The following is a 121896-nucleotide window of genomic DNA, read 5'->3' as shown; positions in this document are numbered from 1 at the left end:
AGCAGGAATAGCCTGCATTGGGAGGTGGGAGATCCCAAAGGATCACTTGGTGTTAGTACAGTGATTTCTAAACCTGGTTACATGTTAAGAATTTTGGGGGGGCAGGGAAGCCTCCCTGGTGGCGCAGGGGTTAATGACAGTGCTATCAAGCTTTTACGAGCCACTGCAGCACAAGTTCAATCCTCGGCTGGCCAGGAAGCAACCCACATGTCGCAGCAGACCTCTCCTGTCTCGCCTGCTGCTCCCCTCAGCAAGGTATTTCAGTAGATCTGCCTGTTCTCCTCCACTCTGTCTCTGGTGAATCCTCTCACCACCACCCCACCTCTGGCTTATACCCCAGTACTTGTTTGCATCAATAAATCTTTAAAAAAAAGAATTTGGGGAAAGAGGAGGAAGGACTTAAAACCAGATTATTAGCATTTTTTGTAGAATGAATGAGACTTCTGGAGCTGATAAGTCAGGATTTTTTTTAAGTGTCCCAGGAAATCCTGATGCAATCAGCCTAATACCATCACTCATTTACTTATTTATTTAGGAACTGTTTACTACATTCCAGCCTGCTGTATGAGTTGGTGAAGACAGAGCCAGGATCAAGATAGGCTTTGTTTCTGCTCTAATGACACTGAGAGTCCAGAAGGAGAAACAGGAAACAAGAAAGTGGACAAATAAATAAGTGAAGGTCACATAGAACATATGCTGCGATGAATATGCAACAGGGTGAAGTGATAGTTTAACTGCAGAATTTAGAAAAGGTGGTTGGGGAACTATATGGGACCGAGTTACAGTCAGTCGTGTGAAGATGTGAAGAGTGTTCAAAGGGGCAGAGTGCAAAGACTCTGTGGCAAAAATAAGCTTGCTTGATACCAGGTAGGGCAAGGCCGCTGTGGCCACGGGAGAGGATCTCTATTAATTGGATTTAATGGGCAGGCAGGGATCAGGTCTAAAAAGACTAACGATCAGGGTAGTGAGTTGAAATTCCTTGTAGAAGTAATGTTAAGTCCTACAATCTAGATACAATGTCAGAGGGATTAAAATATTCCATCTAGCAGAAGGACCTGCCGTTTGGTTGACTTGTTCCCATCCTCTGAATGGTATACATGTGTATGTCTTCTTTCCTCAGATATAAAACTCTTAAAATTTTATATCCCCAATAGCATCCAAGTACAGTAAGTGCTCAACAGTTGCGGAATAAAAGAAACTCAGCTATTCTGAAAAATTAGTAAATAAAAGTATCTTGTCCAAATCTCCATAGAATCTCTTTATAGATTTCTTGAATATCATTAGCAGGAATTCACTACTCTAGTAATTTGTGACTTGCAAGGGGAAATGCTAATTTGAAAGATAAAAGTTTGTCTTGCTATCCAAAAGTGGAGTGGTTTTTTTTTGTTTGTTTGTTTAAAGATTTATTTAGGGCCTCCCTGGTGGCCCAATGGGTTAAGCACCATACTATGAAACAATCCACAGCCTCTGCAGCACGAGTTCCATCCCTGGCCGGCCAGGGAGCCACCCACATGGCGCAGCAGACTTTTCCTGTCTGGCCTGCAGCTCCCCTCAGCAGTGTATTTCGGTCTGTCTGTTCTGTTCCCGACTCTGTCTCTGGTAAATCCTCTCAACCCACCCACCCCATCTCTGGCCTGTGCCCCAGCTCTTGTATGCATAAATTAATTGGAGCATAAGCCAGAGGTACAGGGGATGAGAGGATTCACCAGAGACAGAGTGGGGAGCAGAAGAGGCAGATCTACTGAAATACACTGCTGAGGGGAATAGCAGGAGAGACAGAAGAAGTCTGCTGTATCATATGGGTTAGCTCCCCAGCCTGCCGGCATTGCACTCATGCCACAGTGGCTGGTGATAGCTTGAGAGCAGTGTCTTTAACCCTTGCGCCATGAGGGAGGCCCCAAAAGTAGAGTGTTTCTATAAAAAACTTCATAAACTGAAATGATGTAAAGCAATGAAGCAATTACCATTAATTCATATGGAACATTTTGAGGGTTCCCAGATCCAAAAATAACCTACATATCACATCAAATAACATTAACATATAATAAAAACAGGAATGATGTAATACACACACCTATAAAGAGTCCTTCCATGGAAGAAGCTTGGTGGTACCATTCTCCACAGTCAGGGGTGAGTGCTGCCTTTATTACACCTGCTGTAAAACAAATGCTGAATGCTAGTTTTTTTACTTTTGTCATGAAAGTGAAAATCTCTTCTTTTCCAGATTTCCTTCTTTTAGGAAAAAGAGATACTAATGAAGATCTTTCATTTTATAAACTTAGTGGCTTAAGGTTTAAAAATGTTTTCAAATGTTAAAAAATCAGGGGATACTTGCATAGTTAATGTAAATATGTGCAAATAAGTATCGTCAATTCAATGAAATTAGATCAAATTAGTAAGTACAAAAAAGTTGCCTTGTAATTAAAAAAAATTGTGTAATATAATGAACTCCTACTTACATGTGATAATCTTATAAAAAATGAAAATGGGTGTTTAAAATACTAATTTCAAGGCATGCAGTTTTTTTGTTTGTTTGTTTCTTTTGTGGGATCCTCGCCGGTCAGCTGGGGATCGAACTGGCGCTGCAGAGGCTACAGGCAGCCTTGCAACCCAGCACTCAACCACTGTGCCACCAGGGGAAACCCCAGGCATGCAGTTTTTAAGGGCACCTAACCTATACAGTGTGTATAATAAACCATCTGTCTTTTAATAACATGGCCATCTGACACTTTCAAACGTAAGACTTATAACTAAGAGCTGAAAACCACTTAAACTAGCATCTATTGGACCAACTTTTGTTCAGAAAGCACACAGGAATTTGCCATCTTCTAAGATAAGTCCTAGATTGGTCACTATCTAGGTTGGCGACTCTGTACAAGCTTCCTCATCTCTCTGAGTCCTAGTTTCTTCATCTGTCAAAATAAGTGTTAGATTAGATCCTATGTAAGACTCCTTCTTAGTTATAAAAAGTCTATGCAATTTATTTCCTGAGCCAGAATGGAAAAAAGGCAAAAGTCCTTGAGAAAAGTATTGTTCTTCATTCATAATCATTGAAACACGTTTCACTTACAGTTATGAAGACTAAGGACAGCAGGCAGCTTAGAATGATTTACAAATGAAAAATTAACCCAAGTCAAGCTGCATCTGTAAGAGAACTGTGTTAAACAACAACAGCTGGGTACAAATGCTATTTGCATTTTTTGGGCAAGCATCCAATGTGGCTTTGGTGTGAGCAAGCCTCCTAAAACTGCAAAAATGGAAAGCTTTGATTATTCACTACATTCCTGATAACTGTGTTGAAATCTGGTTTCTGACAAAAATACTCCCAGAAAACAGAGTGCCTAAGAAAACATTGATTACCCACAAACCCAAGAAATGAATCTTATAGCAATCATTGATGAAGAAATATTTCTAGCTCACAAACACAATGACAAAACCAACAGCTATCCAATCTGCTCCCAGATTTTCTTATATTTGAGCACGACTGCTAATTCTGTATAAACATAAGCAGAAAAATAGCTTTTGAGACTCTTAAGACAAAGCCTATTTCTGCCACTATCCACCCACAACCATCTGCTAGACTATGGATTAAAGAAGATGATAGAAACCTCAAAAGGAAGTTTCACAAGGAAAACAAGTTTCCGAAGCTATCGGTCAACCATTTTCAGCATACATTATTTTAAGACTTCAAGTCCATTAGGATACTAGTACAAGAAAATGAAACAATGTTTAATGAACACCATGTTTTGGTTTAAAGCAATAAAATGGATAAAAAAAATCTCGACGCTGATCGCACTAATTGTTATTCATACACTTGTTTATTCCACAAATATTCCTAACAACTTCCCTGTACCAGGCTCTGTGCTAAGCACAGGATGGAGAATAAGTTCCTGCCATGGTGAGGCTCATGAGATACCTGAAAGAACTGGTAAAGAGACAAATATAAACTTATTTCCTTTGTAGCACTTAGAGATAAGGTACTGGCACAGAATCACAGAGGAGCATGGCCTGAGGGCACGTTTCTAAAGAGGGGACACACACAGTGTAAAAGACAGGGTATTAACAGGCAAATAAGGTATTCAAGGCACAAGGAACATCCATGTACAAAGGCACCAACGCAAGACATCATTTGTTAAAAGTCAGGCCCAGATGCACCAGCGGGTTACCAGTGAGGTGACTGAAAAAGTATTAAGGAATGAGTTTGAAGAGAGAGAGCAAGACATGAACTATTTTACAGTGATGGTAAGAATTTGGATTTTAAATGTAATGAGAAACAATGGGAGGGTTTTTAGAAGACAAGTGAAATAAACTGACTTTTAAAGGGTCATATTTGCTATCATGTGTATTGGAAGTGGGAGGTGTCATGAGGCTGCTGCAGTGTAAGAGATGGTAGTGGTCTGGATAAGGAGGAAAATAAATGAACTCTAAATATTTTGGAGCTCATGTCAGACTTGTTAATGCATTATCACAGGGGTGGTGAGGAAAGGGAGGAATCCAGATGAATCTCAGGCACACTGGGGGCCATATCGGAAATGGCAGATGGGTGAACTTTGGTAGGGTGGAGAGGTGGTGCGTGTAACAGGTTTGGGAGTATGCAGGCAAGAAACTGTACGTGGTAAGCTTGACTGTGAGACTTTCAAAAGAAAGCATAGGGTGTAGGAGAATGGAATTCACACCGAATTTTGGGCTAAAGAGAAAAGTGACCTAACACTCATCATAACAAAGACTGTATTCAAATCCATGGCAGGGCAGGGTACAGAGTCAGAGGTCCTAGGAAAAAAGAAGCAACCAACGTACTGTGCAAACGTTGGGCAAGCAAAATTCCCCTAAAAGTTTCTTAAGGATGGAAATTTTGTTCTTGTAGTCAAATGTCACAGTAGCTAATGTAGTCAGAAAGGGGTACTGACAGCCGTGGTCTAGAACTTAGAAGCCTCCAGCATTGGTAATGAACAGGCATTTTACAGTGGTAATTAGATGATTAGAAGGGGAGCAATTCTCTCTGAGCATGTCGATGTTCTGGGAGTGATTTGGGAACTGAGATTGCTTGAAATGGGAAGGTGTGAGTTATATTTAAAAATTACTGTAGAGAATTTAAGTAGCCACAGTTTTAATCTATAATGAACTACATACAAAATAGAATTACCTTTTTAAGCATACACTCTCAAAACCTTAAAGGAATAAGGAAAAGCTTTATAAGGAACTCTTCATAATAAGCACTATTTCTAGTGGCCAGGGAGCTTGCGTGGAGAGAAGCAAGCCTTAGCTAGGGAAATCATAGAGCCCTCCATCCAGGTGAAATAAATTCTGAGCTTTTTAGTATAGTTACTTGTCTACAATCACAATAAACAGAAAAATTAGCGTAGTCACTCCCCACTTCAACTGCAACCAACAAACACCATCCGGTGAGCTTACAAACAAAAGCCAATCAACCACATAAGTAAACAAAGACCTAAAAAAAAAAAAAAAATTGTGGTATCTTGACCCATTTCTGGAGATCCAGGATCCACCAGCTGAGATGAGACCCACACATCTGTATTTTTATAAGCTCTCCTAGGTGCTTCTGAATGACATATTGGATAGGACTTCAACTGAAGTGTTCTGACCATGTCCTTGCTATTCTACCTCCTCACTGTTAAACTCTCAGCACCACCACTTCCTTTAGCAAGCAAAACCACTCACCTCTACCCACTTGCACTCCACCTCTGCATAGTTCTTCTAAAGGAAATTAGAACTCCCTCCTCTCTGGATTGCAACTTCTGCCCTTCAGCTTTCCCCTGACCACATTGTCCACACTTCTTTCCAATGTAGTCTTTTTTTCTTTTTTAAGTTGATCTCAACACAAGGCCTGGCTTATTTCCAAGCCAGACCAGACCTCCAGCCCAATATCCAGGATTGTGAATTTATGATTTACAAAGTAACAAAATGTTTGCACTAGCAGGACCTTAAATTGTTTCTTTATAAAAATATGTAATTCTATTGAGGTTAATCCAAGACATCAAGATGGGGGAAGACTGGGGTGAGAGGTGGTGGGATGGAGTTAATCCAACATGGATGTGGCAGACATGCCCAGGTGACGAATTCTTGACTTCTAATACCTACGCCTTTGTGAGTGTGGGCAAGTTCTGTGACCTGCTTCAAACGACTAAAAATTGGCAAAAGTGAAAGAATTTTACAGATGTGATTAAGGTTCTTAATTAGGTGACTGACTTAATTGAAAGACTGCAGTGTAGACTCTTTTCCATTGCTCCCTTTGAAGAAACAAACTGGTATGCATTCTACATCCAAAAGAATTTTATCTACAATCAGAGGAAGCTTAAAAGTGGATACCAGAGACACACTAAGGGGTGGAGGGGGGGCAGGACGAAGGGATTAGGGCCAAAATAAGGGGGGTGGGTATTGTACGGGGAATATAACCAAAATGAAAATGCATACATTGTGCAAAAAAGAAAATGCTGTTAAGAATTATATAAAATATGGGGCCTCCCCGGTGGCGCAGCTGTTGAGCGCTGGGTTGCAAAGCTGCCCGCGGCCTCTGCGGTGCTGGTTCGATCCCCGGCTGCTCCCCGGCCACTGGAGGAGGGTCCCACATGGCCCGCAGACCTCCCCTGCCGCCCGCTGCTCCCCTCAGCAGTGTACTTCGGTCCTTCTGCCTGCTCTGCTCCCCGCTCTGGCTCTGGTGAATTCTCTCACCCTCCCGCGCTTCTGACTGTACCCAGTGCATGTATAAACAAACAAATAAATAAATAAATCATGCCTCTATTAAAAAAAAATATAAAAAAATTATATTAAATAATGTATATTAAAAAAGTGGATTAGAAGTGGACCCTTCCTAAAACCTCCAGGTAAGAACACAGAGCAGCTGCCTTGATTTCAGCCTTCTGTTAGATACCTAGCCCATAAAATGTTTTGTTTGTAATAGATTCTTAGTCAACTGTAGAAGATTAATATAGATGAGTGATGTTAAAAGCTGAAATTCTGCATCTTCACTATCCTTAATTTGAGTTCACCTGGTCATGGACTACAATTTACTTAAGGAAGTGAGAAGAGCATATGAGAGACAATAGACAGGAGTTTAGTGCCCATGACCCTTGTACCCTGAGAGAGAGCAGGTGGTCTGGAGAAGGTGGTGTTGGTCTGGCAAGGAGAACCAGTGTTCTTCTATGCACTACTGTTTAAAGATTTTTAACATTCGCAAATCAAACAAGTCATTGCTTTTATTACAATGTGCTGTTCTTCAAATCAATAGTTTGTATACTGAAGATGAAATAATTTTGAGTGTGAATGGGGTCTCTTGTAGCAATGAAAGATAACTGCAGAACCTTCGGCTGTTTTCTCTGAGGGAGCGTCAATATTCAGCGATATCATCTTCACCTGCAATTTTACTCTAATCAATGAACCAGTAAAGCAGGGGTTCTATTCAAATTTGCAGTGTATTCTAAGCAAGATTTCATAAAAACAAGATGTCTTTAAGTACACACAGGGCCCTCCCATTCTGAGATAGACCCAGCCTAAAATTCTGTACTAAGTAAATCACTGCTGGAGAAATGAGGCTATTTAATGCTACATCCTCCTCTCTGCATTAAGATGTCTAGCTTTGCAATAAGCCATAGTCAAAAAGTCCAAGTTTGAAAGAAAAAAGTAGTCCCTCCTCCAGACAACAGGAAAAGGCATTGACGGTAGATAGGCTCTGATTTGTTACCCATGCTTTTGAATGGAGCAGGTGTCAATGGACAACACAGCAGGGAAGGTTGTTTCTTCGGAAAGCAATGTAGTTAACCTGGGAGAGGTGAGAGGGGAACTTGATTTCTAGCGCATCAGATCAAGTAGAGCTATTAGGGGTTATCTAATTTCACCCATTTGTCCTGTGACAAATTCAGAGATATGAATATGATAAAAATCACTAGCAGGACCTCCCTGGTGGCCCAAAGGGTTAAGCACTGCACTATGAAGCAATCCGCAGCCTCTGCAGCACAAGTTCGATCCACGGCCGGCCAGGGAGCAACCCATGTGGCGAGGCAGACCTCTCCTGTCTGGCCCACTGCTCCCCTCAGCAGTGTATTTCAATCAGTCTGTTCTGTTCCCACTCTCTCTGGTGAATCCTCTCAACGCCCCCCTCCCCCCACCCCAACCTCTGGCCTGTACTCCAGCTCTTCTATGCATAAATAAAAATCTTTAAAAAAAAATCACTAAATATGGTAGACAGGACTAAAACTCAGCTCAACGAATTCTGATATTCTTCTGTACTTATTTCCCCCATTTTCACTGCCTCTGAAAAATATACGCTTCTTGTGTCCATTTGAGACTTATTGTCAATGAAGTCAGAATGACTAGTTTTGCATGAACTCAGCTGTGTTACATAATGTATCGCTATTCTCCTCAGTATTGATGACAATGACTTCATATTTTAAAAAATGAATAGCTCCAGACTAACTGCATGCTCAGTCTTAAACTTCCTTGGTGAGTCCCAATGACAAGCAGGCCATGTCTCCACCTCCTCCAACCTTCTCAGTGTGGCCTCCTTTATGGAGTTTCAAGAACTTGCTTCATGTGGAGAAGGGGAAACCAGGGTCCAGTAAGAACAAAGCTGAGGGCCTCCCTGGTGGCGCAGCGGTTGAGCGCTGGGTTGCGAAGCTGCCCGCAGCCTCTGCAGCGCCGGTTCGATCCCCGGCTGCTCCCCGGCCACTGGAGGAGGGTCCCACATGGTGCGCAGACCTCTCCTGCCACCCGCTGCTCCCCTCAGCAGTGTACTTCGGTCCTTCTGCCTACTCTGCTCCCCGCTCTGGCTCTGGTGAATTCTCTCACCCTCCCGCGCTTCTGACTGTACCCAGTGCTTGTATAAATAAATAAAAATAAATCTTAAAAAAAAAAAAAAGAACTAATCTGAGTTTTAGCCAGATTAAGTTCCACTGTCATGTGCTTTGGCACTTACTGGGCTAAGGCTGGAAAACAAACTCAGTGGTTTAGGCTTGCTTCCCAAATGGCTAAATTTGTTAGATCAAAAGCACTAAGCTTGGGAGGTGAAAGACAAACATTAACTGACTGATGGTCTAAGTGTGGGGAAGGACTGTTTTCTAAATGAAATTTAAAACTCTGCTACAGAAGTCACCCATGAGTGGACTGAGAAGTACAGTTAAGTACTTCTTTGAAGAGCACTTCATGTTAAAAATGGAAGATAGCAGTTAGAAGTGTGGTGACGACTTAATTTAATACCTGGCTTAGTAACTTACCATGTATGTGACACAGGACAATTATCTAGCTTCTCTAAATTCCATTTTCCTGTTCTGTAAAATGGGAAAAATAATAGTATTTTACACATATTATTTGGACTAAATGAAAAAGTCACTAAGAACTCTATGTGCTTCATGTTTGTTATCATTACGCTGTGGTTAATGATGAAAAATACCTTTTTTTTTACAAGATACAGTAATTAGTGATTACTCAAGATATGCCTTTAGAAATTTAGCAGTTTGCCAAATGAGTTAAGGGGGCAATACATTTCAGTGGAAGTGTACTTGTGATGATCCATAGATTTTTCTCAGAAGTATAGCATTTGTTCAAAAGTATACTCAAATACAACAAAACATACTCAGAAGTTTCTCTCTCCAAATATAACCTTGATAACAAACACTTAAGCGTAGTTGCAAATACTGTAGTCCGTATTTTTTAAAAAGACAGAATATATGTGTTGTATTTTTAAAAAGTGCTCTCCAAATATTTTTATTTTTCTCTTGGTCTTTTGCAAAAGAAAGACATGCAACACAACACAATCTCAAATATACTTAAGAACTATACCATCATAATTACTCATAATGATGATCTTGAATTATTGGGAAAGTATTACTCTCTTTAGGAAGGCATTAAAAATAGTTCATAAATATCTTAATCTATACTGAATTATAAGATATCCCAGCTCATGAGTTACCCTTTTGTTTAAAAAAACCAAGCAACCTATTATTCACACCCTCAAAGAATACACTTCTCCTAAGGGTTCTAGAATCTCAATGAGAACTACAAGTACCAACACTAGTTTTCTCAGAAAACCAGGAGATGGTGGTACTGCCCAGTAGAGGACCAGAAAAAAAAAGAAATGTTCTTTAATAAGGTGAAAACTACCCATCACTTAAGGCTTTGAAAAAGCACTGAAAACACATGTGTGAGAGTAAGTGAAATGCCATCATGAAAGAGTTAAAACCATCAAAATAAAGAAGGCTTATTTTTCTATTTTACTTTAAATGGAGCAAATAAATTGGTCATCAGTCTTTGATAAGTTCTGGATTTGTCACATTTCCAGAAACTTTACAAATGAATATTTCTTTTGTTTTACTTCAATCATTTATAACAAAAAAATCACATAAAGCAAATTCACTCATGCTTTACTTCAGTAAAATGGAAAAAAAAGCTTTCTCTAAAATTGGCACTGAAGTTGTTTTAAGTTCTTAACAGCATGGAGATACATCCAACTATAAGAATGAACAGTCATAATACATATCAAATCAAAATTATTTCCTTTATATCATCATCAATGAGTTAACTCCAGAGGTAGTATGGCAGAAATGAGCATGGATCCTAGTAGGTCACAACCAATGAAGAAACTAAATTTATTTTTTCTATGGTTTTGACCATAAATTGCTTTATACATTTATGACCTGAATAAAAACCACTCTCAGCAGAAATCTTGGCCCGTTATTTCAACTGACACATCAATTTACAACTTTCAAGAATGCAGATATAAAAAATGTAAAGTATAAAATTATGTAAGTTTGAAATGGTTTTAATCATATTCATTAAAAATATTTACATTTCCCAGTACTTACTTGACAAAACCCCCTTGCAATATAATTCTACTCTAAACTTTTATTTATAAAATGAGGCTCATTTATGAGATTTCAATGAATGTTATACTGCAAATCACTTACATTTCGTAAAATATTTTAAGAACTTTTCATATCAAAGGTAGTTTATATTGGATTATCTGAAATCCAATAATGCCCACAGATGAGCTTCTTATAATTCTTTTCATTAATGCTTGGAAAGCACTGTGAAAATGAAAAGTGCTGTTAAGTGCTATCGTCTCCCTTAAATTTTCACTTATACTGTGTGCACATTGTGAAATAAACACATATGCAGCATGTCCATGTTTTGATATGTATTTTTATTTCCCTGCAGTTTTCACTTATCAAGAACAAGTAACAGGGAAAGTTGTCTGAACTAGTGCATAAACAAACATTCTGAAACACCACTACACGTATCTAATTTACAAGAACCGTATAAAAAAAGTCACTAAAACACTACACTATGAAGGTGTCCAACGTTTACAGTCAGACTTTTTCCGACCCGTTACTTGCCTTGTAGCCACAGGAAAACTCTCCAAAATTGAAAAGACAATCTTGCCACAACCCTCCCCCCTCCCAACACCTGGGATGGCTCGATAGCTAGACTTCCAATAATTATTGCAATGATATAATGCAATACATACCTGGTAAAAGATCCTTTATGTGGTGTGTTACAGTTTTAAAGCCAGTTAAAATATGCAGTCTTCTGATAAAATGCAATCCTTGAAAAATTTCCTTATCTGCACAGTTTAAATGTGCTAGATGCATAATTTTTCCTAGTCCATTTTTTCTGTGTAATTATTTTTTATAAACTGGTATTATAAATAGAAATATACATTCAAAATATATGGAAAAGTGAGTTACTACATTAAATTTGCATGTATCGATCCATCCCTTTCCCCTGCACAGTAATAGAAAATACTATTTTGCCTTGAACTTCATATTTGACAGTGAAATGCCACTAAAGTATTTACCAAAAAGTCCATCTAGTCAAATTGTGAAACAAAATGAACCAAGTGAAAACTTTACAGTTCCTTTAGAAAAAAATTACAAGAATTTCATTTCCTAGCTATGAATCTTTAACTTTTTAGACACAAAGTTGGATTTATTTTTTACAAGATACAAAATGTAAACATGGCAAAATAAATAGTTAAAACAAGTGATGCAGGATCCCATTTCATGCTCATGATCCCATTAAAGAATTATTTTTTAAAATCCATTCAGTTGCAAATTCAAGTGCAAAAGCATGATGATGAATATCTACTATTCAAGTAACAGAAATAATATTGATGATACAAATAAACTATTTTACAAGGTAGTGATTTCCCAATTTTACAAAATATACATCATATATCGATTTAACATCTGATATACTGTAGTCCATTTAGGTCCATTGTTACGCTCTGTGATCCACCCACAGAGAGTCGCCTTTTGCATTCAGCTGGAATATGAATGACTGCACACCATCAGCACAGGTCAAAGCCACACGTTTTAGGTTATGTCACTTCCATAGCTACTGTTGTCTCTGCTATTCCATTTAAACCCAATCTTTCTGGTTCATGGTTCTCTCTATAATAAGGCAGAGTGAAATAAATATTAATACTCTCTGGAATATGTTATCATTTAGTATTTACAGATATTATTTTTTAGGTAGCTATAACTAAACATACACCTCACAAAAACATTTCCAGCTTTTATAATTTATATATAGGAATGAGGAAAGTTTTTTCTCATCTCAGAAATCCTACTGATTCCCACTTAATTATAACTAGTTATGTAAGAAAGATAGTAACTCAACATATTTAAGAATAAACCAATAATAAATTACTTATGAAATATATAAAATAATCCAAGTTATTTTACAACAGATGGAGCATATAATGCACCAGAAGAACAATCATAAGAAGTACAGTATTACTTAAATTACTTTCCACAATAGTTTAATTTTACAGGTTTATGGTGATAGTTATTAACCTATGAAAATCAATTTTTTTCCTGATTAATTGTTCTCCTATATTAGGGTCAAAGAAAGAAATATAAAAACACTCTGAAGTACATTATCATAGATTTAGTTAATTCCAGAATATTCTTAATCTTGATATGTACATAGAATCATTTACTTTCCATTTGTATATGATGCTGAAGAAAACACAAGTTTTGATAGTTGAAATCTGACACAGAATTTAAAAGTATTAACTCTAACCTTCCAGACTATATAAACTACAAAAAAGTATAAGAGTAAATGACATTTTAAAAATAGACTCTGCTGCATTAATTTTGGTTTGATGGCTCCCAATTTGCAGTTTCTTCTCCCCTTATTTTCTCAAAATTGATGGTTAGCGTTTAGCTATCTTACTAGTGACTTAAACAAATAATCTAGGTCATAGAACTTGAAGCAGATAATCAGTGTCTATGAAAAAGCAAGTCAATCAACAGACATCTATTGCTTGAGCAGCAAAAAAGTCTTTCTCTTCCAACAGAATACCCAGAAGAGACAGAATGATACTTAGAACACACACACACACACACACACCTTGCTATGCTGCTGATGGCACTGCTGGGAGTAACCTTTGGCACTCTGTCCATACTGGCAGCAACTGTGGCAAGTTTTAAGGCTGTTGGCGATGGTGCTGAAGTCCGTGTGTTGATATGCACATTGACTGGAGAAACAACACTGACATTATTGAGGTGCACTGCATTTGTCAGGCAGGAATTGTTCATGGGAAGTGTTTGAGGACTGCTTGTGCACAATGCTGGGATTAAGTGGTTTGTAGTAGTGTGGCCAACTGTCCTTACAAGCTGTACAGCTGAAATCCCTGGGCTGGATGATAAAGCCATATTGGTGGAGTATAATGTTTTAGAGGTTCCTGAAGGAGGGAAAAAAATCATTTAATTCATGTCATGAGATATTAAACTCTTAAAAATTAGGAGTTTAATAAACATAAATGTAAACATTTTAATTTTAATTAAATACCAGATTAGCTTTCACCATAACAGCCTCTCCAAAAAGAGCTTTGGAACATTAAGAACAACAGACTAACCTACTATAACTCCATAAACCCCTTTTTTCATTGTCCTACAAAAAGGTTTTTGCAAAATATCCTCCCCCCTCCATATTAGGAAATTGCATAATAGGAAAGAGATTCTTTGTGGACGTGTAGGGCAGATAGAAACAATAGTTGGACTTCCATTAGAATCTACAGCTGTAAGAACACAGCTCCAAGGAGGTGTCAAGGAGCAATAGTGTATGTAAAAGCAAGCAGAAAATTCCAGGATCTCAGTAGTAGTTGAAGAATGACATGAACAGCAAGTCTTCAAAGACTCAGTATAGTAAGAAGCTGAGAGAGTATTTCACAGCAATCTGTGTCTCAACAGGAGGAATCAGAGAAGTAAGCCTATGAGTACATAAGAGTGGGTAGATAAAGTGGATTTCAAACTTAATGACAGACCAGTCTGGATATTTTGCCTTTTGAGCAATGCATGAATAATTCAATGGTGATGGCTAGTGATCAGCTCAATGGGTTTCTTAAAATGTGAGCTAACTGACAGCATGTGGATGAAACTAGACATGGTGGAGTAAAGACAAAGGTGGGTAATTCAGTGACTATGGAAGAGGGAGAGCAGGCTGCGGGTGACTTCCAGAAAACATCCAGCTATTCTACCCCATCTATTCATAGAAATTCTGAAGAGTTCTGATCGACTTCTTGAACATTTTCCACCTGGATTTAAAATTCAAAACTGTGTATCAGTGAGCTACAACTTCGCACTACTAAGTATCACATGAAACCAAAGGTTACCTGAAGGCTGGACAACACCGTTTATGCTGTTGTGGCCAGTGTTCTGTTCCTTGGTTACTTCACTTCGACTTGGAACAGGAGCACTAACCACTGCAGATGCAGCAAAGTGGGCACTGGCTGAGTCAAGTGTTTTAGACATACAGTCAGAGGTGCTTGAGCCCTATAAAATAAAATTAAACTTAATTTTGTAGATGTGATTTTATAAACATTTTCAGGAATGGGCCAAACCCAAGAGATCGTTGTCTTTTTAATCTTTAACAGTTTTAAGTATTTAGATTAAGAACCCTTGCACTATTTTTGGAATATGAAGCAGGGACGTGATTAAAAACTGAGATGTGCTTATTTCTGAAATAGAACGAAGAGATTAAAAAACTCCAAACCCTTAGTATTCTATTAATTTTCCCAGTAAGTGTTAATGAATGTCTTTAAAAATACTTGATAATCTAGGGTCTCCCTGGTGGCACAAGGGGTTAAGCATAGCACTGTGAAGCTATCCGCAGCCTCTGCAGTATGAGTTCGATCCCCAACGGCCAAGTAGCTACCCACATGATGCAGCAGACCTCTCCTGTCTTGCCCGCTGTTCCCCTCAGCAGTGTATTTCAGTCAGTCTGCCTGTTCTGTTCCCTATTCTCTCTTTGGTGAATCCTCTCACCTCCTGTACCTCTGACCTGTACCCCAGTTCTTGTATGCATAAATAAATAAATCCTACAAAAACAAAAAGCACTTGATAATTTAGATTCCTATGGGCAAAATGAAATCACAGAGATTACCAACAGTTATTTACATAAAATATAAAAAAGCCTGTCCTAAACTTGTAGTAAGCCGAGTTCACAAAACTTGTAGTAAGCTGAGACTCATAAAAAGGAAACAAAATCAACATTAATGGCTGTCCTCTTGACTGTATATAACACTAGTAAGTTGTAACTAATGACCAATATTCCGAGGATGTGGGCCAGACCCAGACCCAGCTGGATGTTATAGGCATGTTGATGCATCCTAAGTCACCGTAATTTTCATGTTGCTGTATGAAGGATGTCCAAAGTCAGTGTTCGGACCCTCTGAAAATGTGCTAATTACTACGGGCAGATCATGTACTGAGAGCTATCACTGAGGTGGAGTTAACTCCATTATTACTTTAAGAATTAAGGAGGAACAAGACTCAAGACCTGTAACACAAGTTCATCTTTTTTCAAATGACTCAAACTTGAAATATACTTCTGAACCAGTATTTTGTTTTTAGTGCCTCAAAACAAGATTTTGCTCTTGTATCGTTCTGGAGACCAGAGGCTGAAATGAGTTTTACAGGGCTCTTACCAGGTCTCTGACAGGCTGGTTTCATCTGGCAATTACAGCTGTATGAGTTATTTTTATTCTTATCCCTAGTATTTTCAATTAACGGTGCCTATGGACAACTTCATCTAGGGGCAATTCTTTTTCTGAAGGGAAATCAGATTCAAAGAGGCAAGCAGTTATGGTGCTTTAGCTTTATTGGACAATTCAAGAGAATTATTTCTCGGCTCATGGAGTACATTCCCTTAAATACCATTTAAGTGGAATTCAGAAAGGTGCCCTTGGAAAAAAAATGGGGAGGGGGGGAGAAGAGGGGAGGATTTATGGTTATAATTACTTCTATTAGTTGTCAAGATTATTTAAAAAAAAGTAGCCACTTCTTTCTTAAATTATACATAACTGTATTTGACTCTAATGCTCTTCTCAGAAAATATAAACCAGTCCCTTTAAATTATGTAAATTAACTAAGCACACTTAGGTTTGAGACTCAAAATCAAGAGTAGCAATACCAAATTTATCTTTTGTGATGTGACTAAAATGGAATAAAATTACACAACTTTGAGAGAAAGGAAAGGACATAATGGATTAAAAGAAGCTTTACCTGTGCTTTTGGATGTGTCTGTTGTGAGGAATGCTGAGATTGCTGTTTCTGCTGTAGTTGAGCAAGTTGCTGCCTTTGCATTTGAACTAACTGCTGTTGATGTGTCTGAAATTGCTCTTCTGTGATACCCCCTGTTACTGGTAAAGGACATTAATTTCAAAAATAAGTATATTTAAAAGTATTTTTAATAATACAAGTAGAATACAACGTAAGATTATTCCACAATTAAGATGAAAACCAAATATAAATTATAATGTACACCCATTAGTAAAAATGACAAATTTCTGCAAAAATGACTTATAAAATGTCCATGACCTCATATCACAAAGTTTCTATATGTAGTTTTTTACTGTACAACATAAAGTAAATGTGAATATTCTAATGTGAGTATTCTACCATTTTTTCAGACTTAGTATCTTTGAGATCACTCATAATTCTCTACATCGCGGTGACTATACAATGAGGAAACACTGACTTATTAATATAAATAATAACTCAATGCAATGAAAAAGCAGGATCATTTCCAAGGCTGTAAATGACTCCTACTGTTGGTTTTCACCTATGACAGTGAAGTGAAAATACTTTTTTCTCTAATTATAAATCAGAGTAGAGGATATTCATCTAACAGAACCATAAACCACTGTTTAAGCTCAACAGAGCTGATACCTTAAATTTTACCTATAAAAATATGGGGTAGAATATAGAGTAGAAATTAGAAGTGTCCAGATGATATAATGTATCCAGTTATGCTGTGGCCAACTGTATTAGTAGATATCAAATAAAAACAAGACATCTAAAACATTTGCTTAAAAGATTAAGAAAAAACCACAATAGGCAACATTTTTCTCAAAGAAATATAAACAAACTTTCATTCACTGATATTTAAACAGTTAACTGACTTAGAAGATAGAAAGCTATTTTCATAGAAGCTAGTACTATTAATCCAGAAACAATAAAATCACATGACTATATGCACTATACTAGTGTAGTTTTGCTGCATTTTTCTTTACTGCTTTCTGTCTTCTATTTTACTTAATCAACAATTATTATTATTTTTTAAATTTTATATAATTCTTATATCATTTTTCACTTTTCCACAATGTATGCATTTTCATTTTGGTTGTATTCCCCATACAATTGCACCCCCCCCCTTATTTTGACCCTAGTCCTTACTGTATTCTGATGCAGAATGCTTCACTAAGAGTTAAGAGTGAATACAGAGAGAAAAATGTAAGAAGGTCTATGCTATAGAGTTCTGCAGGGTGGTTGGGAAGAAAAGATACACATAAATACCAACTAATATGAGTCAACCTTTACATGCAACTGAACAACCTAACCAATACAACCTACAGGAGCTCAGACTGGAGAATACACCCTTAGAATCTCTTCCCTGATTTTACTATTAGTTTAGAATCACTGATAAAAACTGTAATTTCAATGTTTTAAAAAATTGTATTTATTACTTACTCCTCCCAAAGTTTTCTACTTAGTAGGCTTGGAAATGAGAATGTTAAAAAAATTTTATTGTAAATTAGACACACAGCAAATTATGCATGGGTTAGTCTTTTCTGAAAAGAGGGATTTAGTCCACAGAGATTGGCAAAGTGTTAGAAATACCTTCATTTCTGTTCTGGAACATTATCATTAAACTTGTTTTGGACTATGACAGAAATTTTATTTTAAAAGATTAAAACACCTGGGGCTATGACAGTGCTCACTCTAAAATTTTATTATTACCTGTATTTTTGAAATGCACACTATTATCTTACAGAATTAACAAAATCAAATGCTTTGAACATGTTAAATTCATTGCAAGTGTTCTATTTTTATTTATTTATTTTAAAAGACTTATTTATTTATTTATTTATTTATTTATACAAGCACAGGGTACAGTCAGAAGCGCAGGAGGGTGAGAGAATTCACCAGAGCCAGAGCGGGGAGCAGAGCAAGCAGAAGGACTGAAGTACACTGCTGAGAGGAGCAGTGGGCGGCAGGAGAGGTCTGCGCGCCATGTGGGACCCTCCTCCTGTGGCCGGGGAGCAGCCGGGGATCGAACTGGCGCTGCAGAGGCTGCGGGCAGCTTCGGAACCCAGCGCTCAACCGCTGCGCCACCGGGGAGGCCCAAGTGTTCTGTTTTTAAATGAAAAAAATTTAATTCTAAATTTACTATCTTCAAAATCAAATGAAAATGTGAAGTATTCATGAATTTCCAGCTGTTTGAAAACCTTGGGAAAGAGATGAAAAATAACTTATTAGACACAAAGGCAGGGAGGAAAAAAACCTTTAAGTTAAACCCAAATAAGTCTGTTTAAGTCCTATGTGTACAATGAGTGTACCAATTCAAAAGAAATGGGACCTGGAATCTAGTGTTAGCATAGCCTTCTTTCTCAAATCCACTGTTACATTTTTTCAGACATAAAGTTTGTCTTGTGGTGAAAGGGTGAGAATCATAGTGGCTAAATTTGAGGAATAAACCAAATAAAGAGAACATACTTTCAGTGGTACTCAAAATTAAGAGAGAAATGAGAATAAGAATTTTTCCAAAATCTTTTATGCCACACAAGTCAACAAAACCTTACTAATTTATAAAATAAAATTTATTTATCTAAATCACAATTATAATTCTTTTCATTAAAAAATTACTTTTGGCTTGTAGTCTTTGGCTCACAAAGTTTTGCCAACTAGAGGTATTTTGGCAATAGAAATACTTGCTTTTATGAAGAGATCACTTATGTATGTATTAAAAATGGACACAGATAAAACTACATTTTTTTTTTAAAGATATGTCTATTTATTGCTTGGTCTCGTTGGGACCATTAACTGCTGAGGAACACTATCCTTTTACCCAAAAGGAAACCAAAATCCCAAGACTTAATCCAGATTATTCAAATTAATGATCAGTGTTATCTACTTTTCTAAAATTTAGGTTGACTTTGGGGGCTCCCTGATGACCTAGGGGTTAAGTCTCAGTGTTAACACCAGCTAAAGCCTGAGTTCGATCCAGGGCCAGGGAGCTAATGCACATGGTGCAGCAGACCTCTCCGGTCTTGCCCATTGGAGTTCTCCTCAGCAGTGTTTCAGTGGATCTGCCTGTTCTGCTCCCCACTATGTCTCTGGTGAATCCTCTCAGCTGCCCCCCACACCTCTGGCCTACACTCCAGTTCTTGCATGCATAAATCAATCTTTAAAAAACCCTGACTTTAACAATGTAACATAGTTGTTTTTAAAATTCATTTTTTTCCTCTTCCTCCTTATCACAAACTCAGTATATTTATACCCATTCTTGATATCTACCTCTTACTTTACTATGTTCTGTGCTTTGAAGTAAGCTGATGTTCTAGAGACACAATTTTATGGGGCATTATTTAGTAATTTTTCAGCACTTTGGCCAAAAAAAGTCATGAAATTTGTAAATACTGGCTTAGACCAAGTTTTCATAGTTTACTGAATAAACCCTAATGTGATAGTAAAGATCATCTAAAAATCAAAATGCATATATTATTTAGCATTTCTTTATTGAGAAGAGGCCTTTGGTATAAAAAATTTAGAGTAACAATGCTAATCACATGCAAATTTTTGTTTTGTTTTGACTGGAGGTGGGGAGATCCTATTTTAAGCCTTTGTGGTTATACTGAGGAGTCAGGTGTAAATCCACATAAACCACAAGAGTGATTCTGAGGACAAATCTTGCAAACCTTGAAAGCTGACACTTTCAGTCCATGTTTATACCCCTCATATAACGAAAAGCTCATGACAGCTGCTAAAGGCAGATTAACAAACACACTACAATACTGGGGCTAGGGAGAGTGGAAAGAAGGGGTGATGTGAGGAATGAGAGAGTGAGGGGGAGGGCCAAGAAGGAAAAAAAGAGATATGATAAAGAAAACAGACTAAAGATCCATTTGATGCCTGACACTCAAGCTAAGTAGTTAAAAATGAAATTTTACTGTTTCCCTTAGCAGTCAAACTAAAATCTTTCAATTCCTAAAGTCTGAATCCCATTCTCATCTTTGGAAGCAACCCAACACCTGCCCCACATGACACCCTCCCATACTTCTAAGTATTTTCCACTAGTTATTAAAATATAATTTTATCTATCCTAAAACATTTGTGCATGCAAACATTTTATGGCAGTTTAAGAAAGAATAAGCAGACAAGCTGGAAAAAATTTAAAGTCAGGCATTTTTCTTGGAAAACTGTCCAACATGCTGACATTGGTAAAGTTATTTGAAGCTGGTCAAAAAAGCTATTGGTATGTATCTTTTCAATATACTAAGACAAATAAGAAATGAAAAAAATGTTAATTTGCAACCATGTACTGGTCAAAACCAAAATTAAATGTAAATTCATCCTGTTCTTCAAATCTGAACAAGCAAAGCTACATTTAGATGTGAAATGTATTTTCTTGGGATCTGGATTTAAGAACATCATTTCAAAAGAAGTTAATGAAATACCGGACTTTCAAATTACTAAAAATGTTACAATAATTTATAAAAGTGTGCAGTATTTGTCATGTGCTGCAAACTCCTTGAAGGTAAGGATTATTGCCTTGTAAAACTTGCAACATTTAAACACTTAACACACTGCTTTGCATATAACTTCCTAAATAATTACTTACAAAATTATTTTTCTTGGTTATTCACTTGCCACATTCAACCCAATCTATCTTTTCTCTCTGATTCTATTGTAAAGAATTTCTCTGTTCCGAAAATATAGCTTGGGGGACCTCCCTGGTGGCGCTGGGGTTAAAGACACAGTGCTATCAACCTATCACCAGCCACTGAAACAAGTTTGATCCCCATCCAGGGAGCTACCCACATGGTGCAGCAGATTTCTCCTGTCGTGCCAGCTGCTCCCCTCAGTAGTGTATTTGAGTATATCTGCTTGTTCTGCTCCTCACTCTTTCTGGTGAATCCTCTCGTCCCTCACAGCTCTGGCCTACACCCCAGTTCTTGTATGCATAAATAAATAAATCTTTAAAAAAATATACATACACCTTTATTTTACTGAAGTGTTAAGTCACGTTGCTTTAAAATGAAATCTTTAGTTTTAGTTCTTCTAATACCTAGGTTAATTTCAATCTGCTTTCATTTAAGCATGATATTGAAAAGAGAAATTTGAATACATTTAGGACACAGGGTTATCACTTGAAAAACATTAACTGGGTTATTAACAACATAAAAGTAAGAAAATCTTTGCTTCTAGTTCTAGTTTTTAAGAACTACAGCAAGTCCTAGTTTTTAAGAACTAAGGAAACTGATACAAAAAGTATTACCGTCAAGTATAATAGGTTTCTATTTCAGATTAAATTTGCCTTTATATGCTGGGATTCCCAGATGTGAAACAGAAAATTCACTATTCATAGTTTTGATAGTTCAGTGATATTCTCGCCAGTTAAAATGTTACTATTAAAGACACACCTGCTGCTCCTATGACCAAGTCCACTAAGAATAAACAGAAGGCAAAGTGAGAAAGACACAAAAATTAAAAGAAACCAAACACATGATGATGGAATTCTTTTGTATATGTCCATCAAAATTTAAATACAATTTTGTAAAAACTCCTACATCCTTACATCCTTCAGGTACAGAAAGGGATTTCTATCAATATTAACTGAATTGTAATAGAATCCACTTAAAATTATCTAACCAGATCTGAGAAAATTATGTAATGAATATAACGAAATTGCCATGGCTTTTACAAAAATGCTGTTAAAAGATGTGTCTCATACATTTATATACTCATGCCTAATATTTTGAAGCAAAAGTTTGTTAAAAACAAACCTTATGCCTCACAGAGGTGAAATAAACTTCAATCAAAATTCTTTAGTAATAAATAAATAAATATGTATTTGACAGACTCAATTTAAAAACATGGATTCTAACGTAACTTAGTTTGTGCTTAAGCCTTGAAATTTTCAAGGGACAAAATGAATGGTACTATCCTGAGAGTACTAAAAAAACAGGAAAATGTCCACAAATCAACACAGTGTTCAAGTAGTAGGGGAAAAGCAAAAATTAAAAAATTGCATTGTCTATATTAATATCATACATTTGTAATTTAAGTTTCCTGAGAAAGGCACACATGCCCAAGACAATACCATAAATGCTTATTTTTATGCCAATGCATGGTAGTGTCATATAATTCTAGGGATGATTATTATGGTATTATTTAAGTCACACTAAGCTATATTATGGACCAACACATACAGAATATTGATGATACAATAACATATGCACCATATATTATATATTTTCTGGAAAGAGTCAAGTCATATAGATTTGGAATTTATTGGGAATGTGTAGTAGAAAGCTGCAAATATCTGGCCATATTTGAAAAGGAAAACAGTAAAATCATTTTTTTATATGGCAGAGAAGAAGCTCAATCTAAGGTCAATTGTAACTATAAATTATCTACATAGATTTTTTAAACTCTCTTTTGGCAAAAATTACCTTTATAATTTTTGGTTTCATAATTTGAGTTCACTTAAAATAATCTGAACAATATTTTGGAGTTGGTTGAAAGAAAGATATTGCAACAGGGTGGTCCCCAGGAAAGGGGGAGGTTCCCTGCCCCACCCAAGGGAGGGTGGAGCTGAGCAGGAAGAGAAGAAGCTGCAGAAGAGACTGAGGAAGGAAGCAGGATGGAGCCAGGAGACCTGGAGGAGGCGCATGGAGCCTAGAGACACGTAAAGAAACTGCGCTTGTCTTTTGGTCGTGGACTGGGTGACACAGATGTGGGTGAGACCTGTGGGGAGGTGACAATGGCAGCTTTTATCTTGATGTTGATTTTGCTCTTTTCCTTCCGGGCTTGTCTGGTTGTTTGTGACCCTTTTCTGTGGGTCCCCACTGGAAGATGCTTTAGACTTGTAGCAGGCTTTGGGGCCTTGTTCTGGGCCGATCCCATATGGATGGACTTTTACCCACGAGGGGACGGGTAATTTGGGTGCTTCATTTAGAAACTAGACTCTTTGCCTTACCTGTATTGTTTCCTAGTTGTATTAAAGTTCCTTCCCATTAAAGTCTCATATGTTTTGTGTTGATGCGGCGGATGGCAGAACCCATTTAGAATAGGCAGGTTTGCGGGGCTTGGGCTACCCCTCTCCCTGTCCTATAACAATTTGACCTAATATTCACCAACTTCCTACTATCTTTAGATTTCTAAGAATCCTACCAAATCATATTAGGTTTTTATTCCTTTCAGCTTCAAAAGCTCAGTAAACTTCACAGATTCATGAACTTTATATAACGGGATGCCATATTCCTTACCTAGGTTTGTCTAGGAGAAAATTAACCAACTAATTTGGAGAAATGATATGCCAACTTCCAATCATTCAAACCAATCCAATTTTCCATTACAACCTTTGAACAGATATGTCTAAGTCAAATGTGAAAATAAGCAGTTCAGTAACTTAAAAAGAGTGAACACTACTGAGTCCAAATTTCAAGCTAAAATGATTTTAAATCACTTAAAAAAGTTTAACATAATTTCACCAACAAATGCACCATCCAGGAAACAATTTAGAAATACACGTTTTACAGAAAGTAAAGATAGCAACAGTGTCAGTAAGTTAAGCCACACCTTGCTGTGTCTCTGGACACCATGCATTATTTGCAATGTGTACATTATAAAGATAGATTTATAAATTACACACACTTGTATACATGATAAAGAAAACTACTGAAAACAAATCAAATTGCATTTTAGATACTCTTGATATTATAAATTATTTACAATATACAGGTAATAAAAATACTGAATTGATCACAATGTCTCTTAATGAAAAAATTTTTTTCCAATCTCAATTATAGTATTATTACATAAAAATTACAACTATTGGGCCTCCCCGGTGGCGCAGCGGTTGAGCGCTGGGTTGCGAAGCTGCCCGCGGCCTCTGTGGCGCCGGTTCGATCCCCGGCTGCTCCCCGGCCACCGGAGGAGGATCCCACATGGTGCGCAGACCTCTCCTGCCACCCGCTGCTCCCCTCAGCAGTGTACTTCAGCCCTTCTGCCTGCTCTGCTCCCCGCTCTGGCTCTGGTGAATTCTCTCACCCTCCCGCGCTTCTGACTGTACCCAGTGCATGTATAAACAAAACAAACAAATATAATAAATAAATAAATAAATAAATAAATAAAAACATGCCTCTATAAAAAAAAAAAAAAAACTAAAAAAAAAAAAAATTATAAAAAAAAAAAAAAAAAAAAATTACAACTATTCATAAGGAACCTCTTAAAAACTCATTTTTCAGAGAGATAGATTTCAAAAGTGCTGTCAAGAAGCAATGCTTACATTTAAGCAAAGTTGACACACAAAACCGAAAAACTTCCTTAACAAAAGCAGACAGTATTGTGCTGATTATCTGGTAGCAACTTATAACCATTCTGCCCACAGAGAATACCCTCCACATTCTGCTACACATTCACCACACACCCAAACACATTGAAAATATGTCAGCATTTTGTCAGTTAGCACATTTCTGTTAATATGTGAATCACAATAATAGGGTTGAGTTTCTCAGGTTGGGAAAAAGAAAACGTAGTAAATCGAGCTTCTTTCCTAGTGGGATTACAAAATAAGCTTTTAGAATTTACCATGAGGGTTTACTTAGTAGATAATGACAATTAGGGAGAAAAGATTATCAGGAAATGCTTTTAACATAGTGCTAGCTTACCTGATATGCCATTCTTGCTGGTGTTCAATAAAGCTACAGATGCTGCAGAAACTCTTTTATTGTTCACAGTCTGCCCTGGTTTTCTTGAGGTACATTCTTCACTATCACTGTCCTGTAAATTTAGTAGCCTTGGCTGGAAACACTGTAGTCGACATGATCTGATATTGCTTAATATTTCAGAAAGGGACAGTCTATTTTCACAATGTTTACTGGAAGCATTGGTCCGAGAGAAATTAGAAGAAAAGTCTATGGTTTGGGAAGAGCTTGAAAAACCATTCAGCATTTCAGGATCTATCTGTTTTAGGATCGGGTCATGTTCTGTGGCTATTCGGTCCATTATGACCCTGAAAGGCAATATAAAACCAAATTATTACCTGGAAGAACTCAACATTTTCTCTATACCTTTCCTTTTAACTTAACAAAAACCCAAGTCAAAATAAAAGTTTACCTTCCACCTCTGCCAATCCGTCTCCTTGCAAATCCTATACATCTTCGTGGTACTGTGAGTGTTGTAAGGCAATGCCTATATCTCAGCTTATCTAAATCTGCCAATTCTGAGTTTTCAAAAGAATGGGTAGCTTGGTCCAAACGAGGCTACAAAGAAAGAAAAGAAAGTTAAAACTCATGGAGTAAATCTGAAATGAAGAAAACTTAAAGCATGATAAAAATGAAGTGTACAGTATTAGCAGAACAATTATAATTTAGATATTAAACTATAAAATTGGGGTTTAAGTGATATTAACCAGGTAAAAAGTTTTATAAAATTGAATCAAAAGTTCACTCACCAAAGTAACTCAAACTGAAATTAGTTTGTAAACATAAATACATTTAGGGTTAAAAGAAAGCTATATTGAAGAATAATAGTCTAACATTTAGGTAAAAGTAAAGATGATGTCATTAGTAATTTACAGGCTTCCTGTTGAGATAAAATGAAAAGTGAATTTTTTTGGACTAAAAATAATACTTCAAAGGCATACATGGGTCAGGCTGACACATCCTCTTTTAAGAATATACAGTACAATTGTCTTTCCATTCCCTTTATCATTCTACTTGTCTGTGTTTTTCCACTCTATCTTCCTTCTTCTAACCAATGTAACTTGCAGGCAACTCCCAAGCTGCCTTACATTAAATACACACACCTCTTGAAGAAGTTGGAAGTGTTGTAAGGCAATGCAGCAAGATAAATCATCTCTATAAGACATATATAAAAATCTATCCTCTTTATTCTATAGTTATACCTTTTCTGAAAATCTGAAGATTGGGTAGATAGTCATTCCCTGATAAAATGCTGCACCAAAATTTGACAGTAGTACAAAGCAATTTCTAAGTGAGCCAAAAAGTTATGAATATAATTATTAGATAAAACATTAACATGAGGGGGCCTCATGTTACGTCTCAGTGCTATCACACTATCACCTCACCCCTGAGGCCTAAGTTTGATCCCCAGCCAGGAAGCTAACCCACACATAGCGCAGCAGACCTCTCCTGTCTCACCAGCTGCTCCCCTTAGTAGAATATTTCACTTGATCAATCTGTTCTGCTCCCCACTCTGCCTTTGGTGAATCCTCTCACCCCTCATGCTTCTGGTCTATACCCCAGTTCTTCTATGCATAAATAAATAATTTTAAAATTAACATGAGAGAAATTTAAAAATGATTCCTTTGTATTTGATACTTCCTGGGTATGTATTCACAAGACTGGCTTGCCTAATAGGAAATGCCAATAAACAATCAGAAATAGCAAAAGTTCAACTAGGGATTTTGGTGGTACCAAACTCTAGCAATGACATAGTAATTTTATTGACTACTGAATCCATAAAGTCCAAAATGAAATTAGATTTCTAATATATGGGAAATTATCAATTTCCAAGCAAAGATTCTGATACCTTTTGAAAGAACCAAGTACTTTAGAGCATCTTTATTGGTATCTGCATGGAGATATAAAAAAATGTGATGGACTTCTCACTTTTAGATCAAGACTAAGTCACCCTGACATGAGTTACCTGTTAATTCCAGTTCACAAAAACACCACAAAAAATAAATTTCTTACAGCGTAATACTGGCATCCTGCCCGCCTCCTGAAAGCACAGGGACCATCAGGATCATTTTCTTCTTCGGGTTCTGATACTGGGGATGGTACCTAGAAAAAAGAGATATGAATCAATCTATTTAGATATTATGAAAAGTCAATAAATTTTTGTTATGGTCTAAAATCAGAATCTGATCACAAACAGTAAACCACCCCCATGTTACCTACAGTATGCAGTGAATTTCCCAAAACATATGAAGACTAGCAAAAATGTTCTGTAGTTAAACAGTTATCTTTTATGGCTTGTTTCCTGGAGGTAAGTTAACAGAGAATGACTTACTTGCTTCTGAACATGTAAATGGCTTTAAACTTAAGATGTGGTATTGTTTTATAGATCTCACTTATATTTTGGAAGTAATGTGTGTGGCTATAAATATTTCATAGAAACTTTATCTTTCTATAATAAACCATGAAACCAGTAGTTTATTTTTTTTTAGCATTTATTCATTCATTCATTCCAAGCACTGGGCACAGTGTCAGAGGCGCGAGAGGGTGAGAGAATTCACCAGACTCAAAGCAGGGAGCAGAGCAGGCAGAACGACCGAAGTACACTGCTGAGGGGAGCAGCGGGCAGCAGGAGAGGTCTGTGTACCATGTGGGACCCACCTCCGGTGGCCGGGGAGCAGCCGGGGATCGAACCAGCGCTGCAGAGGCTGAGGGCAGCTTCGCAACCCAGAGCTCAACTGCTGCGCCACCGGGGAGGCCATGAAACCAGTAGTTTAAAACGACTTATAAATAGCCCTTCTTTCCAAGAAAGTCACAAAAGTGCCCCTTATTTCCTTAGTTTTGTAATTACTTTCTAAACTTAGAAGTAGAAAATTAAAACACAAAAGACATGTTAATGGTAACCAAACTGGTTGCAGAGAGAAGTGACAAGCCCACCACCTAATATCAAAGAGTACACAAACACTTCGAAAAATCTGTCACATACTAAAAAGCATTCTGCCTGGAACCATGTGACAGTAAGCCAAATATCCCTTTATAAAATGAGTGGGCCCTAGGGCAGCGCTGATACATTACAGCACACTTTATATATGTCATAACAGATTAAATAATGCACAAATAAACTCTGATACGGTAGGGAAATAACATGGTTTACATAAATTTCTAACCATGATGGTTAAAATAAAAAAAAGTTTTGGTACTTAAGTTTCAATTGTCTGGCAATTTCATTTTGGAACACATTTCTTATTCTGACAATGTTGGCTCAAACATATTTACTTGCAAATTTTGAACCTCACAAATCCCTCCCCTTCCTAATTTGAGAGGAAAAATATATTCTCTAAATTATTTCCAAACTGTGGTAATTAACACTGAAAAGGGTCATCCAGGGAAAAAAGGCATTTGTTCGAGGTTCCAATACACCTCCACCAACCCTACAGCAAGAGACACAGAAACAGCAACCTGGGGCTGATTTTTCTCCTGGGGAAACAAGCCCCAAACCTGAAACCTGCTATTTTAAAGGAAATCCCAAATGTGAATTTTACTCTTTGGTTTCTCTGCAAATTGTCTATCTCTTCTACAACACACAAAGAAGTGTCAAAACAAAATCCCAGAATTTCTTTATATAAAGCATATCACTCCTTCCTCCCAATCACCATTCCCCAGAAACAGATTACAGGATTTAGTCAGAAACAGAGGAAGACAGAGCTACTACTAAGAGAATCAGAAGCATGAAGAAGAAGAAACAGTGTTTAGTTCTGCTCTCGTGCAATTAGCTGGGTAAGTCTGGTTAAAATGTTTGTTACCTTAAGCATATGATTATTTTAATGATTCTTTTAGCAATAAAATCCTGACTTTGTAAAGACTGTAAATAGCTGCCTCACTGAATGATGTCCAACTGTAAGTAAATGCTTACTTATTCCTTAGCAACATGGGCTACCACTGCAAAAATTAACAAGACTTTGATATACGAACTCACGGAAACCTAAAAGTTTCAAAATGCAATTATCATATTGTCATATCGGTGACAATATGAATAAACAGAAAACTTTATAAATAGTAGTGACGATCTCTAAATGCATGAGATGCACACAGGACCAGTAGGCTGAGTGTGTCCTAATATCAGGATGGATGGACTGATTATAGCAATAACGAAAATTTCCTACAGGTCCCAGTATCCTGTGGCATCATTCTTAAAGGATCAGGAATGTATAGCAAACCTTTTAGACTGTCATTAGAACCTCTAATATAAAGCTAACCTGCATACATGTATCTAACCATGCCATAATCTTACTTAAAACTGCTTAATAATTTCCTAGTATGTATAATGAAGATAGAGGCATTTGCCCTCTGGCTAACACTGTAGGCATCATTTGTTTACCCTCCCTTCCTTCTCTTTGTGTTCTCTGTTCCAGCAACACAACTTCTAGAAGCAGGAAACTTCTAGCAACTTCCTCTAATATACAATCTTCTCTACCAAGAGCTGTTCCCTATACTTTCTATCTGGAAAACTAGCATTAGGACACTATTTTCCTCATTCTTGGAAAATGGTTATCTAATGTCCTGTGGCTATTCAAAGCCTTGTCTGAGTCTAACTGGAAGATCCAATGACAAAAACTAATTTCATTAGTGTTTTCAAGAGCACACTAAACATGAAATTTAATCATATAAATTAAAATGCATATGAATGCTAAAATATTATTTGGGATAAAAAAAATAAATTAATGATACCAGGAAAAAGACAATATATTTTTGTGAAAGGGGACATAATTTATGTAAATGCTATACTTAAATAGTTACAACAATAAATGTTTTATAAACAGTTTTCCTTCTAACCTATCTGTGATGCTGGCTTTTAAAATATTTTTTTCTTTTAAAGCAATAAGCCAAAATGTTAAAATATGACAAAGCTTGTCACAGTATTCTCTTCAGGTTACTTTTACTATATAGAAATGAAAAACAAAAAAACGAAGGTATTGCTAGGTAAGGTGCTAAAGAATACGTATATTTTTAAGCAGATACCTTAATACACAAAATAAAAATTTTGTTTTAAAAACAATACCATGTACAATTAAGATTTTTACACTGCAAACATGTAACTATAAAACTGTTGCAATATAAACCAATAAACTATCTTCACAAGTTAAAACATATATACCAATTGTTCAAAATCTTCAGAATTAAATAGTTATTGCCAAACAAATTAGGAAAATTTACAGTGAAATCTGCAAAATTCAATGCTGATGGAACATGATAAAAAGGGAATTGTTGGTAAATATTTACAATTCTGTAATAATGCCATAAAATATTTTTTATATTTTTTCCATAAAATATCGATAACCCTTGATTTAGTATTCCCATTTAAAATAATCTATTTTATTTTTTTATATAATTCACCTTGCCAAGAGTATCTTTTCATATCTTTACAGATATCCAAATCCTACCCATTAGCTTGCTTTAAAGAGAAGGGAGTCCTGCTCATTTCATCCCCATGTGTCCATGCACACTACCCCAAAAAAGGAAAATTATGTGGGTTAGCTTTTTGTCATCTTAATTAGGCCACATATATTTAATAATTGATGCTTTAGAGGAGGACATATAATAATCAGGCAAAGACTAAGAACTTGAAACATATAATGCAGACATATCACTATACTTTGATTCTAGAACACCAAGGTCAAAACATCAGATAAAGTAATTTTCAACAGGGTCAAATAAAAATTCATAAACTATTACTTTGTTTTATTTTGAAGTATTGTATACTATTTGTTGGAAGAATTTTTTTTTTTTTTAAGATTTATTTTTTTATGCATACAAGAGCTGGGGTACAGGCCAGAGATGCGGGGGGGGGGGGGGGGCGGGGCGGGGCGGTGAGAGGATCCACCAGAGACAGAGTGGGGAACAGAACAGGCAGACTGACCGAAATACACTGCTGAGGGGAGCAGCGGGTGAGTCAGGAAAGGTCTGCTGTGCCATGTGGGTTGCTCCCTGGCCAGCCGGGGATTGAACTTGCGCTGCAGAGGCTGCGCATTGCTTCATAGTGCGGTGCTTAACCCTTGTGCCACCAGGGAGGCCCCTAGGTGTTTGATTTAGGAGAGGATTCAGGTAGTCCAGATTCAGTGGTCAAGATATTTTCACAATAATATCTAATTATTACTCCATAATTACATCTCTATTATTGTAATGATGTGCCACAGCCACGATTAGCCAAATATGATGTAAATTACCCCACTTTTTGTTTCCTCCTTAACAAAGTGCTGTATTTATTGGTGGTGAAATGAGTATATTCTTTATTATACTTTAAGTTGTTAGTAATTACTTCTTTTACTGGGTATGACACTTTTCCCCCTAATAATTTACTTTAAATATAAAAAAAAAAAATGCTTATTTTTATAAAAGGGAAAGGTGAAAACTATCTAAATGCTCCATACAAGAATTCTACCCAAATGATGGAAAATAACAGACAGCAAATACCATTTTAGTGTCTAGATAAAGTGAAAATATTTATGCTATAACATTAAGAAAGCAAAAATCAAAACTCTAAAATGTCATTATGTTTTAAAGTAAATATAAAAGACTAGAAGGAAATGTCTTTAAAAATAGTTTTAAAATAAGCACCTGTGGAAATTCATCTTCATCTGAGCTGTGAAAGTCATATTGCTTAATGTCACTCTTATTGATCACAGGCAATGTCTCAGGAGTGGGCTGCTGAGATGTTATCAAAACCTCTGCTTTAGGCTTCTTTGGGTACTTCTTCTTTTGACGAACCACATCAGAAGCCTCTTCTTTCAAAGACAAATGATGAGGGTGCTGTTTACATGACGATTTTCCCCCCAAAAGGAAGAAATAAAAATCATTTTAGAAATCATGAAAACTAGACTGCTCTTTGAAAAACAAACATTTTGACTCAGGAAGTGATTTTATTTACTATTTTTAATATGCAAAAATTATGTGATCATAAACTGAAAAATGTTTTACTTTCTTCAAGTTATGTTAAAATAATTACGGTATTTAAATTTGCTTTTTATACTGTTATTAATATTTATACTAAAAAGTTAGTGATTTTTTTTAAAAATTGCTCTATCATTCAATCTAGCAATTAAAAAGTATTCAATTCAATGTTAATTTCATTTCAATCCACTGTACTAATGTTGAAAAGTAATAATTATTTAAAAAATTACTTGAATTAGATTATGAATTCATTAACAATTCTACACTTATTTCCAGTTTTTAAAACTGTCCATGGCAGGTAATTTTTTTCAGAGTTAGCTCATTACCTGAAAAAAACTTCACTTTTTAGAAAGTGAAGAATCTGCTTCAAGTGAACAATAGTCAAACTGTTCTCAAGTACCTCAGAGTTCTGTGGCAGTACTTAGAGGCCATCTGGTAAACTGACTGAACTGATTTCCCCCCCATACCCACCTTACCCACTACCCCTTGCCTCAACAGAGCAGCACTGTTTCTTTCTGTCTTTCCTTTTCATAAATAAGGATCAACTACTTTAAAAAGATTATAAAGGACTATACTAAGCACCAAAGTAGAAGTAAAATAAAAGTGTAAAAATGTTTAGGAAGTTGCACATTTCCCCATGTAGTCCAGATTTTTGTTAAAACTAATTTAGAATCAAAAATGGTACATAAAATGAAAATGCTGCTTAAATACCAAATTTTTTAATAAGATAAAACCTCTTTTCATACAATGGGTATATAGTTATGGCATCAGAACGAAAACCCAACTTCTTAGAAACAACCTATATTTTAATTTAAGGAGGGATGTATGACAAAGTAAATATAGTTATACTGGGATATAGCAATAATGAACGGAACCATATCTCTAAAATTAGGATTTAAATAGGTTGTGTTTTTTTCTTAGAGATGATCTAAAATTAGAATCAATATATAATGAAGGCTTATTCTGTAAGTACTTTTGTGTTGAGATTTTCATATTCTATTCCTATCAGCTATATACCTAGGAAAACCATTGGTTTACATAAAATGGATTTTTAAAAATAACTTACAAAATGACATTCACTGTATTAATAACTTTTCTAGCTACAGAGGCAAGTGATGATTTAAGGGTAATCTGGTCAGTGGCTATGCCTGTGATTAATAAGAAAAACTTTAATTTGAATTGATATATGTTAAAGAAGTTTTCTTGCTCCACATTTTTCCTTGACCTTTAATAATGAACCCATGAAAAATGAGGATTGTATACATTAAAAGATGAATTTCCCACAAACAACCTAAATAACTTTTAAAATCTTGATAAACAGTGAAGCTCTACGTCTAAATACTTCAGTCGATCTGTTTCTTATTTAAATCTAAGCTCCTCAACGGTTTTTATCAATTTTTATACATCTTAACTAGTTAATGTACCAAATGAATACTGAATAAACAAAATTCTTTAGTCTAAAATAATCACTGAGTCTAGCCTTTATTAGAAAGAAATTATGATCCAGGAGATAGAGGACTTTTTCAAATCACTCAAGGTAAAAAGCGATTGATAAATGCTGTTTTGGCAGTGATGACAACACAAAAAATGTTCAATAGTCTTGATGGAGAAAGATTTAATTTTAGATTTCATGACTACCAGTCCAATGCAGGGTTTGCTAAGGCCAGTGATAAAAACTAACATTTATATCCTTATTCGTAGGGAAGCAGACAGCATAGTGCAAAGCACCTGGTCTTTGGTGTCAGATCTGGATTTAAAACCTTGAATTTGCCACTCATTGGCTATATAATCTAGAAATCACACAGAAGTAAACTCTATCTCAAAAGGTTGCTATAAAAATTAAAGTTATTAATATATGTGTAAAAAGTCCTAACGAAGTAAGAATTAAATATTTCTTTCTTAACCAAATTATACTGTGACAACTACAGAAACCGATAGATTGCCTGATCATTATTACCATACAAGCTTCTTCCCAGAGGATATTCACCTTAGTTTTACATTCTTGGACTTTATGATGATTTCCATTATGAAGAGTTGCTGGAGTGGCATATAACTCTTTTTCTGATCTATTGATTTTCACTTCATTAAGGATCTCACCACCATAGTCTCCCAAATGATATCTGGAAAAGGTAATAAAACATATGAAAATGTTGTACAGTTGAAAAATAAATAACAACAACAACAAAAAAAAACCAATAATGCCTTAATTGAGCCATAACTTATCAAACAACCAATAATCAGTTCATTCTTAAGAGAGAAAATGTACAGGAATAAAGAAGCTCATATTTGAGAATTAGTGAAAAAACACAAATAACCAAACAATCTCTACAGTACACAAAGGATGAATTCCTTATATATTTTATATTTTCAAGCACTGGGAAATGTTTAGAATGAATAACTCAGGATCACATAAAATTCTATTGTAAGTCTACTTAATTATGCAGGAAAGTGATTATATAACACATTTTCAAAATGTACTGACACAAAAAAATGTTTTTTATCTAGTGAGAATATAAAATTAAACAGTCCGTTGTCTTAAATTCTGTTTAATAGAAAATTTAATATACAGAATTGTACAAAATGATCTAGGTTCTTTCCTAAGTAAAAATCAATTATGAAAAAAATTAAGTGTTTTTGCCCATTATTTGGCTAAAACTGCTACTACTATACAATAGTAGCAATGTTACCTTTTTTCAACAACTTCTAAAGTTAAGTGCAATAATTCCCGTTTTGTTTTCTCTCTTCTCTTAATCATTTCCAAAATTGTTATGGCTCTACTAAACTCTCGTCTCAGTTTCAACATCTTTTCGTAAGAGGCTTCATCATTCTTACGATTCTATTGGGGGGAAAAAAAAACAATTTTTAAGAATAAACTATCCAATTATACACTTTTCCCATTTCATTCAACAAAATCTTATTGAACCCAAATTCATTCTATAAAAGCAAAATGTTAAATAAAACCTTAACAGCTGACTAAGGCAACCTATTTAACTTGGGAAATATAAATACAAGCAACTATCTTTCAATTGATAGTCAGGAAAAAATGTTGATAGCTACTGGAAAGAATGAATAACAAAGAAAGGATAATTCTAATGTAAACAAATTGTTAAAAGTCTGCCTGAAATAAAACTCAATGTACTGCAAAATCTAGTCCATTCATACTGTAGGAAAGGTATTTTCCAATGACAAATAGTTCTATCAAATAAGGTTGCTTAAAGCCAGCCAAAACCAATCTATCTATGCATACAGCTCTGAAATTGGGTGCTGGGAAGTTCAAAACACTACTATATAAACATTCATAAATACAAGCAATTCTTCACCCCCAAAATTCAGAAATTAGAAAGTGGATAGATATAAAACAACTTAATGAATATTATTATATGCTTTAATATAATAGCACTTCATTCACTGCAGAGTAGAAAAAAGATTCAGTAAAAATTAATTCTTAGAGTATGATTAAGAAGTTTTCACTTTCGGGCCTCCCCTGGTGGCACAGCGGTTGAGTGCTGGGCTGCGAAGCTGCCCACAGCCTCTGCAGCGCCGGTTCGATACCTGGCCGCTGGGCGAGGGTCCCACATGGCGTGCAGACCTCTCCTACCTCCCGCTGCTCCCCTCAGCAGTGTACTTCAGTCCTTCTGCCTGTTCTGCAACCTGCTCTGGCTCTGGGGAATTCTCTCACCCTCCTGCGCTTCTGACTGTACCCAGTGCTTATATAAATAAATAAATAAAATTAAAAAAAAAAAAAAGTTTTCACTCTCAATGTTAGGATGTAACCTGCACCAACTCATGGAGTGAAGCACCATTTAATAACTAGTGAAGGCTTAGCTGTAAAAGCAGCATCTATCTACATATAAAAGTTACTGTAAACAAATGTTTTGTTCAATCAAATAGCTACTCCTTTATATCAGGCATGGAACTACTTGTCTAAAAATAGACCACCACCACCACCCCTCATTACACATATCCAGACAGAGCTGAACTTAAAGCAACCATTTCATCCTGAAGTGATTATTAGGAAAAACCTAAAGGAGCCAGGCTTAATACTGGCAGATTATAATAAAGAAAATAAAAATCGAATGACTGAAAACTTTATTCAATTTTCCCTTTGTACAATTTCAGGCAATTGAAAATTAACCACCACCCATAAAAGATTAAACTAAGTCCCACTGAGACATGCTACACCAAACATTTAAAATTGCTGTTAATAAGTTATCCCTTAATCAAAAGAAAATTAATCCTTTTTTAAACTTGGGTATTATGTGACAAAAGGGAAAATTTAAACCTGGTTTTATGAAATATTTTTTCATAAATAGGTAGCACTAAATAAAACCTTGAAAAAAATAACATTATAAACAACAAATATTAAAATGACCACTCTATACAGGAAATTGCACATGCCCACTTATACTCAATAAATCTTAAAGTTCAGTAAAAGAATGCCAGACATGCAGATTCAATAGATGAGCAATATTAAAAAGCATACCAGCACCTTTTAAGATGGCTCCCTATCCCTCACTAACAATACCTCTGCCAATTCATTTCTTGCTCTTTTTAGACCCAAACAGCTAACTTTTTTCTTTCCCCAGTCCTGTTATTTCTTCTGTATTTTACTTTGAAATTAATTTCAGATGCACAGAAGCTACAAAAAGAATACAAGGAATTCCTATATATCTTCATTCTTTACCCAAAGGTTAATATTTTACATTTGCTTTATCTCTCTCCAAATATATATGTATATACATATTATTATGGACTGAATTTATCATGATCAAAATTCATTATTTTGAAATTCTAACCCTTCGATGTATTTAGAAGTAGGGACTTCAGCAGGTGATTAGATTATGACAGTAGATTTCTCAGGAATGGGTTAGTTTTATAACAGACCAGAGAAGGTTCTCTAAATCCTTCTGCTATATGAGGACACAGCAAAATGTCCTTCTCAGAACCAGGAATTGAGACTTCACCCAGACACCAAATTTGCCAATCCCTGGATTCTGACTTCCCAGCCTCCACAACTGTAATAAAATATTTTTATTTAAACCACCCAGTGTATGGTGTTTTTGTTATAGCACCCCAAATGGACAATACACTTATATTTGTATGTCATAAACACATGTACATATAAATTATTAGTTATTTTTTACTTTGTTGAGAAATAGTTCAATGTATATTTTCTAAAAACAGTACTTTTACATAACTACAGCACAATTACCAAAATCAGGAAATTAACACTGATATAATCTTATATAATTTACAGACTTTAGTCATAATTCACCAATTACCTCACTGGTCTTTTATAGCAACAAACATTTGGTTGTTACACAATTTTTACATATTTCATATTATATAATTTGTTATAAGTATGTATCTAATCTGTTATATAGGTGTTATTAAATTGTTGCTATAAAGGAAATTAATGGGATAATTTTAATTATTAAAATTTATTCAAAACAGTAAATTCTTTTTCCTGGTTTACGGATGTGATTCAGCATTAAAATCTATTTTTTTTTTAAAGATTTATTTATTTATACAAGCACTGGGTACAGTCAGAAGCAAGAGAGGGTGAGAGAATTCACCAGAGTCAGAGCAGAAAGCAGAACAGGCAGACTGACGAAGTACACTGCTGAGGGGAGCAACAGGCGGCAGGAGAGGTCTGCGCACCATTTGGGACCCTCACCCAGCAGCCAGGGATCAAACCGGCGCTGCAGAGACTGCGGGCAGCTTCGCAACCCAGTGCTCAACCGCTGTGCCACTGGGGAGGCCTGATTAAAATCTATTTAATGTTACCTTGATCTAATTTCATATAATTTGGAATAGTTCCTCTGTCTTTCTATGGTGATCATCATTTACATTTTTTTTATTAAAGGACATTTATTTTATTAAAGGCTAACAGGTAGGATTTATGAGGTCAAACACATTAAGTAGATATGCTGATTCAATACCTCAAGAGTATTCTTTAATTTGGGTTTTTTTGATTTTTTTTCAATGATCAACCAGCTATATAACCATTCAAAACATTGAGTTCATACTGACATTTTTTCTATGTTTTTAAAATAGTCCTAGTCAGTCCCTGTATTCAAATCTACTGAGTACTTTTACACCTTTTCCTCAACTGTCTCTGCTGGAAGCTAATGTTTTTCTTCCTCACCCATTTAAATATTGTAGTTCTCTCTACCTATTGCCAAATCTGTAGGGAAGTGGTTGTCAAACTGCTGCATATTAGAATTGTAAATATTTTTATAACCAAGTTGATATATTTACAAGGTGATTGTTAGGTGTCCACCAGACTGAGAAGTACCACCTTGGGAGATTTCTCTCCTGCTTCTGCTGGCCACCCAGAGGGAAAAGGCATACTAGCTAACAGGTGTATTTATGAGGTCAAACACATTAAGTAGATATGCTGATTCAAGACCTCCCAGTCAGTGCATTCAGACATGCTAATGTCTTAAGACTGCCTCACTTAAGAATCCTAAAGTACTTAAGCATTCCCAAATTAAACATTAGTAAAGTGAATTAAAATTAAATCTATATAGCCAAGCAAGTATTTCATAAGTTTTTTACTTTCAGATTTTGCATTAGCTATGTAAGTGTTTTCAAGTATGTGGAAACAGAAAAGGGAGCAGAGAAATTTTGTTAGCAGTATTCATTTTTGCATTACCATGCTTGCCCACCTTCTGAACACCTATGACATGTTCATTATTCACTGCTTCCCCAGTTCTCATTTTGAAACATGGAAGACATTTTTAAGCAGCAATAGTGCATATGTAAGGGTGTTAAGAATAAAAACACAACTGGAAAAGAAAAGACACCACTCCGCAGAGAAAGATGAACGTAACAGACAAGAGAAAGGGCAGAATCAGAAAGTCAGGAAAAAGTAAGACCCATTCACTAAAACAAGTCCATTTCAAAAGATATTGCTAAAAGTCTATTCAGCAATCTGTCTAAATCAATGACATTTCTCAATGGTTCAGATAAAACCTTTCCTTTTCAACATCCAGTAAGGCCATATTTATAAAGATTTCTAATATTTACAAGCTTTTCTCATTCTAGTCTTTTCTAAAGAAGATGTTAAACTTTCTCAAAATTTCTTAGATTGCCTTACTTAACTAAAATGCTAATTGAAAACTCAGCCTGGGTTAGGGAAGTAATCTACACTTGGGAAATACATGAAAAAGTTACAGAAACTCTGTTTGTTAACCAGTAGAAAAGTTTCTCCTAAATATACTATCCTTGGCAGCTGTTACGCATCACAGCTGTTATATTAACAGCTGACAAGGACAAGTTTTCAATGTTAGGAGAAACAGAAATCCACAGAAAAATGTTTTGCCTCCAATTATAATCCCTCATGGTTTTTATATTTTTATGTTCCTAATATTTTGCAAAGTTAGAGAATGTGCTATCATCTATAAAGATTACTGTTAATTATGAGAAATGGAAGAGAATGAAAGCTCCTCTGAAATAATGCATTCCTCTATATCATATCATCCCACAGCATGAGATCCTATTTCTCTTATTTAAAATTCTGGCTCACGCTGCTTCTGAAAACCAGATGGGAACAAGTTCATCTATTTGAAATCAGACATTACTGGCAACTCAGAAAAGGAAAAAAAGACTTCACTGTGTTACTGCTGACTATTGGCAGAAAAGCTTAAAAACAAACCTTTTCCTACTTTCCACAGTAGCAAGAGGCAGTAAAGCCCATTTTTATTTGCAAGAATTATAGTTTCAAAGGAGCTGTAAGCTTGTAAGCTTCCCAAAGGAGATATATATCAAAGGATATGTTATATAGATATCTGTATCTATGCAAAATATATACATATGTATGTATGGTTTACTGAAGCACTCAAAACTTTTCAAGGTACATAAAGGTATTTCCTGTTAGCACTTTCAACTGCAAATCTAAAAGTGTGATCAGTACATTTACAGGGCCTCCCTGATGGCACAAGGGGTTAAGACGCAACCTATGAAGCAATCCGCAGCCTCTACAGCATGAGTTCGATCCCCGGCCAGCCAGGGAGCAAGCCACATGGAGCAGACCTCTCCTGTCTCGCCCACTGCTCCCCTCAGCAGTGTACTTTGGTCAATCTGCCTGTTCCATTCCCCACTCTGTCTCTGGTGAATCCTCTCACCACCCTCAGGCCTCTGGCCTATACCCGATCTCTTGTATGCACAAATAAAATAAATCTTTTTAAAAAAGTACATTTATAAAGGGCATTGATAAACACTGTAAACAACTGGCCAATAGAAGCTACTGAAAAGCAAGACTTTTTTTAACCCCATTTTTTTAAGTTGAGGTATAACTGACATAAAACATATTAGCTTCAGATTGAATAGCAAAATTTCTAAGATTAAGTTCAACAATGTCATTTGCTCTCATTTGTATTCAAATTACTGAAGCTGGCAGAAAAAAATACTGGCCTTAAATGCAAAGAAGGTACACTCAATTAAAGCTAATCTGTACATTACCTTTCGAGTTTGCATTTTCTCTGTTCTCCTCCGAAAGGCAACATATGGGTCATTGTTGGTAGAGCCATCTCTTTTCTCTTGTTTTATCTGAGGGATGAGGGATGGCCCCCTGCAGTTCTTACGTTTTCTCACCCAGTAGTCATATACAGCTTTAATAAGGTAATCATCTTCATTTAACAGCAGTTTTGCTTCTTGAAGTGTTACAAGCTAAATGAAAAATACAAAATGTCATCAATTGCAATGTCTGAAAGAGAAATCAACAGCTGTATCAATAGGAAAAAAAAGTGATAGGTCCAACAATGATCAGATATGATGACAGAAAACAATTCAATCTAACAAAGGACTTATTAATAAGGATATTATTGAAAAATTAATACTGAGAAGTAGTAAATTCTAATACCTACAATATTTAAGAGCCTGGATAAGTGAGAGTTGGGAAGGCTTGCTTATTCCTCAAACAAGTTTTGGTCTAGAAGACATGCAGAGAATCTCTCAAAATTCTGTTACTCTGGTGGCGCAGGGGTTAAAGACAGCACTATCAAGCTATTGGCAGCCACTGCAGCATGATTTTGATAGCCAGCCGGCCAGGGAGCAACCCATATGGCGCAGCAGACCTCTCTTGTCTCCCCTGCTGCTGCCCCCAGCAGTGTATTTTGATAGATCTGTCTGTTGTGTTCCCCACTCTGTCTCTGGTGAATCCTCTCATCCCCCACTCACATACCTTTCACCTACACCCCAGTTCTTAATGTGCATAAATAAATAAATCTTAAAAAAAAAAATTCTGTTATTCTGATTCCACACATTTGAGGATCTACAGCTTCAACAGTCTAATACTTTCTGTGCTGCTTTTCAACAGAAACTAAGAAAATAGGTTCCTTTTAATATCCCTCAAAAATAAAAGATGAATATTCTCTAATATCACGCAACTATATATAATGTGCCTCTTTTGAAATTGTGAAAGGACAAACTTAGCATCTTTCCAGACTACACAACTTTGAATATTAATTATATGTAAAGGCAATTCCTCTACCCAAGCCAGTTAAACACTAGAATTGAATCCTTGTCTCAACATTCATTCTATTAATGACACTATAATGTCTGGGTTAGTGGTTCTAGGATGGTTTCCTGAGGAAATCTAATTTTGATATCTACTTCTTCTTTATGAATGTAGCCAGCATAATACTGATATATCTCAAAGTTTCAAAAATTCATTTGGGCACTTGTTTCCTTGCTCATTGTGAAGATCAGATAGGTCAATCAGTTTTAGCAAGATGGGCTTAGCAGGATGGTTGCACAAATCCACTTAGAGTGAGTTTTAGAAAAAGATTGTGGAGTTATAGGGCTGGAAAGCATTGATATTTTAACAATTCTTACATCATTTTAGAGAAGATTCACTTTCAAAACAAGATGAGACAGCTCCTGAGAATTATTTCCCTAGAACTCGGCAATGAAAGAAAAATTTTCTTGCTAAAATTATGAAATCAAAATATTAGTTTACCTGTAGGTTATCTAAAGAAGTTATGAGCCACTGTAAATTTTTTTATATTATCTAACTTCTCACACTGGTATAACTTCATTGAACAAATGCAACAATCATCTGGACTGCCCGTTCAGTGATAGTGATTACTAGGCTTAATTAGTGGCATTCTTATTATAATTTGGCTGCCAGACAGTTTGCTCATAGGAAGAGAAATCACTGACAATATCAACACAAGTATTCTAGTTCAGGTGACAATAACATTTAGTGCAGTAAAACTGTGACAATTTTTTTATTTGACTCATTGACTCCAAGAGTCCGCTTAACTGCATCTAAGAGATGAGGAACTTGGTCTATTTAAGAGGAGGAAAAGTCTGGAATATGAGATCAAACTAAAATAGCCAATATTTTCAAACAAAGTTTATTTTTTAAAAAAATATATTTTCTTACATTGTTCATTTTTGTACAATATTTGATTTCTCCTTTCAGGTATAGTTCCAGTGGTTCTCCCATCACCATAGCACCCGTGAACCATCACTACAGTCCCTTGTGTTCTTCCCTCCCGTTTTTGACCTGTCTTACATCCCCTCCCACACACTTCCCTGTTGTATGCCTCAGATCTACGGTCAGTTTGTAACTTTTGTCTTTTTCCTGATCCTTTGTTCAGTTTCCCTATATTCCACCTATAAGCGAAACCATCTCTTATTTCTTTTTCCTTCTGACTTACTTTACTTAGCATAATCCCTTCCAAGCTCCACACATGTTGCAAATGGCATTAAGTCTATCTTTTATGATCACTGAGTAGTATGTATTCCATTGTGTATGTGATCTCAAACATCAACTTTAAATGAACATATCCACTGATAGTCAAAATTCTCTTGAATTATGATGAATAACCCCCCAAAGTCTAGGATAATAGTAGATTAAGAATCAAGCTTTTTGGATCTAATAAATTCTACCTTATGCTCAGAGAATCACAGCATCATTGGCGGCTCTCATGTGCTCTGGGGACAAAGGGAAACTGCTGTGAGAGGCTATAGGTGACTTAGGTGTTTGGTCTTTCTACAAAATTTCAAAACCTTCACTAGTTAAATCAAGGACTTAATCTAACCTGGAAGTGGGGAGGAAGATGGTTTATTTCATCAATCAGGAGAGCAGTAGTAGTGAATTTCTTGTGTAATACTACTAATTAAAATAATACTGCTTCTGGGCCTCCCCGGTGGCGCAGCGGTTGAGCGCTGGGTTGTGAAGCTGCCCGCGGCCTCTGCAGCGCCGGTTCGATCCCCAGCTGGTCCTTCTGCCTGCTCTGCTCCCTGCTCTGGCTTGGTGAATTCTCTTGCCCTCCCGCGCTTTTGACTGTACCCAGTGCTTGTATAAAATAAATAAATAAATCTTTAAAAAAAAATAATAATACTGCTTCCTCTCCTACCATAGGATGTGGCAGGGGGTAAAAACTGAAATTTAAGATTTCCTTCCCTTGCATTTCTTGCTCCTGTTAGAAATATCCTTCTGGGGGCCTCCCGGTGGCACAAGGAGTTAAGTACAGCACTATGAAGCTGTCCGCAGCCTCTGCAGCGCCAGTTCGATACCCGAAAGGCCAGGGAGCTACCTAAATGGCTCAGCAGACTTCTCCTGTCTCACCCACTGCTCCCCTCAGCAGTGTATTTCAGTCAGTCTGCCTGCTCTGTTCCCCACTCTGTCTCTGGGGAATCCTCTCACCCCCACTCCCGCCCCCGCACCTCTGACCTGTAACTCCAGTTCTCGTATGTATAAATAAATAAATCTTAAAAAAAAAAAATCCTTCTGCCTATTTGTTAAGTACTTTCTTTATATCTCAGGTAATAAGAATTCAATACACAACTTACAATTAAATATCCTGACATTTCTTTCCAGTGTTAAGTGTATCTTCTCAGTCATGTGATGTTTTTAATATTGTTTTATATATACATATAAAGCTTTTTATTTTATTGCAAGATCTTGATTTTAATCATTCTATAAACATTATTCTTACCTAAAAAGACAACTTTGTAATATCACTGCATTTCTATCATCATAGTTACAGCATCAATTTGAGTGGGCAAATGATGTGATAGGATTAAAAGCCCACACAATCAGAATCCTACTACCTTTATAATCTAAGAAAAAAGTTGTGCTACTTCATCTACTAAAAGACAGAAGAAAGCACTATTTAACTGGAAAAAGGGCTTGTGGTAAACTTAATATTTCCAAGATTTCAAGATACTTGTTTACTTAGGAAAAGAGAAAAATTATCCTACTGTATTTCTCAAACTTCATGAAGAAAGGAGGCTCCTAGATGATAATCAGGAGGCTTTTGGTAATCCTACACAGTGTAACTTCAGTAAAATTGAAATGGATCATGTTAACAGTGATTGTTAAAAATTTAACTGTGACCCAAAAGAGGAGACATAGGGTGGTAGTTTATTGAGAATGACAGGGTTAAATGAAAGGGTTCTCTTGGTAACGGGGACTGTCCCCTTGGTATATTTTTGGGCAAAGAGAGAAAGACTGAAGAAATAAAGAGGAAGTAGTCAAGGTACTCAAGAATTAGAAATTTAGGGACTGGAGGAAAGGGGATTAAAACCACTCGATTCTGAGTTTTGGGAGTCACTAGAGAAATAAGAAACACAGTACACGATTATCTGGAATGAAGAGAGAGTAGTTTTGGAAAGGTTAAACTTGAAAGGCCTAAGGATCATCCAGGTGGAGATGCCAAAAAGCAGCATAAAAAGAGAAAAAAGAAAATTCTAGAGATCGAGAACGGGTCAAGGGCACAAGAACATGTATTATTATACCCATAAATATGCTCCCTCTTTAATGTGGTATTATCACAAAATACATAGGATAAGAATAACAAGAACAGAATTTCAAGAAATCCTGATGTCTGCAGGAACTGAATGAAAAGAGAAGTCAGAAAAAAAAAAATTAGAAGGGCCATGGAAGACAAGAAAACCACAAAGGAATGAATGAATTATATTCAGAAGACCAGTGGTGATGGCAGTTTAAAGAATAAGAACTCAACACAAACAAATGGGAAATGAAAATAATTATAGCATTTGGCAACAAGTTTTCAATGACTTCATTGTGGTCATCTCCACATAATGACAGGCAGTGGTTTGCCTAGCCTAACTTTTATGTTTTTCTCCACCAGTGTAATAAATATTAGTTTAACCATAAACTTCATTCCTTGCCCTATTACTAGGTTAGCCCATAAAAAGGAAAAATAATGAAATCTACAGATCATGGACTTAAAATGAGAACAATCTTTTGGAATTACTAATACTCAGTTCTAATAACTATTATCTTGTTCCTATGACAAACCTCCACCTTCATTTCCACTGCTGAAAGTAGTTGCTATCATACTCTGAAGTCTAGCCAGTTGTATCAATGCCTAGAAGTTTGCCACTAAGCAAACAGAAATGAAATAGGATGGTGCTGATTGTATGTGGAGACTTACCTATTGTTTACATGCTTTTTGTTTATCCTGGCCCCACTTAGATATTAAGTTCCACAAGGGTAGAACTTCTGCTACCTATCTTGCTCACCGCAGTACTAACCATTACTGATGAGAGCAAACTGATGATACAATTTCAGTGACCATCAGTAATTTTCTAAGTCATGATGAAAATTAGGAGAAGCACCAAAAGACTGATGGCACCTAAGATGGCTAGGAAAATTTACATATACAGGAGGAAAACAAACTGTATCTGATGCAAGTGATCAAAGTCCTAAGAAAACTGTGGGCACTAATTATAATGAATATTTTTGGGAATAAAACATTTCCAATAAAAAAACAAGACAATTACATTGAATTTTCAGAAAATTCAGTTTTCACTGTACTTCTTTGGAAAGTATGCTAGATATTACTTTGTGTAAAAATTGAAGAAAAAGACTGGTAGGCAGGCCTCACAGATGCCCCTCAAGCAAACTTAGTTACTGAACCACCAAAGACATTATGAAAACGCTCAAGAAGACATTAGAATATTTATACTAATATTATTTTTATGTAGAAACAACAGAAGTCAGAACAGTACTTTTCATACTCTCATTAAATAAAAATGATGTTTAAGTATTCAGTTCAAGGATACTGTAAATAGAAATTCTAGAAGGTCAGGAAAACAAATTCAAGAGATAATAAAATGCAATATACACTCCATTCCAAGAAAATACAAAATAAAGCTGCTAAATGGATTAAATGTGAGACAAGAGACGATTTTACAAGGTATACCTGATTAGAACTGGCTTTTTCAAGTCGGTCAATCATAATTTCAAATTGCAGTGGCTTAATTTCCATCTTTCTGTTAAGTCTATTTAATAAGGTCTCATCTTCTGAATCCATATCATAATCTGGTTGCTCGTTGTCTAGATTAAAGGCTACAAAAAAAAAGAAAAATTCTTTAAACTGAAGAGAAATTATGGTGTTAAACAGGGTTTATATTTGACCATAAAGTACTCATAAATTATAATGCAATAAAATCAAAGAGGGGTTCATGAATACATTTCTAAAAATTGGTTTCAGGAACTACAGTGAAAGAAAAAATAAAATTTTAATTTATATATGATTTAAAGCTTAATAATAAAAGTAGTTTTTTTTTTAAAGATCACACTATGTGCTAAAATATAAAGTAACAACTAGAAAAATGATATATAATCAACTTAGTAGCTTGGCAGCATAATGAAAAGCTAAGGAACAAAATTAATAATCCAGAAATAAACTCAAATGCAAAGTATATGATGGAGTGGTATATCAAATTATTGACAATTAAACAGATTCTTTTTAAAAGGCTTGACAGACAAGTTGTCTTGAAGAATAATTAAGTTGGATGCTGCCTCACTCCTAATACATACCACTCATAATATTAATGAAACTTTATAGTAAACACACACACACACACACACACACACACACACACGAAGTACTAAGAAAAAATAGGGGCGGGGTGTGGGGGTGGGGAATGATGTATAGACAGGCACAAGCTCAGATGCATAAAACTGATTAAATACAAAAGAGTAATGAGATAATATACTTCACAGACTAAGATCTAAAAATTGTTAATACATTATTTTGGAATGAATGGGGGAAAGAGGACTCAAATACTCTGAGGAAGAAATTACAAACTGCTATTTAGTTCAATTAGAAACACATACTCTTGAACTTGGCAATTCCTTTCCTAGAAATTTATGCTATAAACTTACACAGAGACAAAGATACACAGGAGTATGAATTGTGACATGGTAAGAATTACAACTGATAAAACAAGCAAAATATGTGAGATTGGTTTGTACAGACATGGAAAAACTAAAGTACTGAGAATGAATGCCAATGATGTATGTATATGATATAGAATGGAATCAGGTCTTTAAAAACATTAAGTAAGAAAGCTAAAGCACAGAATAGTGTCTATAGAACACTAAGATATGTTTTAAAAAACTAAAGAGAACATGAACTTATAAATGCACAGAATATTTTTGAAAGGATACACAAGAAATGTAAACAGTTGTCCACATCTGGGAAGGGAACTGTGGAAAAGGGGATCAAGGAATCAGAGGAAAAGTAAAAATTTCTCTTTGTTCTCTTTCATATTATTTGAGATTTTAAGCATATTATATCTGTTAATTCTTAAAACATAAAGGGAGGAAAAAAAAAACTAAAGTTCAACACAAAATTATGTCTTACAATTGCATGCAAGACTTAGGCCCTGGCAAGCAAAGAGACACCAATGATCAACATGTTGGTTATTTTAAAAACTGCCAAGATATCAGTGTATGAATGAATATCCTAGTCATACTGTATGAAAAGTCCTAGCATTTTCAGATGTGGAATGGTATTCTTAAAAACAGCTTATAACACAGTAACAGGAACATATGTATATACTTTGAAAATTTCAGTGAAATCAGTCACCACTATAGATAGACATAAAATAGTTAAAGATAAAACTACATCTCAAAAATCTGAACTTTGTTGTATTGTTTTAAAAGTGATACCCTCTACAATCAAAACAAAAACAAGAATAAATCAATCAATACTTATAATCTTACTTTGCACTTACTATGGGATAGGCAGCGCACATAATGCTTTATACATACTAAGTTGCTACAATTGCCCTACGTGGTTTTATCTCAAAACGAGTATTAAAACCAAAATTAAAAAAAAAACAAAAAACAAAAAACCCCCAAAATTTTGTAAAAATTTTATTGTGCTTAATTTGATTCAGAGTACACAATAAAGTTAATGTCAGAAAAGTTATTGATGACCTAATGGCACAAGTTATTTTGTCATAATAACTTGTAATAATAACTAAATAATTATGATTCATTTAAAATATTTCTGAAAATAAAATTTTTTTCTTCCTTGTATACTGCCTTTTTTTTTTTTTTTTTTAAAGATTTATTTATTTATTTATACAAGCACTGGATACAGTCAGAAGCACCGGAGGGTGAGAGAATTCACCAGAGCCAGAGCAGGGAGCAGAACAGGGAACAGGCAGAAGGAGGAAGTACACTGCTGAGGGGAGCAGTGGGCGGCAGGAGAGGTCTGTGCACCATGTGGGACCCTCGCCCAGCGGCCCGGAATTGAACCGGCACTACAGAGGCTGCGGGCAGCTTCGCAGCCCAGCACTCAACCACTGTGCCACAGGGGAGGCCCCCTTGTATACTGTTTTTATTACAAGATTATCAATAGTTCAAAAGAATGCTTTTAAAAAGTCAATCCAATCTGCATCAAAGTCAACGACAGGTGAGGTGGGCCTCACAAACTACATAATCAATTAAAGTTACTCTTGCTTCCACAAGTGATGCTGTATTTGGGAATGCATAGAATGGCAGTCAATGATCTGCTTTAGTTCAGGGTGTAGTAACAAATAGTCAATAAAATCAGACAGCTGTTATAACTACCAGACATTTTAGAGGAAGATAGGTTTTAAAAAGATTCAAGCAGAGTTAAGTCAACATACTGAATTTCCAAGTTAAAAACAAGTTTTCAAAACCTCAAGGGCAAATTTGGCATGACTGTCTTTACACATTTACCTAATCTTACTTCAGGGTCCTCCACTTCTTATCTGCTCTATCTTCGTATTTCATTCTTACAAAAGTCATTGCCCCAGCTTGTGGGGCAGGGAATGAGGAAAGAAAAGCCAGGATATAGTTTAGAAAAATTAATGGTGAGAATTGATAGGAGGTGTGACAATGTTATATCAGCATCAAGGCAAATATCTGTATCATAAGTTTTCTGATATTACCATTTCTCTTTTCATTCAAAAACAGGTATTCTGATGCTTCCAAACACATACAGTGCTTAATAGGTACCTCTCTTTATCTCATATTGTATTGATTACCCCTCTACCAGACAAAAAGACAAATTCTTTAAAAGCAGAATTATTTTAGTCATATTTGTATATTCCCTGTATGGCATGTAAAGAAAAAAAAAAAGTATTAAAGCTGTTGAATAAATACAGCATTTATTAAATAGGTAAATATAAGAAGAGATTCTTTCAGAACTACAAAAAAGACATTTTGGAAACCCAGTAAGTTTTTTCCTGTTAAAAAATAATCTAACAAATAGAGTTAGTTTCACACATCAGTCACCCAAACAAAACAAGTAAAACAGTTCACAACCCTACCCTCCAAAAGAGGGTGAGGAGGCAGGAAGAAGGCTGAAAGTCTCTTGATATAGCTGATCAAGAGAATTAAGTTATGAGAAGGGCATGTGTCTGTATGTGTATAGACTTCCTGTGATGAAGTCAACCGAGCAGTAAATAATAAAAAAAGAACAATGATGGGACTGTAGTATATGAAAGATCACAGTGAGAAAAAAAAAAAAAAGGATGTGGGAAGTAGTGACCATGGAGATAGCTGCCACCAACCAGGGGAAAAAAAATTTTTTTAAGACACATTATTTTTATTTATTTATTTATTTATTTTTAGAGGCATGTTTTATTTATTTGTTTGTTTGTTTGTTTGTTTGTTTATACATGCACTGGGTACAGTCAGAAGCGCGGGAGGGTGAGAGAATTCACTAGAGCCAGAGCGGGGAGCAGAGCAGGCAGAAGGACCGAAGTACACTGCTGAGGGGAGCAGCGGGAAGCAGGAGAGGTTTGTGGGCCATGTGGGACCCTCCTCCGGTGGCCGGGGAGCAGCTGGGGATCGAACCAGCGCCGCAGAGGCCGCGGGCAGCTTCACAACCCAGTGCTCAACCGCTGCGCCACTGGGGAGGCCCCTAAAGACACATTATTTATGTATACAAGAACTGGGGTACAAGCCAGAGGTGGGGGAGGGAGGGTGAGAGGATTCACCAGAGACAGAATGAGGAACAGAAGAGGCAGAATGACTGAAATACACTGCTGAGGGGAGCAGCAGGCGAGTCAGGAGAGGTCTGCTGTGCCATGTGGGTAGCTCCCTGGCCGGGGATCAAACTCGTGTTGCAGTGGCTGCGGATTGCTTCATAGGTTGCATCTTAACCCCTTGTGCAACCAGGGAGGCCCCCAACCACGAAAATTTGTTTGCTTTCTGGCAGGGGTGGTGGCAGCTTCTGTGTAGGTAGGGAAGTGAGCGTAACTTGCTGTTTGAATAGTTAACTGATTATAACTTAGAAAACATATAGAACAGAGTTGGCCTAAAATTTGCCAGTAAAGCAAACATTAGTTCTAGTAAAAGAGTACTGTTTAAAGCCCTTAGATTTCCTTTTACTTAGATATATTTATATGTGAGTATCTAACAGGTATAGTTATCTAATGGATAATAAAAACAGAACCCAGTGGAAGAAAAAATAAGAAATTTTCCCAGAGCCAAAATGGCAAAAAGTTTTCTGACTAAAAAACGGATTCAAACAACTATGGTACAAAATGAGTACCATGCAATTTAATGAGGCATAGGATGGGCCAACTACTGTCCATTACTCTGTAGCATTATTAGGATTATACATATTATAATAAAATATTAAGTCTATTTTAAGGGGAAACATTTGTTACCCACATTTCTAGTCAAATAACCAGGAAGGAAAAGTATAGGAAGAATCCTTGTAGCTTCTCTTCATTCCTTTTACTCCCTCAACCAAGGAAGGCATGGTTTCAGCTGACGAGTGAACTTTACAGGAGAAGCTGATCCGTTTAATACTTTCCAGTGCATCTCTCATGGTCCTTCCTTTCTTTGAAGAGGCTGTTTGCTAGTTGGCCCTTCATTGTAAGCAAAGGGGTCAATTCTATCCCTGAATGGGAGGCCTGCTCTGCTAGTGGCCAATCAGTGAATAAGTACATTTGTCAAACTCCAGAGGTTAAACATTAGGAAGTCCACTGAGGCCATCTACCTATAGCTCACTTTCTAACACCACTTTTATTAGTAATAAAGATAAAACGTTATTTCTATACCTATTTCTCATTTAGTTCCAAAATAGAAAAGGAATGTTATTTTTGGCTCTCCTAAAGCTCTGACATTATAGGCTATACTCAACAATTTATTTTATAAGCGACTATGCTTTTTTTTTTTTTTTTTAACTACAGAATATCTTCTATGCTTAACACTCAATCACATGGCACCTAAGATTATACATATTCAACACCCGGAGTTTATTTCATTCACCCTTTTCTCTGTGGTTATTTACACAACCAGGATACAATGCACATGTGGCACAAGTACTCTCTAACTCTTTATAAAAACAAAACAAAAACTGATAATTTCCCTACCTTAATTCTGTGAAATCAGAACTCTTCACATACTCATTTCTTTATTTATAGATATCACTATGCCTACCTGACCATGGACTTTCATGTGTCATGTTTGATAGCATGTGACAGTCATTCCACAGGGAACTATACCACAGATGAGTAACTGACACTCAAAAAAACCATAGAGAGATCAGTGACCTATGAAATGGTCCAGGTTTTAATGCATACCTGGGCAAAATTTCCTCTAAGAGAAATGTGACCAACCAGATGGCTTGCTGCTAAATAAAGCAGAAAAACATGTATTTATCTCAAAATCCCATTAAAATAAAAGCAAAGCAATAGATATTTTTCCAAACACCATACATTCTCAGAGGTAAAGAGAATGAAGAGGTAAAAATTATCAATCAAGACAGGGGTTATCAGACAAGAGAACATTGTAATATAAAATGAAAGGGGAAGGGACAACAAGAAGCAAGAAAGACAGGAGCTGAAAACAACAGTTATTCTCTGAAAGAGGGGGTAGGAAACTTGTGACAAAGGAACACTGATTGAAAACCTTCATAGGGATAATTTAGCCCTTTCCCTCATAGCTAGACAACTGCTTTTCCCCCCAAAATGGCAGAAAACTAAGGCTTTATTTGCAAAGACTGATCAGAAAGTCTGTGGATTCTGGATCATAAGGAATGTTAAGGGCAAGTATAAGTATCAATTACCAATTCAAGAATAAATATGAACTCTCCTCATGCAGAACATCACACTTCCCTACATCACCCCTCCCCCCATTCAATTATAAAAACAAAAACATTGTCAGTCATCTAGGAGTAAGACAGAATTCTTCTATAGGAAAATCTATCAATCCCTTAAAAAAAAAAATATGACCTTACTTGAATATGAATATAGACAGTCAAGTAATCTAGATATTCAAGAAATGACAGAAAAACAAAGAAACTCAAAGGAAAAAAAGATAATGTAAGGAGAATGAAAATAAATCCTCAGAGAGCAATGCATCCATGAAACAACAACAGAATTAGGATTTTACATAAAAAAGGAACAATGAGGGCCTCCCTGGTGGTGCTGCGGTTGAGCTCTGGGTTGCGAAGCTGCCCGTGGCCTCTGAGGCGCTGGTTTGATCCCCAGCTGCTCCCCGGCCACTGGAGGAGGGTCCCACTTGGCGCGCAGACCTCTCCTGCCGCCCGCTGCTCCCCTCAGCAGTGTACCTCGGTCCTGCCTGTTCTGCTCCCCGCTCTGGCTCTGGTGAATTCTCTCGCCCTCCCGCGCTTCTGACTGTGCCCAGTGCTTGTATAAATAAATACATAAATAAATCTTAAAAAAAAAAAAAAGGAACACTTAGAGAACAAAAATCAGAGAATATCACATTTCTCAATAGCAATGCTAGAAGTTATGTCAATGGACTCATGTTCAAAATACGAAAGATAAAGGTTTCCTAAAAACACTTTACCCTGACAACTACCAATCAAGTATGAGGTTAGAATAAAAAATAATTTCAGATATGCAAGGCCTCAAAAAAAAAAAAAATTCACCTTTTAAGCATCTACTCTTCCTTAGAAAGCCAATGGGACGTGTATTCCATTAGAAATGAGTAAACCTAAAAGGAAGCATGGAAATCTTCTGGGGAAACTAACATATGAGAGATGGAAAGATGATCAATGACAACAATGCAGCAAGGTTAAGAAGAACCAGTCCAGAATGAACCAATAACTCTAGAAAAATAAGTTCAGAGAAGGAAAAAAATAGATTATCTCATTGTTTGACCATATTAACAGTTACATTCTGCCAGAGAATGTGTGGTGAATTAATGAAAGGAACATAAAAAAAGAAGCATAGATTCTTCTTTGTGGCAAAGGGGGTTAAGACACAACCTATAAAGCTCACTGCAGCATGAGTTTGATCCCTGGCCGGCCAGGGAGCTACCCACATGGCACAGCAGACCTCTCCTGACTTGCCCGCTGCTCCCCTCAGCAGTGCACTTTAGTCAATCTGCCTGTTCTGTTCCCCACTCTGTCTCTGGTGAATCCTCTCACCTTCCACATTCTTGTATGTATAAATAAATAAATCTTTTTTTAAAAAAAGAAAGAAAAAGAAGCATATGGAAGATAAAGAAATCATCTCATTTGAAAATAGAAACCTAAGCAAAAAAGGAAGTATAATCATTAAGTACTTTTTTCAGCTATTAATATTTGCAGAATGATTATATTGTATACACTGAATACTGATTTAATAATGTAATTATAGCTAAAAAATGGAACCAGGGAAACCATGCTGAGTAAAGAAGTGAAAAAAGTAAATATTCATTTTAAAAAGTCACAAGTCAACAAATAAAAATTTTAAAACAATTTACAAAGATAGTCATATTAGCCTACAATTTAGAAATATGAAGTACAACAATAAAGAATTTAAAGGTAGTTGCCTGTAAAAGTTTCAATTAAGTCCAATGATACAATAAACGCAAAGTTAAAAAGTAAGCCCCCTCCCCATTCTTACTAGAATGTTAGTGATGGAACAAAGATGTGAAAACATGACATTTCCTGTAAGTCATGGAAGAACAAAGTTGTGAAGTATTAGAAAGCAGGAGAGGAAAAAAGTAAAATTCCAGTTTCATTTTACAGGTATTCACTTTACACTAATTTGACCTTTTTATTTTAATCATGTAAGTCACCAGCAATCATACAATCAAGAGTATTGACTTAAAAATACCTTTGCAAAAAAAATTTTCATGAGAGAAAATGTAATTTATTTCAAAGTTTTGAGTTCTAAAGCAGATTTTTTTTTTCCTTTGCTTTATCTGCAGTCCTAAACATTTCCAGCTAGTTTTAAGTAGGTTAATAAAGCCAATATTCAGTTGCTTGTGAGTACAAAAAAATTGTAATTTTTGTGACAATTATCTCTAAAATGTTTCTTTTTATGAACTGATAAAAAAAACGAGCTATTCACTAATATTTAAAGAGTACACTACAATTAAATTATTAGCAGACATTACTATTATATATTTCTTTAAAATATCCTATGCATGAAAAATTGTGCACCAAAAGTAACAGGCTTATCGGGCCTCCCCTGGTGGCGCAGGTGATTGAGTGCAGCGCTGTGAAGCTGTCCACAGCCTCTGCAGTGCTGGTTCGATCCCGGCCGGCCAGCCGGCAGGGGTCCCACATGGCACGGCAGACCTCTCCTGTCACGCCCGCTGCTCCCCTCAGCAGTGTATTCCGTCAGTCTGCCTGTTCTGTTTCCCACTCTGTCTCTGGTGAATCCTCTCACCCTCCCTCGGATCTGGCCTGTACCCCGGTTCTTGTATAAATAAATAAATAAATCTTAAAAACAAACAAACAAAAAACAAAAATAACAGGTCTATGGAAAATCTGTGTAACTTTGTTACTAGAGTCCTAACACACCATAAATAGTATGTTAAATATAAGAGTGGCTCACTACTACCTCAAGGGTAACCAAAAATTGACAAAAAAGAACTGCTGGCCTGTGAGTGCTCAAACAACACTGATTGTAATGGAATTCCACTTTGGAATTCTAGCAGGAAATGCAACCTGCCACTAATTAGGGGCAGAGTAAGGCTGGATACGGGAAAAGGACCCTAGGTGCAGGTAGCCAGTCCTTTTAAACATTTTAAAGACAGAGCTGTCAGGGCTGAAGCAGTAAAGCTAAAGCCTTTGTTTGCTCCTCTCTGCTAAAGACTAAGTTTTTTCTTAATATTCCACTTCCCTTTGGCAAAGAAAAAAATAACCAGAGCAACTTCCATGTGGTATTAACACCATTTCCACTTTCACAGTTCTTTTTATAAATACATGAGGTATAGTCTATGTAACTTAACAATCAATAAATGAATAGTAAAAGAATAGAAATGTGAGTAAAAGCACCCAAAGGGTTTTATTCCTTAACTTCATACTACCATTTCTTGTTATGATGGCAAAAATATGAGATACTTAGTACTGTCTAGAAATAATACCTATCTCCTACATACATCACAGGAACAAGTTTACAAAATGAATCAAAAGATGTTTATGAAAAATACAAAATGTCTGAGTTAGCACCAAGTCAATTTATCAGGTATTTATTTGATGGTTTAGGTGGAGAGCTAGTCAATGTAAATGAAAAAAAGTATCCCTGCCCGAGGGGTCACTTAGTCCCTTCATTTTGAGGATGACATAGGCTAAAGGTGTTTCATGGAATCAAACATTCATCTTCCATAAATATTTACTTGTAAACATTCCTAGATAGGATAATAACTTTGTGTCTATGCAATTACACACACACACACACACACAATTTTCCAAGGTTTCCAAATCTTCCAACCTATTCCTTCGAAATATTTGACCATAGTTTATTTTCTACCCCGATTTAAAGCAGTGATTGGGCTATATGTTATCCTTCTTTTGGTTACTTGCAGGAAAGAGTTTAACAAGGGTGCATATTTCTGAATTTTAGTTCTTTGGAAGGGACCTTACACCACTGCTGCATATTATGTGCTATTAATGAAAACAATGCAATTTCGCTTTCAAAAAGAGCAAAACTTGGGCCTCCCTGGTGGCGCAGGGGTTAAAGAAAGCACTATCAAGCTGTCAACAAGTCAATGTAGCTTGAGTTCAATCCCCAGCAGGTCAGGGGGCAATCCACATGGCCAAGCAGACCTCTCCTGCCTCCCCTGCTGCTCCCTTCAGCAGTGTATTTCAGTAGACCCGCCTGTTCTACTCCCTACTCTCTCTGGTGAATCCTCTCATCCCCCACCCCTGCACCTCTGGCTTACACCCCAGTTCTTTTTTTTTTTAAAGATTTATTTTTATTTATACAAGCACTGGGTACAGTCAGAAGCGCAGGAGGGTGAGAGAATTCACCAGAGCCAGAGCGGGGAACAGAACAGGCAGAAGGACTGAAGTACACTGCTGAGGGGAGCAGCGGGCAGCAAGAGAGATCTGCACGCCATGTGGGACCCTCGCCGGCGGCCAAGGATTGGACGGGTGGCCGGGGATTGAACCGTCGCTGTAGAGGCTGCGGGCAGCTACGCAGCCCAGCGCTCAATCGCTGCGCCACCAGGGGAGGCCCTACACCCCAGTTCTTGTATGCATAAATAAATAAAACTTAAAAAAAAAAAAAAGGAGAAAAAATTTTTTTAAATAAATCTGGTAACAAAGGCCTCATGTTCTTTCTTTTTTCCCAAGTCAATGCAGTATGATTCTAGAAGAAAACAAAAAAATAAAAGATCATCCTGCCAACAAAAAAAAGTAATCAAGAGTTGCAACTATGGGGCCTCCCCGGTGGCGCAGCGGTTGAGCGCTGGGCTGCGAAGCTGCCCGCAGCCTCTGCGGTGCCGGTTCAATCCCCGGCTGCTCCCAGGCCACCAGAGGAGGGTCCCACATGGCGCGCAGACCTCTCCTGCCGCCCGCTGCTCCCCTCAGCAGTGTACTTCGGTCCTTCTGCCTGCTCTGCTCCCCGCTCTGGCTCTGGTGAATTCTCTCACCCTCCCGTGCTTCTGACTGTACCCAGTGCATGTATAAACAAACAAACAAACAAAAAAACAAACGAATAAATAAATAAAACATGCCTCTATTAAAAAAAAAAAAAAGAGTTACAACTATCAATATTCACAAAAACATCCATGGAATATGCACCTCAAATATCATGAGATCTGAAAATTTCACCATTAAAGATGGTGAAAAAGATACAGGAACACCAAATGTTTATTCTGCTAAAAGGCTCAACAAAGCTGTCTATGCTAAAGGAATAGGAATGCATCATACCAGATCTTGGTGTTTCTAAAGAAAACAAAATGTAAAGATTTGTCCAAAAGGTTCTATACATTTGGCCACCTATGTATATATCTTCACTTTCAAAAAACCACAGAGGGATAAAAATCTGAAGACCAGGAAGCTTTGCATTTCATCATTCCACCCCCAGTAATGGGCATCTTTTAAAACAATGGGTAAAAACTAGGGTCACCAGTGTAGCCTACCAATGTATCTAGTAATAAATCAGGTCTGCACAAAGACCACAATGAGAAAGTGCATTATGCTAATCAATACCGCATGATACCTAGAAATGGTACAAGTTCTTCGATACAATGTTCCTGGGTTCAAAGGGCAAAGCTGACTTCTGAAGAAGAAAAAAAAAATAAACAAAAGTAGTCAGAATTTTATTTATTTTTTTTTAAGGAGGCATGTATTTTTATTTATTTATGATTTATTTATTTATTTGATTGTTTTTGTTTATACATGCACTGGGTACAGTCAGAAGCACGGGAGGGTGAGAGAATTCACCAGAGCCAGAGTGGGGAGCAGAGTAGGAAGAAGGACCGAAGTACACTGCTGAGGGGAGCAGTGGGCGGCAGGAGAGGTCTGTGCGCCATGTGGGACCCTCCTCTGGTGGCCGGGGAGCAGCCGGGGATCGAACCGGCGCTGCAGAGGCTGCGGGCAGCTTCGCAACCCAGCGCTCAACCGCTGCACCACCGGTGAGGCCCAGTAGTCAGAATTTAAAAAAAAAAAAAAAAAATTCTGGAGAAAAAATTCCTCCTTTTAGAGTAAGGGAAGTTTTTGAGGGCATTGCTGGCCAGTGTGGCCAAGCAGGTAGATACATGCTGGAGAGCACAAAGTTGGAATTCCTTCCAGGAAGAGCAAAGTACAAGAGGTAGCGTTTCCTGCCTCTCATTTTAGTTCATATAGTCTATTTAAACAAACAAACAAAACCACAAATTAATATGATAAAAACAAACTTTTAATCACAATTAAGTTATAAAACAAGAAAAACAGCTGTTAAATACAGCTTGAATCCTTTCAGTGAAGGGGCAAACAGAAGTATTGTTTGACAGCTGTTTCTAACATTGAGTCAAAATATGTTTCGTATACTTCCTTCTTTTACACCTCCAAAAACTGCATTGACTTTGAAATAAGAAAAAAGTTTTCATGTAAAAATTCACCTGGGGCCTCTCTGGTGGCGCAAGGGGTTAAGTGTCAGCACTATGAAGCAATCCAGAGCTACTGCAGCACAAGTTCTGATCCTAGCCAGGGAGCTGACCCCACATGGTGCAGTAGGCCTTTCCTGTCTCGCCCACTGCTCCCCACCCTGAGGGTAGCCACATATCAGAACCCACATGTTCAATTCACTACATAATTCTCTTTCCTCATGTTGGTGGAAAAACACCAGGTGTGAGGGGGGAATTTTGTAATTAAATATGACAAGCAATATTTAATACAGTAAAAATCTCAGTGTCATAAAATCTGGATAGTTTTCATTCTTAGACAGTTTTCCTTATTCCTAGAATTCATTTTGAACACATTGCCTTTCTCAAATCCTCTATTCTCTTCCCTGTCATTGGTTTCTTTAATATACTACTATATACTACTCTAATATACTACTATGGGGGTTATATTTAAAAATAAATCAAAGTAAATTAAGGTAAAGATGAGGCGTATTAGCTAATTTACATATTAATACAAACAATGAAAGCTACATAATTCGGAGGTGAGAACACCTTATCTTAAACATCAGAAAGTTGAGAGAGGAGAAGAATCTTGGTGAGTTGAGCACAAGTTTCGATTTTGACCCACAGAGCTCTTACTTGCCCCACAACACCATACAAACCCTAAATTACACACCCCAAATCATAACAGCAATAATGAAAAGTCTTTGAATATCAAAGGAGCTAAAATACATATAAATCAAAAGATTAGTTTTGTTCAAATTTAGACTTAAACACTTAAACTTACAAATTTAATAACCCAAGATAACAAAAAAGATTAACCTACAAATAAGATAAATAATATTCTTAGTTAACTAAAACGCATATAAAACAAGTTATCGTGAACCTACTGCATCGGCACTCAAGGATTTGTTAAAAATAAGCATTAAAAATTAAAAAGAGGACAAACTTTAATAGTTTCCCACTTAAAGTAATTCCCAGGTTAAGACATTCCACAATTGTGAATTATCAGAGAAAAATTTTTTTAACATAAAAAGTTACATCAATCTTTATACAAAATCCTCACTTTTCCTTGAGGCCTCTTTAAATTTCCTAAATGTTCACTTCTGGATTTGCTCATATACAATCCCTGACTGCAAGCAAAGTAAGACAAATAAACAAGTGCACCTTTTTTGTAAAGCTTTTTCTGTGGAAATATTAACAATTTTCTATGCACTTTCTATAAATGTCTATCACTTGAACATTCATTAGTCTATTTCCTCTCAATTCTGCATTTCCTTTCTTTCTTTTTTTAAAAATTTATTTATTTATTTATACAGGCACTGGGTACAGTCAGAAGCGTGGGAGGGTGAGAGAATCTACCAGAGGCAGAGTGGGGAACAGAACAAGCAGACTGATGAAGTACACTGCTGAGGGGAGCAGCAGACACAGCAGGAGAGGTCTGCGCGCGCCATGTGGGACCCTTGCTGGTGGCTGAGGATTGAACCATCGCTGCAGAGGCTGCCGGCAGCTTCGCAGCCCAGTGCTCAACTGCTGCTCCACCAGAGAGGCCCTGCATTTCCTTTCTTAATCAACTTTCCCAAACTATCTTTACCAACCTAATGAACCCAACAACAGCCCACACTGACTATACCTAAGTACAAGTGGATCAGGCTCCCTTTGAAGTTAGGATAGATATCAATTTGCTAAGGCATAAACTGGAGACAGTGCGCAAAATAGACACTTCTTGAAAGCATACATAAAGATGGCCATAAGGCAAATGATAAAAATGTTCATTATCACTTATTATGAGGGAAATGAAAATCAAAACCATAAAGAGATACCACCTCATACCTGAGAATGGCCCATAACAAAGAGATAAGAAACAAGTATTGGTGAGGGTGAAGAGAAAAAGGAACCCTCATACACTGTTGGTAGGAATGTACACCAATCCAGACCCTATGGAAAACAGAATAGAGGTTTCTCAAAACACTAAAAATAGATCTACCATGTGACCCAGCAACCCCTCTCCTAAGTATCTATTCAAAGAAAATAAGAACACTAATATGAAGGGAAAGAAGCACTCCTATGTTTGATGCAAAACTTTTTAAAATAGGTTACGGACACAACCTAAGTAACCAACCACTGATGCGTGGATAAAGAATGCAGTATATATGCACAATGGAATATAACTCAGTCATTAAAAAAAGATGAACTATTGCCATTTGCAAAAACACAGATTGAAATGGAGGGGTTTATGATCAGCAAAATAAGTCAGGAGGAGAAACACAAATAATGGATGACTTTTACTCATGAGTGGGGGAAAAAAAAAGACAGAGAAGCAAAACCTAAAACCAACCCTTGAAATATGAGTGCAGAACTGAGGCTATCAGAAAGGGAGGGTGGGGAAATGGATGCAAAGGGATTGGGGGTTACCGATGAACTATGGCAGAGGATTATTGGGGCTTTGGTGGTAGAAATATGATAACATACATTAGTAGAGGTATGATCCCATTCCTCTAAAAGGTATACAATGTTGTAAACCAACATTACTCCAGCAAACAATTAAAAAAAAAAAAAAAAAAAAATGGCTACAAAGGCATTCCAAAGAAATGCTTAGAGACAGAAATTAACAGAAATGTTTTGTATAGGGAGGTTACATGACCCAATACATCGTCAAACACAAGAAATCAGAACCATATGTTCACAACAGCTGTGTGTGTGTGTGTGTGTGTGTGTGTATAGTATAGTACTTTGTTTTACAAAGCAGAATTGAACAGTTTACAATCTATTATCAGCATCATTGTTGGGTATCTCGATTTCGGTTTAAACAGAATAGAACAAACACTAAAGTGGGGGCTCTGATTAGGCAGAATTAAACATCATCATTAATATCTCATATATTTAACACTAAGGAAGTTGAAGTATCAGCACAAAGGCTCAGAAGTTTCTTTACCTTAAAATCATTCAAAAATAAACCACAATTTCTCACATTTTAGCAATTACCAGAGTCATCTGGATGGCTTGTTAAAAAACACATGCTACATAGCTTGATCATCAGTAGATCTTCAGTAGTAGATCTGGAGTGGGGCTTGTGAATTTACATTTCTAACAAAATCCCAAGTGATGCTGGACTATGATTTGAGAACCTTTGCTTTAAGTCTGTGTCCTTAACATTTATAAACTTTACTTAACTACACTGAGCTTTTGAAATTTATAAATTTTTAAAGTCCTTAGGCTTCAAATACTTTCAGACAGCCAATGACAAGTTCAGAAGCGACTCAGACAACAGCTCTGCTTGGAGCTCTCCAAGGTTCTGACAGCCTGCAAGCCTAGCCGTTCCCAATGGTGTGTCAAAGATTAGGAATGTTTATTTTAAATATTCAAGAACTCTTTCTTGACTTTGATTCTCTCAGACGTCCTAGAATTACAAAACTTGGCCAAAGACCTCACGTAAACTCCCTCCTCAAAGAACAAAAAAAAAAAAAAAAAAAGAAAAAAGAAAAAAAGAAAAAGAAAAAGAAAAAGAAAAAGAAAAAGAAAAAGAAAAAGAAAAAGAAAAAGAAAAAGAAAAAAGAAAGCAAGTGCAGAAGAGTTCAAAGCCACTTTCTAAAGATCACAAAGTGATCCAAGCCCTTCAATTGACTGGCTAATTTGTTCTAAAACTCCAGGATTATTCTTAGTCTTTTTTTCTGACTATCAAATTACATTCCTTTTCCACTTTGAAAAATTTAATTTTTATACAAATAACAAGTATTACTGGCTAAAATTAGTGGCAATGATGAATGACAACTATGGAAACCACAGACCATGGAAACGGATTCTCTGAATCTTTCAGGTGGAGATTTTCATCATTACAGAGGGGACAGAGTCTAACAAGATTTGATAGGACCCAAGAAATGTTATGATAATTTCAAAGAGTCAGGCATATATAAAGATAATGATCTTTTTATTCTCCTTCTAGTTATGCTTTTTCTTAGACTGCTATCCTTTAGAGTCTTCCTCCCTTGCTATTTTCTAAAAAACATCAATAGAAACAAACCCTTCTGAACAACAAATGATCAAAAATGGTATTGAGACTACATAATAAAGGGGAGGTGTTGAGAAAACTAGAGTTCACATACAAAAGAATAAAGATGAACACTTAGGCCTGTAACTATAAAAATTTCTTAGGAGAAAACAAAGGGAGGGCCTCCCCGGTGGTGCAGCAGGTTGAGCACCACGCTGTGAAGCTATCTGCAGCCTCTGCAGTGTGGGTTCGATCCTGGCTGGCCAGTGAGAATCCCACATGGCGCAGCAGACCTCTCCAGTCTCACCCGCTGCTCCTCTCAGCAATGTATTTCTGTCGTCTGCCTGTTCTGCTCCCTGCTCCGTCTCTGGTGAATCCTCTCACTCTCCCCCACCTCTGGCCTGTACCCCAGCTATTGTATAAAATAAATAAATCTTAAAAAAATTAAAATAAAAAAAAACAAAGGGAAAAAACCTTCAAGACATTAGGTTCAACTGTGATTTGCTGGATATGATAGCAAAAGCAGAAACAAGAAAAGAGAAATAGACAAATGGGACTGCATGAAATTTAAAAACACATGCAGAGCAAAGGAAACAATCAAGAGAAAGAAAAGACAATGTGCTGAAAGAAAATATTTGCAAACCACACATATGATAAGGGGTTAATTTAAAAGTATATAAACAACTCCTATAATAAAAGTCAAGAACAAAGAAGTAATAACTAGGGGCCTCCCTGGTGGCACAAGGGGTTAAGCATCAGCAATATGAAGTAATTTGCAGCTACTGCAACATGAGTTCCCTGGCCAGTGACCCACACAGACAGAAGACATCTGCTGTCTCACCTGCTGCTCCCCTCAGCAGTGTATTTCAGTCAATCCGCCCGTTCTGTTCCCCACTCTGTTTCTGGTGAATCCTCTCACCCTCCCCCTACCTCTGGCCTGTACCCCAGTTCTTGTATGCATAGATAAATGAATCTTTAAGAAAAATTAAAAAAAAGAAATAATGACTAAAAAACAGGTAAAGCACATGAATAGACATTTCTCCAAAGATGATAGACAAATAAGCAAGTAGCATATAAAAAAATATTCAACATCACTTATTATTAGGAAATTACAAATCAAAATTACAATGAGATTTCATCTCAGAGGGCCACCATAAGAAAAGAATTACATATGTTGCTGTGAATGTGGAGAAATTAGACATCTTATCCACTAATGGGAGAATGGTAAAACAGTGCAGCCACTGTGGAAAACAGTGTGGCGTTCCTTCAAAAATAGAATTAAAAATAGAACTGCCATGTTTTCCAGGATTTACCCATCTGAGTATATAATCAGAAGAACTGAAAATGGAATCGTGAAGAGATATATACATACCAATGTTAAATGCAGTATTATCCACAATAGCCAAGATGTGGAAGCAATTTAAATGTCCATTAGCAGAATGGTTAAACAAAATTTAGTATATACAGTACACAACAGAATATTATTTAGTCTTTAAAAAACAAGGAAATCCCGGCCTCCCTGGTGGCTCAGGCGGTTGAGCACAGAGCTGTGAAGCTGTCTGCACCCTCTGCAGTGCCGGTTCAATCCCCGCCGATGGCACGGCAGACCTCTCCTGTCTCGCTGCTCCCCTCAGCAGTGTATTTCAGTCGGTTTGCCTGTTCTGTTCCCCGCTCTGTCTCTGGTGAATCCTCTTACCCTCCCGCACATCTGGCTTGTACCCCGGTTCTTGTATAAATAAATAAATCTTTAAAATCAAACCCCCCAAAAAAACCAAGGAAATCTGTCATGTGCTACAATATGGATGAACCTTAAGGACATTGTACTAAATGAAATAAGCCAGTCACAAAAGTACAAATACCAACATCATTCCACTTCTATCTAAAGAGTCAAATTCACAGAAATGAAAAGTAGAATGGTTATTGCTAGGGGTTGTGGGGGGAAAGTATACCAGCGAATCATTCAATAGGTATAAAGTTTTGGTTATACAAAATGGTAAAGCTCTAGAGATCTGTTGTACAACGGTGTGCATACAGTTAATAATGCAATTTAACTCAAAAATTCTTGAGAAAATTTGTCATCACCATAAAACAACAAATAATTTTAACCTCAATCCAGCTTAAGACAGGAAACCCCAAAATGAGGAACATTCTACAATATAATTTGTATTCAAAAACATCAGTGGCACAAAGACTTAGAAATAGTGAAGAGATGTGACAAATGCAATGCCTCTTTTGGGGTTTTCCTTCACTACAAAGGTATTACTAGGACATTTTTATTAACATGTGAATGAGTTGAACAAGTTAGATAATTATAGTATATCAATGATCATTTACTGATCTTGGTAACTGAGAAAATGTGTTTTTAAGAAATACACCCTGAAGTCTTAAGAGATAAAGATGCATGACATCTACAACTTACTCTAAAACGATTCAGAACAAAAATATCATGGGTAGGAGACAGGGAGAATGGCTGAGTGTGTGGGAGTAAAAGAGAGAAGGAAAGAGTGAGAAAGAAAGCAAGTATTACTAAATGTTAATATCTAAATGAATCACAGAGAAGGGTGCGTGTAATTCTTTGTACTATTCTTGGAAATTTTCTATAAACTGGAAATTTGGCAAAACTTAAAACAATTAAAATCACGTTAAAAGAAAAGGTAGAAATAATATATGTTCAAGTTCAACTTTCTTGGAACCTATCTTCTGTATTCTAATATTAATCCAAGTCAGTTTGAAGATATAGTGCCTAATAAAGACATCTTAAAAGATTAAATTCTATAGTCCAAAAAATAAGAAAATACATAAATACTTCAATTTGTTTCATTTAACAATATATACCAAGTACTACTAGGACAAGGCCAAACTAATAGAAGAGACAGTAATCAAAATGATGAAAAATATTGTTTGCTCTCAACTGCAAAGAAAGTAAAATAATTATAAATTGATTAAATACCTCAGAAAGAAGGGGTGGATTTGCAGTTAGTCTTATTCATTAATTACAAGCTTACTCCTACAGTGCCAAACATTTTCTCTTTTTGACATTATAATTCCAGATCTTCTGTGGTAAGATTCCTGGATTCCAAATCTAACACGTTGGCCACCAATTCCTATTTCAATATCTTCAATGACTTAAAGTTCACTAAAGAGGTCTCCAGGAAGAGCAGTCAAATAATCATCTGTTACTACATAGAAATAGAAATTCTTAACTGAGGCTAGGAAAAAAAAAAAAAATCAGCTTTTTATATCATAAAAAATTGACTCTAAACACACTGGGCTAAATAACACTGAAAAAATGAGTGAACACATAAAACTATGATCTAATATTCCCTAAGTTTTCATATTATCTTAACACTTTAAAATTTATTTTTTGAAAAGATTTATTTTTTTAAAGATTTATTATTATTTATTTATGCACACAAGAACCAGGGTTAGGCCAGAAGTGTGGGGGGTGAGAAGATTCACCAGAAACAGAATAGGGAGCAGAACAAGTGGATCTACTGAAATACACTGCTGAGAGGAGCAGCAGGCTAGACAGGAAAGGTCTGCTGCACCATGTGGGTTAGCTCCCTGGCCAGGGATAGAACTCTTGCTGCAGTGGCTGGTGATAGCTTGACAGCACTGAGACTTTAACCCCTACGCCACCAAGGAGGCCTAACATTTCTGAACAAAATATAAAACAAAACAAACTATGAAAGATGCTCAGATCATTTGCCTTCACAGAGGTTAAGGAAAAAAAGAGACATTTCTGTAAAAAGTATTTTGGTGATTCATAATGAGTAAGCCATGATTTTAATCATTAAGAAACATATGTTCTAGTAGAAATGAAAATATTTGGGTAACTCCCCCTTCTGCAAATCAATATTATAAATGATATAAAACAAATATTTTATAGTCAAAAATTCTTTTAAAGCAAATTAATATCTAAGTTATTGGCCACACATGGCTCTGAATGATTTTCTAAAGTTAATTCTATGAAAAGGCAAATGTTTATTACTATAGAAGACATTATAGTAAATATTGTTTCATTTTTAAATTTCTAAGAATGAAAACGACAAAGCCACAAATGCAAGCAATGTTATCAAAATAGTCCTTCCCCAAAAATCCATCAATTGCTTCAATAAGAAATTTTTTAAGTTATTATGTATCAACTGCAAAATATGCATTAACAGTACAAAATTATGGAAACACTAACATGGGAGTGGGCTCCGGAAGAGTCTAAATATTACTTGAAGGTTTTTTTGTCAGACATGAGGACTCTGTACTAGTAAATTAACCAGTAACAAGTAAAACGCTAAATTAACTGAAAAACCAACAACTCTCCTTATATTCATGAAACAAGTGAGGTGAGAGAGGCAGACCACTGCCCCCGCCCCCAGCCACAATTGAAGAGAAGACAAGTGAAGACAGAATCACAACTAACGGAGCAGAATCTCACTAGAGACTAGAGACACCTCACCAAGGAAGATAACAAATTGCAATTAATCATATAAAAAGATTTTGAACATCCAAAGGAATTAAGCTACTAAGGAATTACATGTTAAAACAATGAAATACCACTCAATAGCTACTAAAATGGCCAAGATCCAAATAAAATGACAATACTAAATGCTGATGAGGATACAGAACAACAGGAATTTTCCTTTCTGATAGGATCACAAAATGGTATAGCCATTTCAGAAATCAGTTTGGCAGTTTCTTATAAAGCTAACCACTGTCTTACCATACAATATAGCAACTGCATTACAGGTATTTACAAAGGTTGGAAACTCATGTCCACACAAAAGCCGGCACACAAATGTTTACAGCAGTTTTTCATAATCACTTAAAATTGGAAATAATCAAGATGTCTTCTGACAGATTCCCGTAGACAACTGAAGGATACAAAATTACGAATAAATGTGCTATTCCCATGCAATGAATATTATTCATTGAAAAGAGAAATGAGATACAAAGTCACAAAAAGACGTGGACCAATCTTAGATGCATCATTGCTAGATGAAAAGAAGTCAGCCTGATATATGACAGTGTGAAAAAGGATAGAGAAACAGTAAATTTTCAGAGGAAGCCAGGGATTGGAGGGATGAACAGGTAAAATACAGACTTTTTTTGGGCTGGTGAAACTATTCTTAAAATAATGTTATAACAGATCCAAGACATGGATTTTATTTTTAATTCATAAACCTGTAACACAAAGAATGAATGAACAATAATGTAAACTGTGGACTTTGGTTAACAATAAGATACTGACATTAATTACAAGAAAGGTACCACACTAATATAAGATACTAATAGGGAAAACTTTGTATGTATTTGGGGCATAGCATAAGAACTTTCTAGACTGGCTGCTTAATTTTTTATGAATCTGGAACTTTAAAAAATTATACCAGTTTTTTAAATAAATAAATAAATATACCATTTTTTTAAAAACCCAAAACCCTACTTTTCCTTGAAATGCAAATTTATATTTTACTAAGAAACAATTTACTAATATTTACCAGTATAAAAATTCACTTTTACTAATACAACAAAATCACAAATAATCTTGGTCTAAAAAGTCTTGTTAAAGCGTAAACAAAACCTTCAGTACTGTCTTCTACTTTACAGATTCCTGTAGACAACTGAAGAATATAAAACTAATTCCCTTTAATACTTTAGTTTTCAGAAATTTTTCCTAATGGGAAAATGCTTACTCTGTAATTAAAAAAAGAACGCCAAAGTCATAAACACACACACATACATACATACTTACACACAGTATAATGCAAATTTGGGGAAAAAGAGAAAATACAGTTTTCATCTCTGTGATTATCCTTCCTATTTGAGATATTTCTGCAATTAACATTTTACTTTTTTGAGTATAAAACTTCTCAGAAAAAGAAACCAAACACCGTATTTTCTTAAGTTTCTATAAGAGACACAAAACAGACTCTTAAACCAGTGATGAGAGACTATTTTTAAGATGGGAGAGAAGAGAGAACTGGCTTTATCTAACCTCACTTTGGCAGGGTGGGGATGTCTTATATTACTGTAATTTTGATGAATTTGTTACAGAATGTTAGTGAGATATTTTAGTCACTAAAATGTTATCTTGAAATAACCTATAAAAACATCATCATGGAGACTACTTTTTAGTCATTTTCTACATCACTTTTATTGAATATATTTTGGTCTTCTCTGACTAACTATGAGAAATACTGTAACGATGATGATTTTCTTTCCTTTAAACAGATGGAAAAGGTAAAGCCTATGTGACCAAGGTCCAAGAAAACATGTTTACCAAGCACAGCACTTAGTAGGAGGTTTAAAATGAGTAACTGCCATATGACCCTGTCCCAGCCTGAGCCAACCTCTTGAGGTAACAGGATTGTACCAAAGATTGGTCTGACATGGTTCCAGAACAGACAGAGGCATTCACGGGCTCTGTGCAGTTAGTTCCTAGGGTCCAAAGGTTCTGACTAATCCTCTTATTTTATGTGTTAGAATAGGAGGGCTTTTTGTAAAGTTCAGCCCATTTTGTTTCCCTAGTGGCTTTCCTCCCCAAAATGTCTTCGATTTATAAATCTTAAAAGGCTCTTTGAAAAATTGACCTTAGCAAATGCTAAATTCATCCTTTTTCACCAGTTTCTCATTAGCTTAAAACAAAAGTGTAAACTGTGTTTTTATTACTTTTTAAAGCTCCTTGTTCTTCAAGCTTTTCCATCTTCCTGGTATATTTGGTCACTGGTGGGGGGTGAGGGGGAGAAACGCTTTATTCCCATTTTTGTTTCTATTATCAACTACATGTGAACAGTAATGTGTTTCCATTTAATGTGTCTTAGTACTTGCATCTTATAATGATGAGCCATGACGGAGAAGCAGTATACCATAAGTAAGAGTATTCTACAGCCAGATGGCCTGGCTTTAAATTCTGACTCTTTCACTTGCTAACTTTATATAATCTGTATATAATCTTTCTCTGCATATAAACTTTATATACCATATATATATAATCTTTCTTTAAAAGGGGAGCATAAAAATATTAGCTGCCTCAAAAGGTTTCTTTGAGGCATTCTTTAAGTCAGTTGACTTAATATTTGTAAAATTCTAGTCAACTCTGGGCACAGCAACAATAAATGTTAGCTATTTTATTATGTCTTTTCCCCATTAAAAATAAAGGTTTATTCTTCCATTAAGAATTTCAGGAGAGGGCCTCACTGGTGGCGCAAGCAGTTGAGCAAAGCGCTGTAAAGCTGTCCGCAGCCTCTGCAGTGCCAGTTCAATCCCCGACGGCCTTGGAGATACCCACATGGCAAGCAGACCTCCCCTGTCTCGCCCCCGCTGCTCACCTCAGCAGTGTATTTCAGTCAGTCTGCCTGTTCTGTTCCCCACTCTGTCTTTGGTGAATCCTCTCACCCTCCTGCACATCTGGCCTGTACCCCAGTTCTTGTATGAATAAATAAGTCATTAAAAAAAAAGAATTTTAGGAGATAAATATATGTGAAAACATTTTCATAGGTAGGCAGTCCATAAAACTATTACTAAGGTTAAGATGGGAAGGAAATTTAGTCACTTATAGAAGACAGGGAAACAGCCAAAATACTGAAAAGTGTGACATCACTAAAGAATTTTCCAGAGCTGCTGTTAGGTAAATATGTTGAAGGCCGATTTCTAGTAACTCCTATTAGTACAATCAGGTGTAATGGGTTATATTACATATCCACCCCAAAGGAGAGTTCTAAATACTCTATGCTATGAAGCAGGCACTAAAATATGTTCCTTAAAAACAGTATTACTTTTCTGCTCTGTAAACTGCATCATGTCTGAAATACATACCATTATGCATCAAATTTATCTATTAATATCACACCTTTATTTTCTAATTTAACTATGGCCTTTAATCTATTGTGCCACATTTTGCTCAGTCACCTCTACTCTTTTTTTCAATAAGACATAAATACATACAGACCCATGGGGCACACTCCTAGCATTCAGGCTTCCATTTAAACTCTCTTCCCAAACTACCACATGATTATTTTGCTTTTTCTCCAAAACATCTGTTATTACTTTGGTTTCTCTTCAGATCATATAAATCGTTAGCCTATTACTTCAGTATTTGTATAGCTGCTCCTCCTTCCTGGATTAGTGACTACCCAGATATTGTTCTACCACTTCAGTCCTACTGCCCACAGAGTTTTATCCCAAGATGCGAGGCACGCAAATCTTGAGATGAGAGGGAAAAATGTAAATATGGGCTGCCCTCAGGAACAGAGTCCCTGTTAATGCCCCTCTAATCTTAACAGCATAGGATCATACTTTACAGGAATGTGTTCGCCACAAACCTTATACAATCTACTTCTGTATTCATGGCACAGTTTTTCTAGCATTTACACATATCTGTAATATCCCCTTATGAGATTTGTGCTCAGTTTGATTTCTTAATATACTACAGATATTTTTAAAAGAAAATGATGTTCCTAGAATGCATGTTTTTCACCAAGAAGTTTTGCTGCTAAACAAAACAATTTTCTTCATTTATGCTCTTTTCTAACTTTCCAGTCAAAATGTTTGCCCCAGTAGGGTAAAAAGACAATTAGCATAATTTTTGTTAATGGGGAAAGCATCAATGGAGAATGCATTGAAACTATAGTCTGAGACTGTATGGTATATGAAATGAAGCTTCTGCTTCTGAGCAGCTTACAGTCTAGAAGTTCTCCTAATTTTTGATTCTTGGTTGTCTGGAGTGGTTTTTACAAATGGCCCTCCAGCTACTTTGTTATTACACTGTTATTAAAATGCAAAAAAAGGGGGGGAGGAAATAGTTTGGCTAATAAATCCTTAACATTCCTATAATTAACAGCTATTTCCTTCCTAATACAAAGATAAGGCAAATTCAACAAGCTAAAAAAACGGCCTCAAAGGAAGAAACAAATGACATGAATAATTTTTGCATATGTGTTTCTCTTGAAGGCTTTAGAGAAGTCTCTGGAAAATAGTTCTGATTTAAAAGCAGTCAGTCAACTAATATGCCATTTACTGAGCATGTATAAGCCACATACTATTTTTTTAATTTACAAAGAGAAAATAAAACAATCTCTGCCCTCAAGGAGCTCACAGTCTAAATGGAGAGAATGACTACAAATAACTGCAATAAAATAAAATGAATCCTCTAACAGAAGTATGTACAAGATCCTGAGCGAAGCAATGAGAAAGTCTGGGGAAGCTTAAGGGAGTTACGTCTTAAATGTGTTACAGGAAGAGAAGACTTGAATAGCACATTGCAAGGAACTGTGAAAACAAGGAAAATACAGATAACTTTAAGTTAGTTCTACCACGTAGAGAATAAGAAGAAATAGGAAATGAGGTTAAAGGAGTAGGCAGGGAACAAATCACAAAGGGCCTTGTATTCAAACTAGAGAATATGGGTATTAGTGAAATCTGTCAAACCTAAACTGACATCAATTACAGTAAGTACCATTACTTTATGTATCACCAGAAATCAAGTTTTATGCCAGGGTATATAAAGAAGCTTAACAGAATAATCACGCAAAAAGTTATATACTACCCAAAGGCAGCCACCTTAGTGTAAGATAAAGAAATCAACCAGTCATCTAGAAAGGAACTTCCTATTTCTTGATTTGCCCTTCGGTGGAAAGGGAGAGGGAAAAAATCTCCCTCTGTGAACTGAAATCAAACGGACCTTCAACTTGAACTTAAACGCTATCAGTATGGTCAAATAACACACAACTAAAACAAAACAAGGAAAAAATTTAAAATAGTCTCAGATGGGTAGTGTTGCCAGATGTCTGGCAGAAACAAGTGCAAATTCTCTTTAGATAAACTAATACTTAAATACAGGGCAACAGCAGCTTAGGATGCAATCTCATTTCAAAGATGACAAATGAAAAATGTGCATCTCAGAATCAATGAAATAGAGTACGTATTACAGTCAGTCTCAAAACTGGTAATGTTTCAGTATTACCCAGGAAATATTTAAAAAACTTATTACAAGGTTGCATACCAGAGATTCTCAGACAGGTAGGTATGAAGCAGAGTCCTAGAATCAATTTTAACAAGCAACCCAAGGTTTTTTTTTTTTTGTTTTTGTTTTTTTTACACAACCTGACAAGATACACTAATCTTCTACTGTGGAAAATAACGAAAAACTGTAGGATTTTAAGCCAGAGCATAATTTTATGGTACTGACACTTTAGGAAAACCACTCTCGTGCCCACAGACTTTGTGAAGAAGATACATAAGAAGGTGGTAGAGGACAGAGATGGAGAAGAGTATATAGGTAATTATTGGAATCAGCATTCTAGTCATCATGTCTTTAAAAATAAATTTTATTTGGGTATGGTAATCCATCACCTTTCAGCTACTAGCAAAGTTGAAGTCCTACACAAAAGTCTATACTACATAAATATCCAATATTCCAAATGAAAATAATATTCAAAATTGCCTCAAAGTTCAGATATATGCAGAGAGGGATTTTATTTTTTAATGTTTCCATTTCTATTAAAACAGTGTGTAAGAAGTGAAAAATTAAAATCTCTTGAATAAAAGGATTTCCACTGTTGATAAACACAAATTACAACAGAAAACAATGAATAAACAAACTTACGCTGAATATGAATGAACTGTTTTGGCTGTTTAAACTCTCCTTTGTACAAGCGATTGTAATAGTTGACGTTGCTCTCTGCCTCAGGAACTGGAATGACCATGCTCTCTTTTTTTTCTCTAAACACTTGCTGTGCTGAAATAGCTCGCTGTAAATGATGTTCCTGAAAAATGTAAAGTAGGCAACATAAGTTGTTTTAATAATGTTAATTCAATGCATAATTCCATTTAAATATTATTTTAATAATTACAAGGTGCTTCAAAAATCATTCTTCCATGGAAACAATGCCACAGTTCTCCCTTAATACTTGTGTTCATACTGACATCACTTTAGATGACTACAATTTTAATATGCAAAATTTTTTAGATTAAAGATAAAACTATTCAGTACCTCCCAAGGAGCATTAGGGTGAGCTTCTCTGAGGACCCCATACTCACTATGATCATTTGCCCACCCAGCCCTGAATAGATCACTAAGCAGAAAATAGCCCAGAGAAGAGCTACCGGAGAGATTCCAGAGCCACCCCAGAGTGCACCCCAGAGTGCACAAGGCCCCAGCAGCCATGCCTGCCAGCCAGTACCGTGCTCAGAATAGTGGGCCCACACACAACAAAAGTCCCAACTTCAGCAGAGCAAACCCAAAGCAAACAACGGGGAGAAAGAAAAGTACAAATGGCAAAGCAAGTCCTCAAGGGACCAATACATCATAGAAAACAAAACCTCAGAATCAAACCACAAAGATGTAGAAGAACTTTTATGCCTATCAGACACAGAATTCAACAATGTCATGACTAAGAAAAGTAAAGAATTGGAATAATACAAAGAAAATTTAGAAAAAGAGACATGCAAAAAAACTCAGAAAAGCAAATGAGTACTATGAGCAACACAGTCAAGGAAAAGATCAAAACTGAAAATTTAAATAAGAAAGTAATTGAATTGCTGGATGTAGAAGGATCAATGGAGAATATGAGAAATTCTAAACAGAGTCAAGGAAGTAGAATAAACCAAATGCAAAATCAAATCAGTGAGCTCCAAGATGCAAATGGGGGAAAGAATTAAAACAGAAAAAGACAGCTACAAAAGAAATATAAAATGAAGCAACACAGAATTATCTGAGACAATGAGGAAAGGTAATTAAGAATCACAGGCATCCCAGAAGAAGAGAGAAAACTGAAAAAATTATTTCAAGAATCAATGGAAGAAAACTTCCCAAGCTTAAAGAGGAAAAGAACATACAAATACAGGAAGCTAAAAGAACACTAAAGTTACCTAAATAAAAGGAAAAAGGAGATCCACAGCAAGATATAGTAGCAAAACTTCCAAGAGTTGGAAACAAGTTAAAAATAGTGAAGCTGACAAAGAGGAAAAAGATAACCCACAAAGGAACCTCGATTAGGCTAACATCAGATTTCTCTGAAGAAACACTATGGGCAAGAAGAAACATATCTAAAATACTCCAAGATAAAAACTTTCATCCAAGAATACTCTATCCTGCAAAGCTCTCCTTCAGACACAATGAAAAAATAAAGGTATTTCTTAGAAAACAGAATCTTTGGGAGTTTGCAACCACTAAACCCCCCTTCCAAGAAATACTAAAAGGAGCACTAGTATTTAAACCAGAGAGAAATAGTGCTCGCTTCGGCAGCACATATACTAAACCAGAGAGAAATATATACAAAGAAATGAACAAGCAACTAAATAGAACCACAAAACAAAGGAAAATGACAGTAGCAGACCTTCATACATCAGTAATTATTCTAAATGTCTACAGACTGAACTCATCAATAAAGACACAATATCTAGCTGGATTAGAAAACAGAATTCAACTTTCTGTTGAACTTCCCTAGTTCCAAGGATAAACACAGACTGAAAGTAAAAGAATGGAAAACAATTCTACAAGCAAATGATACCCAAAAGAACACTTACCAAATGAAGGAGCACCAAAATACATCAATTACTACTAAATCAGAAAATAGACATTGGAGAAAACACACATGTGGCTGGAGATTTCAGCACTCCACTCTCTCACCAATGGACACAGCAAATGAGACAGAAAATAAATAAGGACACAATTGCCCTAAACAAAGATCTATATGACATAGATCTAATACACATATAAGGCACTGCATACACAAAAAGCTGAATATATATTTTTCTCAAATGAACATGGGTCATTCTCCAGGATTGACCATATAGTGGTAAGACAAGCATAAACAAATTTATGAAAACTGTAATCATACCAAGTATCTACTTTGACCATAAATGTACTGAACTAGAAATCAACTACAAAAAAAAAAAAAAAAAAAAAAAAGGAAATACTCTAATATGTGGACAATGAACAACACACAGAGAACATGCATCGTCAGAAAAAAATTGAAAAGCCTCTAGGTTCCCTAGCTGGACTAACTGGAATGGTCTTACCCTATATGAAGTAAACCTGTAAAGACTGAAACAGGACACTTTTTTCCAAATGTATGAATCAAAGTAAAAAAAGACAAAAACAAAAAACAAACCCAAACAAACAAAAAACACAACCAAAAACCACACACAAGACATGGGAAGAATCAGTTCAATCAACAGAACAAAATAAATCTCCAGAAACTCATTCTAAAGAAATGGAGTACTATAAATTATCTGCCAACAATGTTTAAAATAATCACCTTAATAAGGTTCAATGCACTACAAGAGAACACAAATAAGATAAACAAAACTATGGAAATGATGTATAAACAAAATAAGAATAGCAATAAAGAGAAAAATATTTAAAAAAAAAAAAAACTCTTGAGCTGAACACAACTTAACTGAAAAATCCAAAGATGAATACACAATGGTGACTTGCTCAAGCAGAAGAAATAATCAGTGAACTCAAAGAGAGATCATTTGATATTGAGACAGGGAAAATGAAGTCTATGGGACTTAGGCTTACCAACAGACCCATATAGCATTAGGGGAGTCATAAATAAGAGGATAAAGGAGCAAAGAGATTGTTTGAAGAAAGAGTACTCCCCCAAGCTCCCAAATTTTAGAACAGAAATCTACATCTAAATTGAAAATTTCAAGGCACCCCATCAAGATTATGTGTCCATAGTAAGAGGTTTGCATTCTAATTAAACTGTCAAAAGTGAAAGACAATGAGTGAATCTTGAAATCTGTATGAGAAAAAAAACAAATCATCACTGATAATTTATTATTATCAGTGATTTCTTTCAAAAACAGTACAGGTTAGAAAGGAGTGGGCTATCGTCAAAGTACTGAAAGAAAGAAAACTGCTCTACTTGATACCGTAATTAGAAAAACTGCTATAAAAAAATGAATGAGAGAAAACAAAGCCCTCTGCTAAGTAGATAAATACAGAAATTTATAATACTGTAATGGTGATGCATAAGTGTCTCTAAATTCTGGTACAATTTTAAAAGATAAAAGCATGAAAATAACTAATAATTATCAAACTGTTAATACACACAAAATATAAAACAATAATTTGTTCAATGATAATACAAACTGGAGGAGAGGTACAGGATTTGGGCTTTTGCATAAGACTGAATTTAAGGGGCCTCCCAGGTGGCGCAGTGGTTGAGAGCTGGGTTGCGAAGCTGCCCACAGTCTCTGCAGCGCCGGTTCGATCCCCGGCCGCCAGAGAGGGTCCCACATGGCGCGCAGACCTCTCCTGCCGCCCGCTGCTCCCCTCAGCAGTGTACTTTGTCACTCTGCCTGTTCTACTCTCCGCTCTGGTGAATTCTCTCACCCTCCCATGCCTCTGACTGTACCCAGTGCTTGTATAAATAAATAAATCTTAAAAAAAAAAAAAGACTGAATTTAAGTCATCAGCTTTATGCAATCCTATAGTAATCACAAATACAATACATATAAAAGCTGGACCAAAGCCCCCCACACACACACACACAGATGGACAGAGTAAGAAAGTACTCAATTTATGTCACTATCAAAAAAAAAAAAAAATCAATGAAATATATAGTCAGCAGACTAGGAAAAGGGACAAAATAAGTTCAAGACACAGAAACAAGCAACAAAATAGTAACAGTAAGTCCCTCAGTATCAATAATAAAACTTAAATGGATTGATCTCCCCAATACAACATTCCCCATAGAGTGTAAGAATGTATTAAAAAACAAAATCCAAGTAGATGCTATCTATAAGACTCACTTTAGATATAAGGACATAAATATCGGGAAAAAGAAGAACCAGGGCAATATTCTATGCAAATGGTAATGGGAAGAGACCAGGAATGGGTCATATTTACATCTGACAAAGAGATTTAAGTAAAATACTGTCATGACTAACAATGCAGGAAAAAACACCTAAAGATTTTGCCCCAAAAGCCTTATCAAAACTAGTAAATACATTCAACAAAGCTGTATGATACCAGAGCAACACATGAAAATCAGCTATTTCTATACAATAACAATGAACAATCTGAAAAGGAAATTAAGAAAACAATACCATTTATAATAGTATCAAAAAGAATAAAATATGAATAAACCAGGGAGGTGAAAGGCTTCTACAAATGAAAACCCCAAACTGTGTTGAAAGAAGTCAGCAATGTAAAGATACCCTGTGTTCATGGATTGGAAGACATAAAACTAGAAATACATGATCCAGGAATTCCAATGGATAGTATACATGAGCAGAAGAACTGAAGATAAGATCTCAAAGAAACATCTCCACTCCCAGGTTCATTGCAGCATTATTCCCAATAGCCAAATGATAGAAACAGTCCAAGTGTTTATTGACAGGTTAATAATGGATAAACAAAATGTGTTATATATTTGTAACAGACTACTAGTCAGTCTTAAAAATCAATTCTCAAAAGGAAATAAAAAAGGACATTTTGATACACGCTACAACATGGATGAGCCTTGAGAACACTATTGTAAGTGAAATAAACCAGTGACAAAAAGACAAATACTATGTGATTTCACTTATATGTAGTCTAGAGGAGTCAAATTCTTAGAAACAGAAAGTGGAATGGTGGTTCTGGGAAGAGAAAGACAAGCGAAGCTGTAATTCAACAAAAGTAACCCAGAACAACCAACTGTGAAATATATTTAAATGAAACAATTTCAAAAGTATAAAAAAACTTCTCAAGACCGCCAAACAACAGTAATAATACATATTATTACAAATTATTAACTTATTTTTTAAAGCTTTATCTATCCATGCACACAAGAACTGGGGCACAGGCCAGAGGTGTGTTTGTGGGGGGTGGGGGGGTGAAAATATTCATCAGACACAGAGTGGGGAGCAGAACAGGCAGATCTACTGAAATACACTGCTGAGGAGTGCAGCAGGCGAGCCGGGAGAGGTCTGCTGCACCATCTGAGTGACCTTCCTGGCCGGGGATCAAACCCTCACTGCAGTGGCTGCGGATTGCCCACAGTGCTGTGTCCCAAACCCTTGAGCCACCAGATAGGCCCCCAATTATTAAGTTTAAAACAAAACATAAAGCCAACACATAAAGCACCCTAATGTATGAAGTATATCTCAAAGACAGGGAAAAGGTTGGAAGACTTTTTATATAAAGATCTGCACATTAAAGTGGAAATAATACAACTTAAAATGGGAGAAGGAAAAAAAAGCCAACTTTCTCAAACACCAAAAGAAATCTTCTTAGAGACAAAAGAGAAACAAAAAAACATCAAATCTAAAGGCCTTCAGACCATGAAAGAAGCCATCACAAAACCAAAAAGGCAACCTGTGAATTGGGAGAAAATATCTGCACATCACATGTCTGGCAAGGGGGTAATTTCCAAAACATATAAAGAACTCATACAATTCAACAACAAAAATACAACAACCCAACAGAAAAATGGGCAACTTCTCCAAAGAACACATACAGATGGCCCATGGACACATTTTAAAAATGTCCAACGTCACTTATAAGGGAAATGCAAATCAAAACCACAATATGAGCTAACACTTTAAACATGTGAGAATGGCCTTATCAAAAAGATAGAAGTTAAGTGTCGGCAAGGGTGTGGAGGAAAAGGAGCCCTAGTTCACTGCTGGTGGAAATATAAATTAGCACAACCTCTACGGAAAATAGTATGGTGATTTCTTAAAAAAACTAAGACTGGAAATATCACATAATGCAGCAATACCACTTTTAAATATTTATCTAATAAATGAGAACACTAACAGGAAAGACTATACATATTTATGTGTAAATACATACGTATGTATCCCTGTTTATTAGAAGCATTTTATTCGTAATAGCCAAAACACGGAATCAAATTAAACACCCATCAAATCTATCTATCCCCCTTACTCCCCTTTAGAGGGGATAAAGAAATTGTAATACTCACTCTCTCCCCCCAGCCCGGAATATTAGTTATGGAAAAAATAGATGAAACTGTGCCTTTTGCAACAACATGGATGGAAACTGAGGTTATGGTGCTAAATGAAATGTCAAAAAGTAAAAGATAATCACCAGATGGTTTCATTTATTTGTGGAATAAAAATAACCGAAGAATACAAAGTGGCAAAATACAACAAAAATAACTTAAAAAAAATTTTTTTAAAGATTTATTTTATTTATGCATACAAGAACTGGGGTGTAGGCCAGAGGTGCTGGGGGTGAAAAGATTCACCAGAGACAGAGTGGGGAGCAGAACAGACAGACACTGAAATACACTGCGGAGGGGAGCTGCCGGCAAGACAAGAGAGGTCTACTGCACCATGTGGGTTAGCTCCCTGGCCAGGGATCAAACTCATGCTGCAGTGGCTGGCAATAGGTTAACAGCACTTAGACTTTAACCCCTGCGCCACCAAGGAGGCCCTAAAAATAACTTTTATACTCTGTGAAAACTATGGTGATTACCAGAAGGGAGGGGAAGGGAGTAAAGGGGATATACGTGATACAGCTCTTGAGTTTTGGTGGTAGGTGAATAAAGCATGTACACATATTGAGGTGTGAAGCTGTACTTTCAAAATAACAGTTTTGTAAATGAATGGAAATACCAATAAGATCTGATTAAAAGTTTCTAACAGTTAACTTATTTATTTAATAATCATGATAAATAAAATTGGAAATAACCTAATTATCGCCAATACTGGAGTAACCATAATTTAGTGTATCTATATAGTAGACTTACACACTGGTATTTAAAACTTTTTGGAAAAACAATTTAAACAAATTTGAAAATATGTATTCAAGTTTGCAGAAAGAAGAGGAAACATTAGTCAAGATTAATTAAAGATAATCTCAAATACAGTAAGGTAGGACAGTATGTGATAGCATCCATAAATGCTGAATTAAAAATAAAAGTCTAAAAGAATTGTGCCAAAATATTGGTCAATGAAGTAGTCTCTATTATCTTGACATTTTGCATAATTTAATCAAAAGAATGTATTACAAAAAACAACCAGTGTCAATCTTTAAAAAAACATTTAAATTGATCTGGTATTCCTTCCAGAATCCAAGAAAATAAAAGGAGAAAGACACACACACCAAAAAAAAAAAAAAAAAAAAAAAGTCTTGGGCCTCCCTGGTGGCGAAGGTGGTTGAGCACCACAATGTAAAGCTGTCTGCAGCCTCTGCAGCATGGGTTTGATCCCGGCGGACAGGCGAAAATCCCATATGGCGAAGCAGACCTCTCCTGTCTCGCCTGCTGCTCCCCTCAGCCGTGTATTTCGTCAGTCTGCCTGTTCTGTTCCCCTGCTGTCTCCGGTAAATCTTCTCACCCTCCCGCACATCTGGCCTGTACCTCGGTTCTTGTATAAAAATAAATAAATCTTTAAAAAAAAAAGTCTAGGTAAGTCCTCATCCTATTACAGTAATAATAAACCTACTTTGCTTCCATTATTAACATATAAAATCTTACCCTCAGCCCTGGCAGCATGTTAAAATCACCTGCAAATCAAATATGGACTACCTAGGAGACCAAACCATTTAAAAGGCTTCAGCAGCTGACTTCCACTCCAACAAAGATAAAATACACACAATGGAATATTATTCAGTCATAAAAAGGAATGAAGTACTGGTGTATGGATGAGCCTTAAAACATTATACTACATGAAAGAAATCAGATATAAAAGGCCACATATTTTATGGTTCCTTTTACAAGAAACTTCTCAAAAAACAGGAAAATCCATAGAAAACCAAAGTTTATCAGTGTTTGCTGCAGATGGAGGTAGGCAGGAGCAAGTGGGAGTAAGATAGACAGTGACCAAGGGGTATGGGTTTTTTAGGGAGATGGAAGTATTCTGGGACAAGACAGTTGTGATGGCTGTACAACACTGAATATACTTAAAACCAGTGAATTGTACATCTTAGTATGGTTAGGTATGTTATATGAATTTTATCACAATACAAAAATTGCAAAGGCAAAAAATGACAGACTAAATTCACGCTTCTTTATGAAGTAACAACAAAAGTATATGACAAAAGAGTTAAAAGAATGGTTTCCTAGATACTGAACACCAGTTAATGAGGATGATGATCCCTGAGAGAAGGAAAACAAAATTAGGTGAGTTCTACAATTGCCTCATTTTTTACTGTCTTGGAAAAGTTTCACACTGTGGAGCAGAAGAGTGAACTGAGACAGAGCCTACAAGACTTTCTGAATTGAAGAAACAGAAATGAGTCCAAGAAGACTAAGGTCCCCAGAGTCAGAGAGGAATAAACTGCACTGAAAGAGAACATGTATCTGCAGAGGATTTTTTTTTTGAATATTCATCATAGTGCTGATTAGCAAATAAACTATCTGATAGTGGAGAACTATCCAAAAGAAATGGAGGAACAGTGCTTGTCACTCAGAGTTGAGAAGAGTGCCTGTTCCCACCAACAACATTGGAAACAAAAAGAAATGCTGCACAGAGAAAGATAAGGATGACATTGGCTTTCTCATCAGAAACAATGCAAGTCAACCAAGAACTGGCATCTAGAAACAGATTACTCCCTCAGAATGAACGGAGACAAGAAATTGGATGCTTTTGCCCAGGCAACGCAGGATTTCATCCAGTACTTCTCCCAGATTGGCAAGGCGCTGACTGAGAATGAGCTGGGGCATCCTGAGACAGGAGGTGCTACTGCCTGGCTCAGGGAGGTCCGGGAGTACAATGCTGCTAGATGCCTAAGTACTATCAGGGTTTGGTAGTATTAATAGCATTCCAGGAGCTGATGGAGCCACAAAAGCAGGATGCCAAAACTCTCCAGGGGGCCATGATTGGGCTAGTTTGTGGAATTACTCCAAGCTTTCCTCAGACAAAATCACGGATTCAACTGTCTCCTGACGGGGGTGGCCTTGCTGGCACCAAAGGTCAGGCATAGGTATGGACGCCATCAATGATGCTATGCTTCGGGAAGCATGCATCTATCGTCTGCTGAAACTACTGTCAGCAGTCATATTTTCTGATAAACTAATTGAGCACTTCCTGCATGCGATGTTCCCTTCAGACTGAGACTGGACAGGCCCTGGACCTCATCACAGCTCCTTAGGTCAAGGTGGATCTGGATGATTCACTAAAAAGAGGTACAAATATCTACTGTCAAGTACAGACTGCTTTTTACTCCTACCTCACTGTAGCTGCTGCCATGTACCTGGCAGGCACTGATGGGGAGCAGAAACATGCCAACACCTAGAAGATCCTCCTGGAGCTGGGAGAATTCTTTCGGATCCAGGATGATTACCCTGACCTTTTTGGGGACCCCAGATTGACTGGCAAGACCGGTACTGACATCCAGGATAACAGATACAGGTGACTAGTGGTTCAGTGTCTGCAGGCCTCTCCAAAACAATAGGAGAATTATGGGCAGAAGGACGCCGAGGTGGCGGCCTGGGTAAGGTAATATACAAGGAGCTGTATCCGCCCGCTGTGTTCATGGCAATATGAGAAAGGCAGTTACAACCTCCTTATCAGTCTCAGTATGCTGCATGCTACACCCCTGCCCCTGTTCATCTTCCTGGGACTCAAAGATCTACAAGCAGGAAAAATGACCCAGAGACTGAGAGGCGTGAGGGGAGGCTTGCAATAAATTATTGTCTCACCTTAAAAACAAACAAAAAAAGCAAGTAAGAAAACTGTAGCATCATTTTCATTCTTAAAATGCCGGAAGAAAAAAACTGCTCACCTAAAATTTCACATCCAGCAAAAATACCAAAATAGAAGTGATGTGGTGTACAATAATGCACATGTAGTTAAGTCTGCAACATGCTTATAAATGAAGATAAATTTATGATATGCTTTGCCACACATAAATGGGCAAAATTACATACAAAAGCTGAAAATATTTATCACCAATAGACTTGTACTACAAAAAATGCTAACAAATCTTTTCTAAAAATATGGAAATTGGACCAGATGGAAATAAGGATTTAAGACAAACTGATGGACAGCAGGACTATTGATACCTACAAGAAAATATATGTCTTTTTCTTATTTATTGAAAAGTATTTGTAAAATAATTGATTAAATAAAAATAGTTAACAATGTATTAAAGTAGTTCTTGCTTATGTAAAATTTATGAAAACAGTAGAATAAGGGCTGGGCAGGAAGGGAAGCAAGTACAGTATTTTAAGTTTCTTACATAAATGGTATGTCATTTGAAGGTAAATTGTCATAAATTTAAGATAACATGTTATAAAACCTTAAAGCATAGTTCCTGCAAAATCTATGCTGTAGGAGGTTGTCTTGTGCGTTATAGGATCCCTAAACTCTCCCACTAGATGTTGGTAGCACTCCCTAATTGTGGAAAGTAAATGTTTCTTGACATTACCAGTATCCTCTGGGAAATAAATCAGACTCCCCTGAGAGCTACATTCTTAAAGCAGTCACTAATATTTAAAAAAAAAAAAAAAAAAAAGAGAAAGAAAAGTTAATAAGTCAACAGAGGTAAAATGGAATCATTAAAAATAATTCCAAAAAAGGCAGACTAAGATGGGGAGGGAATAAAGAAACAAATAGAAAACAGTAAGGTAAGAGTAAAATCTACCATACCAAAAATCATATTAAATCTCAGTAAAAATCATATTAAGTTGCAGAAAAAGAAAATCTACAAAAAACCACACTACTGATGTTTGATCTACACATTCAATACAATCCAAATCAAATTCTAATCAAGTTATTTGTAGATAATGAAAAAGTGATCAAATTTAATGGTGAGAAACTCAAAACAGTCACATGGCATGGATTTTTGCTCCCACCACTTTGTTTCAAAATTGTACCAAAAATTCTGGCTAGTGCAGTAAAACAAGTAAAGGAAATAAAAAGTATACAGATTGGGGGAAAAAAAAAAACTATTTTTCTTTGCAGATGACATAATCATTGATGCAGAAAATCTGAAAGAATGAGTAACAACAAAAATCTTCTGGAACTAGTAAGTGATAAAAGCAAAGAGGCAGAATTCAAGGTTGATACACAAAAGTAAAATCACTTTATATCAGCAATGAAAAATTTTTTTTAAAAAATTGCATCATTTATATTGGCATTCCCCCAAATGAAATACCTAGGTATAACTCTAAAATATACAATATCAAGACAAATCACAAAATTCTTATGAATAAAATCAAAATATTGAATATTCCACATTCATGAATAGGAAGAATTAACATTGACAAGATGTCAGTTCTTCCCAAATTGGTCTATTCATTCAATACAAAACCAATCAAATTCTGATCTACTTATTTGCAGATCTTGAAAAGGTGATTCTAAAGTTTGTAAGGAGAGGTAAAAGACAAAGATGGCCTTCAGAAGGTGATGAATAGATCCATGGTAGTGCATCCAGACAATGGAATATTAACAGTAAAAAAGAAATGTGCCATCAAATCATGAGAAGAAATGGAAAGCCTTAAATACATATTACTAAGTAGAAGAAATTAACTGAAAATGCCAGATATTGTATGATTCCAAGTATGTGAAGTTGTGGAAAATGCAAAACAATGGAGATAATAAAAAGATCAGTGAGAGATAAAAAGGTGTAGAACAATGGATTTTTAGGGCAAAGAAAACACTCCACAAGATACCATAATGATGCATACATATCATTCAACATTTGCTCAAACCCACAGAATGTACAATACCAATAGTGAAACATAACAAAAACTATAGACTTTGACTGATTATGATATCTCAATGTAGGTTTACTGTTTGTTACAAATGTACCACTCTGGTGAGGGATGTTGATTAATAGGAAAGCTGTACATGTGTGGGAACAGTGTATATGAAAAATCTGTAACATTCCCTCAATTTTGCTGCTAACCTAAAACTGCTCTAAAAAAAGTCTTTTTAAAAAAATGATGAGATATATAAGACTTCAACACCACAATTAAGAGACATAACATTGCCAGCCTGAATTATAAAACAGTAAGACCCAAACATAAACTGCCCACAAAAAGTACTTATAGGGCCTCCCCGGTGGCGCAGCAGTTGAGCGCTGGGTTGCGAAGCTGCCCGCGGCCTCTGCGATGCCGGTTCGATCCCCGGCTGCTCCCCGGCCACCGGAGGAGGGTCCCACATGGTGCGCAGACCTCTCCTGCCGCCCGCTGCTCCCCTCAGCAGTGTACTTCGGTCCTTCTGCCTGCTCTGCTCCCCGCTCTGGCTCTGGTGAATTCTCTCACCCTCCCACGCTTCTGACTGTTCCCAGTGCATGTATAAACAAACAAACAAACAAAACAAACAAACAAACAAACAAATAAATAAATAAAAACATGCCTCTATAAAAAAAAAAAAGTACTTATAAAAGAAATGCACTAAAATATAAAGACAAGTTTAAAATTAAAAAATAAAATGATATGACATGCTAACAGTGGTAAACTTAGTATGATCATGTTGACATCTACATGATTTGAGAGCAAAGCATATCGCCAGGAAATAATAAGTTTATTTCATAACGTTTAAAGGAGTCAATTAGGGCCTCCCTGGTGGCTCAAGGGGTTAAGCACAGCACTGTGAAGCTAACAGCAGCCTCTGCAGCATGAGTTCAATCCCTGGCCCGCCAGGGAGCTAACCCACATGGTGCAGTAGACCTCTCCTGTCTTGCCCGCTGCTCCCCTCAGCAGTGTTTTTCAGTCAATCCACCTGTTCTGCACCCCACTCTGTCTCTGGTGATTCCTCTCACCCCCGCCCCCACACCTCTGGCCTGTACCCCAGTTCTTGTATGCATAAATAAATCTTTTTTTTTTAAAGGGAGTCAATTAGTCAAAAGAATGTGACAACTCTGCCCATTTATGCACCTAATAACATAGATGCAAAATATATGAAACAAAAACTAATATAATTTCAAGGAGAAAACAAGTCCAGTGTTATACAATTATATACTCTTAATAGATAAAGCAAGTAGACAGAAAATTAGCAAAGATATAGTAATTTTACGGACACTACTAGGCAACACATCTGTCCTTTACCTATTGAAGGCAGCATGCACCTTCCTTTCATGTGTAGAGGGAATATTTCCCAAAACAGGTATTTTGAATCATCTCACAAGCTTAAAAACATTTACAAAAGTTAAAATGCATATCAACTGTGATCTCAGACCACAACAGAATTAAATTATTAGAACTTGATAACAAAAAGATGTGTTGAAACCACTAAATATTGGCAAATTAAATATCTCCAGGATTAAATTTTTTTTTAATTTTTTTTAGAATTTTTTTTTTTTATAGAGGCATGTTATTTATTTATTTGTTTGTTTGTTTGTTTGTTTATACATGCACTGGGTACAGTCAGAAGCGCGGGAAGGTGAGAGAATTCACCAGAGCCAGAGCGGGGAGCAGAGCAGGCAGAAGGACCGAAGTACACTGCTGAGGGGAGCAGCGGGCGGCAGGAGAGGTCTGCACGCCATGCGGGACCCTCCTCCAGTGGCCGGGGAGCAGCCGGGGATCGAACCGGCACCGCAGAGGCCGCGGGCAGCTTCGCAACCCAGCGCTCAACCGCTGCGCCACCGGGGAGGCCCTCCAGGATTAAATTTTAAATTGAATGAAAAATTTTTTTAAAAATGTGAGAAGCTGCTAAAGTCACAAGTAGGAAGAAATTTTGAGCATTAAAAGGCCTATATTAAAAGGTGTATTACAATAGCAGGATGGTCTCAAAACAATGACCTTACCTTCATGTTGAGAAACTAAAAAGAGCAAATTAAACCCAAATGAGCAGAATAATCAAGATCAAATTAGAAAGCAATGAAATAGAAAACACAATAGGGATCAATGAAACAAAAAAATCAGTGAAATTGATAAACTTTTAGCCAACTAGACAAGAAAAAATTAGGAGATACAAACTACTAACATCAGTAACAAGAGATGTCATCCAGAAAATATGAACTGCATGCCAAATAAAATTGTCAATTAGATGAAAGAGATAAATTCCTTGAAAGAAACAATCTACCAAAGCTCATTCATAAAAAAATAGATTAACTGAATAACAAAGAAAATGAACTGTTGTTAAAAAGTTACACCAGGAAAACTTTAAGGTCAGATGACTTCACTGGTGAATTATACAAAAGATTTAAGGAGGCAATAAAACCAACTCTACATAAATTTTTTTTAAAACAGGTAGAAGGAATACTACTTCCCATTCATTCTTTGAGGCAGTTTACCTGATAACAAACCAAAAAGGCATTACAAGAATACTGCAAACAAATATCCCGGTAAAAACAGAAGCAAAACATTCTAATAAATAGTAAAAATCCAACACTATTAAAGGATAATGCATGACCAAACTGATACCAGAAATTCAGCATTCGTGTTCATTCAAAAATCAATGTGACTCACCATATTAACAAAAAAAGTAGGAAAACTGGTTTGATCACTTTTATAGACATACAAAAAAGCATTTACAAAATCCAACATTCATTGCAAAAAGTTCCAGAAAACTAAAAATAAAGAAAATTTCTGATAAACCTGATTTTAAAAAAAGGGACGCAACAAACATCATAATGAAGTGAAATGCATAATAGTTCTTCCCAAGCGGATATCCATTCTTGACACTTCTATTCAATATTGTATTGGAGATTCTAGAGAGTGTAATCACCAGACAGGAGAGAGGGAAGTAGATAGTAAGTAGAAACAGGAAGCAAGAATTTAGACTGGGAAAGGAAGAAAACTGCCTTTACTTATCAATCATGATGTTTTATGTAGGAAATCCAATGGAATGTGTACACACACACTTTCTAGAACTAATAAATTTAGCAATACTGCAGGGTACATGAACAACAGAACAAAAACACATTGTATTCTCTAAGCATCAGTTAAAAACAACAGGGTACTTAAGTTAAAACTGATAAATCAACAAAAAAACACAATTACACCAGGGCCTCCCTGGTGGCGCAAGGGGTTAAGTCCCAGCACTATGAAGCTATCCACAGGCACTGCAGCACGGGATAGATCCCCAGCCAGGGAGGTGACCCACATGGCAGCAGAACTCTGTCTAGTCTGCTGCTCCCCTCAGCAGTCATTTCAGTAATCTGCCTGTTCTGTTCCCCACTCTGTCTCTGGTGAATCCTCTCACCCTCGGCACCTCTGACCTGTACCCCAGCTCCTGCATGCACAAATAAATCTTAAAAAAAAAAAAAAAAACAAACCCACCAACAACACCATTACACCTTAAGTGATCTGAAATACAACAATGCTCTAGTACCTTGGAATATGTACTGAAACAAAATGCCATACAACCAAATTAGAGCTGTCCAGTTGCTATGCAAACCTCAGGTTTTACAACCACAATGTTTTGAAGGGCAAAGTTTTCATCTAGACAAGAACAAAGTCAATCTTCTCAACTTCATCAAAAGAATTTCAATTATGTATATTTAAAACACCAGAATCTTCCCTTTCTTCATTTAGCATACATACATACATACATATATATATATATATAACACAGTCATTTTTTAAAAATTTGTGAGTCATTTACATATCTATGTTGGTACACATATTTCCAAACACAGATAGCTCAGCTAAAACAATGCACAGCTTCTCTTTCTATCTTAATTTCTGATTCAGTAAGTCTGAGATGGAACCAGACAAGTCACATTTTCAACGAGGTTCCACATGATAATGATGCTGTGAGTTTGGAGATGACACTATGAGAACCACCAGTCTAAACCAACGCTACTCAAATTTTGTTGCTCTAGAACTACAGAAAGTTAAGAGTAAACATTTAGAAAACTTAAAATAATTTGACAGTAATTTTACATCTATTGAAATTAATGATCATAGAATGCAATCTTGTATTTTCTACATCTTCCTTTAATGTTTCTATTAATTCTTATACTTGAAAAATGTATTCTTAGCAAGCATTGAATTAAACCTGAAGTAAAAACAAAAACTAGACTTTTACCATAAAGATCTGAGAAGCATCTGCTCAAAGAACATGTATGCATCTACTCATATAGTAATCTAAATTTGTAAGTAGTTACATGTAATTCATTAACTTTGCCATCCAAAGAAAGACATCAACTTTAGCTAAAAAAAAAAAAAAAAAAATCAATGAAGTTATTAAGTTTGTTTTTCCTGTAAAGTTGTATTTAAAGGTACTTATCAACTAAAAGGGGCCATTTACAACAAATTCCTTTTAGAAGTTAATAACAGGGCAAAGTTTTGGTTTTCTTTTTAAGTTTTTATTTATTTATTCATTCATTCATTCATTCATTCATTCATTCATTCATTCATTCATTCAAGCACCAGGTACAGTCAGAAGCGCCGGAGGGTGAGAGAATTCACCAGAGCCAGAGCAGGGAGCAGAGCAGGCAAAAGGACCGAAGTACACTGCTGAGGGGAGCAGCGGGCCATGCGGGACCCTCCTCCAGTGGCCGGGGAGCAGCCGGGGATCGAACCGGCGCCGCAGAGGCCGCGGGCCACTTCGCAACCCAGCGCTCAATCGCCACGCCACTGGGGAGGCCCAGGGCAAAGTTTTTTCTCCTAAAAAAGTTATGTTAGGGGCTTCCCTGGTGGTGCAGGGTTAAAGCTTCAGCGCTACCAACCTATCACCAGCCACTGCAACAAGAGTTCATCACCAGCCAGGGAACTAACCCATTTGGCACAGCAGACCTCTTTCTGTCTTGCCCACTGCCCCCCTCAGCAGTGTATTTCAGTAGATCTGCCTGTTCTGCTCCCCACTCTGTCTCTAGTGAATCCTCTCACCACCACCACCTTCCCACCCCCAGCACCTCTGGCCTATACCCCTGTTCTTGTATGTATAAATAAAAATAAATCTTTAAAAAAATAATAAAAAGTTATGTTAAATTTTAAATGAATAAGAATGGAATCACACATAGCTTCTCTTTCTATCTTAATTGCCAGTGGGAATGTGAAGAAGAGATGGGGTGAATGGGTTTTAATGGTCCAAATGACTGATGTCTTAAACCAAAGTATAAAAGTTAAAGAAAACTTACTAAATCAGAAATATTTATCACAAGCATGAAATTCCAGAATAGCTGACAAATCAACTTTTGGAAACACTTCAACGATAAGTTATGTAACACTAACTTGTTCCACTTTTATAAAGTAAAAAATATTTACTCTTTTAATATCTAATTGTTGAGTTTTTTTAAATCTCATTTAAAATTGAGAATTTTCTGGATACTGTTTAAGATCATGATCTTCAACATCAACATTATTTAGAATGGTGACACTAACACCAAAGGAACTTGGTCTTAAGTGCTCATCAGCAATGGAAATGAGCAGTATATAGAGAATCAAAACAGTAGGCAAAATAATGTAGTAATTGGCTTGGCAATTATAATGTGATATTCAGTTATTTATTTACTTATGAAATTATTTGCATACATTGAACACTATAGATAACCCCCCATACAGAAAATGCCAAAATACCTATATGTGAAAGTAACCAAAAATTAGATCATGTCTTAGGAAAAGGAGAAATAAGAACATCAGCTAGAGAAATTACACAAAAAGGGGACAGGTATCTCTTCCTTACAAGAAATGATGCCATACTAGAGGATTCTTCACTGGGGAAAAAAATGCTTATGAGGTAATTCCTTCTGAAACTACCAAATTTGAAATGGACAACAGCCAAAAATATTTTCTTGCCATAAATGGAGCAGCCACTTTATTGCCACTATGAAGTAGCAGTCATCTGGAGGGGAGAACACTCCAGACTTATCAGTGTTATCTGTTAAAAACTTTTGGAAACCATCCTGTATCTTCCAACTCTATTTGAAAATTTCATGAACATCTGAAAGCCCTCAGTTTTGTCATAGCAAAAAAAAAAAAGTTGAGAATTACTGCTCTAAACAAGAACTTCTCAAATTCTAGCATGCATCAGAACCATCTAGGGTTTTGTTTTGTTTTTTGAATGCAAGTTCTAATTCAACAGGTTTAAGATGGGACCTGAAATACAGTGATTTTAACAAACTCCCAGGTAATACCAAATCCACAGACCAAACTTGAATAGAAAGGTTCTAAACTATGTAAACATCTCATAAAAGCTAGCTTTGGGGGGGCTCCCTGGAGGTGCAGGGGTTAAAGACAGCACTATCAAGCTATGGCCAACCTCTGCAGCACAAGTTCAATCCCCGGCTGGCCAGGTAGCAACCCACATGGCACAGCAGACCTCTCCTGTCTCGCCTGCTGCTCCCCTCAGCAGTGTATTTCAGTACATCTGCCTGTTCTGCTCCCAACTCCCTGGTGAATCCTCTCACCCCCTGCACCTCTGGCTTACACCCCAGTTTCTTGTATGCATAAATAAATAATAAATCTTAAAAAAATAAAAAGATAGCTTTACATGATACATACAACCACTCTGGAAAAGTTTGACAACCTTTGTAAAAGTTAAACCTTCTTAATAAAGTTACCATACAAGCAAGTTATTTCACCCACAGACAGTTATCCAAAACAAAAGCATCGTTGCACCTGTATTTCAAAAAACTCAACCCACAGATGATGGATAAACTGTGGCTTACTATAAAATGGAGTATTACTCAGTAATAAAAAGGACTGAACTATTGATATACGCTACAATATGCATGAATCTCAAAACAATTGTGCTGAAAGAAGTCAGACAAAAAAGAATATAAATGTATGATTATACTAACATTAAAACTGCTATAATAAAACAGAGGGCTTTGTACATTTCTGAGATTTTTAAATGCCACTGGGAGGTGCAAACCACTCACCTAGATATGACAGAAAGCAGATCAGTATTTCCCGGAAGAAGAGGAATAAGGAAGACTTATAAAGGAGCACAAGTAAACAGCTTTTGGAAGTGATGGATATGTTGATTATCTTGACCATGGTAATGGTTTAACAGGCTTATACACATGTCAACACTAATGAAATTGGAAATTTAACGAGCAGTTTGTGTGGCAACTGTACCATATCTATTTTAGAAAGGCACATTTCAGGGCCTCCCTGGTGGCGCAAGGGGTTAGGCAATCCGATCCTTGGCCAGCCAGGGAGCTACCCATGGCCCAGCAGACCTTTCCTGTCTGGCCCCCTGCTCCCCTCAGCAGTGTATTTCAGTCAATCTGCCTGTTCTGTTCCCCACTCTGTCTCTGGTGAATCCTCTCACCCCCCACATCTCTGGCCTGTACCCCAGCTCTTGAAGGCATAAATAAATAAATCTTTTAAAAAAAAAGAGAGATACATTTCAAATACAAAATTCTGGGTAAAACATCACTATATAGTTGATGCTTACACAATGCAGGGTGAGAGGGCTGGAGATGTCAATTCCCCCCAACAGTGAAAAGAAAAATCCTCATATGACTTACAGTCCTCTTCCTATATACACATATGCAATTTGCTTAATCTGTAAGTGTAAAGCCCTTGAAGAAGAAAACAGACATCCACATATAAGTCAATTCAACCCAATGTTGTTCAAGTCAACAATATATGATAAACATAAATTCTAATTCTTCAAAAATTCCACATAATATTGTGTTGTGATTACAGTAAGAAATACATTTTTGGTCTTCATCCCTTTCCTGACAAATCTCCTAAAACCCTTGGAATCTTCTGAATGCTAAGAGTGATAAAGGTATCAACAAACTTTATCAACAAACTCCTGTCAACTACACCAGGGTTTATGTTACTAATGACTTTTAAAGAATGAGAGCTGGTTCTCAGGAGAATTAATCATGTGATGAGAGGGTTGGAACTTTCAGCCCCAGCCTCCAGAACCTCCAGGGAGGGAGAGGGGCTGCAAGATTGCAGATCAGTCACTAATGGTCAATGATTTAATCAACAGCAACTGCGTAATATTGCTGCCATAAAGATACCAAAAAAAAAAAACAAAAAAAAACCCCAAAAAACCAACTAGATTTAAAGAGCTTTAAATAAAGTGCCAGGTGAGTGGCATGCTCAGAAAGGGTATGTATGTTCCATGGCCCTTTTCCTTTACCTTGCCATATGTATGTTTTCTATCTAGCTGTTCCTCCGTGTCCTTTCTTAATAAATCAGTAATCCAGTAAAATGTTTTCACTGAATTCTGTGAACTGCTTTTGCAGATTAATCAAACCTAGTGAGAGGGTCACTAGAACCTCCCATCCACAGTCAGCTGATCAGAAGCACAGGTGACAACCTGGACTTGCAACAGGCATGGGGTCCAGGGGCATCTTGTAGGATTGAATACTTAACTTACAGGATCTGACGCTTTCTTCAACTAATGTGAGAATTTAGAGTTGTGTTGCAGGACACATAATGTTAAAGAATTTCTTGATGTGGGCAGAGAAAACCCACATATAAGAATGAATGTCTGAATCAGATACAAGAGCTTCCCCTTTCTCTGGGGTAATAGTGGAGGTGACTGAGAGGATTCTCTCAGATCTTTCTTTGTTCCAAGCAACCAGTGAAAACACATACTACAGAGTAGATAAGAAAGTCAGTGGTAATCCAGGGATAGTATGTGACTTACCAAAAAAAAAAAAAACCTTGTCTGCACAATGAAACTGGTATTTTGCTAACTATAAATTTGGCAGTTGCAAAATACAAAATTATAAGCAGATATCTTCTAAGGAATCTCTCTCATTTCCACCATTAGCCATCCTCTCAAACTACCATCCTCTTGCCAGGAGTGTTTTGTCATCTGCCAACTTGGTAAATCACTTTACCCAGTCAATTAGATCAGGCTAGATACCTGACACACACCAAACAAATCATATCCCATCCATCTCCTGGAAAATTAGAAATTCAAATAAATCTTTACTTTCAATCAGAACTGGATGCTTCAATAGACAGAAAATTAGAAATTATGGGGTGGTCAGCCACCTTTTGCCAAGAAAGATAATCTTTTTAAGTTCCTTTCCAAAAAAGAGTAAAACTAAAAACATTTTTTAAGAGCATTTCATTAACAAAGGTGGTTTATTCTAGCAATGCTAAAATGGCTTATTATAATTCATCAATAATGAAAAATCTAAAAAGAAAATCAAAATCTCCATAAATGCCAAGGCACTTGAAAATATTTAATACTTAATCATCCTAGAAACATTAGATTTTACATATTTTTATGTAACACATATAATATTGTACTACATAAACTTATGTACTGTTATATATACATATACATACACACACACACATTCTATTTGCTTTCTAAGGCTATAAATCAGTCCAAAATAATCACATCTTATTTAAAAGCACACTAAAGTCAGACACCGAAAGATGTCCATTATCTCCACTGCTATTTAACATGGAATTGGAGTTAAGTTCCAAAAGAATTTAAATGAGGGAAGATGGTTACAGGCATACTAGAGAATCACTACAAAACCAAGTACAAACAATTTATAAGGTTACAGGATATATAATTAATAGAATCAATAGTTTTCTTCTTTGTTTTTTTTTTGGTGGGACCCTCGCCTGTGGCCGGGTATCTAACTGGCCCTGCAGAGGCTGTGGGCAGCCTTGCAACCCAGTGCTCAACCGCTGCGCCACCAAGGGAAGCCCAGGATCAATAGTTTTCTTTAATACAAGCAATAACAATCTATCATACATAATCAAAGAAGAAATGACATTTACTATAGCACTCAAATAAGTAAAATTTCTACAATGGAACACCACCTAGTTAGAGAATTGACAAATTAGAATTGATACCCAGTTCACAAAACTTTTTTTTTTTAATAGAGGCATGTTTTGTTTATTTATTTATTTATTTGTTTGTTTGTTTTGTTTATACATGCACTGGGTACAGTCAGAAGCGCGGGAGGGTGAGAGAATTCACCAGAGCCAGAGCGGGGAGCAGAGCAGGCAGAAGGACCGAAGTACACTGCTGAGGGGAGCAGCGGGCGGCAGGAGAGGTCTGCGCGCCATGTGGGACCCTCCTCCGGTGACCGAGGAGCAGCCGGGGATCGAACCTGCGCTTAAGAGGCTGCGGGCAGCTTCGCAACCCAGCACTCAACTGCTGCGCCACCGGGGAGGCCCCACAAAACTTTTTTAATGACCACATCTATGCCTTAAATTCTCTTGTTCATGGAATTCACTGTTCTTCCTCTCAAACTCTCTTTATACAATGATCAAAATGCAGACAGCCATTCTCCTATTCCACCCACCTTTCAGGCCAGTGACTAGGACTAACTGACAAGATAACTCAATTTGGGTCAGTATTTCCTTGAAATTTTTTAATCTGAAAGGAACAGGTTCAGAAACAAATGTCACAGACATACAGACACCTAGATATACACACACGAAGAAAAAAGCATGACAGTAAACAAAGGCACACAGAAGTCAACCATGGACATTTCAGAATGGTAGAACAGGAGGGGATCTGTATGTTCTTTGTACTTTTCTGGCATATTCTGAAATATTTTTACAAATGAACATATATGATACTGTTAAAATGGACAGGTGGGGTACTTTGGAAAACAGAATAAACCAAGTTGGATATTTGGGAGTTTTGTTTTCCCAATTTACAGAGACATTAACTATTTCAAATTAATGAGATAGTTCAGATGGTAAGATAGCTCAAGAGGCAGAACACATTTCCAGCGATCATTTTGTACAGCTTTACACCCTCTAATCATGCTCCTTGGCTTTAAACTATACCACAAAGTTATAGTAATCAAAACTGCACGGTACTAAAAAACCAAAACCAGACACAGAGATCAATGGAATAAAATCAGAGCTCAGCAATAAAACAACACATATATGGACAACTAATGTATGATAAAGGACTCAAGGGAACACAATAGAACTGAACAAGCCTCCTCAATCATGTTAATGGGAAAGTTGGACAGCTATATGCAAAAGAATGAAATTAGACCACTATCTTACTCAAACATTAATTCAAAATACATCAAAGATTTGAATCTAAGACACAAAGCCATGAAATACACAGAAAATATAGGTGATAAAATCCTTGACATCAGCCTCACAGATATCTGGATATTTGACTCCAATGGCAAAGGGAGCAAAAGAAAAACTAAACAAATGGGATTACATGAAACTAAAAACTGTACCATGAAAGAAAGTGTCATCAAAAGAAAATGGGAGGGGGCCTCCCTGGTGGTGCAAGGGTTTAAGCAATGCACTGTGAAGCAATCCGCAGCCTCTGCAGCATGAGTTTGATCCCCGGCCCACCAGGGAGCAACCCACATGGCCCAGCAGACCTCTCCTGTCTTGCCCGCTGCTCCCCTCAGCAGTGTCTTTCAGTCAATCTGCCTGCTCTGTTCCCCACTCTGTCTCTGGTGAATCCTCTCAGCACCTCCACATCTCTGGCCTGTATCCAGCTCTTGTATGCATAAATAATCTTAAAAAAAAATTAAATAGGAGAAAATATTTGTAAATCATATATCTGATAAGACATTAATATCCAATATATTTAAAGAACTTATACAACTCAACAGCAAAATTTAAAAAATGGGAAAAGAATCTGAATAGACACTTCTCAAAAAAAGCAAAACCATACAGATGGCCAACAGGTACATGAAAAGATGTTCATCTCTTTATTAGAGAAATGCAAATCAAAACAGTGAGATCATCTCACACCTGTGAAAATGCCTATTATGAGACAAGTGATGGTGATGACATGGAGAAAAGAGAATCCTTATACTCAGTTATTAAGAATGCTCCCCGGTGGCGCAGCGGTTGAGTGCTGGGTTGCGAAGCCGCCTGCGGCCTCAGCGGCGCCGGTTCGATCCCCGGCTGCTCCCCGGCCACCGGAGGAGGGTCCCGCATGGCGCGCAGACCTCTCCTGCCGCCCGCTGCTCCCCTCAGCAGTGTGCTTCGGTCCTTCTGCCTGCTCTGCTCCCAGCTCTGGCTCTGGTGAATTCTCTCGCCCTCCCGTGCTTCTGACTGTACCCAGTGCATGTATGAACAAAAAAACAAACAAACAAACAAATAAATAAATAAAAACATGCCTCTATAAAAAAAAAAAAAAAAAGAATGCAAACTGGGGGCCTCCCTGGTGGCATAAGGGGTTAAGACGCAACCTATGAAGCTATCCGCAGCCACTGCAGCACCAGTTCGATCCCTGGCCAGGGAGCAAACTACATGCCACAGCAGACCTCTCCTGACTCACCCGCTGCTCCCCTCAGCAGTGTATTTCAGTCAATCTGTCTGTTCTGCTCCCCATTCTGTCTCTGGTGAATCCTCTCACCCTCCACATCTCTGGCCTGTACCCCAGCTCTTATATGCATAAATCTTTAAAAGAAATGCAAACTGGTGCAGTCATGAAAAACAATATGGGAATGGGAACTCCTAAAACCTTAAAAACAAATTCTATATGATCCAATTATGTCACCCAAATAATACAAAAACACTAATTCAAAGGGATATATGCACCCCCATGTCCATCATAGCATTATTCATAATAGTGAAACTGGAAACAACTTAGGTGTCTACTGGTAGATAGGAACATTATAAAAAGATGCTCTATATACAAAATGGAATACTACTCATTTCTAAAAAAGAAAAAGATGCAATCCTGCCATTTGCAAGAACTTGGATGGATCCAGAGACTGCCATGCTAAGTGAAATAAGTCAGAAGAAGAGAGGCAAACATGATATGACTTAACTCATGTGTAGAAGATAAATGAACAAAACAAAAACAAACTTTCAGAATATAAAAGCAAAGTAATGGTTACCAAAAAGGAGGAAGAGGGGTTTGGGTAAACAAACACCAAACACAAACCAAACCAAATTAACAGCCTTTCATCAAGGTTAAACTCTACATTCTCTAAATGAAGGGGAGAATATAGACAGTTTAACATCACTTACCATTTATCATTTCATAAGTTGCGAATAAATAGTTCATGGTGATGAATTAAACAGCAATTAATAAACTGTGGATAATGAAATCCATGTAGTAGCTTATTTAACAAAACAGAAATAGAAAGGGCGCAATTATATATGCACAGGTGATCCTCATTACTCACAATACTACATTGACCAATTCCACTCATTAAAATGTATTTGTAATTCCAAAATCAATAGTTGGAGTACTTTTCAGTCACATTTGCAGAATGTGCAAAGTGGCAAAGAATTTGTCACTAACCTCATGTGTTCCCAGCTGAGATCAAACAAGATAATACTCTTGACCTTTCATTTCGGTTCTCCTATTATAAACAGTATTTTTATGGCATTCTAGCTAGTGCCACATTTTTCCATTTTTCTCATATTTGTATTTTTTGTTTATTTCATCATTTACAGTGCCTACCAAGTATAGTGCTGAAGTGCTACCTAGTGTCCCTAAGCACAGAAGTCTGTGATGCACCTTACAGAATAGGTATGTTAGACAACCTTCATTCAGACACGATAGTACTGCTGACTGAGTTCAATGTCAATATATATCAATATATATTAAAGTATCTTTAGAGCCTCCCCTGGTGGCGCAGCGGTTGAGCGCTGGGCTGCGAAGCTGCCAGCAGCCTCTGCAGTGCCGGTTCGTTCCCCGGCCACCCACCTGCGAGGGTCCCACATGGCGCGCAGACCTCTCGTGCCGCCCCCCGCTGCTCCCCTCAGCAGTGTACTTCCATCCTTCTGCCTGTTCTGCTCCCCGCTCTGGCTCTGGTGAATTCTCTCACCCTCCCGCGCTTCTGACGTACCCAGTGCTTGTATAAATAAATAAATCTTTTTAAAAAAAAATATTTAAAGAGAAACATACATAAAACAAGATTATGTACAGGCTAGCCAATGAAAATGTGGCCAGAGGCTCACAGAAACCTAATCCTGTATTTCTTCTAGGAAAAATTGTTCAGTAGTCACCAATTAATTCATTGCTCACAGAAACTTTGTAGAATTGTAACAGAGTGGTCCGCAGGAAAGGGGAGGTTCCAGGTTCCCTGCCCCACCCAAATGGAGGGTGGAGCTGAGCAGGGAGAGAAGAAGCTGAAGAGGAGACTGAGGAAGGAAGCAGGATGGAGCCAGATGGAGACCTGGAGGAGGCTCGTGGAGCCTAGAGACACGTGAAGAAACTGTGCTTGTCTTTTGGTCGTGGACTGGGTGACACAGATGTGGGTGAGACCCGTGGGGAGGTGACAATGGCAGCTTTGATTTTGATTTTGCTCTTTTCCTTCCGGGCTTGTCTGGTTGTTTCTGACGGAAAAGGATGTCCTAAAGCTAATTCCATACAGGCTTTGTGGACTGCACCCCCACTCCAGTCCACGACCAAAAGACAAGCGCAGTTTCTTCATGTGTCTCTAGGCTCCATGAGCCCCTCCAGGTCTCCTTCTGGCTCCATCCTGCTTCCTTCCTCAGTCTCCTCTTCAGCTTCTTCTCTCCCTGCTCAGCTCCACCCTCCATTTGGGTGGGGCAGGGAACCTGGAACCTCCCCCTTTCCTGGGGACCACCCTGTTACAGAACTATTGCAGAAAGAAAATTGTGCACGCACGCACGCATGGTGTGTCAAGGTACACTTATTTCTACCCTCCCCCCCCCCACACACACAGAGTCGAAAAAGTTGAAAACCAATGAATTAGAGCACAAGAAACTCAGAAAGTTAAAATATAAGGCGGGCAGGCAGGGATCAAGGGCACATGTTTTTTTTTTTAAAGATTTATTTATTTATTTATACAAGCACTGGGTACAGTCAGAAGTGCGGGAGGGTGAAAGAATTCACCAGAGCCAGAGCGGAGAGCAGAGCAGGCAGACTGATGAAGAAATACACTGCTGAGGGGAGCAGCGGGCGGCAGGAGAGGTCTGCGTGCCATGTGGGACCCTCGCCCGGTGGCCGGGGATCCAACCACCACTGCAGAGGCTGCAGGCAGCTTCGCAACCCAGTGCTCAACCACTGCGCCACTGGGGAAGCCCACATGTTAATTCTTTTTATCGATCTTTAATCAGAATCACCCATAAATTTTAATTTCGTTGGTTAATCTAGGGCAAAGCCTACCCATGTACTTTATAAAAGTCTCCCAGGTATTCTGATGTGGCTCAGACAATAACCACCATTCTTCTTCAAAAGTGGTCATTCTCAAATAAAAAAAAGTGGTGATTCTCAAAGTGGGGTCACTGGACAAGCAGTATCAAGATCCCCTGGGAACATATTTGAAAAGCCAATTCCAGGACCCCATCCAAGACTTATTGAATAATACACTCTAGAAATTAAGTACAGTGATTGGTGCTTTAGCCCTCCAGGTGATTACGATGAATGCAAAGTTTAAGATTCAGTGACCTAAACCTTTGTATTTCTTTTGGAAGTATTTTGAAAATCCTGATTAAATTCTAAGAGGGTCTCCCTGGTGGCGCAAGGGGTTAAGACACAACCTATGAAGCTAACCACAGCCTCTGCAGCACAAGTTCAATCCCAGGCCAGAGAACAACCCACATGGTGCAGCAGACCTCTCCTGACTCACCCGCTGCTCCCCTCAGCAGTGTAGTTCGTCAGTCTGCCTGTTCTGTTCCCCACTCTGTCTCTGGTGAATCCTCTCACCCCCCGCACCTCTGGTCTGTACCCGTTCTTGTATTCATAAATAAATAAATCTTAAAAAAAAATTCTACTAAGATGATTGTGCTATTTCAAATAAACTGATGGGTAACTGCTACTGCCTAAAACACCTGTGGCAATCTTCTCCCAAGAATCTTTTTCTTAATGGAAAATAGCCTGTGCTTTAAACCAAAGTTTGCACATCACTGTGTCTTTAGGTCATATTCCATTCCTTAAAGAAGCACCATAACAAGTTAGCCTGTCCTAAAAGGTACAATGATAGTAGAACACAAAATTTTTTTCAACCCTCAAAATACTCTTCCTGGACATCACACACTACCCAAAACGAAAGAAAGAACAAGTGTCTTAAAAAAAAAAAACTCATAAATTGTAGCATAGGAAATAATTTCAAAACTAATTTATATAAATTAATTCAATAGTATAGTATGCTCAATTAGCTACTATGTGAATTCATATATACTCTTGTTCAAACCATGCCCCTCATGACACAAATTTCCTCAATGTCATTGTTATCTTCCATATAACATACCGAACCTCATTAAGAGTTATTCGTACACAACTCTTTTCTATGGGACTATAAGCTGCTTAAAGATAGGCACCACATCTTTCCTCTTTCTGTATCTGAAGTAAATAGCAAGAAAAAGGCAAACAGAATGATTTCACCCATACATAGTATAGAGAAAACAAATGGACAAACTAAATAAAGCAAAGGCAAACTTTTGGACTATATGGGGGGTGCGGGAAGGAGGTAAATCACAAAAGGGGACAAAGGCATGATGAAGGATAGAGCTGGACTTCTAGCTGTGAACTTAATGTAGTACATACATATGTTGATTCTCAACAATGACCACCAGAAACTTATATATTGTTATACTGCAATGTTACTTCAATGAAGAAAGTCCACGTTCCAATTTAAAAAAAAAAAAAAAGAAAAAAAAGTAATGAAACAAGACAAAGTACATAGCAGATGTTATTCACTCAGTCAACAAATATTTAGTGAGCAGCTAACATGTCATTCCCTTATCAGCTAATAGAAAACAAGTAACACAGACACAATCCCTGTCTTCACGGATTTTTTTACTGAATGAATAAATATCACAAACAACTACTTTAGAGTGCAGTCTGTACTGCATGAAAAATCCAGCTTACCAATGATATCTGACATAAAACAGAATTCTTCAAAAAGGTACCTCATGTTGGTCTTCTGATGCAAGTTGCTATTTATCTCAATGACAAATCACTTAATCATTAACCTGAATAAGTTTTATATAAAGGAATATAAACAAATCCTATGCACAAAGCAAGCCTTTAGCAAAAACCAAATTCCCACATGGGAATAGCAGGATAAGGTTTGATATTTCCAAAGTATTCAACAGCAAACTACAATTTACCAATTCGCACTTCCTCAGATATTATACAGACATTTAAATGAAAATTACCCAACTTTATGACTTTAAGAAACCCACTTAAAGATTACATATTACTCACTTACCAAATAAATATAAAGTGAAAAATTTGCCCACTTTACCACATAAAATGGGCATGTTTAGAAATTTTCCTGACACAGACACATACACACTCCACAGTAACGATAGCAACCTCTGTAGAGTTTCTGGGATGTGGGGAATCTCCACATGTGTATCATTTTGTGCTATTAAATTTTTATCTCTAAATCATGGGGGTCTACTTTTTTTAATTTACAAAGTATAAAAATGTCTTAAACATGAAAACAATATAAGACTGTTTATAGCATCATCTCCGTTAAAATGATGGGAATAGGGGCCTCCCTGGTGGCACAAGGGGTTAAGCACCACACTGTGAAGCAAGCCACAGCCTCTGCCCTGGCCCACCAGGGGGAAACCCACATGGTGCAGCAGACTTCTCCTGTCTCGCCTGCTGCTCCCCTCAGCAGTGTCTTTCAGTCTGCCTGTTCTGTTCCCCGCTCTGTCTCTCGTGAATCCTCTCACCCCCTGCATCTCGGCCTGTACCCCAGCTCTTGTACACATAAATAAATAAATCTCAAAAAAAACCCAAAAAACAAAAAACAACATGGGAATAGAGCCTCCCCAGTGGCACAGCTGGTAAAGCGGCACACTGTGGAGCTGTGAGCAGTCTCTGCAGCACTGTTTGGATTCCTGGCCGACGAGGGAGATGCCCACATGGCACAGCAGACCTCTCCTGTCTGGCCCGCTGCTCCCCTCAGCAGTGCTTTCGATCCATCTGTCTGGTCTGCTCCCTGCTCTGTCTCTGGTGAATCCTCTCACCATCCCGCACCTCTGGCCTGTACCCCAGCTCTTGTATAAATAAATAAATCTTTTTTTAAAAAAAAAAAGATTTTAAAATAAAATAAAATGATGGGAATAAAAATTTGCAGCCTGACTCAGGGACAAGGAGAAAACAGAAATGTGATTGCCATATGGGCTATGAAAATTCTTCTGCTGAATTCTAAACTTCAAATCACAGATTCCCAAAACATCCAAAGAAAGAAATAAGGGGGATCCATGAGCTTGGGTGAGAAGATAATCATTTCTTTAATTACATTAAACTTCTAACAAATTTAGTATTTCCTTCAATTACTAACATAGGTAACAGATCACAATAGTACTAGTACTATTTTTAAATAGTGATACAACCAAAATCAGGTCTTTTCATTATCATATTATAGTGCTGCACTTGTCAAAATATTGTTTATACTCATTACTGCCTCACTTCTAAGATTAGACCCAACTTGCTTATGTATTAATAAAGCATATAAATTAAAAATTATTTAATATTTTTATAACTATATTGTAATTGGTTTATTTTATGCACGTAAATATTGAGGAGGTTCATCAGATTGCCAAAGGAATTCAAATCACACGCATAAAAAGCCTTAAGAAGGGCCTCCCCGGTGGCGCAGCGGTTGAGCGCTGGGTTGCGAAGCTGCCCGCGGCCTCTGCGGCGCCGGTTCGATCCCCGGCTGCTCCCCGGCCACCAGAGGAGGGTCCCACGTGGTACACAGACCTCTCCTGCCGCCCGCTGCTCCCCTCAGCAGTGTACTTCGGTCCTTCTGCCTGCTCTGCTCCCTGCTCTGGCTCTGGTGAATTCTCTCACCCTCCCGTGCCTCTGACTGTGCCCAGTGCTTGTATAAATAAATAAAATAAATCTTAAAAAAAAAAAAAAAAAAAAAAAGCCTTAAGAAGCCTTGCACAAGGCTTCTAAAATCAGATGCAATAGCCCTATTCAGAAATTGAGAACAGAAGCAATTTGGGGTTATTCCAGTTGGAATGCTATCAAAAATTAGTGGACAGATTGATAAAATAAATTTCCTGGTATTCCTGTGACAGCCCCATACAATTAACTAAGAAATTTAATGCAAAAAACCTCCCAGTACAGAAAAAGCTCAGGGAGCAAATAAATGGCAAGACTATACCCTCTTCAGTATTATGCTTTCCAAAGCACCCAAACTTCAGAGTTCATTAGAGTTCACTAGTATATTAGAAAGTCTCTCTTCATTTACTTCCTTAGTATACCTCCCACTGAACAGATTTTCATCACTAAAATCTATTCCCCCCTCATGACTGACTAATCTGTCTAATCTAAAATAGAAAATCACTTCTAAAAAAACAAATACAATATTTAACTATCAATTATTCATGACTCAATTATTACTCTGGGGATTAGCTGAAGATTTAGTTCTCTTGGCTGCTAATTTCCAGTCTTTAATTTTTTAAGTCAATTTGCTTGTTAACTGCTCTGCCAGGAAACAGAGCTGGAAGGAGAAAAATACACAATATCAATGTTAATGGTTGACAACTGTAAAATATATTTAATTGGCAGGAGAAAAAATGTGAAACTATGCCTCAAAATTATATGGACTAGTACTCTATATATTTTACTCTTCTATACCCCTTCACATTTATACTGAAAACTGTTATTAATGAAAGTGTATAAGGCACTGACTTAAGTTTTTACTAAAAAAGTTATTCTTTAAAATACCTTTTGAGACATTGCTCATTAAAAGATAAAGAAATGTAACTTATGAAATGAGCGATTTATCTTGCCCAATGGGGAAATGATGAGAGACCAGGATTAGAACTAAACTCACAATTTTAAAGTTCCAACAACTTCATTCAGTTAGCTGTATAACAAAGGGCTGTTTGATGACTCCCAAACCAAAAACTTCACATCCTTTGCTGACCAAATTTAAAAAAAAAAAAGGGAAGAAAGCTGAAAATAAAGAAATGTATTATTAGATAAGCAGACGAGTTGACTCTGCATTCCTCTTACTGCAGAGTAACAATAGCTGACAAGAAAAAAGAAATCTTAGAGCGGATAATCCGGAAGTAACTTATTTTCCTTCAGTGTTAATCCCTCAAGGTACACTCCCGAATGACAGAGTAGGCAAATTTGAAGTTCCAGTCCATCTAAGGGAAAACAAGACCAAAAAAACCCCCAAGAGTCAGTTTTAAGATAAAATCAAATTATCATGATGATTCTTCTGCTATCTATATTGGGCTCCATTATGACTTACTTTTCTTACCTATTATCCTTTCCTCTTTACACTGTCCCTTATGCATGTATGACCATTTTCCCATCTCAGTTCTACTTGCAATGAAATCAAGAATTAGAGTTTTATATTTAGAAATACATTCAAACTCAACTCCAGCCTCTAGGACCATGGTCTATACATGTATTACAAACTTTTCTATCACTTATATACTTAGGTAAGGTATTCACCCTATGCTGAACAAAACAGCATAGGCTGATACTTTAAGGCATTTGGTTTAACTGGGGAAAAAAGAGCCTATTCTCCTGCATGTGTTCTCACTTTCTCATGTATTCATCCACAGACATACAGAAAGACGCACTCATCAAGAGAGAAACATGAGATATTAGAAAATGTGAATAAACTCTAGTAGTAGGGACTAAAAGTATACCAAAAATCAGAACAGCAATGAGTACTAAAGACAGTGAAAAAAATTTCAGCAAAGTAAGGAAAATGATCATATCCAAAACATACAGAATGGGGCATTCTGTTGACGTCTAGGAAAAATTAGTATTACATAACAGATAAATATAACTGATTCTCATTTTTAAAAACCCACAAAAAAATTTCTAAACCACACTGACACTGCAATAGTGTTGAAAAGTTAAGCCTTTCATATTAATGTCTTTCTAATGTTTATGCTCTCATTTGTTATGCCTTTACATCTGATTAACATTCTGGACAATATGTCCAAAAGACAGACATGTAGATTCACAGATGTAATTTTTAGAACCAAAGTACTTTTAGAAAACCTAAATAAGGGACCAGGAAAAAACCTAATTATAATAAAGTAAACAAGCAAAGATAAATCAGAGACACACTGGGGGAGGCGAGAAGGGGGGAGCAGGATCAAAACAAGGGGGGTGGGAATTGTACGGGGACTATAACCAAGATGAAAATGCATACACTGTGCAAAAATGAAAAATGATGTAAAATATATATATAAAATAAAAATAAAAAGCTCACTAGTCCAATTCTAATTCACAAATGAGGAAAATAAGGGTCAGGAAGGTTAAACAATTTCTTTGAGGTCACACAAAATTCACTGCTTATTACTTTGAAAATTAACGAATGTAAAAGAATGGCATTCTTTAAAAGGATTATGGAGACTTCTTTTATAGTCTTTAATTCAAATTTCATTTAAAGCGTAAACATTAAAACACTCTAATGTCATTGAAACACCTTACACTACCTTTGTAGTGTAAAAATACAGTAAGTGCACCAATTCACCTTGGGTCAAATCATTAATTAAAACAATTCAACACCTTCACTTCACAAATTTTGATCACGATATTATATACCCATCAGTAGTGGAAGTCTCAGGACAGTTCCTGGCTGAAGTCCCATTTTCAGAATAGCTTTTACTACCACGTGACGTCTGCCATTCCTTGACTGGCAGACTTAGAGGTAGATACCTGATGCAAATCAAACCAATAATGCCCCCTATCTCAGGAATCTGGTATTTTACACTAAAAGATATGTAATGATGACAACGATAGCCAATTGAATGCTTAGTGCCACAAACTCTCCCAAGCATACTATGATTCATCCTTCCAATAACCCAGTGACATTTCATACATGAAATTAACCTGCCCAAGGAGTCAAAGCCACAGTCTGGCTCCAAAACACACGTTATTAGCCACTACCCTAATGTCAAAAGACTTAGTCAGAATGATTAAGATATTGTCACTTGCTAATGTCACGAGCTGCCCCAGTTACTGGCTTTCTTAAGTCTTGACTATTCAATCCTTCCTCGTCTGTGAGACAACATGCAGGAACCCCCAATAAAACCAGATATGGTTTGTTACTTTAAGCCAACTAATAATCCCACCTGTCAACTATTTTTAGGTCTCATTTGTAGAGAACTGATACTGATGAAATATAAACTTCCACCACAGAAAAATCTTTCAACTTTTTAAAAAAATGTTTACCAAAAGGGATTCACTACAAAAATCTTTCATAGTATCATTCCCTGAGGCAAAAACTTTCAGTGATTCCTTCATGACCATAGAATAATAAGCAATGGAGCAGTGGAAATGTAATGAACCTTAGATATCATCAAATCCTCAACCCACTCATTGTACAGATGAAGAACAGAACTCTAGAGTCAACTTGTGCATAGAGCCTGAGTTCATATTCTGTCTACCATGTCCTAGTCCAGGTATGAGTGACTCTGGGTAAGTCACTTAACTTTAAAAGCCTCTATTTCTTCTTCTGGAAAAGAAATAATAGTACCTACACATTTTACTGTTATGAACTCTAAACCACTAGCTTAGTTTAACAAAGTGCCTAGCACATGCTCAACACATTCCTAACACTCTCAGTAAGTGGTAGCTGTGATGGTAGAGAATAAGCTGAGGCTCAAAGAAAGTAGTCAACTTGCCTAGATTGTATGGCAACTTAAGAACAGAACACTAGAAACAGACTTCAGATTCACATCTCGATCTTTCTTCTATACTGTCCTACAAACTATGGAACTAACATTCAAAACTATCTATAATCCAGGCCTCCCCGGTGGCGCAGCGGTTGAGCACTGGGTTGCGAAGCTGCCCGCGGCCTCTGGGCGCCGGTTTGATCCAGTTTGATCCCTAGCTGCTCCCCGGTCACCTGAGGAGGGTCCCACATGGCGCGCAGACCTCTCCTGCCGCCTGCTGCACCCCTCAGCAGTGTACTTCGGTCCTTCTGCCTGCTCTGCTCCCCGCTCTGGCTCTGGTGAATTCTCTCACCCTCCCCGCGCTTCTTACTGTACCCAGTGCTTGTATAAATAAATAAATAAATCTTTAAAAAAAATTAAAGATAAACTGATCCACATGCTTTATGCAGATTCTGGTTCATTCTAAGATGAAGAGATATTACACAAATCAATATATAAGAAAGATAATTAATACAAGATAAAGACTAGTATTACACCCATACCTAGGTATTAAAAAAACCTATACTTAAAGAGACCTCTGGAGCCTCCCTGGTGGCACAAGGGGTTAAGCACAGCACTGTGAAGCTATCTGCAGCCTCTGCAGCATGAGTTAGATCCCTGGCCAGCCAGGGAGCTACCCCACATGGCCCAGCAGACCTCTCCTGTCTGACCGGCTGCTCCCCTCAGCAGTGTATGTCAGTCCGTCATCTACCTGTCTGTTCCCCACTCTGGTCTCTAGGTGAATCCTCTCACCCCCCCCACCTCTTGCCTGTACCCCATTCTTGTATGAATAAATGTTAAAAAAAAAAAAAGAAAGAGAGAGACCTCTTATTCAAGAGGACAAAGACTTAGTATTTTGGTATACACAGTACCAAAAGTTAAGAAACCAAAGAATTCCTGAAAGAGTAATTTACCAAGCTCTGCAAATAAATTTTACACACATATACATCTCAACATATACACACATCGCAACATATATACACACACAAAGCTAGTGTTTCACACATATTGATCTTAACATATACGCACACAGAAACATCTCAACATATACACACACACAGAGCTAGTGTTTCACAAAAACATCAGTCGTGGTATAGAAAAAAACAGAAGCTTGTTCTATACTCAACAAACATTTATCAAGCATACGTTATATGCCAGGCACAGTTCTGGACACCTGAAATATATTAGGGAGCAAGACATGCAAAGACCCCTGCCCTCACGGAGATTACATTCTATTAGGAGAAAATCTAAATAATAAAATAGGTAGTTGTCCACAAATTTGCTATATGCTTTAACATATATATTAAAATACAACTCAGATAAACATAATGGCACCAAAACAGGAAGATGCAAAGTTAACAGATTGTCCAGATAAAGAGAAAATGTAAAAAGCTAAGACCAATAATAAGTTTAGTAATGAAAGACTAAGCTTTTTAGGGATTTAATATTCTAATCAAACCATTATCATCTTTTAAAAATATTGTAGAATATTAATTCACTGGGATACTATCTAATAAAAAGGAATGAGCCAATATAGATACAAGGATGAATCCAATGCATCATGCTAAGTAAAAGAAGCCAGACGCAAGAAAGTATGCATGATTCCATTTACATGAACTTCTAGAAAAAGTAAAACTATAGTGCGAGAAAGAAGATCAATGGTTGCTTAAAGCTGTTCATGGAAAAGGACTGACTTGCACAGGAGAACAGGTATACTTTTACAAGTGTTTGATAAGTTCTTTATCTTGACAGTGGTGGTGCTTCCATGGGTGTAAACACTGTCAAACTCATCAAGCACTATGCTTTTACCTGGTGCCTTGTAATCTATGTAAATCATACCTCAAAAAAGTTGACCTTGAAAAGAATTAAATAACATATCTAAAGTTCTTAACTAGTATTTAAGGCATAAGTGGTATTCAAAAAATGGTAACTGTTATTTAAAACATCAAGTACCACTAATACAAGACACAAGGGAAAGTGGCAGAGTCACCAATCACAGGATACTTCTGATTGTTTAGACCCTAAAATACCTAAGTTTTACAATATGTGCTCTAGACCATGTGCCAAGAGGGGCACTTCAAAGACTAAGTTGTTGGAGGATACCAACTGGCAGAAACTGGGCAATAGACAATGATAATAAAGGGAGGGGATTGTAGTAAAAGATGGTTGCATGTCCAAAGAAAAGAGCTAAGATGTATGGTCTAAGATGACAGAGTGCTACCAAAGCCAAAGAACATCTCACAGATGTCAGAATGTAACTCAAAATTGAGTCAGTGACATATTAGTAAACAGTCTATAGATAGTCCAATAGTTACCCTGAGACAGTTCTTTATTTTATTAGAGGAGAGCAGAGGATCTACAACGGGATTAAAGTGAAGTGAAAGGATTCTCCACCAAGTAGGAAGGGGTTAGATTGTGGGCAGTTAAAAAATGTCAACAATTACAAATCCACAAACCAAGGTTTTTATTGTTTATTTTTTATAAGTTTGTGATTTAAAAAACAACAACAACAACAACATAATTAGAACATGGTGATAATGGAAGTTGAACTGAAATATAACCAAAGTAAAACACAAAACATTTGTGCAGTTTATATTATACTGCTAGTTAAAAATATTTATCAAAGCAGATCTATTTTTCAAATAAACAAATTATTAGGTTTAATAACATAAGTCCTGTAATAAGACCAGAAGTGAAGTGGCTGTCGCTCATGAAAGCACAAGTCTTCTGAATTACATGTTAATTTTTAAAAGAAAAAACTAATACACCAGGTGGACATTCTGGGAAGACTTTAAATTACAAATCTAAACTGTCATGGTTTGTTCTGTTTAGTTTTAAGCACCTCCACTTGTAACATTAAAGAGGCAGAAGAACAGGGAGAGTCAAAAGTCTGGTTTGAAATCCAGTTCTAACATAATTTAGCTTTCTTCACCAAAACTGCACAGCTGAATCAGGCTACTGAAAATAACCTGACTTTGGTACTCATGTTCTTTTTAAAAATCACAAAGTTTACTGAAAAGGAATGGTGCAATATTGTGGAGGAGGGGGGGGGTTAAGCATTTATTTTTAGTTTATCATTTAAAAAACAAAACTAAGCTGCAACTTTTCTTCCGAAATGCAGATAAAATACTAAATTGTATGTGGGAAACTAGAGCCGTAAAGCAACAACTTGGTATATTGCATATCACTATTTACAAAAACAGGAATATATCTTCCAGAGTCTGATTGTTCATTACAGAACATGCCTACTGATTTAAGTTCTCGCCAAACCAAAATAATAAGAATCCAAGTGATTATATCTAATATTAATGTATGTATCTAAGACTCTTTAGGGGTCCAAATCCATAAAACACCATCAACAGAAAGAACTCTGTGGAATTCAAACTTACAGGGTTTTTCAGTTCAAATAATTCTTGTAGGGCTCCCAAGTGGTGCAAGGGGTTAAGATGCAACCTATGAAGCTGTTAAGCAGCCTCTGCAGCACAAATTCGATCCCCAGCAGGGCAGGGAGCAATCCACATGGCCCAGCAGACCTCTCCTGACTCACCCGCTGCTCCCCTCAGCAGTGTATTTCAGTCAATCTACCTGTTCTGCTCCCCACTCTTTCTCTGGTGAATCCTCTCACACACACACACACACCCACCTCTGGCCCGAACCCCAGCTCTTGCATGCATAAATAATCTTTAAAAAAAAAAAATCCTTGTACATACGAGGACGTTCTTATTTTAATTATCCTTCCATGGTAAACTAAGAAATAAATTTTATCTTGAAAACACAAGGATTTTCACATATGACTTTGCTCTAAACCTTAAATATAAATGGTGCGTTTTCATCTTATTTTTCAAGTTGAAGCTAAATGTTCATTCTGGTACTACAGCCATATCCAATTCTAACGAAAGTGCAAGACTTTCAAATAAACACCAAAGCAACTGATTAAATCAAAGCAGAAAGTGATGGCAGGGTAATATAATGAGGTCAGAACAAGACTAGCCAATCAAAGGCAGAAAAGCATTTCCTGCTACATTAACAGTCAAAAGAGGAAACCAATCACAGAAACCTCGAGCCTTCTTTTGACAGTCACAGCAGTAAAAGAACCAATCGATGCACACCGGAGGTTGACAATAAGGCGGGACCGAAGGTTCATTGAAGAAATTCTTGAGGGTGCAGTTACTATGAACTTCGCACGCAAGTAACACCACTCCAGAGTCACAAACACTGGCACGCCAAATGAAAAGCTACCGTATGCAGAATTTAACCCATCAAGCAGGAAAAGAGCAGCATTTTTTACTAAAAGCCGTTGTAGTGTCAAAAATGCAACTGTCATCAAGGTCCTTAATTTTGAAAAGACACCCCCCCATGACAATTCCAGGGACGCGGCGCGGGGACAGCGGGGCGCGGGGGGCTCGTCGCCGAACACCCCAGGCTTCTTCCTAACGCCGCGCACCGAGCGGGGCCGCCACCGCCAGGAAGTCCAGAGCCGTCCAGAGCCGTCCAGCTCCGGCCGGCGGAGCGAGCCGGTCTCGGACTCTCATCCCCGGGGCAGCCCCGGCCCGGGCGCTCCCGCGCCGCAGCGCTGCAGAGCCTCATCCCGCGGCCACACCACGGGCTGGGGATGCGGCTCCCCTCGCTGGGAGGGGATTTATGTTTTAACGCGCTTTACTTCCCGTAAGTCATTTCAATGCAAACTAAATTTCAACGTGCGGGAAAATTGCATTAAGGTTTCCTCACCCATCAATTAACCCCGGGCCTGGGGGGAAGGAAAAAAAAAAAAGGTAAACAGAGGCCGTACGCCAAGAACGGCCAGAACATCTCCTGCGCCATTCCCGGACGCCGCTTACGGCAAGGCCCCCTTACGGCAGCGTAAGCGGCGCTGCGAGCTAATCACAACACTGGGACGCAACAACATGGCGGCCGCGGGCGGGCGCTGCGCCGGCCGAGAGGGTTTACGCTACTCCGCCGGCGTAGGGTCCCATGCGATGGAGCGGCAGCGGCGCCCTCCAGCGAGCGTAAAGCGCTCTGTGAATGGCGAGGCCCGACTGACAAAGGGGAGGGGGGAGGAGGGAAGGGGGGGTAATAAACACTCGAGTCCCTACCGATTCCTCCTCCTTCTCCATCCCGGTGGGCATCTGGGGCACGGCCCGGTTGATGGAAACGCAGTCGTTGAGATCAGGCATGTCCTTGCCGCGGTAGATGGGCAGCGGTTTGGCGGCGTCCAGCGCCCGCGCTCGGAAGGAGAGTTTACTCATTGTCTCCCCGCCTTACAGGAACAGCCCGGGCGGCGGCGGCGGGGCGGGCGGGGAGGGGGGGAGGACTCCCGCCGCCTCCTCCACCTCCTTGCTCAGTGCAGCGCGGCCGGCCCGCTCCTCCTCCTCCTCCTCACTGCCCCCGGCCACAGCATGGGCGCCCACCCCGCCCGAAAACAGCCCCCCGCCGCCCGCGGCCGCTTCCACAGACTAGATCCGCCGCTCGCCCGCCCGATCCGCTCCCTGCGCCATGGCCAACATGGCGGACATTACCACAGCGGCGGCGAGCGATCCCGGCAGCCCGCGCGAGAGCGCGCCCCCGCCGCGGGGACGCGCCTCTCCCTCCCTCCCTTCTTCTGCCTTCCCCTCCCTCCCTGCCCACCCACTCTCTCCGCGGCGCGGCCGGCCCGCGGGAGCGTGCTCAGCCTCGGGCCGCTCGGGGAGAGGCGGCGGCGGCCCTCCGCTGGCCGCTCCGCGCTCTCGCCTGTGGCAGGTGCCAGGTGCGCCCGTGAGCCCGCGCCCCCGGGCGTGCGCCTCTGCCTCCGCCGCCACAGCCCGCTCGCCGGCGCCTCCGAGGACGGCTCGGGCGGGACAGCGCCGCGCCGCGCCGCCGAGGACGGGGTCAGCCGGGACCCCCGGCAGCTCCGCCCGAGCCCGCGCCAGCCCCGCGCCGGAGCGCCGCTAGCTCGCGTCTTCCAATTCGCACATCCCCGGGAGGTGCGAAGGGCCCGCGCCGCCTGCCCGCTCGGAGCAGCGAGGACCTGCCCGGCTCGCCCACCCTTGAATTAACGCTCGCGCGAGCCCAGCCCTCGTCCCCGCGGCCCGGCTCCCCCCAGACCAGACAGGCTCTGCGAAGGGAGACGTCCCGGCCCTTCCTCGCCTGGGCGGTGAGGATGCCAAGGGCAGCCGGGGGCAGTGGCTTCAGGCCGCCAGGTGCAACAAGTGCACGTGGACCTGTCACCCAGACTCTCTCGGTGCTTGCTAGTTCTCTGACTTCAGAAGTGTTAGTTTCTAGTAGATTAAACTTGGAAGGTTCAACCAGGCTGCACCCACTTCCGAAGTGGCAGCTGGGTGTGTCCTGCGTGCTGCGGGAGACACAAGTTTGAGATGGAGTTCGCGCACTCGTTGAGTTTTCACGATAGGGGCTGACAGGAAGGTTGTGAAGACGAGTAGTAAATAGTAAGAAGAACAGAGCAACTGGGAAGGTAAATGACAACCAGAAAATGTGTGAATGCTTGAAATAAACTATATAGATGACACTAGGCAGAGCATGATTGATTACCAAACGAGTTGTAGAGACCGTCATTGCCATGAGAGTTTAGGAAAGGAGACATGACTTTAGTATGAAGTGGTTGGAGAAAGTTCTACAGAGGAAGGAAACTGACGTTAAGTGAAATAAGTAACAGCTTATTAGGCTGACCCTAACCTCATTTAGCAGAGTTCCTTGATCATTCTTTAAACATTGCAGTTTTTCTACAACATCCCTGGGAAGAATGTGACACAGTTTACCATTTTCTAATTGATAAATATTCTGCCTAGCCCAGAAAAATATGCATGGCTTGCTAGAATTGAAGTGGAAAAAAAAAATTGTCCCTCCAGTCATTTCTATCGATGTTTGACATCAAAAGTATCTCTTCTTCCACTCCCCTTCTCCTCCACTTCTCTCATCCCTTCCCTCCTCCCCGCCTTTCATCCTCTTCCTCCCTTTTCTCTCCACCATCCCCTCTGAAGATAAAATACAATATATGGACTTCATGATGGTGTCTAAATAGTCTTAACCTGCCTAGCCCAGCAAGATTTTGAGCACCAGAGTGTTTTCCACTCACTTTGTTGGAAACAATAGAGATGCCTTGACTCACTTCTTGTAAGCAATACCTTCCTCAAGTTTATGGGCACTCCTGCCCTGAGCCTACCCTCTGGAACAATTCCAGTTCCCTGCAAGAAAGAACAAAAAGGGGGGGGGGTAGGAATCAGCACTAGATTCAAGCCTGAAAGGTAGGGAGTGGGGGTGGTTGAAGAACTTAGTCATTCAGGCTTTTACCTGGGTGCCTAGCACTTCTCAGATTCAGAAAGGATACCTTTTTCTAGTCCATATATTTATTGTTACTCTCTCAAGAAAGGAAACACTGAGTGTCTGTAATATACTACTTTATATGTTTATAGATGTACATATTATATATATATATAATCTCAATTAATTGAACTGCACTTCCTTCTCATTATAACTTTGAGGAATTACAGTTTTACTAATAAGGAGACTAAGGCTGAGAGAGAATTTGTCAAGTTTCCACACTAATGACTTTCACAACTGGGTTGTATAATCCAGGTCTAACATGACTCTAAAACACTTTTCTCAGCAGTGCCACTCTGCTATCTAAGCTCTTTGGTTTATTGTCCGTTCAACATTCTAACGTTGCTGATTCACATACCAAGACCTTCCCACCAATGGCTAATAGAGTGCAAGCCCAGAATCTAAAGATGCAATCACCTCAAAGAGAACAGGAACCACCTACTGGTAATCACTGTATCCCCATTTTCGTGCCCCTCACCTAACAGGAACCTAGTATATGTTGTTGATATATATTACCTGAAGAAATTCCGTGATACCCCATTCCACTCTAGCGTGGAGTTCACACACCTTGTTGACCTCTCACCTGACCTAGCTATTGCCGCCAATATTTGATCTTATTGTGGCTTATCCTGCTCTCCACCTCCTTACCTTTGGGCACAGGAATTTTAGAACCAGTTAAAGCAATTTAAACAAACATTTTTGAAATCTGAAATTCATTACAGAAACTGGTTTTTGCCGTAGCTGTTCTTGTTTTGTTGTTCTGTTATTTTGACCATGTAACTGATTTCTTCCCCAAATCTCCATTTTCTTCTTGCCCTGTAGGCAATGATTATAGAGCTGGGAATAAAACAGTTTGAGGCAAATAACACAATGCGCTTTTCAAGTGAGACACAGTCTGTGTTTTCTTGGCTTCCAATTCATTACCCAAACCAGAATGCCTCTGTTTCACATTTGGAAAGTAGCTTTTATTTGTATGCAAATATTATTTTTCATAAAGTGAAGTTTATTTCTAACCTATTCATTGAATACACATATACTTGCCTGTGCTAAAAACAGAAAATATCATTTCAACTTTTGAAGTAGATCCTGTTATAAAACATCTGCATCAAAACAATCATTTCAAATGATTGTGCAGCCTAATATCCTATTTTAATTTCCACATCCAATGCACTGAGTACAGTCATTCTAAAAATCAGTCCACTTCAAATATGCTCTGGATCAATTTCAAATGACATGCTTTTAGTCAAGCAAGTATAAAAATATAAACACCCAAGATTTAAAACCAGTTTTAAAGCAATATCAAAAATAAAACCATAGTCTAAATTACAATAAATGTCAAATGGCAGTAAGAATTGGTATTATATTCCATTTCCCTGTTTTGCAATCAGTGCAGACAGCTTCCAAATAATGAACAAATTACTTTTTGAAAGGAACCTTAAAACTAGTAAACACAGTTGCTATTCAGCTCTCTCAGAGTTTTGTAAATGTCACGTTCTTTCTAATTGGCTTCCTATTTCGACAAACCCAATTGAAACTTAATTGGGTTGGTATGTGAACTGCAAACCCACGCCTGCCCCGTATATTTCCAAGAATAAGCCCAGTACCAATAAAGCTTCCGTGTTTTCCATATGTAATCTGAACATGGGGTCTGCATTCATCACAATCAACTGGAATCAGCCCTCTGGTTCCACTGCCCTTTACAGAGGCAGCTCTGAATCTTTGAGACATCGGGACTGAGACTGCACTTAGAGGTGACAGGTCAAACTTCTACTTCCACTTTTATAGTTACCACGGGGGGAACACCAAATAAAAATGTGTGACTGTGGCTCACTCTTAGCAGCATCGCTCCTACCAGACCTGGTTGGAATCACAGGGTGCCACCTTGTGTATAAGCTGACGATTACTTCCCAGTTTCCACAAAGGAGCCAGATAAACTAAAATACCATCAGCCTCAAAGCTCTGTATTTTATTAAACCAAAGAAAAAACGAGACAGATGTAATTAAAGGAAACAGATTTGAAAACACACAACTCCAGAGGGTCTGAGACAATTTTGAATCACACTGACAGTCTGTCTCTTTTTTGCCCCTTTCTGACCAGAAAACACACCCAATGCCCCACACATGGAATAGATTGATGCCGCTCACTCAAGCTTTTAGATAGGGATACCCAAAATAAGTAAAGCTCTTGTAACAGAGCTAATGAGCCTGACAGGGACAGTCATCTGTTCCCAAACAGTAGGTCAGCTCTGTAGATTTATTTTAGAGCTTTTGATTTCTGAGAGGCACTAGGTTTCATACAGGTGATCAATATGATCCTACTTATTTTAATAAAATGCATGATAGTGAGGTTTAAAAGTGGCTGAGTTCAAAAAAAGGAAATAATAGCAACCCAAGGCCGCAGTAGGTAAAATAGGATCCTTCCATTCCAGTTACGTTGGCCTTGAAAAATTCCACACTTCTCTAAATTCAGTGTGTCTGCCAATCACCTGAAGTCGCTGTTGCATAGAACGATTAGAATTTTCATATATCATTTTCAATCAGGAGTTGGAGTGGAGGGCCTGGGGCTTTGGGAGCACGGGTGCACATCTGTTGGTTTAGCTCTCCTGGAACATCTATTCGTCTCAGCTGCCTACCCTGGCCTCCTCCCCCAGTGCATCTTTTTCTTCGTAAGCATCTCTGAAAGGTAACTTGGAAGGTAGTTTCTCTCTCCCTGTGAAGGCAGTTTATTTCCACTGGTGTGCTAGCAAGACCCAAACAACTGAAGCAGGCTCAGAGCACTGAGCCCTGAGCCCCCTGGGGTCCAAAATGTTAGCTGAGAGGAGTCCACTGTTAACAAACATGGGTTGCTATTGTAAATGTGGCTTCCCAGACCTACTTTTTTTCTCTCCTGCCTGCCAAAGGACAGATTTTTAATGTTTATAAGCACAGATTTGTGACTATACAGTTGCAATCCTGAATTAAAGAAAATTGGTTTAATAACAATCACATCTTACTGATCTTATCTCCGTTGTTCCCCAAAACAACATGGCCTGTTTTCTAAGAAAGGCTTTTGGTATTAGCATATTGAGAGCCCCCTAAACAAAAGCTTCCAGTATTAGCATATTGAGAGGCCCCTAAATTCCAGAGTACTTGTTAGGAAGCAGAAAGGAAAGCAACTTTATGTCTCCAAATTAGAAGACAGGTTTCCTTGTCTTTCATCAGCTATTAAAGGTGACTTGGCAGGGGAAAAAACAGAAGCCACTGACATAAAATCCAAATAATTACCTAGATATTTACTGGCTCACCCATACCCCTTTCCTTGTTTTAGAAAGTATTTCAGCTTGCTTTTAAAAGTGGCTAAAATGTGCTAGGTTTGCATTTGGGCTCTAAATTTCCTATTAATACGACATTTCTTTGTCACGAAAATAGGAAAACTTATCAGCTTCGCAGTTTACAAAGTTCATTAGATCAAATGATTGTTCAGGAGATTTATGATTGTTTCTGGTCCTAACTGGAATATTCCAAGAATCTCATAAACAGAGCAATAGGGGGTATAATGGTGCCCTTACAATAAACACAAAAGGGGCATCCTAGGGCTCTTTCTTACAGTGACCTCCATATAAGCTAATGGCATCATATAAAATCCAGCACAAACTTGACAGTTAGAATGGACATGGGCAACTGAGCTCATGACTTCCACACATGCAGACCTAGGAGTATGAACGGACTCCATGGCCTATGGGCAATGCTTTCTGAATAGCATTTTTCTCTCCACTGTCTCCTGATAAACGGTGACACTGAGAGCTCAAAATTGTGCTCTACTGCAATTACCCGAAGTGTGGCTCTTTAAAGTGTCCAATTAAAGGAAGAGATATATACCTTAAATGACTGTTATGGAGGATCCTTTTCTGCAAAGAAAGAAGTTTAACAAAGACCAGTGAAAAGAAAACTTTCCCTCCTGAAAAGAAAACTTTCCCTCCTGCTCTTGCAGTGAGCTGAGGGAGTATCCACCTGCAAGGCCAACTGGTATTTTGACTTTGCATAAATAAGCTGTGTGTTGCTATCTCAGGTTAGATGACATTTGAGGAGTGCAGTGGGGATGGAGAATGGTGTTCTTGCCACCTGCAGCCACATGAAGATTGTCTTCTAGCTGGTGGCAGTAGCCATTATTTGTTAGCTCTGTCTTCTAGAGCTTACATTGAACCTTTTTAAAAAAAGATTTATTTGTTCATGCATACAAGAACTGGGATGTAGGTCAGAGGTACGAGGTCAGGGGTGATGAGAGGATTCACCAGAGACAGAGTGCGGTGCAGAACAGGCAGATCTACTGAAATACACTGCTGAGGGGAGCAGAGGGTGAGACATGAGAGGTCCGTTGTGCCATGTGGGTCAGCTCCCTGGCCAGGGATCTAACTCATGCTTTAGTGGCTACCCATAGCTTGATAGCGATGAGACTTAAACCTTGCACCACCAGGGAAGCTCCACATTGAACCTTTTACTGAGGAAGGGAGGAGTTAGATCTTTCTCTGCTTGTTCTCATAGGTAAGTTTTGTAGCCTAGCCGGCTGTGTTAAGGCAAGTTTTGAAGGAAACAGGGCTTCAGAGTATCCTCTGTTAAAGGAAGACATCAGGTCTTCTGACTTAAAGCCACACAGGGGATGCCCTTGTGCCAAGTCCCCCATTCTCTCACTTACACCAGCAGTCCTTTGCAGCACTGGGTATTCCCTGTTAGGTCTGGTACACAAGACTGTGCCTGCATATGACCCAGACCTTTCATTTAAGGATGACTACCTGGACAAAGGGCCTCCAGAAGTGGACATTGGCTTGAAGGTCAATGTTCACCATGCCCTGATACCCTCCACTAAGTTTTGGGGGCAGTAATAGTTTGATTGAGAACTTGCTGATTGAAAGGCCTACTGACTTGCTTGGTCCTTTCATGGTGGTGAAATGGCCTACATAGTATTTCAAACCATGTATGCAATAACTCCAGCTGCTTAAAACGTGCCTAAATGGTTAACCAAATAAAACAACATTTGAGACCTATTTTAGGCACAGATATGTCTAGAATATTCTACGAAAATATTCCCTCTTGTGAGGGAAATGAGATTGCAGAGAAGGGTAATGGTGAAGAGAAATCTTTACTTCTCACTTTCCAAATCCTTTTACTGTGTTAATAATGATGATGGTGAAGAAGATGATCATGATGAGATGGGTGGTTTTAAAAAACTCATTTTAAGGAATTAAAGTCAGATAACAGAGCACACATGGGCTATGGAGAGAAAGATGGCCTTCCCATATTCTATGACCTTTTATACAGCTGAACCTGTGACCTTGTTTGTGAAATAGATATAATGTTCCTATGTCCCTGACTACGCATGAGAAGTAAAAGAGGGAACATGACAAATTCATGAACGCAATGCCTGGCAATGAATGGTAGAGGCCCAGTCAACATTAAAACTGTTTCTTTTCCCTTTCCTCTGCCTTTTTATTTACATGGCTTCAGGGGATTAAAGTCAAAACTGTAGCACATAAAAGATGACCTTAGAGTTTCTACTCTGGATTATAGTTTCTTTTAAATTCTTCAATTTAAAATTAAATGGAGTATTCCTCCTCATCCCCCAATCATTCCCTGGCCCTGTTGGAATCCCAGAAGAGAATGGAACTATTATTCAAATTATCATGGCCAGAGGACCCTGCCAAAGACAGAACATTAGATCCTTCAAAATGAGATCTTGATCTCACTGCTCACCTGTGCCTATGCTGGTGTCTCTCTTTCCCCTTCTCCTTTTCCTAATAAACCTGTCCTTTCAAAATGTTAAAACAAAGCCAAAAAAAAAAGAGAGAAAGATCTTATCTTCATTAAGGATGGACACATGTATATCTAAATACTAAATCAGGATCTCTGAAGTCTGATTTATTTTTCATTTTCTAAAAGTTATTTTAAAAACCGATGACATGATAAATTGAATCACATGACTGAAGACGCAGATTTGAAGGGAACAATCTGCTTTTCTTTCTTTTCTCTTACCCTTCCTCCTTCCTTCCTTCCTCCCATTCTCTTCTCATTTTAGGAAATTCTAAAAGCTAATTTGTAAAGTTCAAGTTCCTCTCTGAGTGGCCTCGTGGTTAGCTCCTGTTCAAAATCAGAAAGAGTTGGGCTACTTACCCATGAAAAATCCCCTCATAATCCATGAGCTAGCTTATGTCTGAATGTGTGTTCATCTGTGAAATAATGCTACCAAGTCACAAGTGAGATCATAAAGAACATTTGAAGGAGTCATAATGCAACATTACTGGAGGTCTTCTGAAGAATTTACAAATGCTTGAAAAGTATGTGTCTGATTGTTTTCAATTCCTCTGTCATCACATATCTACCTGAAAAACCAGACATCCCCTAGAGTCAAATCTGGTGACTGAAGTGAGTGAGCCACTCCTCTTCTCTTCTCTTCTCTCTCTCTCATTCTTTGTCATAGAGGGAGGAGATAAGCTTGCCCAACTTTTGCTTCAAAGGATCTTAAGCATTTGGATGTGTGTACAGTTGACCCTTGAACAACAAGTAGGTTAGAGAC

At 37.5% G+C, this 121896-nt stretch overlaps 1 protein-coding gene and 1 long non-coding RNA gene across 4 annotated transcripts in view; one reads left to right on the top strand and one right to left on the bottom strand.

Annotated features, from left to right (window-relative positions):
* Positions 1-11135: 11135 nt before the first annotated feature.
* On the bottom strand, positions 11136-115154 carry EPC2 (enhancer of polycomb homolog 2). 3 transcript variants are annotated; one of them, XM_037523306.2, is made up of 14 exons: positions 115105-115154; positions 73316-73475; positions 46363-46508; positions 40640-40846; positions 34861-35009; positions 34161-34293; positions 31841-32032; positions 27242-27331; positions 25641-25786; positions 25193-25536; positions 16521-16657; positions 14630-14789; positions 13366-13699; positions 11136-12401 (listed from the first exon to the last, which is right to left on the bottom strand). In XM_037523306.2, exons 2-14 carry the CDS (start codon positions 73413-73415, stop codon positions 12329-12331), a joined length of 2211 nt encoding a protein of 736 aa, XP_037379203.1. In that variant the 5' UTR covers positions 73416-73475; positions 115105-115154; the 3' UTR covers positions 11136-12328. The 3 variants fall into 3 exon arrangements, with proteins under 3 accessions (XP_037379203.1, XP_037379204.1, XP_054555694.1); XM_037523307.2 differs by lacking the exon at positions 115105-115154 and adding an exon at positions 113129-113553; XM_054699719.1 differs by lacking the exons at positions 31841-32032; positions 115105-115154 and adding an exon at positions 113129-113330.
* Positions 115155-121611: 6457 nt separating this feature from the next.
* Positions 121612-121896, top strand: part of LOC129146554 (uncharacterized) — a 13290-nt gene continuing 13005 nt past the window's right edge. The window contains exon 1 of the long non-coding RNA XR_008553417.1: positions 121612-121745. This is a non-coding gene — a long non-coding RNA (uncharacterized LOC129146554). The remainder of the gene's footprint in view (positions 121746-121896) is intronic.

This window comes from Talpa occidentalis, unplaced genomic scaffold (assembly GCF_014898055.3).
Source record: "Talpa occidentalis isolate TD23 unplaced genomic scaffold, MPIMG_talOcc4v2.1 talOcc4.3, whole genome shotgun sequence".
In the NCBI taxonomy this organism is placed as follows: Eukaryota; Metazoa; Chordata; class Mammalia; order Eulipotyphla; family Talpidae; genus Talpa; species Talpa occidentalis.
The sequence above is the reverse complement of the archived record's forward strand: the minus strand, read 5'-3'. Positions and strand labels throughout refer to the sequence as shown.

Coding starts and splice junctions, on each gene's coding strand:
- EPC2 (XM_037523307.2), bottom strand. CDS start 113,281: ATGAGTAAACTCTCCTTCCGAGCGCGGGCGCTGGACGCCGCCAAACCG. Junction 46,509..73,315: donor ACAGTTCATTCATATTCAGC/GTAAGTTTGTTT, acceptor TTTTTTTTGTAG/CCTTTAATCTAGACAACGAG. Junction 32,033..34,160: donor TCCAAGAATGTAAAACTAAG/GTGAATATCCTC, acceptor TCATGTAAACAG/CACCCTCATCATTTGTCTTT.